Genomic DNA, 112,706 nt, shown 5'->3' with positions numbered 1-112,706 from the left:
AGAGAGAGAGAGAGAGAAGCAGGCTCCCCAGTGAGCAGGGAGCCTGATGCAGGACTCGATCCCACGACCTGGGATCATGACCTCAGTCAAAGGCAGGCCCTTAACCATCTAAGCCACCCAGGTGCCCCAAACCACAGATTCTTTTTTTTTTTTTTTTAATCACATAATGTATTATTTGCTTCAGGGGTGCGGATCTGTGAATCATCCGTCTTTCACAATTCACAGCACTCACCATAGCACAAACCCTCTCCAATGCCCATAACCAAGCCACCCTATCTCTCCTACCCCCACCACCCAGCAACCCTCAGTTTGTTTCCTGAGATTAAGAGTCTGTTATGGTTTGTTTCCCTCCCGATCCCATCTTGTTTCATTTATTCTTTTCCTAATCCCAAACTCCCCACATTGCATCTCCCCTTCCTCATATCAGGGAGATCATATGATAGTTGTCTTTCTCTGATTGACTTATTTGGCTAAGCATAACACCCTCTAGTTCCATCCACATCATTGCAAATGGCAAGATTTCATTTCTTTTAATGGCTGCATAGTATTTCACTTTATATATATATATATATATATATATATATATATATATATATATATATATATATATATATCTCACACCTTCTTTATCCATTCATCTGTTGATGGACATCTAGGTTCTTCCCATAGTTTGGCTATGGTGGACGCGGCTGCTATAAACATTTGGGTGCATGTGCCCCTTCGGATGATTACATTTGCATCTTTAGGGTAAATACCCAGTAGTGCAATTGCTGGGTCATCGGGTAGCTCTATTTTCAACTTTTTGAGGAAACTCCATGCTGTTTTCCAGAGTGGTGCAATGCACCAGCTTGCATTCGCACCAACAGTGTAGGAGGGTACCCCTTTCTCTGCATTCTTGCCAACATCTGTCGTTTCCTGACTTGTTAATTTTAGCCATTCTGACTGGTGCGAGGTGGTATCTCACTGTCCAAACCACAGATTCCTAAATAGGTTTAAGGATAGGCAAAAATGATACCTTGAACTCAGCTCAAAGTTGCTTTCACTTTGTTTTAGTCACAAAACAATAAATAAGTAGGCTACAGAATATAAAGGAGAAAAGATGCAGGAGGCTCCCCACTAATCCCGTATATCATGGATGCACACTTCAAATTTATTGATCTTGGTAGTCCATACAGAGTTAGATATTACAGGTCAGAGGATCATGAAACTATAAACTCCCTGCCTAGTATACTATAACCTCAACCGCCCCAAAACAACACACAAGAGACCTGATAAACAAAAGAGATGTTTCTTTAAAAAGGCTGTTTAACAACATTAAAAGAAACATACTAGGAAGAAAGTATAACTGAATCCAATCAAGAAAGAATGAGGACTCAATATTGGAAATTCAAAAGGAAATATAAACATATATGGGGATTGAAATAATATTCTAAGAAAATACTTATGCTCAATAAATTTTAAATTTGAAAGGAAATGCAGTATTTTTCTAAGTAAAATTGAATTTTCAAAAAATTTTTAAGTAGAAGGAGAAAATTTAAGTAGACCAATAACCATAGAATAAATTAGAAAAATCTATAAAAGATTTGTATGCAATACAATCATACTCTCCACACTCTAAAAAACCAGATCATGTGATTTTATAGGTGAGTTTTAACAAATCTAGAAGAACAGATAGTTCATATACAAACACTCTCGGGGCAAAGAAGAGGATAGTAGGTTTCTTTCTTTTTTTTGACAGACAGAGATCACAGGTAGGCAGAGAGCAGGCAGAGAGAGAGGAGGAAGCAGGCTCTCCACTGAGAAGAGGGCCCAATGTGGGGCTCGATCCCAGGACCCTGAGATCATGACCTGAGCCAAAAGCAGAGGCATAACCCGCTGAGCCACCCAGGTGCCTTGGATAGTAGGTTTCTAAAGTCATTTTATAAAACTAATATAACACTGGTACCAAAAGTCAATAAATATAAAACAAGAAAAGGTAACAACAGAGCAATCTCACTTGTTACTAGAATATAAATGTCTTAAATGAAATATTAGCATAACTGGTCCCAGAATTGTATTAAAAGACAAACAGAGGATGGCCAAGTAAGAACTATTCTAGGAATGAATTATTGACTTAACACTTAAAAATCTATGGATGTAATGTGAATAAATTAACAGATACAATCATATGATCATCTCAATAGATTCTATACATGATTTTATAAATTTCAAAAGCCAATTAAAATCTTTTGTAAAATGGAAATAGAAAGAAAATGCCTTATCTTAGAAATTATTCTGTGATCTACTCTTATTCATATATCAGAAACCAAAATTAAGCATTGTACTTAATGCAGCATTCCCATTATATTCAGGAAAAAATGACATCTGTAATCCTCATAATTATTAAACATTGTTTGACAGTCCTATTCAATATTAGGAAAAAAAGAACTAGAGTATAAATATTATAAACAGAGGAAAATTATCATTACAATTGTCTATCAAGAAAAATGAAACTAAAAAAAAAAGAAAAATGAAACTATTCTGAAAATCCATTTAATCTAATAAGAAAATAAAGATGGCAGGAGAAAAGAGAAATATGATTATCTTTCCTACAAATTACCATTAGCTATTTAGAAAATATATTGGGAAAAAATATCCAATTCACAACAACAATAAACTTCATCAATTACATAAGAATAACATTTTATTTTTTTTTAAAGATTTTATTTATTTATTTGACAGAGAGAGATCATAAGTAGGCAGAGAGACAGGCAGAGAGAGAGAGAGGAGGAAGCAGGCTCCCTGCCGAGCAGAGAGCCCAATGCGGAACTCGATCCCAGGACCCTGAGATCATGACCTGAGCCGAAGGCAGCGGCTTAACCCACTGAGCCACCCAGGCGCCCTAGAATAACATTTTAAAATAAATATACTCAGCATATAAGAAAAAAATTCCAAACATTACCAAGGGACATAAAAAATGATTTTAATAAATTTATGTTAAAACTCATGGCAACTATATTTACTTGCTGAATGTTGGGCACTGGGCTGAATTCATCATAAATATCATTTACTTATCTCAATAACTCAGTTGAGTAATTATGTTTCTCTTCTCTTACAAATGAAGACACTAATGATCACAGTGGACAGATCATTTTTCTAAGGACACACAGCCTTTAAATGGTGAGGAAAACATTCAAATCCAGTTCTGTCTGCCTCAAGACCTAGGCTCACAGTCATTACATAATACTGAGGAGATTGAAAAGTAAAAAGGGTAGAAGAACCAATCAGGTAACTTAAATGATTTGGAAAGTGCAGGGAAAATGAAGAACGTATGTTGTGCCTGAACTGGACATAGGCTACTCACCAGGCAATTGTCGATATGTAGAACTATGGGCTCAATATTTTCTAATTCCTCAAAAGAAACTAGATGTGTGATGTGGATATACAAGTTGCCATTTTCAAAACTTTAAGGGGGAAGGTAGGAAGTGATGTCAGTGAAACTGACAGAGTAGCCAGCTCCAGGGATTCATCTTTCCATAAAAACAATGAAAAAATGAGCGGAAACTGTCAGTCAACTTCTTCAGAATTCTAGAAAAGAGACAAAGGTAGTAGCAATCAAGTGAATGCTGAATCAAGGAGGCAGCTAACAAACAGTAGGAGACCAGTGCAGCATTTTTATTTGTCCTTGCTCTCTGCTTCTCAACTCAGCAGATGTCCAATGGATCAAATATCTAGATAGAGGATAAATAAGAAAATACTGGACTTGAACAACACTATAAACCAACTAGATATAAGAGACATATAAAGAATATTCCACCCAACAATAGTAGATATAATTCTTCTCATGGAACATTCTCTAACATTCTCTGTACATTAGGACCCAAATCAACTCTTAATAAATTTTAAAAGATTTAAATCACACAAATAACTTCTCTGAAAACAATGGAATGAAGCTGTAAGTCAATAACAGAAGGAAACCTGAAAATTTCACAAATATTAGAAAATTAAATAGTACACCTCTAAATAACCAATGGGTCAAAGAACAAGTTTCAAGGGGAATGTAATGTTTTGAGATAGAAGAAAATACCTTGAGACAGATGAAATTGAAAATACAACATACAAACTTATGGGATGCAACAAACTAAATGCTCAGAAAGAAATTTACAGCTAGGGCCCTGAGATGGCTCAGTGGGTTAAAGCCTCTGCCTTTGGCTCAGGTCATGATCCTAGGGTCCTGAGATCGAGTCCCACATCAGGCTCTCTGCTCAGCAGGGAGCATGCTTCCTCCTCTCTCTCTACCTGCCTCTCTGCCTACTTGTGATCCTTATCCGTCAACTAAATAAATAAAATCTTTTAAAAAAATTAAAAAAAAAAGAAATTTACAGCTATAAATTCCTATACTAAAAAAGAAGAAAGATCTCAAATCAGTAACCTAATTTTACATCTTAAAGATCTTTAAGGAGAAGAGTAAACCAAACCCTAATTCAAAAGATGGAAGAAAATTCTATTTTCAAAAATAGATCAGATATAAACTAATCAGAATTAATTAATAAAATTAAAAGAAAAACAATAGAGATGATCTACAAAAGTTAGTCCTTTAAAAAGAACAAAATTGACAAACCTTCAGGTAGACTGAAAAAAGAGAGAGAGAGAGAGAGAGTAGTAGTAGTAAATAACTAAAGCCAAAAATGAAAGTGGGGACATTATTACCAATATTACAGAAATAAAAAGGATTATAGAGAATTTTATGAGCAACTGTACAGAAAAAGCAAACAAACAAAAAACAAACAAACAAACAAAAAAACCAAAGAGATAACCTAGATGAAAAGGACAAATTCCTAGAAATACACTACCAAAGCAGACTCAAGAAGAAATAGAAAAAAATCTCAACAGATCTGTAATACATAAACAGGTCCAATCAGTAACCAAAAACCCTCCAAAAATTTAAAAAAAAAAGAGCTAGTAATATATGACCTCACTGATGAATTCTACCAACAACAATTTAAAGAAAAACTAACACCAAGCCTTCTCAAATTCTTTGAAAGAATAAAAGAGGGAACACTTTTTAACTCATTCTATAAGGCAGCATTACCCTGACACCGAAACCAGACAATAACAATAAAACTACAAACTAATCTCTTATGCATATAGATATAAAAATTCTCAACAAAATACTAGCTAATTGAATCCAGAAACATACTAAAAGCATCACATCCTGTGACCAAGCAGTATTTATTCCAGGAATGTAAAAGTGGTTCACCATACAAAAATGAATCGACGTGATACACCACATTACTAGAATGAGGGAGATTAAGGAGGGCACATGATGTAAAGGACACTGGATATAATATAAGTCTGATGAATCATTGACCTCTACCTCTGAAACTAATAATACATTATATGTTAATTAGCTGAATTTAAATAAAAATTAAATAAACAATTCAAAAAAACAGAATGAGGGAAAAAACACATAATCACCTCAATTGATATATAAAAAGAATTTTAGGGGCGCCTGGGTAGCTCAGTGGGTTAAAAAGAATTTTAAAATTCCAATACCTTTTCCTGATTAAAAAAAAAAAATACTCAGAACAAATCAATGAAACTAGGAACTGGTTCTTTGAAAGAATTAATAAAATCGATAAACCCCTAGTCAGACTTATCAAAAAGAAAAGAGAAAGGACCCCAATTAATTAAATCATGAATGAAAGAGGAGAGATAACAAATAACACCAAAGAAATATAAACATTTATAAGAACATATTATGAGCAACTATATGCCATCCAATTTAAAAGTCTGGAAGAAATGAATGCATTCCTAGAGAAATATAAACTACTAAAACTGAAACAGGAAAAAATAGAAAACCTGAACAGACCCATAACCAGTAAGGAGATTGAAGTAGTCATCAAAAATCTCCCAACATACAAGAGCCCGGGACCAGACGGTTTCCCAAGGTAATTCTACCAAACATTTAAAGAAGAATTAATACCTATTCTCCTGAAACTGTTCTAAAAAATTGAAATGGAAGGAAAACTTCCAAACTCATTTTATAAGGCCAGCATTACCTTCATCCCAAAACCAGACAAAGACCCCACCAAAAAGGAGAATTACAAACAAATATCCTTGATGAGCATGGATGCAAAAATTCTCACCAAAATACTAGCCAATAGAATCCAACAGTACATTAAAAGGATTATTCACCATGACCAAGAGGGATTTACTCCTGGGCTTCGAGGTTGGTTCAACATCCACAAATCAATCAATGTGATACAACACATTAATAAAAGAAAGAACAAGAACCATATGATATTCTCAATAGATGTTGAAAAAGCATTTGACAAAGTACAGTATCCTTTCTTGATCAAAATTCTTCAAAGTGAAGGGATTGAGGGTATATAACTCAATATCATCAAACCCATCTATGAAAAACCCACAGCAAATATCATTCTCAATGGGGAAAAACTGAGAGCTTTTTCCCTAAGGTCAGGAACATGGCAGGGAGGTCCACTATCACCACTGCTATTCAACATAGTACTAGAAGTCCTAGCCTCAACAATCAAACAACAAAAAGAAATAAAAGCATCTGAATTGGCAAAGAAGTCAAACTCTCACTCTTTGCAGATGATAAGATACTTTATGTGGAAAACACAAAAGACTCCACACCAAAACTGCTAGAACTCATACGGGAATTCAGTAAAGTGTCAGGATATAAAAATCAATGCACAGAAATCAGTTGCTTTTCTATACATCAACAGCAAGACAGAAGAAAGAGAAATTAAGGAGTTGATCCCATTTACAATTGCACCCAAAACCATATGATACAGGAATAAACCTAACCAAAGAGGCAAAGAATCTGTATTCAGAAAACCATAAAGTACTCATGAAAGAAATTGAGGAAGACACAAAGAAATGGAAAAATGCTCCATGGTCATGGATTGGAAGAATAAATATTATGAAAATGTCTATGCTACCTAAAACAATCTACAAATTTAATGCAACCTCTCTCAAAATACCATCATTTTTTTTTCAAAGAAATGGAACAAATAATCCTAAAATTTATATGGAACCAGAAAAAAACCAGAATAGCCAGAGAAATGTTGAAAAAGAAAGCCAAAGTTGGTAGCATCACAATTCCAGACTTCAAGCTCTATTACAAAGCTGTCATCATCAAGACAGTACAGTACTGGCACAAAAACAGACACATAGATCAATGGAACAGAATAGAGAGCCCAGAAAGAGACCCTCAACTCTAAGGCCAACTAGTCTTTGACAAAGCAGGAAAGAATGTCCAATGGAAAAAAGACAGCCTCTTCAACAAATGGTGTTGGAAAAATTGGACAGCCACATTCAGAAGAATGAAACTGGACCATTTCCTTACATCACACACAAAAATTAAACTCAAAATGGATGAAAGACCTCAATGTGAGACAGGAATCCATCAAAATCCTTGAGGAGAACACAGGCAGCAACCTCTTCGACCTCAGCCACAGCAACTTCTTCCTAGAAACATTGCCAAAGAAAAGGGAAGCAAGGGCAAAAATGAACTACTAGGATTTCATCCAGATTAAAACTTTTGCTTTGGAGAACAGTGTGGAGATTCCTTAAGAAATTAAAAATAGAACTTCCCTATGACCCTGCAATTGCATGACTGGGTATTTACCCCAAAGATACAGATGTAGTGAAAAGAAAGGCCACCTGTACCCCAATGTTTATAGCAGCAATGGCCATAGTCGCCAAACTGTGGGAAGAACCAAGATGCCCTTCAACAAATGAATGGATAAGGAAAATGTGGTCCATATATACTATGGAGTATTATGCCTAGATCAGAAAGGATGAATACCCAACTTTTGTATCAACACGGATGGGACTGGAAGAGATTATGCTGAGTGAAATAAGTCAAGCAGAGAGAGTCAATTATCATATGGTTTCACTTATTTGTGGAGCATAACAAATAACATGGAGGATATGGGGAGTTAGAGAGGAGAAGGGAGTTGGGGGAAATTGGAAGGGGGGGTGAACCATGAGAGACTATGGACTCTGAAAAACAATCTGAGGGGTTTGAAGTGGCGGTGGGGTGGGAGGTTGGGGTACCAGGTGGTGGGTATTATAGAGGGCACGGATTGCATGGAGCACTGGGTGTGGTGAAAAAATAATAAAAAGTGTTATGCTGAAAATAAATAAAAAATAAATTTAAAAATATTTAAAAATAAACCCTAAAAAAAAAAAAAAAACTTTTGCACAGCAAAGGAAACAGTCAACAAAACCAAAAAGCAACCAACAGAATGAGAGAAGATATTTGCAAATGACATATCAGATAAAGGGCTAGTATCTAAAATCTATAAAGAACTTATAAAACTCAACACCCAAAGAACAAATAATCCAATCAAGAAATGGGCAGAGGACATGAACAGAGACTTCTGCAAAGAAGACATCCAATGGCCAACAGACACATGAAAAAGTGCTCAACATCACTCAGCCTCAGGGAAATACAAATCAAAACCACAATGAAATACCACCTCACACCAGTCAGAATAGTTAAAATTAACAAGTCAGGAAATGACAGATGTTGGCAAGAATGCGGAGAAAGGGGAACCCTCCTACACTGTTGGTGGGAATGCAAGCTGGTGCAGTCACTCTGGAAAGCAGCATGGCGGTTCCTCAAAAAGTTGAAAATATAGCTATCTTATGACCCAGCAATCACACTACTGGGTATTTACCCTAAATTTACAAATGCAGTGATCCAAAGGGGCACATGCACCCAAATGTTTATACCAAAAATGTCCACAATAACCAAACTATGGAAAGAACCTAGATGTCTATCAACATCTTATTTATTTATTTGATAGACAGAGATCACAAGTTGGCAGAGAAGCAGGCAGAGAGAGACGGGGAAGCAAGCTCCCTGCTGAGCAGAGAGCCCGATGCTGGGCTCGATCCCAGAACCCTGGGATCATGACCTGAGCCGAAGGCAGAGGCTTTAACCCACTGAGCCACCCAGGCGCCCCTGGAATGAATTCTTTTATCCATGGAATGGATAAAGAAGGTGTGGTATATATATATATATATATATATACAATGTAATACTATGCAGCCATCAAAAGAAAGGAAATCTTGCCATTTGCGATGACATGGATAGAACTAGAGGGTATTATGCTGAGTGAAATAAGTCAATCAGAGAAACATAATTATCATATGATCTTCCTGATGTGAGGAATTTGAGAGGCAGGGTAGGAGGTGTGGGGATAGGGAAGAAAAAAAATGAAACAAGATGGGATCAGGAGAGACAAACCATAAGAGACTCCAATCTCACAAAACAAACTGAGGGTTGCTGGGGAAAGGAGGGGTATGAAGAGGGTGGCTGGGTTATGGACATTGGGGAGGGTATGTGCTATGGTGAATGCGATGATATGTGTAAGCCTGACAAGTCACAGAGCTGTACCCCTGGGGCAAATAATACATTATATGTTAAAAAAAGAATAAAAAGAAGAAATGCCACGATTCAGCAATTCACTTCTATGTATATCCCCCCACAAAGAATTTGAAAACAAGTACTCACGTATGTGCACACTAATGTTTATAGATGTAGTATTCACAATAGCTAAAAGTTGAAAAGAACACAAATGTCCATCAACAGAAGAATGGATAAAGAACATGTGTTATATACATTATAATGGAATATTATTCAACCATAAAAAGGAATAAATTATTAAAACATGCTATAATATAGATGAACCTCAAAAAACATGTGCTAAATAATTCAAAGTCCAATCACCAAATACCATATATTGTATGATTCCATTTATTTTAAATATCTAGAAGACGCAACTCTATAAAACAGAAAGCAGATTTGTGGTTTCAAAGGACTGTGGGGAGGGGATAATGGGGAAGGACTGTTTAATGGGTATGATGTTTTCTTTGGGAGTGATGAAATGTCTGACTTGACAGAACTAGTTGCACAACATTGTGAATGTACTAGATGCTACTGAATTGCATACTTTGAAATAATTAGTTTTATTTTATGTGAATTTCACCTAAAAATAAAAAACAAACCAACATGACTTCATTTGGAAATATATTCAACTATTAGATCCCTCTCTCTTCTCTAATAATGTTAAAATAGCAACTAAGCATCAAATGTTTTAAAATATATATAAAAACTTAATGGAAGGGGCGCCTGGGTGGCTCAGTGGGTTAAAGCCTCTGCCTTCTGCTCGGGTCATGATCCCAGGGTCCTGGGATCAAGCCCAGCATTGGGCTCTCTGCTCAGCGGGGAGCCTGCTTTCTCCTCTCTCTCTCTGCCTGCCTCTCTGCCTACTTGAGATCTCTGTCTGTCAAATAAATAAATAAAATCTTTTAAAAAAAAAATGGGAACTGTATTAGTCTGCTAGGACTTCCATAAGAAAATACCCCCCAGACTGGATAATTTAGAACAATAAAAATTTATCTTCTCTCAGTTTATCTCTCACAAACTAGAAGTTCAAGATCAAGATGTCAGCATATTTGATTTCTCCTAAAACCTTTCTCCTTGGCTTATAGATAGCAGCCTTCTACCTGTGTCTTCACATGGCCTTTTCTCTGTGTGAGCACCTCTCTTCTTTCCTTTCTTCTTCTTATAAGGTCAACAGTCAGATTAAATTAGGGCCCCACCTCTATGTCTACCCCTAGGCACACGGTTAATCACCTCTTTAAAGGCCCTACCCCCCCCCCCCCAGATGCCTTTGCAGGGGTTAGGGCTTCAACATATGAGTTTGGGTGGAACACAATTCAGTCCACAACAGAGATCAATGAAACAACATCAGCTAGTCAGACTCGCACACATCCTAGGCCTAGAAGGTTTTCCTTAAATTAATATTTAAATTTAAACAGTTCCAACAAGTTTTTTGTTGATGTCATCGTTGGAACTGAACAAAACTATACCAAAGTTACTTGGAAGAGCAAATATATGAAGTAGACACAAATTTGCAGAAAACAAATGAATTTGCTCTATGAAATATAAATGTTTAATACAGTAATGTATACTACAACAATAAAAACAGTCTGAGATAAACACCAGAACAGGTCATTTTTTTCTTGATAAAACAGGAGTGAAATGTCCAGAAATAGACCAAGTATGTACCAGAGGGTGTTATATGGCAAAGCTAGTATTTAAAATCAATGGAGAAATAATTTGTTTTAAAAAAAAAGGCACTGGAATATCTAGATAACATTTTGCAAATAATATTAGGTTAGATTTCTATCACAAAGCATCTACCAAAATAAAATAGGGAAAGCTTTAAGTGTTTAAAAAATACACACATACCTATAAATACATACATATGAACATGCCAAATAAAGAAGTCCTACAAATCAGTAAGACAAACAATCCAACATAAAAATGGGCAAAAGATGTAAACAGGCACTTATCAAAAAGAGACCCAAATGGCCAACAAGCATCTCTAAAAGGACTCAACATCATTAGTCATAAGAAAAATACAAATGAAAACTCCAAAGAGAACCAACAAACCCGGAACACCCAACAATAAAAGGCAAACATGCAAAGTAACTTGAACTCCTTTATGTATTGCTAGTGAAAGTATAAATTGCTTCTACCATTTTGAGAAACTCTCTGGCAGTATTTACTAAAGCCAAATAGAGTCTATCCTATGACCCAGGAACCCTATACTCTGGTATATTACAGAGAGAGAAGCACTCATGTCCACCAAAAGACATATACAAAAAAATACTTCATAGTTCCAAGCTGTAAACAATCTAAAGTCAATCAACATCAGACCTGATCAATAGTTTGTGGTATAATCATACAATGGAATACTGCTCAGCAATCATAAATAATATTTACTACTACATGGTGAGTGTCCCAGAAATAATGATGAAAAGGGGCCAGAACAAGAGTCATATTGTCAGATGTTCAAAAGCCAGAAAAACTAAGCAATGGAAGCAAAGATCAGAACAGTACAGTACTTAACTTTGAGAAGGGTACTCACTGGGTGGGGACACAGAGAAACTTGCTAGAGTACTGGAAACGGTCTATCTCTTGATCTGGGTGCTGTATGTGTAGATGGATACATAAAAATTCATCAACCTTCACATTTTAGTGTTGAGTACTTAACTCTATGTAAGGAAAAAGGAAGTACACACATACTGAAAAGTACTAAAGGAAAACATAGATGGGGAACATTTATGTAATCTTAAGAGAAGGGGAAGGTCTTTGTAAACATGACCTCAAGATAAAAACTAGAAAGAGAAAAATGAATTTAACTTCATAAAAATTTAAAAAATGAAACTTCTACATGGCAAATAAACTAGGAAACGTTTTTGCAATTATATAACAAAGAATTAAAATTTTAATATGTAGGAAGAATTAAAATTTTTTAATATATAGGAAACTCTCACAAATCAATAAGGAAAGACAAGGGTATGGGAAGGACATTTACCAAATACAAAAATAAATAGCTGTTAAACACATAAAAAGAATACAAATTAAAACAAGATACTATCCTTCACTTATCAGACAGGCAAAAATAAAAATATATTCAGAATAGTGTTGGTATAGGGAAATAGCTCTCTCACATATTACTTGTGGAGCCACAGAATGGCAAACTTTCTGAAGGGCATTTTAAAATATAGTACTTTCCAAAGACCAGAATGCGCACATTTCCTTAGCCAAACAATTCCACAAGTAAAAATTCATCTTAAGGGGAAAAAACCAACATGACAAGCTTGTAAAATTTCTGTACAACAATGGTCAGTGCAGCACTGCTAAAAGCAACAAAATAAATTCATATAATAGATCACGTATAAATTCTAAAATAGCCACTCTTTATGAAGCACATATGAACTAATTACATGTATTATCTCATTTGGTTGTCACGAGAACTCTGAGAGCTATTATACTATTCCCATTTTCATCTGAAGATGAGAAAATTGAGGTTCAGAGAAATAATGAGATTTGCCCAAGCTCAACAATCTAGTGAGTGACAGATACAGAATTAGAACAAACTTGGTCTGACTCCAAAAGCCAGTGTTCTTTAATTTAGATTACATCTATTGACAAGGAAGAACATTTATACCACAGTGTTAAATGAAAATACAGTTTATAGAACAATTGCACAGTTTGATTCTATTTTGTAAAATATACGCATAACTATAGCTATTAGACTTACAGACGTGAGTGGGGAAATTCTGGAAGGATATATGTTAAAATGTTAATAAATGTTCTTCTTTGGGTGTTTGGGGAATTTTTTTTCTTTGTGTTTGTTTTTCTTTTCTACAGTGATTAAATTCAACTTATAAATAGAAAAACAAGTCTATAAAATCAATGCCTCTTTGAAATTGTAAATCATAGCCTATTGCCTATTTTACCAGAAATGTGGTCTATTTCCTCCAGACATTTTTAAATAAATAAGGATCCTTCATACACTTAAACTCAACAAACACACGTTGAGCACCTACTACGTTCTGGGAACTATTACATAAATGATTTTACTTCGGTGTACCTAGATTCTCCTATTTGCTTCTAAGTATGGCTTCAAGGGTACTCACCCTTCCTCTCATATCTTGATCACAACTATCTGCATTTGGATTTTAAGTGTTATCTCTTATTACTGAATGGAATTAAACCCATACTAAAGGCATATCTGGTATGCTACGACCAGTGGTTGGCCTGCCTCAGTGATTTCAGGCTTTGCAGAATCAGATAAATAAATGTCTCATCAGACACCACCTCTGTACTGCCCCCACTCCCGAAAGTAGGGGGCATGCTGGCCTGAAGTGGATTCTTAAAGTTTATTTCAAAACTTTACGTGGAGGGCCACATCTCACAATCCAGAGCACAGTGGCCACCACCATCAGGTGCAAATTCCCCCACTTGTTATACGGTCCTTCACCTATCTCCCCCCCACCTTTCTTACTCCCTTTCTTTCGGAACCCTGGGTCCTAACCCTAACCCTCCCTTCTGCTATAAGCCCATCAAATGGGGTGATTTTAGAGCCCATTCTCACTGGATCTCCTCTCTTCCCTTTAGACCTCCACGTATGTCTGATTCAGAAAACCAACAAGCAAACAGTACAAAACGACTTCCCCCACCCCGCCCAACACACCCACCGTGGGACTTGCACAGCCCCAAGTTTCCGCAGCCAAGACAGCTCTTCCAAAGGGGAGGGAAACAGCTGCCCACTGGTCCCTAGAGACAGAGAAGGAGGTGATCCCACAGCAGTGAACGCCCAGGGGTCCCCGGTGGTGAGGGAGGGGAAGAGAGCAAATCTCTCATCTCTACACTCCTACAGCGAGGAAGGATCCATCGGGCTTTGCAAACGGGAGTGTTAGGGGACTAAACTCTGCCTGCCACCACTGAAAACAGCACGGGCACTGTTTGTACACGCAGGATTTTTCAAATGGTTTCTTAAAAATTAAAAAAAAAAAAATTAAAAAACAAAACAAAACACAAGGATTTGACCACATCACTACAATACCGGTTCAAGTCTAAAGCAGACGGCGCAGCTCTCAGGTGCATTCCCTGGCGCTGCGCGGGGCACGAACCCCGCACTCCCGCACCGCCGCGAGGCGGCGGGAGCCGGCGGCTCGGAGCGCGGATCTGATTGGATGGCGGCCGCTTGCGCCGAGCGCGTGTGCTGCCCCCCCGGTGGTCGGCCGCAGCCTCCTCGGCTAACCCTGCGGTGGGGATTCGAGGCGAGGTACCTGAACGTTTTTCGGTTCGCACGCCCGCTGGGAGCTTCCACAAGAACAGGCGGTGGGTACAGTTCTGGGGCGTCGATTCACAGAGGCCGGAGCCTAGTGGCTGGGCAGCGGCGACCGTCGCGTGAGGTCATCACCTCTTGTCACGACCAGAGCACCCGCCCTGCTCTCGCGTCCACACTGAGCGTCGGCGGACTGGGCACTCCTGGCGGCACACAGAGCCCGAGGCAGTTCTAACTCGGGCCAGGTGGCGCCCGAGCACCCAGAAGAGCTGGCGCCCAGAGGCCCGAACAAAGCTGTGGGCGGCAACGTCGCCCACCCTGTGAAGGTCACCTAGGAGACCAGGTCGGCCCCACCCACCGCGTCTGGCAACCTACACCAGCCAGGGCAGAAAATGGAAGAGGCTCCCGAAGAGGCTCTCGCAGAATCCTTGGCAACTGAAAGCACAGCCAAGTCCCCAGATGACAGCCACACAGATGGCCAGGAAGACAACTGGCAGAACCAGGATGAAGAAAATGTAGAGGACCAGACTGGTCCCAGAACGGCTGAGCAGGCTGCCCAAAGAATGTCCGGACAGACTGACCGCAAAGGATCTGAACCCACCGGGCTCCAAGCTTCCGATCAAATGGATCTCAGGGGATCCGACTACGCTAATGTTGCTCAGCGTAGTGCATCTGATCAGGACGACCCAAGAATGTATGAACAGACAGACAGGAGGACATCTAGACAATCCAATCGTGTACAGGTGGAAGAAACTGACAGCCAGATGTTTCTACCACGTGAACAAAGAACTTCTGAGCAGTCTGAACGCAGGAGGTCCCACCAGGCTGAAAGCAGAGATTACGGGCAGATTGACCGCAGAATGTCCAGCCAGACTGAGCCAAGAGTTTATGAGCAGAGTCACCATAGATCGTCTGTCTCATCAGAACAACGAGCCTCTGAACAGATTGGCCACAGAATGCCCAGCCAGTCTGACAACAGAACTTTAGAACAAATAGACAGCAGGTTGTCTGGCCTGGTCAAACGAAGAACTTCTGAAAAGATGGACAGCAGGTTGTCTGGCCTGGCTGAACGAAGAACTTCTGAAAAGATCGACAGCAGGTTGTCTGGCCTGGCTGAACGAAGAACTTCTGAAAAGATTGGTCATAGACCATCTAGCCAAGCTGACATCGTACCATCTCTAAAGACTCACCAAGATGTGTATGAGGAAGCTGCTGACCAAGCTGACCACAGTGCCGATCACCTTTTTGTTGACAATGCTGACTACAGCGACGAGATGGAACACTTAATGGCTGAAGAGAATTACTACAAGGACTACCTAGCTAACTATGGAGCACCTGGCCAGTATGACGACAGAATATTTGCCCAGTTTGGTGACATTAAGGGGTACAAAGAAGCTGAGCCCAGAATAGAACCCTGTGAATTTGAGACCAAAGAAACCACCGGTGACAATTCTTCAGTTTCAGTTGAGACTGACAATGAAAGTGAGACCTATCTGCCAACCTTTGGCTCGTTTGGTGCCAGATTCACCAGTGATTTGCAAGCAAAAGACCAAGTCTATTCCCAGAGATTCCCCTATATCTCACCCAAGTTGGACTATATCATCAGTCAAGAAAAAACTGAAGCTGTAGAAACCAAGCCTGTAGGTTAAAGGGACATTTGATAACCACCTGGGGGATTGGAGGCCAAGGCAAGGGCCTGTTGTGTTGGTATGGGGGCAGGGAGAGGGTACATGTTGAATCAAAGATGAGGAATAAACCTGCCTATTCCATCTTTGAGGAATAAACCTTATTCCTCAAAGATGAGGAATAAACCTGCAGTTGATTTAGGAAGGGCAGGAGATCCCAGAAAGGCAGGAAGTAGGGTGGGAAGTAGATTTGTTGTTCTGCTGCTACAGGAAGGGCATTCAGGAAGGATCATGAGCCAGGATTCAGGAGACCTGGGTTTCAAGACCTAGTTCTGCTTCCTGCTGTGGGGCACTAAGTCATTTCCCCCTATGGGATTCCTCCAAAGGAAAGGCTTTTGGAATCAGTTGGAGATCCCTATGAAGGGAAAAGTATTTGAAGTAGATTGGAGATGTGTAAGGTACGTCCCGGGACTTGAGGTGCATTATGTTGCCAGGGGGACCAGTCAGGTTTGTCATTAGAGTGTGTCTTTTCTCCAGTTCCCAGTGTTCAGGTCCCTCCAACACCAGATTCCACCGATAATAACAACAATAACAACAGAACTTCCTGGGTCTTTTCAGTTTATTAAAGACTCTCTGGTGGGGGGATATTTCTATTTCAGGATGATGTTCCAGAACACCAAGAAGGAAGGAAATCTTTTGGATACAATCAAACTTATAGGAGGCAGTTCCCTCCTATTGTATATGAAGATCCTTATCAAGTTTCACTACGGTACATGGAGAAGCACCACATTCTGCAAATATTCCAGGTAAACCTCTCAACCCTGTTCTTTAAGAGTGAGCTTTACAGGGATTACAATGTAAAAGACAAACTTGGACCTGGCTCGTAGAGGTACAAGAATGGGTCTTTGTTATAAAAAGGATATAAACTCATTAAGAAGTCAGTAAGTGCACTGAAATGTGTTAACCAAAAGTGGTAAATGAGAAATATCAAAGAATGAGGGTACCTGGGGGGCTCAGTCAGTGGAGGTAGTGTACCTTAGGCTCAAGTCAGGATCTTGGGGTCCTGGGATCAAACCCCACATCAGGCTCCTTGCTCAGCGAGGAGTCTGCTTCTCCCTCTCCCTCTGCTTCTCCCCCACCTCATGCTCTCTCTCTTTCAGATAAATAAATAAATAAATTGGGGGGGAAAAGACAAAAAACAAAGAATGCTACTTACTGTAGTATGAAGCCCTTCACAGGGATTAGAGGTAAGGCAGGTTAGTTGATAGGGAAAAAGTTGGCCAAGGCTTAAAGCTTGAGTCAGACTGGGAAGGAAATATTGGCAATTGAAAATATTGACAATTGACAAAATATTGGCAATTGAAAAGGCAAGAAAAAAGCTTTTTCAGGCACAAATATAATACTTTCACAAGATGACCAATTTGGGACCACCTAAAAACTGCATTTCTTAGGGAGAAAAAGAAGTAGTTGAAAGTTGCTTTTAATTCCTGAAGTTACAGGGACGCCTGGGTGGCTCAGTTGGTTAAGTGGCTGTCTTCGGCTCAGGTCATGATCCCACCATCCTGGGATCGAGTACCACGCCGGGCCCCTTGCTTGGCAGGGAGCCTGCTTCTCCCTCTCCCTCTGCCTCTGCCTGCCACTCTGTCTGCCTGTGCTCGCTCTCACTTCTTTCTCTATGACAAATAAATAAATAAAATATTTAAAAAAAAATAGAAATAATTCTTGAAGTTACAAATTTCATTGACCTCAGGATATGGGGCTGGAGCCTCCTTGAAAGTGTGACGTTTTCTTGGTCAGTAGAGAATTAGAAGAGATTATCACATTTATACAATTTTTTGTTATTTGGTGGGTTGTTTTTGTTTTTCCAAATATTTATTTTTATGTTAATATTATTATCCACCAAGGCACAAGTATCTATATCATAATGTGTACATGTAGTAACGTTGTGGTTAGAAAGGTGTAAAATAAAAATGGTCTACCTCAAATGAAAATGTGCAAACTGGGAGACAAAAAAAATTTAAACTGGGAAAGTTTAAGTTTCAGGAAGTAGGGTATAGAGGCAAGAACACAAATTATGCAATCAGTTAGCCAAAGCCCCAACCTAACTTTGCCAATTCTCATCTTTGTGATTTGGGGAAAATTAATTAACTTCAGTGAATCTTAGTTTCCTCATATAAAACAGAGTGATTTTACTCCATCAACCCTGCTCTATGCCTTTTCTTTCTTAAAATATCCTTTTGTGGGAGAGTGCTAATGGCTGGGTTTTCTGGCTTTAATGAGAGAACTACAAATTATTAATGAATTGAAGAAAGTAGAAATCAAATCATTTTATAAATAATTTCCTTCATCTGTCAAGGAAAAACAATACTTGAAAATACAACATTATTATATGAAAAATTAGTAATCAAGTATGTGCTCAATAGAAACATATGAAATATGTAATTGGCATGGGTGCATTAAACGGATATTAAATATTTTATACCAGAAACTTGCCCCACGGTTATTCCCTGCAAATGAGACTTCTGCTTACTTTATTATAATTTTTTGAGTTATTAAATAACAACAAATTATGGAAGTGAATTTTGAAGTTTTGTATATGCTTTCTCATTTATTATTATAAACATTAAACGTCTTTTTCACCTTTTATTTTTTTTTAAAGATTTTATTTATTTATTTGACAGAGAAATCACAAGCAGCAGAGAAGCAGGCAGAGAGAGAGGGGAAGCAGGCTCCCTGCTGAGCAGAGATCCCGATGCGGGACTCAATCCCAGGACTCTGGGATCATGACCTGAGCCGAAGGCAGCGGCTTAACCCACTGAGCCACCCAGGCGCCCTCTTTTTCACCTTTTAAAATCAAATACCTCACAAGGAAGTTTCTATGTAAAGACATCGTGTTTTTAATTTACTCAAAAGATTTTTCTTTTGAATAAAGATAAAGTGATTAATTCATTTATTTCTCAGGCTAGCAAATCACAATTCTCAAAACAAAAACTTTGTCCAAAACTTTCTCACTACTTGTTTGATCTTGGAAGCTAGAAAAATGTCCATTGCTATTTATTATGAAATTTTTATTCTTCTATATTTTACTTTAATTTGCCATGTTTTATCAGTAGTTAGAAAGTAATTTGTCACTTTGTAGAGATACATACATCTCTTTAAAAGACTATGGTGTTGGGTTAGTGCAAAACGCAGCTTCAGCTAGAACCTGACCACTTCAGCTCAAACCATAATGTGATGCCTCATGCTCTCTCTCAGCAGATCACTGAGAACTTAGTCTATGAAAAGCCAGAGGACCCCCTCAGTTTTATGCTGTGCCAGGTATGGAATAGGAGAAAGAGAACAAGCTTTTAATTTTGTTTATTATAAAATGCGGCACACATACATGCACCCAAAACAAAACATGTCCAACTCCATGGGTTATCATGAAGTGAGCACTTATAAAATGTTGAACGCTAATGTCTTTTTAGTATTAGCCATATTCATGGGTAAGTAGTAACATCTGCAGCGTCCGTCTGCTTTTTCCTGATGACTAAGGCAGCTGCATACCTTGTAATTTGTTTATTGGCCATTTGGAAGTACTTCTTTTTCTATTGTTTGTCTTTTTCTTACTCACTTGTCACAGTTTTATATGATTTCTAGAAGGGTATGAGCCCTTTGTTGAGTTTCTGCAGGTTTCTTTTCCTGCTCTCTGCCTTCCCTTTTAACCTCTTGAAGGTATCTTTTGATGAACAGAAATTCTTAATTTTTTAATTAATTTTTTAATTTTTTTTATAAACATATAATGTATTTTTATCCCCAGGGGTACAGGTCTGTGAAGAAATTCTTAATTTTGATACAGTTACATTTACAACCTTTTTAATTCATGGTTAGTGCCTCTGGTGTCCTCTTTTGGAAGTCTTCTTAGTCCAAACTCCTGACATAACCCCCTTATATTATCTCATAGAGAGCTGTAGATTTTGGGGGAGGGGGCAGGGGGTTAAACTTACTTTATTTTGCCTTTGACATTGATATCCAGTCACTTCAGAATTGACTTTGTGTAGGGTGTGAGGTGGGATCTAGTTACATTTTCTTTTCTAAGCAGACATCCAATTAACCAAGCACCTTTCGTAAAAGGACCGTACCTCCCACACTGCTTTTTAGTTAAGTTTGATGGTATATTTGTTTATCCTTGCTCCATACAAGACTGTCTTAATTTCGTATACCTTAAAATAAGTCTTAAAGTCAATCAGAGCAAGTCATCATATCTTACTTCTCTTTAAAAATACCTTGTTATTCTTAGGCCTGTGCATTCCCATATCAATATTTATCAAGTCACAAACACATACATACACAATTAGAAACACACACTGATGAGATTTTTACTAGGACTGTGCTGAATCTGTAGATCAATTTGGGAAGAAGGGATGGCTTGAAACAGTATTTCTAATCCTTTATCCTCTGCATTTACTTAGGTCTTTAATTTCTCTCAGTACAGTTATTATTCGCACGAAGATTTTACATATTTTTGATAGACTTATTCATAGGCATTTTATAATTTTGATGCCTTTGTAAATAGAAATTTTTGAAATTTCAGGTTCTATATGCTGGCATATAGAAATACAGCGATTTTTTTTGCTGATATTATATCCAGCAACCTTACTGAATTCAAATTATTAATTCTAAACATGTATTTGTAGATAGTGTGGGTATTTCTACATATATGATCATATCATTTGCAAATAGTGAGTTTTATTTGATTTTTCTGATCCTTATCCTTTTTTTTCCCACTTGTCTTATTGCATTTATCTTCTCTTTGCCTCTTCAGATCCACCTTTTTTCCTTTTCTACCCTACAAAGTAGCTAATCCATACAGACTAGATCAACAGGCTTTCATTCCTTCTGACTTCCGGATGGGTTAAACCAATGGGAAACTCTGGAGGATGACTGGGTGGAGGAAAGAGAGTGAGATCAGGTTTATTTCCCTGGTCTTTTCCCTTGTGACCTATCTTGAGTTGTCTGGAGGTTACTGCTCCTCTCAAGGCAACTTTTTACATGACTTTTGCTTCTGAATTCCAATAATGTCCTCTCCTCTTGACCTTCAAGGTTAAGAGGTTATCTCCACTTTTACTGGCTTTGGATTATTGTGTTATCTTCTGTGACTCCCCTATGCCTAATTCTTTTGAATGAACCCTTTCTGAATGAACCTTTATTGAATTCTATTTTGAATGTGCCGTCTATTTTCTGTTGGGACACTGACTGATAAACTACACTAGTTAGGGATCTCCTGTAGAATTAATATTGGATAGAAGTAGCTACAGTGGTTCACTTTGCTTGCTCTTGATCTTTTAAAAAAAAAAAAAAGTTTTCCCTATTTAACCGTTAAGTATGATGTTTGGCATGTTCTATAGATACTATTAACCATATTAAGGAAGTTGTTGTCTTATTCTGTTTTCTGAGAGTTGTTCATCATGAATCATTATCTTTATCAGATTATTTTTCTATATCTATTGAGATGATTGCATGATCTTTTCTCCCTTATTCTGGTAATGTAATAAAATATGTCTATTTTCATTTTCAAAACTTTTCAAGCATACATACAGGAAATTACACAAGTCAAAACTGTACAACTTGACAAATTACCACTAATTTAATAGACCCATGAAACTACTGACTACGTCAAGAGATAGAATGTTACCAGCTCATCAAATCCCATATGGTGCCTGTTTCCAATCACTACCATTTCTTTTCCACAAAATAACCACTATTCTGACTTCTAGATTAGTTTGGCTTTTTTTTTAGATTTTTATATAAATGAAATCAAATATTATGTACTATTTGAGGGCTGGCTTCTTTTGAGCAACTGTATGTTTATGAGATTCATTCATCTTATGCATACTCATTCCTTTTCATTTCTGTACCCTCTATTCTGAGTTAGACTTTGGGTTGTTCTGAATAATGCAGCAGTGAACATTTGTACTTACTTCTTGGTGCATATGTACATGCATTTCTATTGGGTTCGTACCTAGAAAGAGAATTGCTAAGTTGTAGGGTATTGACCTAAGTTCAGCTTTAAAAGATGGCTGCCCAAAAGTTTTCCAAAATACTTTGATCAGTTTATACTCTCACTTAAAGTGGCATTGCTCTGCTTTTCTTCATGTTTCTTATGTGGTGCTTTGAACTTCTAGGAACTGTGGGCTCATGGTCTTCATCATATTTGGAAAGTTGTCAGCCAAATGTTTCTTCAGACATTTTTCTGACTCAGCTTCCTCCTCTTGGAACTCAGTTACACATATAATGGGCCCTTTGAAGTTTTCTCACAGCTCACTTGTTTCTCTATTAAATTTCTTCCCTCTATATCATTTTGGATACTTTCTATCACTATGTCTTCAAGTTTACTAATCTTGTTTTCTGCAGTGTCTAAATTCCCATTAATAATAAAGTATGTTTCTCACTGCATACATTATAATTCTGTAGTTTCATCCCTAGGAGTTTAGTTTGTGTCTTTTCTAGAGTGATGATATCTCTACTTCACTTTTTGCACATAGAGAATACAGTTATAATAACGGTTTTAATTTTCCTGGTCTTTATATGCCTGGTAAATTTTTTTTATTGAGCTGTAATTGACACATAACATTGTATTCATTGTAGGTATATACCTGGAAATTTTTGATTGGTATAAGATATTTTGAATTTTGCCTTGGATGGGTGGTAGAATTTTTTGTATTCTTGTAAATATTCTTGGACTTTATTTTGGGACCCTGCTAATTTACTTGGAAACAGCTTGATATTTTCAGATTTTGCTTTTAAGATTTTTTAGAGGAGCAGAATAGTTTTCAGTCTAGGGCTAATTATTTCCCACTTCTGAGGTAAGACCCTTTTGAGTATTCTACCCAATGCTCCATGAATCATGAGGTTTTCCAGTTTGACTGGTGGTAATAGACACTATTCCTGTAGATCAATTTGCCGAGGCCTCTGCTAGTTTTCTCACACACATACACTGATTGATATTCAGAGGATAACTTGAAGGGGACTTTCTGCAGCTTTCCAGAGTGCTTTCTGTGCCATTCTCTCATCTCTGGCACTCTGCCCTATGTACTATAACGGTCTTGGTTTCCCCAGGATCTCAGCTTTGTCTTCTCAACTCAGGGATTTACTGAGTTCCTCTTGGGTTCTTTTTCCCTACACTAACACCAGGACATCTGAAAATAGCAGGGTACACGCACATTTGTGATTATTATGTCTTTCTGATTAATTGACTCTTTTATCATTATGAAATGTCTAGCTTTCCCGTTGGTAATATTCTTTGCCTTGAAGTCTATTTTCTCTGATATTAATACAGCCAGTGCAGCCTTCATATCTTATAGTTCACTTGGTATATATTTTTTTCATCCATTTATTTTTAACCTATCTATGCTTTATATTTGAATTGTGTCTCTTGTAGGTACTACATAGTTGGGTCTTTATTATCCTTTCTGATATTCTCTGCTTTTTAATTGAGCCATTTAGAACAAGGGTAGGCAAACTATGGACCACCTAGTTTTAAATGGCCCGTAAGGTTAGAAAGAATTTGCCATTTTAAAGTGGTTGAAGAGGAAGGAGGAGGAGGAGGAGAAGGAAGAGAAGAGAGAGGAAGAAGGAGAAGAAGGAAGGACAGAGGAAGAAGAAGAGAAATAAGTTCAAGAAAGGAAAGGGAGAGGGAGATTCCATAGCATCAACAAATAGTATGTGTTCTGCAATGCCTAAAATATGTAGTATCCAGCTCTTTTCAGAAGAAGTTTGCTAATCCCTGGTTTAGGCCATTAGCATTTAACCTAATTATCAGTATGGTTGAATCTAGAGCTCTCATTATTTTTTTTTTGTCTTTTTCATTCTTTTCTTCCTTTGTCATCACTTTCTCTTAGATTATTTGAATAACTTCAGTATTCTACTTTAATTTGTATATTGGTTTTTAGCTGTACCTCTTATTATTTTTTAGTGATTGCTCTAGGGATTGCAATATGTATTGCTAACCTTCCACAGTATACAATTAATACTTGTATTGCTGCACATGAAAAGGAAACTTTATTATCATACAGAGTCCTTTAGTCCCATCTATTCTTTTATGTTAAAGTTGTCATATCCATCACTTTCTACATAAGTGAAAACTCCCACAAGTCAATTATTTTGGCTTTAAATAATCATATGTATTTTAAGGAACTTAAGAGAAAACAAATGTCATATTTTACATTTATCTACATAGTTTCTGTTTCTAATGTTCTTACTTCCTTTGTGAGTTTTTGTATTTCTCTCTGAAGTTATTTCCTTTCAACATGAAAAACTTCTTCCAGCATTTTTTAAAAAGATTTTATTTATTTATTTGCAGACAGAGATCACAAGTTGGCAGAGAGGCAGGCGGAGAGAGAGCGGGAAGCAGGCTCCCTGCTGGGCAGAGAGCTCTCGATGCAGGTCTCCATCCTAGGACCTCGATCCCAGGACTCTGGGTTCATGACCTGAGCTGAAGGCAGAGGCTTTAATCTGCTGAGCCACCCAGGCGCCCCCTTCCAGCACTTTATGTACTGCAGCACTGATGGCAAAGAAGACTTGATTTTCTTTCACCTGATAATCTCTGACACATTCCTTCTTGTAAAACATTTTTGCTGGCTATAGAATTCTGAATTGCCTTGTCCAGCTCTTAAAAAAGTGATTTTACTCATTCCTGGCCTTCATGGTTTTGGATGAGAAATCTACAGTCATCCAGATTGTTGTTCCCTTCTACATAATGGGCCATTTTTTCCTGACTGCCTTCATAATATTCTCATTTTCTTTAGTTTCCAGAGGTTTTACCATAGTGTTCATTGGAATTTATGATTTGGGGAGTTAGCCGAGCCACTTAAATCTTATAAATTTATGTCTTTCATCAAATTTTGGAAGTTGTCTGCCAGTTTCTTCAGATATTTTTCTGCCCCATTCCTTCTCTCTCCCTCTTTTCCTTTTAATACTCAAACTAACTTTATATTAGACCTTGATATTGATATTATTCCACAGATGCCGTAAAGTTCTCTTCATTTCTTTCAAATTGTCTTGCTCTCCAGGTCAAATAACTCCTTGGCTCTATTTTCAAGCTCACTGACTCTTTCTTCTGTCATCTTTATTCTCTATTAAGCCCATCCAGTGAATTTTTTTTTTTTTAATTTTCAGTTCTAAAATTTCTGTTTGGTCCTTTTCTTTATTTTCTACTTATCTTCTGGGATAGTTTATATTTTCTTTGATTTCCAGTATATTTTCCTTGACTTCGTTAAACATAGTTATAATAACTGCTTTAAATGCCTATCTGATAATCTCAAATTGGATCATCTTGCAGTTGGCATCTGTTGATTGTCTTTTCCATTTGTTTTTAACATTTTATTGTGATAAGAACATTTAACATGAGATCTAACATTTTAACAAATTATTAAGTGTACCTTACATTATTATTGACTATAGGTACAATGTTATATAGTAGATCTCTATAGCTTATTCATCTTACTTAACTTAGACTTTCTGCCCATGAACTAGTATCTCCCCACTTCCCCCTCTCCCTAACCATTGGCAACCATCATTCTATTCCTTGATTCTATGAATTTGCACTTTATACCTCATGTAAGGTATACATGTATACCGTATTTGTATACATGTATACCGTATTTGTCTTTTTGTGACTGGTTTATTTTACTTCACATAATGTCTTTATTCATCCATATTGTCACATATCGCAAAACTGTGTTTTTTTTGAGACTGACTAGTATTTCATTATGTGTATATACCACATGATCTTTATCCATTTATCTGTTGATTGACATTTAGATTGTTTCCACATCATAGCTGCTATGAATAGTGCTACAATGAACATATCTCTTCAAGATCCTGATTTCAACTCTTTTGGATAAATAGAGCAATCCCAGAAGTTGAATTGCTGGATCATATAAAGTTCTATTTTTTTTTATTTTTTTGAGGATTCGCCATACTGTTTTCCATAGTGGATACACTATGTTTGCATTCCCACCAATAGTGGGCAAAGGTTCCAATTTCTCCACATCCTTGCCTACAAATTAATGTCTTTTTGTTTTGGTAATAGTTACCCTAACTGGTGTGAGATGATGTCTTTTGGTGGTTTTGATTTGCATTTCCCTCATGATTAGTGACACTGAACATTCTTTCATATACCTGTTGGTCACTTGTATGTCTTCTTTGAAGAAATGTCATTTTCAAATTAGGTTATTTGTTTGTTTGTTTACTATTGAGTTTTATGTGTTACAATATGTATTTTGGAGATTAACCCCTTATCAAATAATGATTTGCAAATATTTTCTCCCATTCTGTAGGTGGCCTGTTGACTCTCTTGATTGTTTAGGTTGCTATATGGAAGATATTTAGTTTGGTGGAGTCCCACTTATTTAGTTTCGTTGCGTGTATTTTGGGTGTCGTATCCATGAAATAATTGACAAGACCAATGCTATGAAGCTTTCCCTCTACATTATTTTCTAGGAATTTTACAGTTTCAGGTCTTATATTTAAGTATTTAATCCATTACTAATTATGATTATTATTTTTCTGATTATTTTTTAAGGGTCCAATTTCATTCCTTTGTGTGTAAACAGTTTTCCCAGTACCACTTGTTGAAAAGAGTTTCCTTTTCCTCTGTGTATCTTTGGCACTCTATTGAAGATCAGTTGACTGTGAATGTATAGATTTATTTCTGGGATCTCTATTCTGTTCTATTGTTCTGTATATCTGTCTTTATACTGGTACCATATTGTTGTTTTTATTACTTGTTTTTATTACTATAGCCTTGTTATATATGGAATAAAGAAGTGTGATGCCTCTATCTTTGTTTGGCTTTCTCCAGCTTTATTTGGTTATTCAAGGTCTTTTGTGGTTCTATAAGAATTTTAGAGTTCTTTTTTTTTCTACTTCAACATTCACCAGAGGAATATGACTGAATTCAGTCTACATCACATACTATTCACAATATTCAGACTATGATCTAAAATTATGCTACTTACAAAAATACCTGAAAATACAATCCATTTTTAAGTGCAAAAGATTATTTTACTTCTTCCTTCTTGATTTGGATATCTTTTATTTCTTTTCCTTGCCTAATTGCTCTGGCTAGAACTTCTAGTACTATGTTCAAGTGGCAAGAGTGGGTATTTTTGTCTTGTTCCTGAACTTAGAGGAAGAGCTTTCAGGTTTTCACCACTGAGTATGATGTTAGCTGCAGGCTTTTCATAAATGGCCTTTCTTATGTTGAGGTAACTTCCTTCTATTCTTTCTTTTGAGAGTTTTTATCATGAGAAGGTGCTAAATTTCATCAATTTTTTTTGATCTTTTAAGACAATCATGTGATTTTTATTCTTCATTTTATGAATGTGGTATATCACAACAGTTGATTCTTGTTCATAGTATACAGGTGTTATTTGCAGTATTCATTTTATAAGTGCTTATTCTTACATATAGAAAGCAGTTCTTACTTTTTTGTATAAAACACACACATTTAAGGTTTTATCACATAAGTCTAACTATGTGGTATTTTCACTTATTTAGTTCAAAATAGTTTCTAATTTTCATTATGTTTCTTCTTCAACTCATGGGTTTGGGGACATTATTTATATAAACTACCAAATACTGGATTTTATAATTGCCCTTTGGTTAATGATTTCTGAGTCAATTGCACTTTACTCATAAAACAAGATTTCAAATATTTGAAATGTGTTGACTTGCTTTATGATGCAACATATGATTAACTGTGAGTGAATTAATTGGTGTTGAAAAAATTTATTCTGCAATTATTAGAATATACCCATTAGATCAAGTGTTCTAAATACATTCATTAGATCAAGTTTGCAAAATATGTTATTCAAGTCTTATAATATGATGGTGAATTTGCTTGTCTGCTTTAGTTCTGTTAATTTATGCTGTGTGTATGTAGTTACAGTTATGTTATTAGGCATGTATGAATTAGGATTCTTATATTTTTCTGGTAACTTGAACTTTTTATCATTAAGAGGCATATCATGAACTCTAATGACTATTTAGTATTATATTAGCTATATCAGATTTATTTTAGTCAATTTTAAATGATATAATATGCTTATTGCTGTTAACTTTACTCTGTCATTAAGTTTTAGATGGCTTTCTTATAAATAGCATGGAATTTTTTATGTTATTCAAATCTGACATGCTTTTAATTTTAACCCTTTTATACTTGACGTTATTAGGGATATATTTGGGTTTACATCTATTGTCCAACTATATGCTATTTGTTCTACCTGTTCTGTTTATTTTCCTCTACTTTTTTTTTCTTTTTTCACTCTGTTTTCTATTAGTTCAGAAGTTATATGCTCTGAATTTTTTTTGTTGGTTTCCCATTAGGGTGATTTCAAAAAATTGATAGACCTTATATTTTTAGAGTAGTTTTTAGGTTTACAAAACAACTAAGCAGAAAGTACAGTGCGTTATCAGTTACTTCCTTCTCCTTTCCCCATTTCCCACCCCTAGTTTCCCCTGTTATTGACACCTTGAATTGGTGTGGTACATATTTTAACAGTGATGAGCCAATATTGATATATTATCATTAACTAAAGTCCATGGTTTACATTAGAATTCTGTGTTGTGAATTCTATAGGTTTTGAAAAATGTATATGATATGTATGTGTAATTATAGTATCACACATAATAGAGTCACTGCTCTAATAATTACTTTTAGTATTTTTTAATGGGGGCACCTGGGTGGCATAGTCAGTTAAACATCCGACTCTTGGTTTTGGCTCAGGTCGTGACCTCAGGGTTGCAAGGTGGAGCCCTGTGTGGGACTCTGCACTCAGTGCAGAGTCTGCTTGACACTCTCTCTCCTTTACCTCTCCCCAACTCTGCTCTCTCTCTCAAATAAATAAACAAATCTTTAAAAATATATATATTTTAATGGTTCCCTGAAATTACAACAGGTACACTGGACTTACCAGCCTGAATTATTTGTAGTAGGTCACTACAAGGACTTTTGTATTTTAAATGTCTATATATTTTAACCCCACAAGATATGGTAATTCCAAGTTGACCAAAATTGCAAGTGGAAAAAATTCTTTTTCATTCTCTTCAGGTACAGGAAATGATAGAAAACAGAGACAAAAGTGAAACCTACAAAGAATGAATTTCTCCTCAGCATTGTTTACAACCCTCAGTATCAACACTATGTTCTGTCTCTCACTCTGAAAAATGATTTTTGAATGGTCATTGGTAGTGACTCTGCCTAGATATGTTCTTAATTTTTAAGTAAAGATCTATAGAGTATCTACTTCAGAAATTCACATGATAGTTACAGATACCTCTGGCTAATCATACAAAATATATGCATGTTAATTTTATCAATGCATTGGTATTTCAGACTCATTCCTCCAAAGCACTGCACAATAGTCAGTTTACAAATCTCAAGGAGGATCAAGAAAATAATATGACCAATTTATACATAGTTCTCATAAAGCATACAAATCTATCATATCTCCAAGCTGTTTATAAAATTTTCCATCAGAAAATATGTGGAAAATAATTTTTATAGCCCTTTTTCCCCCCTCTCTTAATGGAAAGTGATTGTTGTAATACCTCCAACATATTTTTACTGTTTTCCTCTTTAACCCTGCCTGTTATATTCTGCCATTAGTAGATGGAATTTAATCTAATCCTAGGGATAGCTTGCCTCTGGTTTTTAACCTAGAGCAAAATTCAAGCATATTATGCTACTATGTACACACCTGTGTGCATAGTACCTGTGGGAAAGGCAGAATCACTCTTCCTCATTACCTTTATCCCCTGAAGAGTATCGACATTATATAGACTGTGTAACCAGTGGAACTGGTATTTAAAATCAAAAGCCTTAACATGGTCTGTCTGGTATGAGAGTATCTGCCCAGCAATCATAACTGACATGATCAGCTAATACTATTTTTGTAAGCTGAACCTTTTGTTTAATTTCAATTGGAATATTAAACCAGATTTGATTCTTTACACTGGTGACTTGGTGTGATTATGTGGTTGCATCACAGTGAATTAAGTTTTGTCTAAATGGTCAAGCACAATCCTACTTCTTTTATGCCTAAATTCATTTCTAATAATTATACAATTGTTAGATAACTTCTGCTGATAACTTCAGAGTTTAATTAGTTCCTTCAATTTCCCACAAATTGTGCATGTGCTCAGTCTCAATAAATGTTCTCCACTCAAGAGAGGCAGCTTGTCTGTTGATTGTGGGCCCGCAAAACCAAATGAAAGCTGGATAACTTAAGGGAAAAATTTGAGTGACATGACTAAGGCTATAGTCAGTTGGGTGAACAAAATAACCCAAAGATTATTAGTGTTTGAAAACTTGGATGTTATCTGTAACATCTGAAACTAAGTATTAAATTTAGTTCACTGGTTTTCAGCCCTACCACCAGACAGAGTGACTATACTTTTCAAAGCAGAACACTTCAGACCAGACCACCCCAGTCATTTCAGCCCTTCTCATTGGCTTCATTGCACAACTGTCATTTTGACCTTTTGCCAACAAGGCATTGAACCAGAGGGGATGAGATTGGTATGGCCCCATAATCCTACGTGGGCACATATAACTGAAAGGAGAAGGAAGATGGGAGATCAGGTTCACTTTCAGTGACTCGGGCTCTCTAATAAAAGAACTGTAGTGTAGAGCAGTCAGCCAAAAGTATATTCTGTTCTTAGTCCCTAAGCGGTAAGAAGTAATCTCAGGCCCCGGGATAAACACTAAAGGTGAGAATCTAGGTGAAACAAGCAGTCGGCTAAGAGGGGAAGTGGAGTCTCAGAGAAGGCCTTTTCTGAGTAGCTAACAGAGGACACAGATGGCCACATGGAAGAAAAATGTCATGGGAAGTAAGTTTCAATGTCAGAACAACCAGAGACCAAAAGATAGGATCTCCCTTGAAGGAGTCCTCCCAGGATTCTTCTGAAGAAGGAGTTGTTCCAATAGCTATGAGGTGTGAGTGTTCCAAGTGTTAAATGAGATAACATGTAAAAGCACTTAGAACAGTGCCTGGCACTGTTAGCTGTTATTATTTTAATGCTATTATCCAAAATATTAATATTCCATTTTATCTGAGGAATCCTGATGACCTTCCCTCACTGCATTCCCTGCCAGCCTGATCTCACTGTAACAGAAAGCAAAGCTACTAGACCAGTTTTCTTGGGCCTGTTTCCTCCCCTCTTCCATTTAAGGAATAAATGTGAGACATCATTTATCATGAGGGAAATGGAAATCAAAACCAAGATGGGATACCACTTCACACCCAGTAGGATGGCTGTAATCAAAAAGACTAACCAAAACAAGTGTTGACAGGGATGTGGAAAAATCAGAACACTATACACTGTTGGTGGGAGTGTAAAATGAGACAACCACTTTGGGAAACAGTCTGGCAATTCTTCAAAAAGTTCAATGTCTTATTATCATATGACTCAGCAATTTCTCACCTGGTATACACCCAAGGCAACTGAAAATCTATGGCCCTACAAACCCTTGTACACGCTTGTTCCCAACAGCATGCAGAAGAACCATAAAGTGGAAACAATACAAATACCAGCAATTGATGAATGGATTTTTAAAATGTGATAATTGACAGATAAATGGAGAAACAAAATATCATAAATACATACAAAGGAATAGTATTCAGCCTTATAAAGGAAAGAAATTCTGTCACAAGTTACAGTCTGGGTGAACCTTAAGGGCATTATGCTAAATGAAATAAACCAGCCACAAAATGACAAGTAGTGTATAATTCTATATAATGTATCTAAAGTAGGCCAGAGTCATAGAAACAAAGTAAAATGATGGCTACCAGGGACTGGGGGGACGGAAAATAGGGAGTTGTCTAGCAAGCATAGAGTTTCAATTTTGCAAGATGGAAAGTTCTGTACATCTGGTGCGCAACAGTGCGTATGTACTTAATATCACTGAGCTGTAAATTTTAAAATGGTTATGATAGTCAATATCATGTGTGTTTTTTATCACAATTTTTAAAAATGAAAAATGGAAAAAATGTGATATATATACAGATATATATACAGTGGAATATTTGTTATAAAAAGGAATGAAGTCCTGATACACATCTATGACTTGGATGAACCTTGAAAACATTCTGCTAAGTGAAAGAAATCAGACACAAAGGCCACGTTTTATATGATCCCATGTATGTGAAATGTCAAGCATAGACGAATCTATAGATGTAGAAAATAGACTCGTGGATGTCAGAGGCAAAGGAGGAAGGGTAATGGGGAGTGAATGCAACGAGGATGAGGTTTCTTATGGCGGTGATGATGACGTGCTAGAATTAGATAGTGGTGATGGTGCACAACTCTGTTCTAAAACCCTCTGCATTCTCCATGTCAAAAGGGTGGGTTTTATGGTATATGAATTACATATCAACAAAGCTGTTATTTAAAAAAGAATAAATGTGGACGTTAATATTTTTAAGTCCAGTTTATGACAGAGGAGAGTAAAGGAGAAACTCAGAATCATTAGGAACAGGAATATCTGAGCCCTCCAGGAGAATTACCTATCTCCTCCATTCTTTACAAATTCCCTTGTTTTACTCTTCAGTCTCTTCCACACGCTTTATTTTTTTTTTAATTAGCCTCCTCTTATTTATATGTATGTGTACATGTGTGTGTCTAGCTTTATTGAGCTATAATTAACATACAACATTGTGTAAGGCGCACAATGTAATTATTACAGATATATGTGTATACTATGAAATGATGTCCAAAATAAATCCTATTATTTCTTGACTTACTGTTTTACTTACCCAACCTCCTCCACTTGCCTTCTTCTTTTTCTTATGTAATCAGTGTGAAATATATATAAGTAAGTATGTAAGTGCAATTATGTCTGTTATGTTTTTGTGCTCGTGTATCTGGATATATTTTTGTTGACAGAGATGTGGCCAAGTGTGGTTCCAGGGATCTGTGTATCTATGCTTGAATCTTCATGTCAGTTGTTTGGGAATAATGGAAGGCTAAAACTCAGAATTGTGGGGTTTTTTTTTTTTTTTTTCATGTGTGGCAAACAATAGTAGTGTTCCAGTGCCTTATTAGGCTCTCCAAGGGCCATTTTTTTCTTGCAGCATTGGCAGAATTTGCAATACCCTAACATCAGAGAGAGTGGTAGGGTGGCCTGTTGTTATCAACAGAGAGGAGTCTGTAGGCAGAATTAAGTTGTCTAATTCTGTGTTGTAGTTTTGCTTAAAAAAGAAGGAGCAGTTATTTTCAAACTCCATTAAAATTACAGTAAAGATTTACAAAAAGAAGTAAATCCATCTTGATACTCAAAGCAGAAGAGACAGAAACCAGAGATTTTTGTGATTTCTGAAAACAGAAAGCAGATGGGACAGAGCAGGGCTGAAGTTCCACCTCAAAGCCCGCAGAGGGGAGAGACGTTTTTCCAGGCAGAGCCTCAGAGCCAAACGCAGTGTGGGCAGACATGGGAGAAAGGAGTGAGCTATGAGTAACAAAGGACTCCTCCTTTCTCGTGACCTTGACACTCCGTTTTAGTCACCTACCCCCACAGCCACATCATGTCATCCCCAAAACTGCTCCAAAATGAAATCACTCAGAGAGTCAAATGACACATCCAGATAAGATACTGAGCCTGGAGAATTTATAAGGAAGATCTGTGCCTAATTTTTATATTGAGAAAAAAAGTGGGCATTATTTGGATGGTATAGTTGGATCTACTCCATACCACATAGCATCCATACATGTACACAACTGTACATATATTCTAAAGAGATAAGTAGGAAAAGACAGACTGAAAGAAATAAAAGAATCGGGAAATACAAAATCTTGAGTTGGAAAGCCCTTTTTAAGCATAATGCCAAAGGTGAAAATCATTAAGGAAAATATTTATGTAAGTGACATGAAATATTCTAAAAGTATGAAAGTAAGTTACCAAAAATGTAAATGACTAATCAAGAATAATAATTGTGGTAAACATGGCAGGTCAATATCCTAACTATATGACAAGTTCCCACAAATCAATTTTTAAAACCATAAATACTCCCAATCAAAAAAGAAGGCCAAGAATGAAGGGACAGTTATGGATGAAAACATGTAAATAGCCAAAGAAATATAAATTTTAAAAAATTAGATACCAATTAAATATTATTTTAGACAAAAAACTTTTTAAAGATGGTGACTAACCTGGCTTAAAGTGGAGGTAAATGGGCCCTTTCTCACACTGTTGTGGAATGTTTGTATATTTTACGAACTTTCTGGAATTCAGTTGGATCACATGATTCTAAACACTTTAAAACAAACATGCTTTTTAGTCAGAAGCTCTAATTCTAGGAATTTACACCAAGGAAAATAATGAAATGTGTTTAAAAATGTATGTATAAGAAAATTCACAACATTATTTTATAATAATGAAAAATTGCAAATCTGAATTTTCAACCTTTGGGATTCAGTTAAATACATAATAACATATTCATATGGCAGGATATAATATATCCATTAAGATTATATTGTAGAATAATCCCATAGGGAAATGTCTGTATCATATTATAAGTGAAAATAACTGGTTTAGATGACTTTAAATAAGTTATGATACCAATTATGTGGGGGGAATTCAAAGAAGAAAGATCAAAAGTGCCATAAGAGCAGGGATTCCATCTGTTTAATGCCTGCTGGAACTGTACCGGACACATAATAGTACCTCAAATAGTTCCTGAATGAATGATGCTACACCAAAATCTATATTGTGTTTATCGCTAGATAAGGGAGAAAAGTGATTTTTATTTTCTGCAATGCACATACATTCATTTTGTTATCAGAGTAGAATAATGAATATTTTAAAGGTTGAGAATAATTTAGAGCAATACATAAAGAAATACAGATTCCTTCATAAAACTGGCCCTTTGGCCCTCAAGCATTATTTAATGCAATGGTTGTGAGGGTTTTTTGGTTTGGGTTTTTTTTTTTGTTTTGTTTTAGGGAGTTTTTTCCACCAGGACAAATAAATCTAATTCACCCTAAACCTTCCAAATCAGAAACTCATTCATTCATTTTAAACTCTTCTAGTTTCAGTGAGGCAGTGAAGGCAGAGGAAGAAAAGCAACAAGTAAATAAACAAGGTAATACCAGCCTGATTATTTTTACGAAGGAAATAAACCATGTTTACATGAGCAAGAGTAACTGGAGTGGAGAGGGCAGGCCACTCTCAGAAAGGCCTTTAGGAAGGACAAGGAGGCAGCCCAGCACCACCGTGGGAAACGGATTTCCACTCACCAGAATGGCAAGTGTGCAAGCCATGTGTTTGGAGCACACACAGGATGAGAGTCGTGCTCGGTGAGGTGGGTGAATACATGAGCAACTAATAAGTCACGGCGAGGGGCTTGGATCCTACTCTTGAGCACAAAAGGAAGCCACTGAATGTTTTTCAGGAAGGGAATCACAAAGGCTGATTTATGTTCTTAAACGTCCTCGGGACACTTCAGATTAAAAGTATAGCTTTACACTGCATCACAGAATTTTCTGCCCCCAATATCTAATAAAATAAATAAAAACTTAACAAAATCAGAAGTATATATACTTACTAAATCAAATTAAGAGAGGCCACAACCTAATTCACTGCTCTTCAAGAGCTGGGGGCTAAGGAAAGAAAAAGAAATTTCAGGAGAAACTTCTTCAGGAGAAAAGCAGAGAAACACACTTATACTTGTAAGAAGACAAAGACCTGGAGTTCTTACTATTTTCCTTAAATCTAAACAATGTGGCTCTTTTTCACTGTTGAACTTTCTAACCATGAAGGAGTAGGAATGAGTGAAAGGCAAGGAGGAAGGGGCTGAGTCCTGATGGTGGTTTCAGAGCCAGATTCAGAATCCAGAGCTGGATCCAGCTCTTGAGTTTTCTAATGAAACTGGTCAGACCCAAGAGGAGACAGCAGTGGGGACTGGGAAGGAGCAAGCAGAGAACTAGGGGAAGCATGGAAAAATGCGGTATCATGGAAGCCAGAAGAGGAGAGTAGTATGAGAAGAATGGAGTCATCAGCTATTCTAGTTGTAGCGAAGTGACCAGAGCAAAGGAAGACAAAGAAGTGTGTACTGGAATGAGCCAAACAGAGGTTGTTTGTAACTTGACAAGCAGCTTCAATGGAAAAATGGTAAGAGTGGGGGTGAGATTGAATTTGATTGAAGATTTACAGTGTTCAGTAGCTTAAAATGTTTTAAAAATAGTTATAAAACAAACTAGTTGATTAGGAAAAATGCAATCATCCCAGATGCTGAGACCAAAGGGAATATTTAGACCTCTTAGACCCAACATGGGTAATTGGGTACAACATCCTGAACAAAATTTCTGCAGTAAACACAACAGGCTTCATAGACTTGCCCCTTAACTTAATACTGGCTATCAGAGATGTTACAGAGGCATTTCTTCATTGGGTGAAAAATTGGGCTAACTGGTTATTTTATTGGAATATAGTTATTCCGTGTCATCATTCCATATAATAACCATAACTGGTTATTGAAATGAGCTAATGTCCTGTCCAATTATAAGAGTCTATTAATAATGGGATGTCCCTTTCCTGGGAGAGGGCTAGGTTTGCTTTAATAAGTTGTCTTGTGGTGGCCATAGTCTAAAATATGAACTGAGTTAAGCATTTATCATCTACAGGAGTTGACGAGAATATGGGAATGTCAGTGTTGAGCAAGAGGAGGGCTGAGTCAGAGAGAGGACCCATTAAAGGCCAAAGAGCCTGAATTCGTATATTTCAGTAAAATTTGCAGAGAGAGTCAAGACCTGGTAGAGAAAAAGCAGTGTTCAGAGGCACTAGAGAATTGGTGGATCTAGGCACTTTGCGCACATAGTCTGCAGGTTTGGCTCAGTTATTTCCAATGCAGAAGCTGAGCTCTGATTCGTGACCTCCACTCCCCAAGGAGCTGGTGTGCTCTGGCAGACTTACTTGTGAGCCAGTTTTATAGGCAATATCTTCTCACATATCCCACGAACAATATTCTACTCTCTATTCACCTCATTAACTAGTTAATAGGGAAAAGATCACATTAATAACTTAAGATTTTTAATGTCCTTTTCAAAGTTACACCAATTGTCTAACTACACTCAAACAGTATAGCCTAGTCGTTAAGAGTGCAGACTAAGAAGACAGACCAAGAGGAGTCTTCACCCCTCCATAGCTCTGGAATCCTGAGCAAGTTAACCACCTCAAACCCCCCTGCCCTCATCTATAAAATGGGGGGTCATAATAGTATATATTTCACAGGGCCACTGTGAAGGGTAAGTCTTATAGTGCCTGGGACTTTTAGAAGAACTGAAAATATGGCAGACAAAATCATGTTTGAGAAAACTTTTTCCATGAAACTGATGAGTGGAGCAAAAGTCTTTAAGTAACTCGCATTCCTAACTCAGAACTTCCTGAGGGGCCACTGCTCTCCCACCCAGCTGACACCGCAACTTCCTCCTTCCCCCCAAACAAAGTGAGCGGTCTGTTTAGGGAGAGGAGTGATTCTGAAGTTTACTAGTCCAGTGGTCCCCTGTCCCAGCGAAGAAAGAGAGAAGCCCCATGGTGGTTGGAAAGCTTGAGCGAGCGTAGAGGACCAATATTGTGTAGCTCAGGAGACATCCAGCCACCAAGTTTGTTAACTTGCCTTGGAATGACCACAGAAAAGGAAAAAGCACTGGAGGCTGATGGCACCATGGGACAGCAGGTGGACAGGGACAGACATACTCTTCTTTACCTCCAGACGCCTGAGAGGCACTGGTGGTGGAGGAGTGGCAATCACTGTCTGAAAAGTAATCTTCCTTTTCCTAGCTAGTCTTTTGTTTTTTTGTTACGGGCTTTTGTGTACACATTATCTATTTTGAGAAGATTCATGTTTACTCTCTCCCCACATAATCCTAGTAATAGAACATAAAATGCCTAGGATATGAATGGAAACTTATCCCCTTGTTTGCTTCCTTGCTTCTTTGTCACAAAGATTTCTAAAAGAGCACACTTTTGATAATTTACATGTTTCTCTCTCTGTAATGGTAATAGAGATCCTTTGTAGGCATAGAAACTATGAAAAAAAAAGAAAAGAAAAGCCATGCAGATCACATCACCCAGATATAATCCTATTGATATTTACTTTACATTCTTTCTAATTTTTAAATTCATATATGTATATATGATTGTGTGTATATTACATACACACACATATGCATACATCAAATTGTATAAACTACAACCTGTTCTTTTTATTGTTAGCACTTAGAAGAGGGCTTGGCACATCATGAGTTCTCAATAAATATTTGTTGAATAAATGAGTGAACATATTTCCACATCATTAAATTTTTTCTATGGCATCATTTTTCACAGTTGCATAGAATTGCACTGTGTGAATGATTGTGCCCTATCTAACCAGGCCCTAGAGAGCTGAGGAGGAATAAGGCCGTGAGGGGACACACAGATGCCCCGTGCAGGGCCACCTCAGCAACGGGGAGTGTGCTGCCCAGCTGCTGGGAGTACTGGCAAGCCCAGCCTCCACTGTCAGCTCCCTTCAGGGATAGTCTCAGCTACTGAAAGCCACTTTCCCAGGGCACCTATACCTAAGACTGTTCACAGAGAGGCCCAATGCAGAACAACTTGGGCAGGCCATCTTCTTCTGGAGCTTTCTGGATGGAAGGAGGGGGGGTGCCTGAGACTTCCCACCTGCGTGGCAGTTTGTCTTCTCTGTCTGCCCAATCCTATTTCTTCCCTCTCCTTCCAAAGGCGTTAATCGCAAGGGCATTCCCTAATAAATATATTGCACACAAACTTGGTCTCAGAGTCTGCTTCCTGAAGAACCTAACTTACAGAGATGACCCAGACCCAGGAGAACTCCTGAGTCTACTGATGAAAGCACTCAACGAATTCTAACATTACTGCCATCACGCATCCTTAACTGCAGGCTAAATAACTACCGTGTGCCCGAACCATGGTATGTTATGCAGATGTCAACAGAAATGTTCTTGGTGCTGGGTATGACACTCAGTGGCTCCAGGGGAAGGGAAGAGGAAGGGAGGGGAGGGAGAGGAGGGAGGAGGGAGGGGAGGGAAGAGGAGGGGAGGGAGAAGTGGGAGGGGAGGAAAGGGGCAACATTAGTCTTATTAGTCTTTAGACTAATCGGGCAATCACTCTCCCCCTAAAGGTAAAAAATGCAGGTTATAAAAACTGAAACCAGACATGGCCTTGGACAGATAGACATGCACCAGCATGACTATGAGTGGTCAGGACAATAAATAGGCCTTTGAAGGCACAAAAACAGAAATAAGAATCAAATATTTAAAAAAAAAATTAAATCAAAACAAAAACAAAAGCCCAGAACTAGGAGAAATCCAGAGGAGCGATGAGCTAAGCCCTGTCAAGGTGTTTCCATCTGTCAGAATCGTACATTCCAAAGCAGCAGAAATCTACGGTCCAAAAACTTCCTGTTACTTCCGGCCCCGGGGAGGCAAGCTCAGACAGCATCAGGCTCAGCCCATGGGAGATGCCTCCTCCCAATCACAGACCACTGCTCCTGGTCCAGGAGGCTCAAAGAATTGGTGCTGGGTAGAAAAGCACGTCAGGCCAGAACAGCTTGCAGAAGAGGGCCGGCACAGCACAAGAAGGAGGAGAAGGAAGAGAGGGCAAGGTGAGTAGACTGATCTCACTCTGCCGGGAAGCCAACTGCACTCTCAATGGGTGGGTTGCCTTCCTGGGAGGCGAGCTGGGGTCTGAAAGGGCAAGAGGAAGACGATAATTTCCTTATGAATAGATCTGTCCTTTTTTATAATAAGACTACTATAAAACCTTTGTTCTCTTTTACTTTAAATGGTACAAATTGCTTTCTTAAATCATTTGATATTGTCCTGTTCTCAGAACTGAGGTTAAAATTCTGGGAGTATTATTCACCTACCCTGATTTCAACCTCCAATTTCCTGACAGAAAGACCAAGACAAATCCAAGCACCCTGGGAAAAATTTTATCTCCTGATTAAAATTTCAGACAGACCCCTGTGGACCCCAATTTCCTGGTGAAGTCAGAGAACCAAAAAGAAAATTTAAGGAAGAGCCCCTGAGGGGCTCAGTGGGTTAAAGACTCTGCTTTCGGCTCAGGTCATGATCTCAGGGTCCTGAGATGGAGCCCCGCATTGGGCTCTCTGCTGGCCAGGGAGTCTGCTTCTCCATCTCTCTCTGCCTGCCTCTCTGCCTACTTGTGATCTCTCTCTCTTCCTCTCTTTCTGTCAAATAAATAAATAAATCTTAAAAAAAAAAAGAAAGAAACAAAATCTAAGGAAATGGGCCATGTTCTTTCTTAATAATGTATTAGGGAGAAACTTCCCTGGTAGTCTTGTCAGAAATCATTTGATCCTGCCTACTCATAATGGGATTTGTAAGGCAATTTACTCATGTTTCTTCTCTGCAAACAGTTCTGTTTAGCAAATGTGTCAGTTGAAATAAGTCAACAAATTAGCTTTATCTGTGCAATGTTATTTTTACACAATTTATTTTTACTCTTCACCAATTAGTTGATCTACAGGATCCACAGGTCCTAAATATATTTTTTGTTCTAACAACATTTCTACATGTAATATGAATTAAATTTCAAATAATGCTAGTATTATTTTATGTAAGTTTAAAACCCCACTTGTAATTAGTTTCAAAGATTTTGAACACATTTTGAATTTCATTAATTTCAATGTCTTTTTTTTTTTTTAAAGATTTTATTTATTTATTTGACAGAGATCAGAAGTAGGCAGAGAGAGAGAGAGGAGGAAGCAGGCTCTCCGCAGAGCGGACAGCCCGATGCGGGGCTCGATCCCAGGACCCTGGGATCATGACCTGAGCCGAAGGCAGAGGCTTTAACCCACTGAGCCACCCAGGCGCCCCAATTTCAATGTCTTTTTAAATTAAAGACAAAGTTGACTGTTTTTTTTTTTTAAGATTTTATTTATTTATTTGACAGACAGATCACAAGCAGGCAGAGAAGCAGGCAGAGAGAGAGGAAGAAGCAGGCTCCCCGCTGAGCAGAGAGCCCGATGCGGGGCTTGATCCCAGGACCCTGGGATCATGACCTGAGCCGAAGGCAGAGGCTCTAACACACTGAGCCACCCAGGTGCCCCAGTTGACTGTTTCTTGATATATATATATATATATATATGTATGTATGTATTTTTATATATTTAAATAGTTTTCAAATCTTGTAAAGAAATGGTTTTCCTTTTGATTAGCTCTTCTCAACAAGGAGAAACTTTTCTCATTTTGCTTTCTGCTGCAACAGACTTTTTTCCTTTCAGTTACAATAGACTTAAAAATCAACTCACTTACTTTTTTTTTTTTTAATTACCTGGGAAGAATAAAGACTTGTAAATCCAAAGGGGAATTTATACACCATTTAGTTAAGAAAAACAAATGAAATCTCAGAATTTCTTTTTGACCTCTCCTGCTTTGCATTCTTGCTAAGAGCAAACACTGATAAGCTCATGCAGGCTGCCCACACCCCTGATGTTCCCTAACTGGGGCAAAGGCCAAATTCATGAAGAGGTGCTCTAATCTTACCTCCCAGGAGTCTCCATAGCATTCTTGTCCTGGGGTTTGGCTCCCTCTGGCATGGCCCATACTTAGGGTCCTCACTTGGCTGAGAATGCCTGAGCCATTGCTTCCATCTTAGTCCGGACTTCAGGTGACTGAATAACTCTAAGGTGAACATGACAAGCATCAGGAGTCTAGAGGAGTGCTCTCCAATAGAACTCTGTGATGATGGAAATTCTATAAGACAGTCAATAACTACATGTGGCTGTTGAGCACTTAAAATGGGGCTAGTGCAACTAAAGAATTGAATTTCAATTTTATTTAATTGAGCTAGTTTGAATGAAAATAGCGACATGGGACTTCCAGTTACCATATTAGTGAGAACAGGTTTAAAGCTTTAATGGAAGAAAAACCAATGGATGTTGTGAGCCCTAGGTGTCATGGCCATGGAAATGAGCACCTCTTTTCATCATTCCCAGGGACTCAAGCAGACCAGCAATTGTTCTGATCTAAAATCCCCACACCCATCTTTCTTCTCCCCTCTAAGTCATACAACTGTCGACTCTTGTCCTGGGTTTCAAGGTCAGGGGTGAGGCAACAGCACAGCCTGTTTCTTATTTCTTCCTCTCCTATTTCTCTATTTTTTTTTTCTTTTGTTAATCCAAATTTCTCTAGAGTGAGCTAGAGGTTAAGGTGTGGTTTGCGTGTTCTGTGGTCCAACAAACTTGAGTGAGGAAAAGAGGTAATGAACTTGAAAAAATGATCTCATGCTTGGTGGGAGAGTCTCACTTCTTTTTCTTCTGCTTTGAAAGTAGTTTGTTTAGTGAGCAATGGTTTTTAGACTTATTCAATGTGTCTGGAAACATCAACATTATGGATATGAGTAATTTTTATAAGAAAACAAAGAGGGCACAAGAAAAAAAAAAGAAATAAAACTCTAGCCTTTTCAAACATTTGCATTCCTTAGAGCAAAGGCGCTTCTGGGATGTTGAGCAATTTAATATATCATCATGGTGCCAGGCCATTGGGCAGTTTTCCACAGGGTGGGGCTCACAGAGGCTATCCTTGAATGTGGAAAACATTTTGAGGCAAGCCGCTTACTTTCAGTCAGGGGTGATAACATTTTTGAAGTGGACAGCCGCTAGTTGGCTCTCTGTCCTCTACCAATCCCACCTTTTAAAATTCTCCTCACCCCATTTGCTTTTTTGCTATCCCTGCCAAGTTAAAAAAAGAAACCTAATACCTCTGTGGGAAGTGCTACTTTGGAATAACATGGGAAAGTTTCCATAGACTCCATATTTGAGAGAGACGATACATTCTGGAGGCTACAAGGGAAGGTAGGAGGGAAAGCACATCATATTGTCAGGACTCAGTCTCTACCCACAAAAAACAGACCCAACACCCCAGATCATGAGTTAGGTTAGTCCACTGAGACTCTACACTCCTTGAGTCTCTATCTCCCTCACGTGTCTTTCCTCTCCCTTTGGAAGTGTAAGGAAGGGTTTTGATAAAATCATTCACAATGAGGCATTGACATTGAGGACTCATAAGACTCACGGTGCCTCTCTTGTATAGATGTGCATTCCAATCAGGAGCAAAGGAATGATTCTCTTGTGGATTTCAGAAAATAGGGTACAGAGGGAGGAAGACTGAATGGAGGCAAAGACAGGAGGCTCTCTCCTTGCCAGCTTTGTTTATATGGCTCCCTTCATGGCTTAATCTGTAACAGAAAAGAGCAGGGTAGGGCATGGGACTATGTCTCAACTTTAAAGAAACATAAAGGGAGGTGGTGTCTACCTAAAAAAGGAAGAATGATTAGTGACAAACTCAATAAAACTCTGTTAAGAGTCAGGAGATCAGGACTTGAATCTTAACTCTGCAAACAACACATCCGTGATCTTGAACAAGCCACTTCCCCTCCAGGAGCCTCAGTTTCCTCATTTGCACAATGAAAGGACTGACTACAAAGCCTCTACATCTTCAGCCAAATGAAGACACAATTGTTTTAAGGAAATGGGTCACGTGGTTGCCAGGGCTCACAAGCCCGAAATCTGTAGGGCTGCTGCAAATTCAGGAAAGTAGTTGATGCCACAATCTTGAGTCTGAAATCTGCAGACGAGCTTTCTGTTTTACAGTTTGGGGGCAGAACTCCTTCTTCCTCCAGAAATCAGTCTTTGCTCTTAAAGCCCTCAACTCACTGGAAGAGGCCCATCCATGTTGTGGGAGTAATGGGTTTTCCTCAAAGCCTATCGATTTAGATGTCAATCACATCTGTTAAAATATATTCACAGCTGTGTCTAGACTAGTATTTCACCAAACAGCTGGGCACTGTATCCCAGTCAAGGCCTTAGAGAACACCCTGGTTTATATTCTGTAGGTAGACTGGTGTCATCTGTTTCTCTTTTTGTTCTCTCTCTGGGCCTGTCCTCTCTGGTAAGGGCAATAGTTTTGTAATCTCTCTCTCTCTCTCTCTCTCTCTCTCAATAGCCATCGGTGTGAAAATTTGTCAAAACTTTTCTTTTAGAGCACCTGGGTGGCTCAGTGGGTTAAGCCGCTGCCTTCAGCTCAGGTCATGATCCCAGGGTCATGGGATCGAGTCCCGCATGGCATGGGGCTCCTTGCTCGGCAGGGAGCCTCCTTCTCTCGCTGCCTCTGCCTGCCTCTCTGCCTGCTTGTGTACACTCACTTGCTCTTGCTCGCTCTCTCTCTCTCTCTGGCAAATAAATAAAATCTTTTAAAAAAGAAACAAAAAAAAAAAAAAAAACTTTTCTTTTAACTTTAATAAATTCATTAGTCTGCCCTGGTGCACAGGCATCCAGAACCTTCAAAGAACTCGGAAGGATGAGCCAGGCCTGATGGCTTTCTTTCCTAGAAGTCATGTTGCTTCTGCTCCAAGTATGCCAAGAACCCCTTTCCAGATGCTCCTTCAGCTTTCTATTAAGGAAGTTGCCTGTTTTCCAGGAAACTTTCCTAGAAGTGTTCCACACAGGTCATTTGGACACAGAAACGATGTAATATCATTGTTCACACTTTGAGCACAGTTTTCCAATTTCACTCTTGAGTATCTCCTAACTCCCTGGGAACTACCTTCTAGCTCAGTACTTTTCCCACATCTTTCATTTCTGTTAGTTCTAGAAGTTTGGTTGGTAGCCACTCTGGGGCTTACCATGAGGCTCAGGAATTCAGAGCTGATGAGGGAAAGCTCTCCACTCTTGCTTCAGCCAAATTTTGATCTGCTTTTATATATTAGCATCTCATATTAAAATCACAAGTCTTTTGAAATGTGGCTCTGTGTTTTAAAACAAAATTAAATCACTAGTTTTAGGTGTTTTCCCCATTCAAGTCTGTTGGCTTAGTCTATCTACTTCAAGAAATTAAGGCAAAGGTAAGGAAAATGAATATTGGTTAGGTAACTAATACTGTGCTAGTATTCACCTATATTCTCACTGAATTTTCACAGTTAGTTATTGGGATACCCATTTAGAGATGAAGCTCAACAAGATTAAGAAACTACCTGAGCTCACAAAACTGCTAAGCAGCAGGAATGCTTGGGTGGCTCAGTGGGTTCAATATCTGCCTTCAGCTCAGGTCATGATCCCAGCATCCAGGGATCAAGTCTCACATTGGGCTCCTTGCTCAGTAGGGAGTCTTCTCTTCCCTGCTTGTGTGCTTTCTCTCTCTCTCTCTCTCTCTCTCTCTCTCTCTGACAGACAAATAAAATCTTTAAGAAACAAAAACTGCCAAGTAGCAGAGCAGAGATTCAAACCCAGGTCTGTCCAAAGCCCCTGCTCTTCCCACTTCACTGTACTTTCTAACCTGTTCTGCAATAGAGGTCTCGGCAAACAAGTCACTCATATATTCATTCATTCATTCATTCTAATACACATTCTAAAATCTACTTCGTTGGCCTTTGGTTTAGCAAAATTATTTACTGAGTGCCTACTATGTGTCAAGCACTGTGCCACCTTGGACCTAGAAAAACGAATGAAATAGGGTCCCAGCATCTCCTCCTGCTTCGAGACTCTTGCACTAAGGTGCAGAGAACCCTTTGTACATCGATACCAGGAGCATGTGCCCATGCACCGCAGAGAATCTTGGGTGTCAGGTGGACATCACCTCACAGCCCGGAGCAGAGGCGCTAGAGCTAGCCAAAGGCCCAGGGATGGAGCCCAGGGTCTGGGTGTTAACTGTTCAAGAATGTGGAAGGAATGCGGAGAGGTTCCCTCCCATACAGACATGCTGCTTGGTACCTGACTCTGGCCACACCCCAAGCACAACTGGGGAGCTTTATTCTTGTCCCCAAGAGATGATTCCCCACCCCACCCCATTAATCCTTCCATGGAAAATAAGAAGAAACACACATGGGTAAAGCCTGTAGATCCCTACAGCAGAGCACACCCTACGCAGAGGACAGAGGGAAGGTAGAGGGGCTGCTTCCCCTCTACCTGGAAGATGTTACCTCCTGGCTAGGTCCTTGTGTCACTGGTACATAAAGCAAAGCCATAGCCCAATTTCCTGCCCTACCTAAATATGCCCCTGGTTATTAACCATAATTTCTTGGGTTTATAAACAAAGAGTGTTTGCCAACCCTTCCCCCACCTTTTATCTCAGTGATCACAAAGACCCTGTCAAACACATTGTGTTTTACCCATTTTATAAATGAGGAAGTAGACAGTGAGTGGCACTGCCCAGGGGTATACAGAAAGGCTGCGCAAGAGTGGGGTTGGAAGCGTGGCATTCTGATCCCAAGTCCAGGGCCCTCACAGACCACAGCCACCAGGCCACAGCATGGGCCACGAGAAGCCTATACTCAGTTTCCTAACCACCATCTCTCCTGACATTTGTGACTATTTGGCAGATGCAAGACATATTTTAGGTCCCCCAGACACTGACCTAGAATAAAATACAGGTGACCAAGGAGAGGCTAAGAAATGTCTACTCCCACATTAACCTGCACATGTGCACCTTTTCCTTCCAAGAATTTCAGACCCTAGGAGTGGGTGAGAGAAATGCAGGTTTGGGGTACATCTAAACAAATTTTCTGGGAAAACATGAGAGTGCAGAATTGGATTTGGGGAAAATGGAGACATACAAATGCAGTGCCAAGGACCCTAGGAGACAAGAACCTGGAGAAGTGAGTGAAGAGAGGCCCAGTGATTCTGACCTTGGCAAAGGCAGATCATCCGAGCAGCAAAACGGATCTATTCTCTCTGCTTGAGTGTTGGTAAGGAAATGAGTCAGGTGTTGCTTTTTAGATTAGCTCTATGACAGGTCTTTACACACTGTGCAGTGTGTAAGGAAATGATCCGAAGCCGGGCAGACCTGGGTTTGAATCTCAGCTAAGATTGATTATCTATCTATCTATCTATCTATTTATTTATTTATTTGAGAGAGATATGGAGAGGGATAGCTAGAGAGAGGGTGGGTGCACGTGAGTGGGGAGAGGCAGCAAAGGTAGAGGGAGATGCACAACTCCCCACTGAGCAGGGAGCCCAACATGGGGCTCCATCCTGGGACCCTGGGATCATGACCTGAGCCAGACACAGAGGCTTAACTGACTGAGCCACCCAGGTGCCCCTTAATCTGAGCTTTTGCATTATCTGGCAATGTGCCCTTAGGCAAAGTAAGCCTTCTCTCAAGCCTCCCTTTCTTCATCTGCGAAATGGCAAGAAAACGGATTCTCCCCTAGATGTTCCAGGAGGATGGCTCTGCTGACAGCTTGATTTTAACCCAGTGAGACTCCCTCACACTCTGACCTCCACTTCAGATGTTACATTTGTGTTGTTTTAAGCCACTAAGTTTGTGGTAACTTGTTACAGCAGCTGTAGGAAACCAGTACAGATTTTGGCAAAACAACAACAACAAAAACAATCTCTTGGATCTGTTGAGAGATGAACAGAAACGCCTAACACGAGCTGAAGGGGTCATAAGCGCTCATGAAATGACAGCTTTCAACATCATTTTGTTATTTGGGAAGACGGGAGTGAATTCCTAAGTTATCATGTGCCACTGATCCTCTGAGGCCTGAAGGAGAGGAGAATGCACGGGGCAAAAGGAGAAAATTCTAGCTGTCAGTGACTCGAGCAGGTCATGCCCATCACCGTATCCCTGCCCTTCCTTAAGTCAGCCCGCCGTCAGGCGGCCACCCCAGCACTTCGTACCGCACGCCCGGCTAGATTTCCTCCCTTCATTCCTCCTTTTGCTCAAAGCAACCCCTCATCTACTCCTCCTCCTTTTCCTCCCACACTTGACTGCACGGTCCCGGTCCTGACCGACAGCCCTCCCACAGAGTACTCCTTTGTCTCCTTCCCCTTTATAAAGCTCAGTGAGGTTGGTCGTCTTTGGAAAAGTGTGTTAGGAGGCTCAATGAGACACCAGGACCAAATTCCATGTTCAGAATCCTTTCTGGACCAATAACGCCCCTCTTAGGTGGCCTGCCTCCCCTTTTCCTTAAATCCCTCGTCCTGTCTCCCCTCTTATTTGACCACATACAGCCATTTTTGCTTGAATCCGCGTTGCTGCAATCTCACTTTAAATTCCTTAAAGAACAAATTGCTTTCTTTCTTTTAAACCCAACGAATCAACACAAACAAGCTGTTACCCAGCAAATGGGTGCCTAATCTGTACTGGTCAAAATGGTGCTGCTCTTGGCTTCTCCGGGGTTTTTCCCTTTACTCTCTATACTTGTGTTGTCTGAACTTTCGCCCTTCGCCGTCTATTTATTTTTGTCTCTAGATGGTAACTCAACTGGTCAGGAGAAAAGTCTGTACATACCAGTCAGGAACTTGACAGTGTGACTGGTCTGGTCACAGGAGAAAAGATCTCCCTTGGTGGAGTTTGTGCATTAACCCCTTCAGGGCGCTGAGGCTCGGCTCAGTCTGGCCTGTGACAGTTACTGCCAACATTGCAGGAAAGAACGAATGCCATTTCCAAGCGGAAACTACACAGGAAGATCTTGTAACAATGGCGTGATTTCTTCTAGTCACTCAGCAAACACTGATGGAGGACCTACAATGCTCCTAATTCTGGGCGCAAAACACTCATGGATTTTAATTCTTTCATTTCCCACAGCGGCCCAGGCAAACGGGTAAGGGAAAACAGAGAAGTGGAGATGATGTAGAAGGCTGATAATGCTTAGAATGTAACAATGAAGTTAAAACTTTAGTAAGGGCTAAGTCAAGCAGAAGACTTGCCTTCCATTGATTCCCGATACAAACTGGGATGTTAGCCAAACTGCCTCAGGTATTACCTCATGGTCACCTTGCTCTTCTGGGTCTCTGCTCCCTGACTTTTCCTTTCCCTGGAATGTCGGTGAGCCCCACCTTCCTCCCACACTGCCCTACATCTCTAGTTTACTTATCAAAACCATACACATTCTGCAAGGCTTACATCTTCCCTATTCAGAACTGCCGCAGCACTTAGGGTCTCAATAGATGGTAGTAAAGTTATTTAGGAAATATCTTAGCTTCCCTACCAGAGCATAACATCCCAGACTATAGCAATCTACCTTAGCAACCTTAGATTTAGTATATGAATGCAGGAAGTAATTAGTTACTTAGATCAATACCACAGTAAGAAATCGGGATGGCTTTTCTGAAGGTATTTTAAGTACGAAAGCTAAAGTAATTGACCCAAACACTTACCCTCAAGTTCCTTCCAAGACTCCTCAAGGAGAGAGAGACCCACTTACTTTTAGTACCATACAAAGCACTACACCTCGTAAATAATTTCTGGGAGCCAGTGTGGGCTGGTGGATGAGCTTGGGCTCCAGAGTCCCTCAGACCAAGGACTCCAGCCTAGTTCTTCCACTTACTGGTTGCATGACCCCACGGATCTTAAGTACCTAAACTAAAGCTTCAGTGTCCTCACCTGCAGAATGAGGCTCCTCACCTTTTTTTTCTTTTTCTACCTAATTGGGCTGTGAGTGTGTGTGGGAGAAGCACTGAGGAGAGCAGCACATGGAAGGAGCTATACGCCAGCCCCTCTTCTCCCACTCCCTGCCTGGTGCAACAGGGTACTTTTTATTTTTACTTACTTATTGTTTTTCCAAGTTTTAATTTAAATTCAAGTTAGTTAACGTATAGTGTAGTATTGGTTTCAGGAGCAGAATTTAGTGAATCCTCACTTACATATAACACCCAGTGCTCATCTCAGCAAGTGCCCCCCTTAATGCCCATCACCCATTTAGCCCATCCCTCACCCTCACCAACAACCCTCACTTTGTTCTCTATAGTTAAGAGTCTCTTGCGGTTTGCCTCCCTATCTGTTTTTGTCTTGTTTTATTTTCCCTTTCCTTCTTCTATGCTCCTCTGTTTTGTTTCTTAAATTCCACATATCAGTGAGACCATATAATTGTCTTTCTCTGATTGACTTATTTCACTTAGCATAATACCCTCTAGGTCGCTCCACATCAGTGCAAATGGCAAGATTTCTTTTATCTTTGATGGGTGAGTAATATTCTGGGGTATGTGTGTGTGTGTAAATAAATATGTATTTAGATACCACATACCACATCTTCCTTATCCATTCATCAGTCAATGGACATCTGGGCTCTTTCCGTAGTTTGGTTCTTGTTGACATGCTGCTGTAAATATCAGCATGCAGGTGCCCCTTCAAATCTGTATTTTTTTATCTTTTGGGCAAATAAGCAGGGTACTTTTTAAATTGCCAACTATTTTTGAAGGTAAAAAATATTCTGATAATAATGGTTTTTAACAGACGCCTGTAGTCCATATGGGCCCCATCTGCCTACTCTGCCCATGGGTTTGCCTTTTGGGTTTCGGTTCACTGTGACCAAGGGCAGGAAGAGCCATGCCAGGACCACTGCCCAGTCTTCCCACGTCTGCCCTTGCCGATGCCCAGGACCTCGGTTCATCACACAGATGTGTGCAATCTGTGTATTCCACATCTTAAAGGACAACTGAAAGTCATCAATCAAACTCCAGCAAGCTTTCCTTTTTTTTTAACTTCTCAGTAAAATTACGGTTAAAAAAAAAAAATTGCAACGATTCCTGAACTTAGTAACCAAATTTCCTCCCCTGCTAAATGATTGCCTGACTTTGGTTTGAACGCTTCAAACGCGAGAAGCTGATCTGCAATGGTGTGAGGTAGGCATGTCGTGGAACCAGCATCACTTGTCACCTGGTCCCACTCAGTTGTATTCTTCTCCACTGTGTCTCCAGCTTGTGCCAAATCCTGACAATGGCGAAAGATGACTCCACTGTTCGTTGCTTCCAGGGCCTGCTGATTTTTGGAAATGTGATTGTTGGTGTAAGTATTTTTCAGGAAACACTGTTCCTTCTGTAATCACAGTTTTGGGATTAATCAAAAGTGAGAGTTTAAAAGAAAATAATGATCTAATTACTGGCTTCCTCTCTCTTTTCTTGATTCCAGGAAATGTGTTAGTAAAATATGTTAGCTAGAACTTACAGAAATAATCATATGTAACTATGTAATATGTTGAAAGATCATGGTTTAAAAAAAAGATAAAAGGTTATTTCCCTCCCAACTTTCAAATACAGAAATCTGAAAGAAGCCACGTCCACTACAGTCAGTGTCCAGACATTCCCACCACATGCACATTTTGGTGTTCCTTTCCTACTTCACCTTGGTTTGATTTCCACAGAACTGTTCTGTTAAGGCTGTTGGGGACAGATGTTTGCATTCCTTATCATGTCCTTATCATGCAGAGGTCAGTACCAGGATGCGACAGTGGCTCAGAGTCCTGACCGTGTGGGCTCGGTGTACTGACAGAGCACTCGAGAGTCAGGATCACTGGCTCTAAGCCAATCCTGCCTCCATCTCCACAGGACTTTGGACAAGTCACCGACTTTCAAGGCCAAGAGCCCTCATCCATAAAAGGCAGGTGTGGGAAAGATAACCACCAAGGTTCCTTGGATCTCTGGCACTGATGAGTACGACCAGGACTAGTTTCAATATTACAATTCAGGAATTTGAGGGAAGGGCAGTGGAAGAGGGGCTCTGAAGTTATCTCCATACAAGAAGATATTGTTGAGTGGTTCATGCCCCAGGAACTCTAGAAGGTCTAAAATTGCCTGGGTCTTTTCCCAAATAGCAATTAGACAGAGGGACATGTGGGAGGGAGCATGCAAGTTATTAATAGGATGGAAGGAACTGTTTGATTTCCTCGTAATGCATTTAAGTCCATGGCTTTGCGCCTACGCAGGGACGGAGTGAGTCTCTCTCATAACCCTCTCCCCACACTTCTGCACCCCTTTCCCAATGCTGTTCTCCTGACCACCAGCCTGATAGAACACCCTTTGCCCCCAGATGTGTGGCATCGCCCTGACCGCAGAGTGCATCTTCTTCGTATCTGACCAGCACAGCCTCTACCCACTGCTTGAAGCCACCGACAACGATGACATCTATGGGGCAGCCTGGATTGGCATGTTTGTCGGCATCTGCCTCTTCTGTCTGTCCGTTCTAGGCATTGTAGGCATCATGAAGTCCAACAGGAAAATTCTTCTGGCGGTGAGGCCTTAAAACTCTCTACAGTTGTCTCCTGGATTGATTTTGATGGACTGTTTTTTTCTTCCCTGAGACAGTGACTTGGCTTGTGGGGGAGGTAGGAGCAGAGAGAGCCAGGTGAGAGGTGAAAAGGAGGTCAAGATTCGCCCTGCAGTGAAGCTTACCCATGTGGGGGGCAAGGATGTCCTCCACTCTTGCAAGTCCAGAAGATTCCAGTACAGAGAACCCACAGGGGAGCAACCTGGAGGTGACCCTGTTGAGTATTTTCCAAATCCGTGCTTCTCTACCTGGTGTTGGCATGCCTCCAGCAGGTATGGCCAGGATCTACCTAGGCCAAGGGAGAGACAGACTGAGAACATGATCATTAGATTGTTTTTCTCTTGACAATAAGTAGTCTCAAGTATGATTTTAATATTAATCAGTCATTGACATTTTAGGATATAAACTACAAAATATGCATGAATTTTTAAGAGAAAGCGTGTGCTTTTTCAGACATTTTTGAGCTCAAGGATGATGATTTTGTATAATGACCTGCATTTCCCATATTTTGCATTCACTCTACTTTTCAGGGACTCTAGAAAACCTTGGTGCACAGCACTATAGAGTACAACTTCAGCTCCTAACCCTGTGCCCCACAGGCAGGCTTCTGCCCTGAGCCACAGACAGCCAGGTCATGCCTTGCTTTGTAGATGGAAGCAAATGTGCAACCAACAGAGCTAAGAAACCTTGGTATTGGGTCTAGACCTCTGTTCTCTGCCCCCATGCTCAGAACAATGGTTTCTCACACTGTGATGGGGTCCCACACCCACTCCCCACCCTGAAATAACTCTCCTATCCAAATGTCACAGGACCTGAGTTACATCTTTACAAAACAAGCCCAGCAACCTAAGATGCTTGTTGGTTTACTTCTCCTGCGATCTAAATATTGTCCTGGCACCCAGGGAATGCAGAACGTTTACATTCTCTGATTCCTTCAGCATGAGTTATTTCCAGGGCAAAAGCACCCATTTTTTTCAGGCACGGGAAAGAATGCAGGAAAATGGAGAGGAGGGGCAGGTGTCTCCAGAGACAAGTTTCACCTGCATCCCGGTCTCACTTTGGGCCAGCCTTGTATGCCTGACACAGCTGAGAGAGAACATACTTCACTGTGCTCTGCAAAGAGAAGGAGCAAGGCACCTTCCCAGGAGCTGATGGAGAAAACTCCTGCACCCGGAGACTCCTTTCTGAAGTGTCTCTGAGGGGTTTCCGAGCCTCTTTAAGGAGAACCATCAAAGCGCTCTCTCTCTCTCTCTCTCTCTCTTTTTCTCTCTCTCTCCTTTCCTCTTTAAAGGATTTTATTTTTAAGTAATTTCTACACCCAAGGTGGGTCTCAAACTCATAACCCCGAGATCAAAAGTCACATGCTCTAGGGACTGAGCCAGCCAGGTGCCCCCCATCATGAAAACTCCTGACGAAAAACAAGTAGCAAATGTTATGAGGCCTCTGGCTAATCAAAGGCCATAATCTTTCTGTGACTAGTAGCTGAGTCATTTGGGCAGCCCAGGGTCCTGCTCAGCGAGCCGTCCCTGCCCAGGAGAGAGCACAGTTTTCCTTGCCCTCCCCCACGTACACCGACAGCAGCGCCCCTTCCCTGGGAGAACCCAGGAACCCAGTGCAAATACACAAGGCTGAGGAAAGCAAAGACAGACCCTTGTAAAGAGTTCCCATCCCAGAATCAGAGGCAACTTGCTGTTGAGATATTTTCCAGTCATAAATAGAGGCAGAGTGGTGGGGAGGCATCGTGTGAAAGTGTGTGTGCACCTGTGCGAGTGTGGACACACAGACACACGACGGCGACACACAGTGGGGTGTGCTCTCCTCGCCTGCCCCATACCTGGGAACCCGGGGCCTGAGGGACGAGAGCCGGCACAGGCCTGTGTGCTGGGAGCCTCCCGCTCCTTTCCTGGGAGACTGGACGCTTGGCAGGAGGGGCGATGGGTGGTAAACACAATCCAGTTCATCTTGTCTGACCTCTGTACTTCTACAGTTTCAGTAAACCATAAAGAAAATTTCTCTCACTGAGAGGGAATTTATGAAGCTCTATAGAGCGTCTGATCCACCAAGACGGTCTTGCCGGCCAGTGAACGATCACGTGCAGGCGCGCATCAGTGCCTTCGCTTGCGTGTTTTTCTCAGTTAAAATAGCAATGTAGACAAGACATTTCTCACTGGGCTGAGAAAGCTCTGTATTCAATAGTCATTTGTTCTCTGGGCATAAGGAGGGAATTGAGCAGATTAGCACCTGGTACCAAGTCTTGCTCCAAACAGCTGATCCACGAGGGTTTGCTGAATAATTTCATTAATGATTGGATGCTTTGACTTAGATGAATATGCTGAAAGATATAACAATTATTTTTTAAAATTCTCTCTTTGGAAATAAATGTAATTCTTTTTTTTTTCCCCCACTTGTTTCCCTTCCAGTATTTCATTCTGATGTTTATAGTATATGGCTTTGAAGTGGCGTCTTGTATCACAGCAGCAACACAACGAGACTTTGTGAGTACAGTCACAAAGAGCACAGAGTGGAAATGATCATAGGAGTCGTCATTGTTATAACAATATAATAGCTGACATATATTAAGCCCTTACTCTGTACCAGGCATGCTAATATGTACATTAATATTAAATATACAAGTTTCCTTAATCCTCATAATAACTGCATGAAATAGGTACTATCACAATGGTCACTTTATAGATAAAGAAATGAGACTTGAAAAGGTGAGGTAACTTGTCCAAGATTACACGGCTGGTAAGTGAAAGAGGAGAATCCTGAGTCCAGGCAGAGCAACTCCCGGGGCGCAAGCTTGTACTGCTATGCTCTTCCCACTGGGCGGTGACCATCAGCTCTTCCATAGGATACTCAACAGTCCACCACATCTAAGACTTCCTCTCAACTCAGCATCTTGTTTTCTCTCCTTTGCTCCACTGCCAAGCCTAGGCCACCGTAAAATGCCTGCCCACCCTGGTCCTACTGGGATTTGTCTGAACATGGGAAGAAGGGAGAAGGAAAACGTCTCCCTTCGGGGGGACTTCAGCCATCCAGAGCCTCACACCCATCCCACCCTTTCTTGGGGCCTCTACAGACAGTTCTAGTCCGGGAGATAATGATCAGTGCCCCAAGCCACAGGCAAGGCCCATCACACTGCTTCCTTGTTGGGTGGGCGGGCTAACTCGCCTTTTGTTGTCTCCTCCCACCGTAGTTCACGCCCAACCTCTTCCTGAAGCAGATGCTGGAGAGGTACCAAAACAATAGCCCTCCAAACAGTGACGACCGATGGAAAAATAATGGAGTCACCAAGACTTGGGACAGACTCATGCTCCAGGTAATGCCTGCTGCCTTGGGGAGATAGCGTTCTGTACCTCAGCCAGTATCCCGGAGTGAAAGTATGGATGGCAGTGAAGTTAAAGAATGGGGAACACAGCCTCTAGGGTGGTTTCATTCAAAAAGAGATTGGACTGGGGCCCCTGCGTGGCTCAGTGGGTTAAGCGTCTGACTCTTGATTTCAGCTCGGGTCATGATCTCAGGGTTGTGAGATAGAGTCCTGTGTTGGGCTGGGCATGGAGCCTGCTTCAGATTCTCTCTCTCCCTCTCCCTATGCCTCTCCCTTGCTGCTCACATGGAGTCTCTCTTCTCGAAAGAAAGAAAGGAAGAAAGAAAGAAAGAAAGAAAGAAAGAAAGGAAGGAAGGAAGGAAGGAAGGAAGGAAGAAAGAAAGAAAGAAAGAAAGAAAGAAAGAAAGAAAGAAAGAAAGAAAGAAAGGAAAAAGGAAAAGAAAAAGAGACTGGACATGGGCGAGTTTCATTCATTCTCATTCACTCTTCTTATCTATTCCTCTTGTGTGCACATCACTCAGTGGGACCCCTAGACCCTAGATCTATATTTTACTTTCGAGCTATGATGTTGATTAACTTCCATTTAGGGATAATGACACTGTTAAGAAATTTAGATAAATCACGTGCACTATCTCTTAGAACTCAAGCATCATTTACACTGGAAGAACAAGTTTGCTTCCTCCACATCACAGTGAATTCAAGGGGCAATTATTGCCTATTTTGCTTATTTAGTACCAATGGGCTAGTCCTGCCAAGGACCATGGGCTATGACCTGACTTGATTGTCCACTTTTCTGTCATTGGCCATCATACCTTATATACAAGTTTACCTTAAGTATCATCAAAAATCCAAGTCTTTCAGAATATCCATTGTTACCCCTGAATTGCCTTATGTATATGAATCTATCCCTAACTAAACCCTAATCTGACCCAACTCTCACACTGTCCCTGCCTCCCCTTCCCCTCTACTGGCTCACAGTGCACCATCAGCAAACTCCTTTGTAGCCTCTGCTCCCTCTTTGATGTCTCTTTACCCCCTACTCTCTATCACTTCCTTCATTTATCTGAATATTCTCATTCCAATAATTCTTTTTAGCCCATTAGGACCGCCAATTCATTGCCACGTTTTTATTTTCTACCTACTCGTCTGATTATAGGTCATGTACTTTTTCCACTCCGTTAGCAAGAGCTAAGCTCTTCAAAAAAAAATGCAAACACCCACACATCCGAAAAATCTTCTTACCAACTTCTAAAACCCAGTCTGAACTTAACCATTTTCCCTCCAAAAGGCTTAGATCAAAATACAAGAAAAGTATTTCCCTAGCCAAGGAATTTTCAGTGGCAAAATAGAATCTGCTTTAAAGACAGCTGATTTGGAGCACCTGGGTGGCTCAGTGACTTAAACATCTGTCTTTGGCTTAGGTCAAGATCCCAAGGTCCCAGGATTGAGCCCCGTGTTGGGCTCCCTCCTTGGCAGGGAGTCTGCTTCTCCCTCGGCCCCTCACTCTGCTTGCGCTCGCTCCCTCTCTCTCAAATAAGTAAATAAAATTTAAAAAGAAGTAAAGACAGCTAATTTACCATCAGATTTGTCTGAAAGTAATTCATTCTGAAAGTTGAGAGGGGCCTGTAATTTTAATTTCTTCCCTTGAAACATTTTAGCAGAATTTCTACTAAGGAAGGAAAGGGATACGAAGAATGTTTTATCTTCTGTCCTCAAGTCTATCCAGAGTGTAAGGATGTTAGCTATGTGTTCTGTTCCTTGATCTTCCTCTCCTACGTAGAGGCAGAGCTATATGTCACCAGGTTTGGGTTATTTTTTTCCAGTTTATTTTCTCCAGTTATAAATGTAATACACCATTACTCTAGAATATGTTAAAAGTACAGAAATGTAAAACAACAGGAATTACTCATTACTTCTTTTTTTTTTTTTAAAAGATTTTTATTTATTTATTTGACAGAGAGAGATCACAAGTAGGCAGAGAGGCAGGCAGAGAGAGAGAGAGAGGAGGAAGCAGGCTCCCTGCTGAGCAGAGAGCCTGATTCGGAACTTGATCCCAGGACCCTGAGATCATGACCTGAGCCGAAGGCAGCGGCTTAACCCACTGAGCCACCCAGGCGCCCTACTCATTACTTCTTTACCACTAAAGATTTTAATTTTCTGACTCTCAATTTGCTCATGTGTCATATGAGAATAATCATACCTCCCTCACATTGCTGTATCAAGATATTAGTATTTGTAATTAATTAATTAGTATAGATTAATATTAATTAACATCGATTAAGTAATTAATTAGTATTAATGATTGACCCTTAATAAGTAAGGGCTTACTATGGGACAGGCACTGTACTAGACAGGTTGGGCACATTAGCGAATTTCATCCTCACAGGAACTCTGAGGACCGTGGACTGTGAAGGAAACAAAGTCATATTTTACAGTGAAGGAAAGTGAGGCGTAGGAGGGAGCTGAACTTATCAGAGGCCTCAGAGTTCATTAGCGGCTAGTGGAGTAACAAATGGTGAAGTATTTTGTAAGTTTTAAAATGTAGATTATCAATACCCTCCGCTCTCATTTGGGGAATTCTAGGAAACGTAAGATATGGTACATTTTCCGTATCTTCTTTCTCTGTAAAATCTCAGTTGCTACACTGATGGCTGTAGCAAGCAGCATGAAGAGAATTTTGCATCTCTGCTCTGCTGACAGGACCACTGCTGTGGTGTCAATGGCCCGTCAGACTGGCAGAGATACACATCTGCCTTCCGGACTGCGAATAATGATGCCGACTATCCCTGGCCTCGTCAGTGCTGTGTGATGAACAGTCTGAAAGAACCTCTCAATGTGGAGGCCTGCAAGCTAGGAGTGCCCGGGTACTATCACAAAGAGGTGAGTCCCCTCTGCCCAACACCTGCCAGGTTTTCTGCTCTTTATGAGGGAAAGACTGGTGAACTATAGTCGTAACGTCTCATGAAGGATTCTGCATCATTTTGCCCTAAACCTCACATCAACTATTTCCTTCTCTGTCAGTAAAATGCAGATGCTAATCTAGGGCTGTTTTGGGAAAATCAACTTTTCTTTTTTTTATTTTTACTATTTTTTAAAATTTTATTTATTTATTTGACAGAGATCACAAGTAGGCAGAGAGACAGATGGGGAAGCAGGCTCCCCAGTGAGCAGAGAGCCCGATTCTGGGCTCGATCCCAGGACCTCGGAATCATGACCTGAGCCGAAAGCAGAGACTTTAACCCACTGAGCCACCCAGGAGCCCCGAAAATCTACATTTTAATAACAGAACAGGAGAATGGTGATAGCAAAGCCCAACTTTGTTTAAATGCAAACTGTTTGTACAATAGAATTGTACTTGAAAAACTATTTTCACTACCCAAAGATTGGTTCTCTTTTTGCAATAAATGGGGGGGGGGGGCTGGGTAGCTCAGTGGGTTAAAGCCTCTACCTTCAGCTCAGGTCATGATCCCAGGGTCCTGGGATCAAGCCCCGCATCAGGCTTTCTGTTCGGCGGGAAGCCTGCTTCCTCCTCTCTCTCTGCCTGCTTCTCTGCCTACTTGTGATCTCTGTCTGCAAATAAATAAATAAAATCTTTAAAAAAAAAAAAGTAAATTGGAGGGAGTGTATACAAAAAGAATGTTTTGTTAGTGCCAGAGCAGTGGCAATTGGTGACGGTAAATGCAGTAATGATATAACCACGCTCATTATTCCGTGGTGATATAGGATGGTCTTAATAGAATATTAAGTTAATGATTTGGGTAGAAGGCAGTTTACATACAGATGGTTTTTGAGAAGGTATTTCCAGCCTGATGGAAATGATAAAACGAACCTGAAAACTAACATTTGTTGTGTACTTACTAAAACCAGGTATCGTTCCAAGTGCTATATGTGTATTAACTCATTTAAGGCTCAAAGGTAGGGTTCAGTATGATTCTTATTTTACGGATGAGGAACTGAGACACAGAGGTTTAAGAAGCACCTTGCCCAAGGTCACTCAGCTAGTAAATAGTTGAGTCAGGATTCAAACCCAAGCAGTCTGGCTCAGGAGCCCAGACTGTAAGCCAAGAAAAAACTTGGAAATATTCCCAAAAAGCCTGAGGAGAATTCTCCTATACTTGGAATCAGCCTCCGAAATGCCTCTACTGTTTTGCAAGTTACCACTTTGAGGGAATCTGGCTGTGTGCCAGTTCATTAAATATTGAGAAATGTCAGACTCCTTAGTCTGTGAGTAAATACTCCAAAGGGCACGTTCAGAATGAAGGACACTGAACAGCTGATCGTCATGCCGTACCTCGGAGGGTTCCTAGACTAGGACTGGTTGCGTTCATCCAGAAAAGGACATGGGTATGATGCAGATTATTTTGCAGAGTCCCTCAAAGCCACCCTTTTTAGCTTTTCAGCAACTGTTGCTGCATCAGTTACATTCAGACTGCTGTAACAATTAACTGTGCTCCTCATTCTCACAATATGCAGTATAATGATCACTCTCAGGAGAAATAAATGCTTTCGGTATTTCAACCTTGGCACAGGCCCACACAAACGTATCTTGATTGGATTGGATTGTATATAGAGTGTATCATCTCTGTGAAAGGACAGGAAAGGGTATTTGTTGTGAAATAATCAGCTGATCTCCCTTGGACATGTAATGTTCTGGTAGGGAGGAAAGTCCCCATGCGTTTTGACAAAGCTTCCCATGTCCTCCCCTAGGATTGCTTGGTCTCACCTGTGCTTAACATTTCTACTTCCTCTCCCCACTAGCTGCACAACTACAAACCTACCATCATGCAGCCCTACTCCCCTGCCAAAGTCCTGCACCTGGAATTCTTCTCTCTGTCCCCGGCTCCCCGGCTCCCTGTGCTCCTACTCCCTCAATCTCACTCATTCTTCACCCTCGACACCTTTCTGCCTCTCCCTCTCCCGGTCCCCCAGATTTCCACACACCACCGTTCTTTCTGAGTCATAGGTCCTGCTACTTCTCCTATAGCAATCCCTTTCCACCAAGTAAAATATGGCCCAGTTCTTCCTATATTTGACTTCTGTTATTGCAGCCCTGAGCCATATTGTAAGTATTTGCTCACAGATCTTTTCTGCTCACTATCTTTTCTGAGTCTCCCTGAGGACTGTGCATTACTTAATTCTACATCTTCAGTACATCTCATACTGCCTGGCCCAGAGCAAGCACTGAGAACTGTTTGGCGGGTGGGTGGTGGAAGAGGGGAATGACTCTCTTTTTCACATCCATATTGTAGTCTTCGAAATCTACATTGCATAAATGAAGGCTAACAAGATTAGGGATGTCCTCATAGGTGTGGGGGAAAATAGAAACTAACCAGGAATTCACACAGCATGTCAGTCGCAGATACATATGTTCTTACTCATGGTCCACCTGGCCCAGAAATACTGTGTGCAAAATCTGACCATTGTACCTCAGGAACATTATCACAGAACTGAGGAAGATCAAGAAAACCAGCACAATCATAAAAGAAAAAACAAAACAAAACAAAAAAAAAACACAAAAAAAACACCCTCTGAGCAGGAACTAAATTAGAAGAGGTGAAAAAACTGGGGCTTTTGTCTGTGAGTTCTAAGAACAATGCCCATGTCTGTCTTGTCACTGCTGAATGCCCAGCCCAGTGCCTGGCACCCAACGTAAGTGGTTTCTATGGGTACCTTTTAGGACAAATGACCCCGTCCAAGGATTGTTAGGAGGATCCGTGAGTAATGGATATAGGAGTGTTCATGAACTATTGTGTCACAAATGATACTGTTGTAATCATTACCTCATGTCGGGCTCCATTCATTCTATCAACATTTATTAGGTGCCTACTTTGTGCCAGGAACTTGTGCTAAAGATTCAGCCACGAGCACAAAAAAAAATCCCTGCCTCATACTTGCACTGTAGCATGGGAGAGAGACACCAAACAAGTTACCAAAGAAATACATAATAAATTCCTGGTAGTGATAAATGCCATGAGCAGAAATAAAGTAGGGTGAGTGTATATGGAATGACAGGAGAAAGAGTGTTTTTCCCTATGGTGGTCAAGAAAGGCTTCGTTGGGGGATACTTGCACAGAGTTCTGAATTAAATGGGGAAATGAGACACTTAAAGAAGACTGAGGAAGAGAGTTCTAAGCAAAGGAGGCAGCAGGTGCAAAGGCTCCGAAGTGGGAGCATTCTTAGCTTTTTTCAAGGACATCAGTGTGGCAAGGTCAGAATGAGTGAAGGAAGAGTTGAAGCCTGGGATGCTTTAGATTTTGTAGGGCTGGAATCTGTATGGAAGGATACCCTCCTTAGGAAAAACAATTAAAAATTTGCATACAAAATTAGGTAGAGGGGCTTGGAATGGTCTTGTAAGTAAGCAGCCCTGAAGCTTAAGCTCATTAGCTTTACAGGGAAGCAGCCTCTGGAAGAGGACACTGGGCTCATAGAGAGCGGCAGAGCCACGTCAGACAAGTCTGGTAGGCCATTGTGATGACTTAGAATTTCATTTTAAGGGTGGTAGAGAGCCATTTCTTTTGAGCAGGGATTTGAAGTGATCTGATTTATGTTTTACAAGCATCCCTCTGGCACTGTATAAAGATAAGTAGGGTGCCAACCGTGGACTCAAGCCCCAGAGAGACCAGTGAAGAGGCTGTTGTAGTAATTCTGGAGAGAGACCATAGTGGACCAAGGCGGGGGCCGGAAGTAATGAGTGTTTGGATTTGAGATGTATTTTTAAAGTAGACCCAAAAGGTTTTGCTTAAGTATTTGATGTTGGATAAGAGAAGAACAGTTAAAGAGAATTTCAGATTTTTTTACTTGAGTGAGTAGGTGAATGGAGATGCCTGTAACGTAGATAGAGAAGAGTAAATAGGAGAGAAATAAAGGCTTAGCAAAGTCAGGGGGCATAAGTGGGTTAACAAGGGCCTGGAACAGGGTCCAAAAGATGGAACCTCACATGGTCACCTATAGCCTCGGGGTAGGGGCTAAACTTCAAGGTCAGCCTTTTGAGGACATTTCCCTCTGGACCTCAGTGGCCCATGGAACCCCCTGGCTGCTGCATTCACTAGACTTCTCCCAGAGCTTTAGCACAGGTCACTCAGAGGGCAGCTCTAACCTCATGTGTGTGTTTTACTCCAGCACTTTGCATGGTGACTGGAACAGAGCCTGCCACGTATAAAAACTCACTGGATCATGGCATGCATCAATGAATGATTTGATTAATCCAAAATGAATCGTTGGAACACACACCTTGGCTTCTCAAAGTCTCACTGGAATCCAATAAAGATATGCTGAAATTTGATAGCAAATGAGAATTTAGACAGCATCAAACAGGGGTTCCTTTAATGGTTAAAAAAAAAAAACCAACAACTTTGATATTTATAGATCAGAAGCACTTTCACTTAAGAACAAACAAACCAAAGGTACCTCTGCCCTCAAAAAAATAAAAAATCACTGAAAAATTATGTAGGGAGAGAATATATATACTCAAATTTTATTACGAATACTTTATATTGTACTTTATGCTACAATTTTTTTAAAAAAGAGAACATATTGCCCACATATTCAATATGAAAAAACATTAGCCTAAAATAGCAGCACCTATGTTAGACTGAGTGATAAAGACACAAAATAATGTGATCTAGAGTGGTCGTTGAACAGGACTATTTCTGTTCCCTCAGCAAAGCCCTGATGATACCCGCTGTCCATGGGGATGTGGAAATAGCCTGGGTATGTTAAACTAGACTTTGGGATAGTCTTGATCCAAGTAGAAATCTTCCTTCCCACCCATCTCTTACTTCTTCTTCTCTGGTTCTTCTCTCACCCACGTGGAACCATGTGCTCCTCCAGGGGTGCTATGAACTCATCTCTGGACCCATGAACCGACACGCCTGGGGGGTTGCCTGGTTTGGATTTGCCATTCTCTGCTGGACAGTGAGTATTTCCCTGCACTTGATAAGGAGAGAACTTGAGAAGGCCCTGGTTAACCCAACCATGCTAGACAGTCTGGGAACAAAACCTCAGACCTGAGGGCGAGGCAGGAAGCTGCAGGCACCAGGCCAAGGACTGTGGACTCCGTGGGCAGGTGGGGCGTTTATATCCCCTCCAGGGGAAGGGATATGCCCTACCTGCCAGATCTACTAGCTAATGGGGGAGGACTTGATTGCCTCCAGCTCTCTGGATCTCATTAATTCATTATACCGAAATACCAATTCCTGGGGAAGCTTCTAGAAAAGAAAATATACCTGGGCCCCAATCTCTGATATTCTGATTCATTGGATCCAGGGGCAGGACCCAAGCATTTAAAAAACCTTTTCTTTCCATATAATTCTAATTTGCTGTCAGGATTAAGAGCTGTTACATTTGGGAAGCAGGTCTATTTGATTTCAGAACCCCTTTACACTCTCAAAAATTACTGAGGATGCTAATAAGCTTTTATTTATGGGGGCTATATCTATTTATATTTATCCTAATGGAAATTAACCCAGAATTTTTTTAAAAACTTATTAATTCATTTAAAATAATAATAATAAACTAATTACATGTTAACATTAACAATGTATTTTTATGGGAAAAGTGACTATTTTCCAAAACAAAAAACAGAAAAGTAGCACTGTTTTACATTTCTAAAAAGTACCTTCAGTGTCTGGTTTTAACAGAAGACAGCTGGGTCCTTTTATTTGCTTCTTCACTTAATCTGTTATAGTAAGTTGCTTAGGCTGAAGGATTTGAAGAAAATCCACCCTCCCGCTGATAGGTTGCTAAAAAAAAAAAAAAAAAAAAAAAAAGGAATGCTTTGATAACCTTATCTAAAAGTAACTGTGAATAATCTTCTTTGGTACTACATAAAACTTGACAACTAGCAGGTTCTTTTTTTTTTTTTTTAAAGATTTTATTTATTTATTTGTCAGAGAGAGAGGAGCAAGAATGAGCACAGGCAGACAGAGTGGCAGGCAGAGGCAGAGGGAGAAGCAGGCTCCCTGACAAGCAAGGAGCCCAATGTGGGACTCGATCCCAGCATCCTGGGATCGTGACCTAAGCTGCTGAAGGCAGCTGCTTAACCAACTGAGCCACCCAGGCGTCCCAACAACCAGCAGGTTCTTAAGTGTTAGTTGTGATGTGGAATCTAAAACTATGTCAACAAACTTTTCAGATTCTATTTTATTAAAATACATTTACACCAGTTTGTCTTACAATTTACATAAATCATTCACCCATTCATGATTCCATAACATCATGCTTTGGTCATTTGGGAAAATACTGGTTCACTGTGTTATGCTGATCTTCCAAATATTGGCTGAATTCTTTATGAGATACCAGGAAATCTGTTGCTACATTGGAAAGGACCTTTATCACGAGAATGCTATCAACCCGTCATGACAGAAACAAGTTGCCTGATTTTTGCTTGAGCACCCAAATTTATCACTAGCAAGAAATACTGTCAGTTGTTTTCCTTGAAGAGACAGACTCACTGCGTAAATTTTTGAGAAAATGTCTGCCAAACATTCAATCTGAATAACTGTAGCTTGTCTATTAGTCATTTTTTCAAATAAAAATCACATTTCATGAAAAAATGGCTAGTTCAGGGGCCTCTGGGTGGCTCACTCAGTAAGCGTCTGCCTTCAGCCCAGGTCATAATCCCAAGATCCTGGTATGGAGCCCCATGTCAATGGACTCCCTACTCAGCAGGGTGTCTGCTTCTCCCTCTCCCTCTGCCCCTCCTCTCCCCTCTTCCCAGCTTGGTGTTCTCTCTCTAATAAATAAATCAAATATTTTTTTTAAAAAAAGGCTAGTTCAGTATACAGTCAAGCAATCACACAAGTGCTTTTCCTTAAGACAACCATTAGATTTCAGTATGCAACAAAACTGCTTTATGCATACTTTCCATTGCAAGAATATTAAAAAGATATATATTCAGGGGCGCCTGGGTGGCTTAGTTCATTAAGTGCCCAACTCTTAATTTCCACTCCGGTCATGTGATCTCAGAGTCTTGAGATCGAGCCCCCCATGGTGGGCTCCCCCTGTCTTCTTCCACTCTCCCCTCCCCGCCGCTCTACTCCAGTGCAGGAGCACACATGCACTATCTCTCAAATAAATTAAAAGAAGATTTTATTTATTTATTTGAGAGAAGAACAAAAGAGAACAAGGTGGGAGAGGTGCAGAGGGAAAAGCGGACTCCCTTCTGAACAGGGAGCCTGACATGGGGCTCGATCTCAGGACTCCAGGATCATGACTTGAGTCCAAGGTAGACGCTTTACTGACTGAGCCACCCAGGCACCCCAATAAATAAATCTTTCCAAAAAAAAGAGATGAATATTCAAAGGTAAACATTTAATAAAATTAGTATTTCTTACTGCTTCATCAAAAACAATCTCAAGAGACGCCTGGGTGGCTCAGTTGGTTGGACGACTGCCTTCAGCTCAGGTCATGATCCTGGAGTCCCGAGATCGAGTCCCGAGATCGATTCCCGCATCAGACTCCCAGCTCCATGGGGAGTCTGCTTCTCTCTCTGACCTTCTCCTCATTCATGCTCTCTCTCACTGTCTCTCTCTCAAGTAAATAAATAAAATCTTTAAAAAAAAAAAATCTCAAAATTCTAAACTTCTAAATCACTTAAACTCCCTTTTTTTTTTTACTGCAAGTACACAGCTGTGAAGAATACACTGACCACTGACACAGTTTAGTGCCTCTACTTCGAATCCTAAGACGCCAGCAGTTTTACCTGCCCCTGCTTTTGCACCGTCAGTGCAAATGTGGAAAACAGTGGAAAAGGGCAAATAAATCTTAACATTATTATGCAAATGGCCTTGACATCAGGCACACCCACGAGGGTCCCTTGGGTGTGTTTGTGCACCACGGTTTAGGAAATGCTGGGTTTGGTGTGAGAAGCTGAGCGAGGCAGGAAGGAAAAGTGAGCTCCTTTGAGAGGTCTTCTGTGGTCCCTCACCCACCCTCAGGAAGTCCCACGGCGCCCCACCCTGCACACATGCGGCCATGTCTCCATCACTCCGATACGACGTATTTGTCTGCTAAAAACCGGGGATCCAGCTGCCCTCTGTATCCCTAGGGCCTAGCTGAACACGAGCAGGTGCTTGATAGTTTGTTGAGTGAATGGAAATTGGTAACACGTTTCTATGACTTGAATGGTAACAACTTCTATGAAGTTTCTCTTCCTGCCATACTAGCAGGAACTGTGGGATACTGTTTAAAGGTTCTAAAGGATCTTAGCACTCCAGACCAGCTGAAACTCTTGACATTTCCACAAGCATCAAGTGCACTCTGAATCTAGTAAGTCCCCCTGAAATTCAAAAGAGGGAAGCAAAAGGAACTAAATGTATTGAAGACCTCTGTGGACAAGGCATCATGTCCGATACTTTCAGCACTAAATCCCCCCAACAGTAGCTAGGTAGGGAGCCAGTCTCCTTACCCTCTCTGTGCCTTGGTCTCTTTGTAGGATTCTGGAAGCATTCAGGGGAGTTGTATGTATAGCCTTCAGAACAGTGCCTGATGTACAATAAGTTGTCAATAAACATCAAGCATTCGTGGTAATAGTATTTCTTCCTCATTCCGTCATCTAACTCTGGGGCAGGTGAAGAATATTACCGTTACTTTTCAGAGGCAGGGAGGGAGTGTCAGAGCTGCAACAGAACCTTCCTCACCTGAGGCAGAAACCTTCAGTTCTGTGGCATTCTTCAGGGACAGCCATTCCAGGTCACAAGCATTTTGGGGAAAATAGGGGGTTCTTGGGAGAAGAGGTTCAGTACTAGAAAGCAAGCAAATTGTACCTTCAAATAGTACATACAAGAAATAGGAATCCACCAGAAGTTCATTGGCCCTGATGGGAAGAAGAAAGAATTTGCCCCAGGGGCGAGTTCAGCACAGACATGAGGGGAGCAGCCCCAGCAGACAGGAAGTCTAGGGTGCATTGGTGCAGGGAAGTGGGGAAGCTATCTCTGAGCAGCAGGATAGTAATCTCTGCCCCTTGAGGTTTCTTAAAGCAAGATTACTCTTAAAAATTCAGGATCATCTAGGCCTGAGTGAACCTAACATCCTTCCCCCAACCAAGTATGAGTCATTTCTAAAACAATTCCTTTTTTTTTTTTTTCTTTGTATTCTAGTTTTGGGTTCTCCTGGGTACCATGTTCTACTGGAGCAGAATTGAATATTAAGAACAAAGTGTCACCACCACACCACCTTCCTCCAGTGACTCTGAGCCTGGTGCTGCAAGCGAGCTCTCCTGGTAGAGCCGATGTCTGCGCCCCGCGGGGGCCCTGTGCCTCTTACTGGAACTGGCGAGGTAGAGGTGTACCCCTGGGCTCGCAGCATCTCAAAATTCTCACTAGGGTTTTCAGTCTGGTCTAGGGTACTGCAACATTTTTATAGCCAGTAGGAAAGAGAAACTTTGGAAAGTCAATAACTACTTCTTCTATCCCTGCCTATTTTTAATTTGAGGGCAAAAAGACTTCCACAAGAACCTGTGTTATCTCAGCAAGTCAAGTCTGTATTTGCACAGCAAGGTTGCGTGCATTTCTCCCTGCTTTCTGAAAGAGACTTGCAAAGGCTTTCATTCTTCTCAGTCTTGCCCAGGTGAGAGAATTAAGGAAAAAATTGCTGAGAGAGATCTTTGGCCTTTGTTCTATGGTGGCTTCCATCTACACAGATTCAAGTGATTCCCTTACTGCCATCTTAGAACCATTTTGTTCTTCAGAACAATGCCCAACCTTGAGTTAATAGTGGTTGAAACTTCCTCTCAGACATGGCAGGGTGACCCGTGTGTTTTAAGCTCCCTTCTCCCATTAATTCCTTTTACTGTCGAAATATTTCTCTCTGAATTATGTTTCTGTTTGTGGTCCTGAAAGAAATTCTTACAATTCAATATTTGTCTAGTCTTATAAATAAAGATGGCTTTTAAATATGTTCATTTTCTTTTGTTTTCACCAGTTGGCATAATTGGTCACATAGCAAAACGAGTGTTCCAATGGAAGAGTCTTTTAGGTTCATGGGAATTAATGTTTAGGCGATAGAAAATGCGATTGGGTGAGGTTTCCTGCTGGATGCCCTGTAACTTTGCTGTATGGTTTTGATGGTTGGAAATTCTAAATTGACTTTGACTTTTCACTCCTGCTTCACTTAGCCCAGTAGTGGTAATGGAGCTCCAGCTCCTCAATCCTTTTCCTCCTGCAAGGGAAGCAACTCGAACTTACAGCTGTGAATGATGTATCCTATGAAGGAAGTATAGGTTTTCTTCAGGGTCCTACTCACAGCCAACTCTGTCACAAGGAGTGCCCCTATCCCACATCCTGGTGAGTGAGGCTGAGCCCCCGGGCTAGGAAGGGACAAGGGAGGAGTGGGGTGCGGACACACCTCTGCCATGCACCTGGGGAAAAGCTGGGACAGCGTCTGATCTTAATTCCCAGGACAGCGGGCCAAAGGTTCCTGTCCTGACACTCATCCAACCTTGCCCCTCACCGTGTCTCTCCAGGGGAGTGCTTCTGCTGTCAGGGTAAATAAATGACATCTGCACTTAGCTGAGAAAGTTTTCTCCATGGTCTTTTAGGAGAGAAGGAGAGGGAGAGAGCTTACACTGGGCCAGGCTTTTAAATGCCTCCCATGCATTCTGATGTCTTTTTCTTTCGCCGGATTTTCCAGTGCCTCCTGCTGTCTGCTGCCTGAGCAAAGTCTGCCCCAAACCCACTTCTGACTTCCCCTCTAGGGCTTCGTGCATGCTCCCAAAACTCTATCTACCCACAAAATTCCATTCTCCTGTTGATTTGATCTCGGCTGAGTTAAGGGAAAGGCTTTGTACAACTAGTGAGTGACAACTAGTTCCCATCTCTCTTCATCTTCTCTGTGGATTTTTCATTGATAACTGAAAATTGATCTCTGGTTGCTGGAATCCAAGGCAGCTGTAGGAGCAGGAAGAGCTCTCATGGGCAAGATGGCCCTCCTGCTGCTCTCTAAATCTTACCTCCTGCCTTCTCTACCAAGAAGTACCTAGAAAGAACACAGGCCTTTAATCAGTGCCCCTTGTCCCCTCTCTAGCTAGATTCCTAGTGGAGCCTCAGCCTTATCTTCAGGGAAGATGCAAATTCCAGTGTAAATGTGGGCAGGTTTTTGATCCACCCCAAAAATCAAGTAAGTCTCTTTATGCAGGTACCCACTATGTGCAGGCCCCCAACACGTGGGAGGATGTATCTTCCAGCTGAGACAAAGCCAGGCCCGAGGACCCCTCTGCAGAGAATCGGCCATTCAGGCCCCTGCGCTTTCTGCTCCAGGGTCTCCAGTTTAACTGCAGAGCAATTTCCGCTCTGCCTAGTTTCTGCTTCCACCCCTTTCCACCTGCCATGGCAGCCCAGCTCTCCCCTTCTGGAAGTGGACTCACAGTGAGACTCAAACCACCATTCAGGGCGAGGCCCAGTTCCAGCCTCAACAATGCCACCTCCAGCCCCGCTAGACCAAGGAGTGGAAGGCGAGCAGGGAGCCGGCAGGTTGTTGGGTTCAAGACCCACGAAGACAAAGCCATCTTGAGAAAATGCCACTTCTCCAACAGACCATGGGCCTGCTTATCAGATGCACAAAGAACGATTACTGCCTAACACCCAAAATGAGTCAGGCTAACTCTGGGGTAGGTGTTACTGGGTTGCAATGCCAGAGGGTCATCGTGGTCTCTTGGCTGGCTCATTCCTTCCAGGTTGCCACTCAGGCTCCTGGCGGGCTGTGTCAGAAAGCCTACTGCTCAGGGGCACCTGGGTGGCTCAGTTAGGTGGCTGGCTCTTGGTTTTGCTCCGCGGTGATCTCAGGGTTTTGGGATTGAGCCCCCTCTGGGCTTAGTGGGGGAGGGGGTCTGTTCAGGATTCTCTCTCTTTCTCTCCCTCCCACCCTTAAAAATAAATACATAAACCAAGAATGAAAGAAAAGGAAGAAGGAAGAAAGGGAACGAGGGGGAGGGAAAGAGAGAGAGAAAGAAAGAGTGAGCCTACTGTTCAGGTTTGTAAGCCCTACATCTTACTTTGTACCTGAGCGGGATCCACAGAGAGGCTCGGATTCTGAAGAGTAGACAGGTACTTCCTGGCTACTGATGAAGAAGAACTAGAACAGATAATGGTCATGTGAGTTTGAAAATCCAATCACCTCTCAAACCTCCACCCCGCCCCACCCCCACCCATCCCTGACAAGCCCAGTAGGGCCGAGAAACTGGAAACTCAGCTGCTTTCTTATCTCTATTGATTGAACAAGTGTTTCTCCTTCGGTATCTAATATTTCCTTTCCTTTGTCTTTTCTGCTTTACCACACCCAGATCCTTATCACCTCCTATGAGTGAGGCTGAAAGAAAAAAGAAACCCCGCCGAAGGCTAGTTGCAAGCTACAAGACTAGTTGCAAGATAGGGAGTTTGCTTTCATGTGTGACATTTTTAGAAGGCTTGAGTGGCCCCATCTCATGAGATGTACAAACATCTTGGGAACAGGCAGCATTGCTGAGAAATGCAGAATTCCCAGACCCTCCTCCAAGCAACCCTTCCCACAGTGCCCAGCCAACTCCCAACACACACACACACACACACACAACAGAGACTTAACTTCAGAGACAAACAGCCAAATCCTGGGGTTAAAGAGAAAGGGTGCCATCATACCTTTTCTTTTTCTTGTGGCCTGTACCTGGAGTTCCTGCTAAAAAATAAAATGAGAGCAGCTCCTGACATTCAGAAATTAGGCTGCCCTCACACCTAGGCCATTAGATGTAAACAATCCTACGGGATGCAAACAATCTCACAGAATACCGACCTCAGATAAGGTCACACAAAATAAGGGAAAATGAGCCCACCTTATAATTCTGTCCAAGCACAAGTACAAGGTCACTGTGCCACCTGCAAAATACCAAACCTACCCTCCTTTGGCTAAAATAAGTGACTGCTGCGAGTTTACCAATTACAGTTCTATTTTCCTGCTAGTCCCAATGAATAAAATTTATTCACACTCAGAATTGTCCCTGCTTTCTGACAATGTCCAATGTAGAGAACACCCTATTTGCTTAGGCCCTCCCCAAATGAAACCAACTGAAACCCAAATGCTAGAATAGGTTCTAACTCCCTTTTCCTAAGACAGCTTATGGTTCCCCATGGTGTGTTCTCCCTCACTGGGAGTCATAATCCCAATTTATTTAACTGCAGATGTGTTTCATGTTTCGGGGTGGTCTTTGTAGGGCACAGCCCCTCTCCAGGTAACTGCCCATCCCTATTTCCTCTCTCAGTGTATTTGTTGGTTGGTTAAGAAAATAAGCTCTGGAGTCCGTTGTCTGCCTCCAAATCCCAGCTCGGCAGGACTCGGGCAATTTACTTAGCCTCTTGGAACCTGCTTCAGGAAAACAGGTCTAACCTCAGAGGCGACTGGAAGGGTTCTGTAAGTTATGTCAAGTGCATCAGAATGGCAACAGGCTATGAGACCCCAATAAGAAGTTATAATGTAAGTCTGGACTGAAGGCCTGTGCGTGGCCCATAATCTTTGGAAACATGCCAACTAATGTCACGTTACTTCAATTTATTACAGTAGGCTTGATGACCAGATCCACTGGTCTAGATGGACTGACCCTCCAACAATAGTGGAGTAAGAGCTTTTCAGCACAACTCCTACTCCACAGAAGAATGTACTAGGGTTGTCAAGATAAGACATTTTAACAGATTCATCTCATGTTCTGTGTATTATTTCTACAGTCCTCACTACAAATGAGATCTCTGCCTTGCTGGCCTCACAGAGAAATCTCATCATCTCCTGACAATGTGGTATTATTCAAGGTGGGAGGGCACGAGGCAGTGGAGAGAGACTTGAGTTTAAGACTTCGCTCTTCCTCTTACCAACTTCAGAAGTTACTTAACTTCAATCTGTTTTTGTCTTGGGAGTACATACGTGCCTACAGGGCTACTGGAAAGTTAAAAGAGACACACACACACATAGGTAACTTGGCTAATGCAAAGCAAGCACTCAGTTATTGTTATGACACACCCTTCACCAACCTCTCTTCCAAGGCCCGAAATTACACACACATGCACAGGAACATACTCAAGGTTCAGTTTTGAGTTTTCAGCTTCAAGAGCCATCAACGGGGGTGCCTGCGTGGCTTAGTGGGTTAAAGCCTCTGCCTTCAGGTCACGTCATGATCCCAGGGTCCTGGGATTGAGCCCCGCATACGGCTTTCTGCTCAGCAGGGGGCCTGCTTCCTCCTCTCTCTCTCTCTCTCTCTCTCTCTCTGCCTACTTGTGATCTCTGTCAAATAAATAAATAAATAAATAAATAAATAAATCTTTAAAAAAAAAAAAAGAGCCATCAACAGAAAAATGGAGCCTTTGCCTGTACAGTCCTGTTCTCTGTGGGACCTCTCAGCCACTCCTTTGTGAATATGTCTGAGACCTATCGGACCCTCTCAGCATGTGTAAGGTGGTCTTCAGTGTGCTTGACACCAGTGAGGGTGGCAACAGCTTAAATGTCTAAGGTACAAAGGGATAGACTTAAAGTTGGGAATGTGACTGGCAAAAAAGTACTCATGAAATAGAACTGAATGTGCTCGGTCTGGGAGGATGTGTTAATGGCTTTGCCCAGGAACTGTATACACATACAACACGTGGAGAAAGTCGAGGTTTTGAGTCTAGCAGAAAATATCTTTTTTTTTTTTTTTAAATATTTTATTTATTTATTCGACAGAGAGATCACAAGTAGGCAGAGAGGCAGGCAGAGAGAGAGGAAGAGAAGCAGGCCCCCTGCTGAGCAGAGAGCCCGATGCGGGGCTTGATCCCAAGACCCTGGGATCATGACCTGAGCTGAAGGCAGAGGCTTTAACCCACTGAGCCACCCAGGCGCCCCAAGCAGAAAATATCTTTTATCTCTCCCAAGAGCCCCTTCATAGAGCATTTGGGGTCCCTCAGGACACCTGTCCAGGAGTGGCTTGAGTGAAAGTCAGGGGGCTAAGGGCAGAAATACCAGGGAGGGAGTCTGGAAAAAAGTTCCAAGACCAGATGAAAATGGAACATACCTTTTAGATCCCAGAAGATAGCAAACTTCTCTAGGAGCTAGGACAGGGATATATATACAGGAAAACTACCTTTAAAAATGAAAGAAGCCCCCCCAACCTCAAAAAAAATTAAAAATTAAAAAATGAGAAAGCCATGGTGATGGCAAGATGATGTCATGGTCTTGAAGTCAGAAGATCTGAGTCTATACCCTGACCCTGCCATTTACTAGCTGTGAGATTTCTGGCAAGTCCCCCACTGTTCAAAACCTCTACTTCCTCATCTACACTACTAATCTCAAGAGTCAACAGGATCAATAAAGTTTGTATAAAAACACCACCATACAGCATGATAAAACTGAGTGGCAGGCTTTGGAAAACAGTGTGGAGATTCCTTAAGAAATTAAAAATAGAGCTTCCCTATGACCCTGCAATTGCACGACTGGGTATTTACTCCCAAAGAATCAGATGCAGTGAAAAGAAGGGTCATCTGTACCCCAATGTTCATAGCAGCAATGGCCATGGTCGCCAAACTGTGTAAAGAACCAAGATGCCCTTCAACGGACGAATGGTTAAGGAAGATGTGGTCCATATACACTATGGAGTATTATGCCTCCATCAGAAAGGACGAATACCCAACTTTCGTAGCAACATGGTCGGGACTGGAAGAGATTATGCTGAGTGAAATAAGTCAAGCAGAGAGAGTCAATTATCATATGGTTTTCCTTACTTATGGAGCATAAGGAATAACACTGAGGACATTGGAAGAAGGAAAGGAAAAGTGAATTGGGGGAAATTGGAGGGTGAGACAAACCGTGAGAGACTGTGGACTCTAAGAAACAGAGGGTTTTGGAGGGGTGGTGGGGAGGGGGTGGGTGAGCCTGGTGGTAGGTATTAAGGAGGGCACGTATTATTGCATGGAGCACTGGGTGTGGTACATAAACAATGAATGTTGGAACACTGAAAAAATAAAATTAAAAAAAAAAAAAACTGAGGGGCACCTAGGTGGCTCAGTGGGTTAAGCCTCTGCCTTCGGCTCAGGTCATAATCTCAGGGTCCTGGGATTGAGCCCTGCATTGGGTTCTCTGCTCAGCAGAGAACCTGCTTCCCCTCTCTCTGCCTGCCTCTCTGCCTACTTGTGATCTCTGTCAAATAAATAAAATTTAAAAAAAAAAACAAAAAACACTAAGTGGCAGGGTGAGAAAAAATGAAAACATGTAAAGTAGCATGCTGTTCATGTATTTGTGATGGCCAAATAGACCAGGCTCATACAATCATTAGCAATTACTGGAGGCCTGTCTACAAAGTTCAAAAAGTCTGGCCTCTTTATATCAGTTGACAGTGAAAACACACAGAGCAGGAACTGGGGAAACTTCCTTCCTTCGAGGCCAAACTCCTCCCTGGCTGTGAAGGGAAGCAGGAGGACGGCAGCAATAAGCAAAGATCTTAAAAAATTCTCTTCCACCCTGGAAAGTTGCATGATGAGGAATATTTTTTTTTAATATTTTATTTATTTGACGGAGAGAGACTCCGTGAGAGAGGGAACACAAGCAGGGGGGAGTGGGAGAGGAAGAAGCAAGCTTCCCACCAAGCAGGGAGCCCAATGCGGGGCTTGATCCCAGGACCCTGGGATCATGACCTGAGTGGAAGGCAGAGGCTTAACCACTGAGCCACCCAGGCGTCCCCATGATGAGGCATCTTGATTGAAAGAATAACTTGGGGGCGCCTGGGTGGCTCAGTCAGTTAAACGTCTGCCTTCAGCTCAGGTCATGGTCTCAGGGTCCTGGGATTAAGTCCTGCATCAGGCTCCCTGCTCAACGTGGACTCTGCTTCTCCCTCTCCCTCTGTCCCTCCTCCCACTAATGCAATCTCTCTCGCTCTCCCTCATGTTCTCTAATAAAAAAAAAAAAAAAAAATGAACTCTTTAAAAAAGAATAACCTGAAAAACAGTAATTGGCATAGAGCAGAGGTTTCTAAAACATTGCCCAAAATACACAGATGCCTGTTAGTAGCTGAAAACACACAGAGAATTTCCACATGATAGGAGCTGTATTTTGTTTCCATTTCCTAAGAAACTGAATTCTCAAATATGGATCCTCAAATTCCTTTCGCACAGTATATTCTCTTCCTTTACCCTGCCAACCATGACCAGGGACCCACAGCTCTGAACTGGGGATCCCCGGCATGGGCTGTTGGCAATCACAACAGTTCAGTTGGTATATGATTGTAATTAAGAGGATTTGGGGCAGGATGCTCAAGATTCGGCAGAAAAGAGAGAAAAGAGCATGGGGAAAAATGATGGAAAACCAACATTATTTCTTTGTTAATTGAAAAAAAAAAACCAAAAACAGCTTTTACTTGTCCTTTCTGAGTTAAAGGTAAACCAGGCCAGCCCTAGGTAAACCTGTCCTGGTCTATAAAATGTATTTTCCTTTCCAATTCTCCTTCCCCACTTGGGAGGCGACCGCTGCCTTTCCTGGGAGCCCCATGCCCTTCCTCCCCTCCCTCGCCTTGTTCGGGAAGGACATTATTTACACTCATCGGCTGGCACTCATTCATGTTCAAGTTGAACAATTAAAGTGTCATATTGTAATGATGGATCGGGAGAGCCTGGGGCACAGAGCCACAGTGCTTGCTGAAGAACGTCCACATCTACGTTATTTATGTGTCCGTTCACCCATGCAAACATAATATTAGTTCTGTATCCAAGTATCCACCTCTGAATATTTCTGTATTCCAGTACCCACCTCCTATTACCTTCCTGAGATGATCCTCCCATGCCGCTGCCCCTCACCCCAGGAAGCTCAGCAGTACTGGCTGCTTCTCTCCCCAATCACTGCCATAGCCCCAGTCAGCGCCACGACCCCATCTTCCCCCCAAATCAAAGGCTTCTGAACCCCAGCCTCCGCCCCTTCCTATCCTATACCCAACCAGGTGTGGCCTCTGGAGGCCAGCCCTGCTGCAGCTGGCATCGATGACCAGGAAAGGAGTAGGCAGAAGAGGATGAGGAGGATAAATGTATGATGTGGCCCAGGAAATGAGATGCAGACGCACCAGCCACAGGCCTGGACCCGGTTATACAAAGGGACTGCACATAGGAAGAGCAGGAGAAAGGGGCAGAAAGATAAAGAAGAGAGTGAGTGGCATGGGGGGAGGGTGTCAGTCCAATTTGTGTGTTTCTAAACCGCTGAGGATTAAGGATACTGAAACGAACATGTCTATGGGCCTCAAACAACAGTAAAAAAACAAGATGGGGCATCCACAGCTTTTTTTCATATTTTACTACAGAGGTATTTTCGATCTATGACTAGTTAATAGGTGATTTGTAAACTGCTAATTCATATCCTGCATGTACAAAATCATTTTACAAAAATACTTTAGAAAGTAGTAAATAACGTATGTCCTGCTGGCCGATTCCTGGGAGGCATTATGTGGGCAGGGGACGCTCGCCACAGACCAGCAGCAGCGGCGGCCACTCCTCTGACACTGGCCTCCCGCGACATTCATGCCCAAGTTCACAGCATCTTGATTCTTCGCCTTTCTCCTCTCTTCTGGGGCCTTCTTCTCACCTGGGACCCAACTCTTCTCAGAGGACCATGCAGGATAAATGAGTAAACAGATAGACTTCGTACCTTTCTACCTCAGATGAGAACAATTCCAGTTCTCTGGACCACTCAGCAATCCTATTTCCTGTGGGCTTTTCTGATCCCGTCACGGATCACTTCAAACTTAAATTTCTTTCAGTCCAAGTTTTCAAGTAGACTTCATGGTATCCCTCGAGCAATCTTTGTGGACTCAGCCCTTCATGTATGTGTATTACAGTCTTTAATAACCCCCAGGAGCAAACCAACCAAGAAAGCTGTCTTCTTACAACTGTTCTATAGTCCCTGTTACTTGGAACTCTGCTAAGAAAATACAAAAAGGAAAAATTCAGCTCAGTCATTAGCTGTGACCAGTTCTTAATGTGTGCTACTAGGGAAAGTCTCTAGTCCAAAATTATTGCAATAAAATATCCAGTTCTTCCAAATGTCACCAGAAATCCAGGGTCATGCACCAGACCAGAAATCCACTGTGATGTTGGTATACAAAGGATTATAATCCACAGAGAGTAATTTGTAAATACAACTAGTCAACCCATCTGTTCTCCAGACTCGTGATACCTGATGTAAGAGCTTCATCCTGAAGATAAAAAGAACAATGTAAATGGTAATGCAAGAATTTAACATGTATTCCATTGCTTTTTGCCGTGCCCCCAAATTTGACAAAATCATCATTGTAAATTATTGCACCTACTACGTTTCCTACTGCAAAAAGTTCATTTTCCCCATCTAAAGTAATGGACCCCAGTGATAACCGTGTGGTCATGTGTCAGATCCCATGTGAAGACCCTAGGGACCATTGCACCCAGTCTACAGGACAGAGGACACACAGGTAACACTGATGAACGCGATACGTGCCAGCCACTGCTAAGAGGCCCTCTGCTAAGCTTCAGGGTATCTAGGAATCCTCCCATGTTGTTGTCTGTAGGCAGGAGGGTACACAGCTTTCCTAAGAGTCTCTAACAAAGTGAGAATATATGCAGAGGACGATGAATGAAGCAGCACCTGATTTCATAAGGGAGTCTAGGGACGGGTGCACACAAAGGACGTATGACCGAGGCTTAGAAGAGGAGAAAGGTGAGGGAAAGGACATGCAGGCAGGAACACCACCCTGTGCAAGACGCAGAGACATGCAAAGTAGCAGGCTGCATTTCACGGAGCAGCAGCAATTGCATGGCTGAAGCCCCTGGGTGCGGGGAGTGGAGCTGGACGTGAACTGAATTGGTCTCCGGGAATTCAGGATGAAAAGCAATACATTCCGGTTACAGTAACAATGTGGTCGGAGATCAGAAACACAGTGTTGAACTCAATAGGGTCAGAGAAAACTAATACAGTATGATTCCAAGTATATAAAACTGGAAAACATAAAAAACTAAACAATCTTTTGTAGAGGGATACACACCTATGGGAAAACAACAACAACAAAGAAACAGCAGAAGTAATTATCATTATCACAAGTATGTATCACAAAAATTCAGGAAAATATGACTTTTTGGGGTAGGAGGGGGAAATGGGATTGGGGAGGTTACACGGGTAACAAACATGTATTGGGCTGGGGGTGGTGGTCAGGCCTGGGTGGCTCAGTGGGTTAAACTTCTGCCTTCGGTTCAGGTCATGATCTCAGGGTCCTGGGATTGAGTCCTCCATCAGGCTCCCTGCTCAGCAGAGAGCCTGCTTCTCTTTCTCCCTTTGCCTGATGCTCTGCCTACTTGTACTCTCTATCTCTCTGTCAAATAAATAAATAAATATATTTTTTAAAAATAAATAAATTGGATGGAGGACACTACACTGCTCATTGCATCAAGAATCTTCACACTTTTCAAACAATTTTAAGTATTGTTTCAGATCTATTCCACAATAATTATTATTTTTTTAATTTAAAAGAATTTTAAATTAATTTAACTAAATTGATTTAAAAGAATTAATTTTTTTAATTTAAAAGGTTTGTCCACCCCTATGGACAAACACTAGAAAGACACATGGAAAACGGAAGTTTTGTTAGAGTCACAGATTCTAAAAAAAAAGGGCTAAGAACCTTTTTAATGTTGTTTTAAAATATAAACTCTAACAAAGCGCTATGATATTTTAATACAGTTTTAAAATATAGATTCCAACAAAAGGGCTAAAAGCACTTTATAGTTTTAAAATTTAGAATTAAAAATCAGGGGTGCCTGGGTGGCTCAGTGGATTAAGCCTCTGCCTTCGGCCCAGGTCATGGTCTCAGGGTCCTGGGATCGAGCCCCGCATCAGGCTCTCTGCCGGGCAGGGAGCCTGCTTCTCCCTCTCTCTCTGCCTGCCTCTCTGCCTACTTGTGATCTCTTTCTCTCTCTCAAATAAATAAATAAAATTAAAAAAAAAATTTTTTTAAAGAATTAAAAATCAGAACAAAGAATTGTAGATTCTTCAACTATTGTCCCAAAAAGAAATGGCTTATCTGCCAGGATTCTTCTGTGAAAGGGCCAATTCCTGGAGCATGAAAAGTACAGGATAAGCCTAGAACATAGAACAGCTCATCACACAGGAGCACAGGGAAGGGAGCTCTCAAAACTAGTGTATTTATGTCAAAGGATCGAGGAGTCAGCTCAAAAAAGATGCCACTCGCCAAAGATGAGACAAACCAGGCATTGAAAATCATATTAACTACATCCTGAAGGATGCTGGGAAGAGCAACTCATCATTTTGAAAACTGAAAAATCAGTACTGATTCTTCCCCTTCATTCTGCCTTTTCTGTGAAAACCATACGCTGGTGTAGTCAAACAGATGAAGAAGGGAAGTCCTTTGCAGAAAAATCTATCTAATCAATGCAGAAGGCATGACAGAATATCAGAATTTTGCAATCCTAATTAAATAAGTTTATGCAATGAGCACCAATGGCTGCTAAGATCATTGGGTGCCAATGGGGAACCTGGATGGGGCTGACAACACTTAAACCCAGAGATCAATGCTAGTATCACAAAGACCTGACCAGACATTCCGTCTTCCTGTGGTGATACAAGAGGAGCTAGCTACATGGCACCATTAGTGAAGTGTTCTTGCCCTGAAATAGTACTGAATTCCACTCAAGTCTCCAGGATCTAACTCGCAGTTTACAAGGGAATGTGGAAGTCAGAGGCACATATGACGTTTGACTGCTGGGACGCCATTCACAAGATCCACAAGGAAGCAAATTCCATCTGACAAATGACCTGGTCTGTTCAACAAATAAAATGCAAGGGCAAAAAAGTAGGGGAGAGGTAATCTGCAGATTAAGAGATTTCAGAGAGATCATCCAAATGCACTGTGTGGACCTTGTCTAGATCCTGATCTGAATGAACCAACCATTAAGGGGGAAAAATTTTTATGAGATAATCAGGGAAATCCAAACACTAACTGGATATTCGATGATCTTGAGGAAGTATTGTTAATCTTATTTTAGGTATGATAATGCTACAGTGGTTCTTTCTTTAAGACTTCTTACACTGAAGGATGTACACCAAAGTATTTACACATAAAATACTGTGATATTAGATTTGCTTTAAAAAATCTAGTGGGGGAGAAGGTCAGAAAAGGAAGAGAGAACAAGGAAGAGAACAAGTATGTGATATGTGAAGGTTCAATATACCATTCCCGCCACTTTTGTGTCTGTTCAAAATAACCTTAGTAAAAAAGCTTTGAACAAAATACACGGACTCATCTGATCAAATTCAGCGAGTCCTTATCGACAAAAGACACTAACCAGGTGCCTGACAGGCATGTGATTGCAGGACTTACCGTTCTATATTCACCTCATTGCCTCTGTCTCTAGTGTGGAAGATCATGGTATATTTACCCACTTCAGGCATTGGCCGGATTATTTTCATTTTATGAAGCTCAACCCTAGAAGAATAGCAGATTTTTTTTTTTTTAAAGTCTATCCTACTTATCTATCACCAGGCACTTAACAAAAATCACTTATAAAATTTACACATAAGCACACACATACAGTCACACAGAGTTTGATCACTCTGATTTAAAAAAAAAAAAGACTTCTTACGATTTTGGGCCTCAGGCAGTAAAGTCCATAAAGAATCACATTTAACATTTACTACTGGGATACAAAGGGGATGTGCCAATTTATAGTTTGTCATTTTCCAAAACACCTGAGAAAGTATACTCATTCTAGTTTTTTTTAAACATCATAACAAATAGGAGAATCCAGTCTCTCTGGATGCCTAATTTACTTAGTGTTTCCTTTTTTAGCAAAGAAAGTAATGACCATTTAGGGTCCCAGGTTTATAAGCCAACAAATGCAGGTATAAATCTAAAATTTGTTTTTTCAATCTGGGGTCAGTTCATGACTCCGGGTCTCAACTGCTTCTCTGTAAAATGGCAATGGTGTTATAAGGGTGTTGTGACAGACCCAAATCAAACAGTCTCCATGGAACACGCTTTGCAAACAGTAATGTGATACAGAAGTGCAAAGAAGGCTGGTGCCTGTTGTCTGGGTGAGTAAATTAATGTTTAGTAAGTAAATCTTAGCCAACTTTCAGTTCAAATCATTGGTGTTTATTCATAACATTAGTCAAGAACCACTCTGGAGGTCAGGATATTTTCCCCAAATGAAAGCAAAACTGGGGTCTCCCCTCTACCTTGCAGCTGAGGAGGATCAAGAAGATAGTGAAATTACATGAAATGTGCAAAAGTCTATTACGCATCCCATCTGGACAGTGAAGTGGATCTGGGGAACATGGTGGATACTGTCTGTCTCTAGTCCTTGCTACTCTTGCCCTGAATCCCATCAGGTGCCCTCTGTCTACTTCATAAGCCAAGGCCATACAGGCTGCTGATGGGCTGGGCCATAAAGTCCTGCTGCCCATCCCAAAGGCTATTCCTACAAAGCCTTTCGTGAGGGAAACCCATTATCTCCCATCAGAAACATTCCCAGAGGTTCTCAGGCTAGTCATGGAAACAAGACCAACATGGAACCATGGTTTCTTTATACTAAAGCTATGGAAAGTTTCTGGCAGTCAAACATCTATTAATTCAGAACCCCAGCTAAGAAATTTCCTTTCTAAGAGGCAACAGTAGGAGAAAGGGGGGTCTCCTAACAGCCCTAAAGGCCTTTCATTAGAAGTCTGAAGATACTAGTCTCAGGCTCTTGTATACTTAAGTTGGGAGCTAGGGATACCCATAACTATCTAATCACTACACCTGCGACAAGGGGTTGGGTAAGCTAAGAGAAGAGGCCAGACATGCTCCCTTGAGCCCCCCAGGGCAGAAAGTAGTCCAAGAAAATCTGAGGGTGAGGCCAGCAGCTTGTCCAGGTGCATGGGGCTGGCTCAGGGCTAAGCACGAAAGGACATCTTGGCCTGCGCCTGGGGGTGCCACTCCTCACAAGCTGTTTGGCACTCTCTGCTCTGGAAATGGAGAACTGTGCCAGGATTCCCTAGGGTCTGGGGGAAAGCATGGCTTACAACAGGCTCTCTGGCCATTTTCCTCAAATTACAGTTTGGCAGAATCTTGGACTCTGTCTCAGGAAGTCCAGAAACCTCCATCAACATTTCTGGCCCCTAAACACTCCCAGGAACCAAAAACAAACGACCCTCCATCATTTCTGAACTGCCAGTGGCAAACAGCAATTTGGGCCAGGCTGCCCTCCCCTACCCCCACTTTACGCCCGATTCTGCGTCCTCATGGCCTCCCGGACTGGCATCTATAGGAACTCTCTGTAAACGCAGGTTTCTAGAGCCACCAGTGATAGCAGAGCCCCGTGAAGGGGACCTGCCCCTGTTGTTCACCTGAGTCTGAGGTCATCGTCTTCGCCTCCCCATCCCCAGTAGTTGTTAGAGAATCCATTCACCTTGAAAAATTGCTCTCTGCTGAGGGCAGTGACACCCCCAAAATATCCGCTGTAACGTAACCTGGAGCAGAAGAGAGGAGAAATAACGGTAACATTAGCACAAGGCCTTTTTGTTCTCCACACACTCTTCAGAAGTCTCTCGTGTCAGGGCTAGCATCCTAGGAACAGGCTAAAGACCACACATTTTCACCCATCCACGCCTTCTTGACCTCCACCCCCCAGCGTTCCTGGCCTTCCTGCCAGCCCTTCTTTGCTCTGCCTAAATAAATGCTCCCATCTGCTCACTAAGCAAAGTGCTTCCCTCCTGTGACTGTGAATGTTTGTGTGCAGAGGTCTACAGAGGTACCTGTAAACACGCACAACATCATCAGAGCTGAATGACAGATTTCACCTCATATGTCAAACCAGTAGGGAGTGATGGTGGTCAAGGGCACTGGGTCAGGAAGGATCCTGAGGCTGCCTCCAGGTTCGGCATGAATGAATGCCCTAATGAATATACTGGCTTTTCACTTTTACTTTTTTTGGCTGGGTGGGGTGGAGAGGAGACAGCTCCTACACACACTTTGTGTGCAAACTCCACTTCTGTGCATGCGAAGTTCCATCTCCGAGTCCTGGAGAAGCCAACACACCTCAGCCATCTTGAGGTTTCTGGCTTGGGCTACAAGACAGAGGATACTGCTTTTCAACAGAAATAGAGTGTATGGAACAGTAAGAGGAAGACAGCAGATTATGTTTTGGGTAAGCTGAATTTGAATTTGAGAGACCCCTGGTGCTTTTGCTAGTGGGCAAAAGGATATAGGATCCAAGTCCAAAAGAAAAGAGTGGCTACAGATATGGCTTTGGAACTAAGATGTCCAGAGGTGGTGGGTGAAGCTACAGGAGCAGGAGAAATTGTCTAAAGACTACAAGTAGGTAAGAGGAGGAGAGGGCCAAGGGTAGAGTTGTGCAGAGACCAGTAAGAAAAAGGGGACGGGGAAGAGACCAGGAGTAACAGGGCAAAGCACCTCCCAGGCATATGGGTTTCTGACGGATGACTGGTGGACAAATGAGCAAACCTGAGCAAAAAGGCAACATGTGAATATAACACTGTAACAATCCAGAAATGCAAATGTAGGCACCTTAGTAATGTGGCTGTTACCGAAAAAAGATACAAACATATGAAGGATATCTAATTTGAATTAGCTTCAGTTCAAAGTGTGCCAGGACCAATTAAATATTTGTTTTCCCAGATAAGAAAAACCAAAAGGAAAGATCAATAAGCACATAGACAGACACTTGCTATGGAACAGGTGTGTCTCAAAGTCTCATCTGTCGTTCGGCTGTTGGCTTCTGTGTTCTGAGTATAAATGGGGAGGGTCTGCTTAACCCACAATGGGAATAGATTTACTTGTAACCCCGCAACCTAAAATCCTAGAAAATGGTATCACAACTTAAAATAAGAAACAGGAATAAAGTGCTCAGAAGGCAGCTGTTACTGGCCAAGACATAGGCTGCTGTGACTTGTTGCCATGGCTGCCGGCCTCTGACTGGGAAGGTGTTCTTTTTTTTTTTTTTTTTTAAGATTTTATTTATTTATTTGAGGAGGGAGAGAGAGAGAGAGATAGCAAGAGAGAGCATGAGCAGGAAGGAGAGGGAGAAGCAGGCTCCCCACTGAGCAGGGAGCCCAATGCGGGGGATCATGACCTGAGCTGAAGGCCCACGTTTAGCGGACTGAGCCACCCTGGCGCCCCTGGGAAGGCATCCTCAACGCCCTTCAGACCAGCAGCTTCATCGGGACACTGAGGAACAGCACTGCCCAGACACGGTCTGCCAGGCACCCACGATGGGTCACCAGGAGCAAACAACCATTACTGACCTGACCGTGATTGATTAAGTAACCAGCAGCCACTGTGTGCAAGACGGAGAGCTAGACACAGGAACAGCGGGGCCCTGCCCTGAAAGAGCTTCCAGTCTAACACAAGACACGAGGGTCATCAGGGTCCTGAGGAAGGTGATGCCATGCAGCGGCAGGTGGGCCAGTGAGGGTTCAACAGGCAGGAACATGGGGAAACTCCTACGGCCAGAACGCCACAAGGATGAGTGAAGAGAGGGGCGAACGCGGGCTGTCTGGGAGCACCCCGAGAGCCATTAGCCACAGTGGGAGGCAAACAAGGACAGCAGCCTGAACGAAGGGTGAGGAACTCTCAGTTTCTCAACTGTTTCCTAAATGGCAAATATCTACGTGTTTGTCAATCTCTGCTTTTGGTTTTTCTTCTTACCGGGAAAAGCATAATCACTTAACTGGCCCAGAAGTTTTATTTATTTTTAAAGGGCTATAAGGCCCAAAGGTGGGGAAAATATAGCCCTAAAATAACAGCAGCATCCTTGCACAAAGCAGTCAGGTACCAAAGCAATTCTTTGCAGTCAAACGTGTGGCAGGCTGGTCCAAGGCCTCATCAGTGATCCACAGTCAGTGAGATAAACAAGATTTACGTCTGATCTCATCAGAGTCTGAGACAGTGGGGGCAGGTTCCTGTAAGTTCTTTCCTCTGTGTGTGGGTGAAGTGAAAACTTTTCTTGCACTTCTCATCACACTCATGGGGTGGCCGTTGCCAAGATTAAATCACGTGTTTCAAGCTCTGTGACCCAGTGGAACATAGTGGCCAAGAGAGCAGACATTTAGCTGCCTGTAACCCCACCTGCCCTCCGGCCTGCAACCAGAGGGATTTTGCCCAAAATAGCAAGGTAAGGAGTAGGGGAGGGGGGTAAGGGCAACTCCTCCATTACTTGGGCCACAAAGGATGAGGTGGTTTACACGATACATACGATAAAGTAGAAAAACAGAAATGACAAACACCCGGGACAGGAGAAGTTCAAACAGAATCTAAGATTAAAACAGGAAATATATTAGAACTCTGATCTACAAATAAGATTTTTTTCAGCTTCTAAAAGGCGGCCATGGCTTTGGTTCAGAGCTTCCTACATCCAGATCAAAAGAGAAGACACACTCAATCACCTGATTCATATTAAGAAAACCCTGCCAGTTACTCAAAGAACAGAAAGGCTTTCTAATATCTAGTTACAAAGGAAATGTCTGGCCAGTGACGGTAGCAAATCAAATACCAAGATTCACGCAGAGGCTGTTTTTAGAGTGAGCAACATCTGATGAAACTGCTGACTGTGGCAACTAAAGTTTTACACAAAATTAACTTCCAGCAGGAGACCCAAGAACTCAGTTTCTTGTGGTCCAGCTGCATTTAAAAAAAAAAAAAATCTAGAATCCCAATAAAAATCCTTTAAACAATCCTGTGTATCTGCACTCCAACAATAAACAACAACAAAACAATGCTGTGTGGTTGTAATTTCTTGACACAAATGTGTAGAAAGAACTGGGCCACAGGAAGTTATCTATGGAAGGTCCAAAGTACAGGTGTTCTGTGTTCTACACGGTGATGATCTTACTAATTTTCTGTAGACTGTTGACACGCTTCTGAAAGCACCAAGGTCCCCGCTATAATAGGCTGCTTTCTTTCATGCACAAGTGGCTCAAGGAGACCAGAAAGCAAAATCTCCAGGTAAGGATCATGATAAAATTCCTCAAGGGAAAAACTCCTGCAATTCTCTTACAAGCATGGCATCTCCCCTCTCGGCTTCTCCCCTCTGCCTTGCTCCACCCGACACACTAAAGGCCAGCTGCACTGAGCTCCTCGCTCATTCTTCAGCTGGATCCAGGTATCAGAAGCCCCTCAGTCCCCTCCATTAGAAATTCAAATTCCTTAGCTGCCGGAACCAGGCCTGCCTAATCCAGCCCCTCCCTGCCCCCATCTTTGCCCCTCCTCCCTCTACCATCCCAGACATTCATGTTTGAGCACTCATAAATACCTGCATTTCCCCCAAGACCATGCCATGTGCTCTCTTTTCCAGGTCTTAGAACTCCGCTAGGAAGCTCCCATTGTCGTACACAATGAAGGGGCCACATTCCCTGGGGAAGAGCTTTTAAACCCTTCTGTAGGTGTTTCTTTAAAGACCTTGCCGTGCTCACCCACTGTAGCTTGTTCTAGGTATTTGTTTCTATCCCACAGTTCACAGAGGGACTCGGTGTGAAGTCAGCACCTAAGGCAAAAATTACTTGCGATGTTACACTTAGAAATCTCTTAGAGTCCAAAGTGACCTACACAATTTGAGCAGCATGGAAACTCAGATTAAGTGCGTTATCAAGGGATTTCGTGATTTCCATCTCTCGCTCCCTTTGCTCCCTCCTGGAGTAGACAATGGTGCAATCTCCTGGGTTGTAATTGCGTAACTCTCTCCCTGTCTCCTCCTCTCTCCCCATCATGACCAACTGTTTACAGCTAGATTGGCAGAAGTGCAAAACTGATGCATCTCCATGGCAGCTGGTGTCCCCCACACCAGCGCGCCATAGCGAGCTCTCTGAGGGCAGGCACCAGCCTTATTCAAACTGGTCTCATGCCCCCCAGCACAGTAAGCACCACAGACATGAGCACACTGGAATGGCAGGGCCTGGGGCAAGCAGATGGGGAAACATGCACACACATAAGCAAACATACAGTTTTATTTATGGGGAATTTTTTTGGTCATCGTTTCTTCTTGGTTGTGCTTGAATAGGAACTGGTATGAAGTAAGATGAAAAACAGCTAAGCCTCTACTGGAAGACAGTGGGCAGAAGTAAAGACAGGAATGATCGGAGCTGCAGTGTCCAGGAGGCTCAGTTGGTTAAGCGTCTGCCTTCAGCTCAGGTCATGATCCCAGGGTCCTGGGATCGAATCCCACATGGGCTGCTTGCTCATCGGGGAGCCTGCTTCTCTCTCTCTCTGGCCTGCTGCTCCCCCTGCTTGTGCTCACTATCTGTCAAATAAATAAATAAATCTTGCCCCAAAAAAGAAGAAAAATGTGACCTAAGCAATTCTCACAATGGCTTTGAGAGTCAGAAACTTATCCTGGGAGTCCTGGCCCTTGAACAGACTAGTCTGTGGCCATGCCCCTCCCCATTCTCCCTCAGAAACCTGGGAAGATGCTACAGTCTGAAAAAGAAATGTCACAGTCTCACAACAGAGGCCTAAAAGTTGACGTAAGGGGCACACTCTTGTCGCCTCCTGGGAGGGCAAGTCAGGGACAACCACACAAGTACCTTGAGTGCGACTTAGCGTGGACTTGCTGGCAGAAGTTCCAGGACGGGAGTGCTGTGGGTGGGGCTGGCTGTCATTTGCAATGCTTGGATAGCTTTCCCTCTCCTGTTCTTTCCCTGCTGTCTTTCATCCTCTGCCAAGACCCTTGTGATTCCTGTTCTGAACTTAAGTGATGGGTCATGGATTATTTTTCCTATTCCTCGTTTTCCTGCAACAGTCCGGACGCGATGTCCCACACAACCCTGATGACAACAGAGCGAGCTTCTTGGCCTGAGTAAGCCATGGGCAGCGCCACCTTCCTGCTTACCTGTACCCTGTGCTGTTCCTGCCGACCACCAGATGCTTGGGCTGCTCCTCACATTTATAGAGGTTCAAGTCGTTCTCGGGCACCAGGTCCACATCGTGGAATATAAAGCAGTCCCAATTTTCATCCTTGAGAGCTTCTAGATAGCCCACGTTCAAGAGTTTGGCTCGATTAAACTTTTTACTTCCAGCCTACAGATGCAGAAATTAAAACTTGGAAAGCGGAAGAGATTAAGGTTTCACACTGTGCCCCTCTCCAGCTCTGAGGCAGGAGCTGGAATTATTTTTCCCAAGTAAAGATCTGATGCAGTAACAATAAAGACCATTTGTTTCTTTTTTTTTTTTTTTCATTCTGTCATATATGCTTATATCCCCAAAGTGACAAACGTGCCTTAAAGTGGAGAATTGTTGTTGAATGGGTACGTAGTTTCAGTTTTGCAATGTGAGAAATGTTTACAGAGTGGTTACATGATAATGTGAATATACTTCACACGACTCAACTAATATATTGAAAAATAGTTAAGATGCACTTTTAGTGACTGTGAACCGGGGTGAGATCCTGACAGGACTGAAGACATCGGATCTCACCATTCTCCCAGCCCACTGACCTTGCTCTGAAGCCCCTCACTAAAATCATCTGATCAAGGGGGAAAAAAAAAGTTAAGATACTAAATTTTATGTATATTTCATAATTTTAAAAAAGGTCATGTTTTAAACTACAAATAAAAATAACAAAAAATTTTTTTAAAACATTCATTTATTTATTCCACATAAAAGTATAAACCTTTTTTATATATAAGTCATGCCAATTAGTATCACTGCTTTACTAACTGCCAGCTGATCCCAATCTTACCCTACGTAACAAATTTACACTAACAAGAGAAGGTGCTTACCAGAAAAGACCAAGAAATCCCGACCTATAAACAGAGGTTATCGCTAGTATTTCTAAGCTACTTAGAAGTTTCCTGGAATCACTGTAAGAGAAGCCTGTTTTAATCCTTAATTGCAGAAGATTATCCTCAGGGCACCTGGGTGGCTCAGTCAGTTGTGTCAGTCCCTTGATTTTGGCCCCGGTCATGATGTCAAGATCCTGGGATCAAGCCCCACGTGGAGCCCTGCCCTGAGCCTGCTTGACCCTCTCCCTTTACTTCCCACCCCCCAGCTTGCTCTCCCTCTCTCTCTCTCTTTCTCAAATAAATAAATAAAATCTTTAAAAAAAAAAAAAAAAAGGCAATCCTCATAGTGACCTCATAAAAGGGATTCATCACTGGGTAAGAAGAGAATACAATTCAAACAGCAATATGAACAAAACTATAGCATGAAGAAGATTTTACAGGATTAATTTTCTTTTCTTTTTTTTTAAAGATTTTTTTATTTATTTGACAGACAGAGATCACAGTAGGCAGAGAGAGGAGGAAGCAGGTACCCCGCTGAGCAGAGAGCCCCATGCGGGGCTCAATGCCAGGACCCTGAGATCATGACCTGAGCCGAAGGCAGAGGCTTTAACCCACTGAGCCACCCAGGCGCCCCTACAGGATTAATTTTCTCATGGCTGTGTGGATCATAACCCTTAAGAATAAATTCCACTTTAATAAACGGTTTATCATAAAGAAAATCCAGGCATTTCTCAAAAGTGACTAAAGTATTTTCCTGAAAAGAGTAACACCAAGCAGACATATTTTTCTAGTCACAAATATACTGTACATTGGGGGTTGATGTCCTGAGTAGGACCTGAGAATGAACAACAGTGTTAAAAAGAAAAATAATTATGGGGCGTCTGGGTGGCTCAGTCAGTTAAATGTCCAATTATTGGCTTCAGCTCAGGTCATGATCTCAGGGTCCTGAGACTGAGTTGGACTTCAGGCTCCGTGTTCAGCAAGGGGTCTGCTGGAGATTCTCTCTTCCTCCTCCCCCTCTCTACCTACCTCCCCTGAGCTCGCTCGCTCTCCTCTCTCAAAAAACAAACAAATAAATAAAATCTTTTTAAAAATTATAATCCACTAATAGTAAAATTTTGTTTCAAATCCTAAAAAATGGTCATATTATATATGCACATTGATTTCAAGAGCCCCCATTTACTTTAAAGTATATATTGCAAAATTATATCCTCTGACTTTGGTCAAAGGTTTCCTAAAACAAATACAACCAGCTATGAAATATTAAATATGTAGTGAATGATTTTGCTTACACTTTTGGCATTTATGAGGTTTTAAAGGGAATTATTTGAATGGTGTGGGACAATCTGGGAAAGCTAGAAATGGGTATTTAAGTTGATGCCTCTTATTTCAATAAACATTAATACCAAATACAGGCATCTTCATTGGCCTCTCTACTTAGAGCTAAATTCTTCAAAAGCACCCTAGCTTATCACTTACTGTGCTCCTACTGAATCATGCTTCTGGAAGCCAAATAAGGGAGTCAAGAAAGTGAAAACTAAACATATCTGTTATATATAATAAGAGTTATAGGCAGAAAGATGGAGACAGTTATAGAACCCCATGGCTATTAACACAGTAACCTGTGAGATCCTCTGCCTACATTCCCACTGATTAGCCATGCTCAATAATGAAAAATAATTCCAATATCTCATCGTGTAGTATATAGCAAAGGCAGGAGGAAATATAAGGCAAATCTCCAGGGAAAATCTTCGGGCAGTCATTGGCCAACATAGAAGGGCTCACACACAAAAACAAAATGAGACAAAACAAAACTAAACAAAACAGACTTCCTCCAGAGGTTCATTTAAGAAGCAGTAAAATATCCCAGCATTTAGTCTGATTATTCCACATTCAGAGACAAGAATTTCCCTTACACCTTTCATGGATAAGTGAGGTAGGAGACCTGTTCTTTGATGAGTTTGTCGCTCCTTTTACCCAAGAGACACAAATGGCCAAGTCCCTCAGTCTCACCCCAGAGAGAGGAGGATGCGGGGGGAGGGCTGACCAGACCACTCACCTGGTGGATGACGTAGACACCATAGTCCAGCTGCTGTCTCTGCAGGAAGGGGTGAAGGTGTTCAAGCAGGTACATCAGGTGTTTCTCTCTGTTCCGGTGAGGAATGAGGATGGCGACCCGCTGTAAGGCCTTACATTCCTCAGGGTGATGCCGGCCTCTGTGCACTTGGGGATTTTTTGCCGCCACTTCCTCCAGAGTGAGGTCTGGTTTGAAAACGAGCTTGTTCGGGCCCTCTGCAGTAGAAACACAACACAGGAAATAACCGTGGCTATCTCATCAAGGGCTGATAGAGGTAACATGAGCACTTACATAATGCACTTAGAACACTATCTGGCCACACCGTGAGGACCAGAGGAGTGCTGGCTTTTATTATTATTACTTTAAAGGCTCGTTCGGTCATGAACTGTAACCAGAGTCATGTGACCCAGGTTCCCAGCTGCAAAAGGATGTAAATGACACATAAGAGCATTCTCTTGCAGCTGGGTAACCGACTCTGGGTATGCGACTCATCTGTGAGGGGGAGATAGCATTCTGTCCCTACGGCTCTGGTAAAGAGCAGAGGTCAGGGCTAGACTAAGTAACTTCAAATTGCTCAAATCCTTGTTTCCTTCTCAAAATTCCAAAGGAGGGTAAAGTCCCTTACAAATCAGGAGTACTCCATGGGATCAAGCTCATGGGCAAGGCCATTCTCCCACTCTGTCCCTGAGCTCCAGGAAGCTATCCTAGCTCATTGAAGGTAAAACCACGAAAGCAAACAGCAACCAGCCTCACGCCTCACCCAACAGCAGCATGTAGACACAACACCCTAACTCTCCTCTGGGCCATGGTAACAGATGCCCCCAATACCGCATTTGCCCATTGAGTCTGAACATAACGAGTGGATAAAAGCCAAGGCCATGCACAGTAACCAACCTCGTGCAAGGCTTTACAGATCAGGCCAAAGCCACCAGCCCTCATCCTCAATCTGAATTAAGAGCAAATACTGACTGGTGAGAGAGGAGGCAGAACTCCAGTCAGAGAACTCAGCCATGCATTTTTGAAACTCCATATACATCTGCAGATGCTGGCATGTTGTGCACTCCTCTCTGGAGCAAGGCAGTCACCGGCCCTCCCAATGTGTGAGCCCCCATGCCTTGCTCCGTGGGACCACCCCTGCCTGGTCATGGCTGCTTAGGCGAGGCGCCAGGGTCCCTGAAGCAGTTCAAAGGCTCAGCCCAGCAGCACCAAGGGCAAATAACTGCTTCCAGCTGCCTAGAGAGACTAACTGTCCCGTAAGGAAGAGCCTTTCCTGAAGGTGTGAGGCGCAGAGCTGGCAGGCAGCGATGCCTGAAAAGCCACCAGTAGGAAAATGAGTTGCATGGGGATGCCTGGATGGCTCAGTCAGTTAAGCTGATGCTTTCGGCTTAGGTCATGATCCCAGGGTCTTGGGATTGAGTCCCGGGGCTCCTTGCTCGGCAGGGAGACTGCTTCTCTCTCTGCCTCTGCTCCTCCCCCTGCTTGTATGAGTGGGCTCTCTCTCTGACAAATAAATAAATAAAATCTTAAAAAAAAGAAAAAAGAAAAGAAAATGAGTTGCATGAAAGGCAAGCTACCAGAGCTGCTGGGAGGGGATGGTGTTGAGAAGGCTTCCTATGTGGCCTGTGAACAAACCCACCATCTGAGTCAACCGAAACCTCCATTTTTGACCCCTGAAAGAGCCCCCTGCAACAGGTCTGATACCAACTTAGTCCCCTTGCTCACTTTCTCCCTGTCTTAACTTTGTAGGAGCCCTAACCTCCTACGGGGCCTGCTTCTGCTTCCTCTATCAGCCTCCCCACCCTGCGCATAGCATCTTCTCAAATTCTGTCCCTTCTCGGTCCGTCGTAATTCATCACTACTTCTGTCACCCTCTCAATCCAGGTAATTCCTCCGTACTGGGTCACTGCCCATCTCTTTTTAGGAACACTTTTATTGTTTAAATATGTTGTGAGAATTTTGAACAAGGGAGATAACACAGTCAGATCTGCCTTTTAACAACCCATTCTCCCATCTAAACTTGTATCACTTATGAGCAAAATAATCTCCCTCACAGCACGATCAGGACCCCATGATCAGAAATAATATTTGGTTTTTCCAAGACTGAGTTAAAGGGAAGCAGTATGACAACAGGAACATGGTACAATACTGGGATTCAATTAGGAAAGAAGGTCTGCAGGTGTTTCTGCAGCTAAGAGCAAGAAGCCACCCCACGGAGGGCTGCTTTAGTGTATGGACTTCTCTGAGAGAGAAGTCATCTAAATTGGATTTTTGATGATCAAAGAGAAATCCACCAGGCAATCATAGATTGAGAAAAGGCATTCTGGAAAGAGGAAACAATTTAAGGCTCGGAGGAATATCTGGAGAACTACAAGCACTTTGACAGTCTGGAGAATCAGAGGCCTCATAGAATCTCTGTGGGTTATTTCTAATATCTCTGTGGAGTTTTCCCTCTCTAATCAACATGTTCAATAACACCAACTTGCTGTTAATTTAAATAGAAAGGCAAGACACCAAGGGGAATCAGAACGTTATTAAAGAAAGAAAGAAACACTAAAGACAACCATGAAAAACCCACTCGGTCCTTCCCTTGACTCTATACTTTTGGCCAAGGGAATGTTCACAGATGTGACAGGAGTGGATTTCTCCACCTGTGCTCTGTGGATGCCAGGAGAAGGACAGACCCAAGCTAGCTCACTGGAAAATAGCTCTATTTTCCCAGGAGGAGAACATGAGACCCATGGAGCAGAGCCACCAGCCTAGATCAACGGACCCCCAGTTCATCTGGCAGACTTGTAAACTAAATACAGTCCACTGACATGTGGGTCTGAGGCTCCAGCAGCTTGGTAGTAAAACTGGGCATATTCATATAATGGAAGATGGCGTGCACACAGCACTATGGATACACCTCACATACACAACACTGAACAACAGAAGCCAGACACAGGAGAGACCACAGTGCATGTTTCTGATGATGTAAAGTTTAAAAAACAGGAAAATGCCTGGTGTTGGAATCTTGAAGTAAGGGTCATGACTGAAAGAAGCATGAGAATTTCCAGGGTTCTAGAGGATTCCATTTCTTAATTTACACCCCTATCATACACATCGGTTCATTTTGCGTAACTTCACCAAGCTGCACGCTGCTGATTTTTGTGTATTTCTGTAGAAACGTTACTTTAACTAAAAAGTCTACACAGCACTTGTAAAAAAGAAAACACGCAAAGCCTTACTGAGGTGCGGAGACACAGAAGGGCAGTCATCCAAGTCTGCTTTTTCCACAGAGTTTTCTTTAGTCAGAGTTTCTTCCTTCCCCCAAACCAGGACCTTGTTGAAATTAGCCATGAAGTCCTTTGCTTTAGGAATGTCTTGAATAGCCCCCACAAAGTAGTTACTGGCGGCCCAACCCACCACGGTCAGGCACAGGAGAAAAAGCAACAGTAACCGGACTTTGTAGGAGAGGTGGAAAGTCAGCAGGTAGCGCATGTCTGTTATACTGTGAGCAGTATGTATCTCTCTCGGCTTCACTGCAGGCGGGAAGCTTCAAGCTCTACTTTCCCAAGCCAATGGCAAATTTGGCAACAACCAGGGACAGGACACCCGCTTTTGCTCAGTAGTTCTGTTCCAGCAGCCTCTGAAAGGCAATCACAAAGACATGTTGTTTCACATGGAAATCCTATCCTCAATGATACACACCAGCAGAGACTGAAAACCTATCCCCAGTGGGTCTTGACTAACAATAATGGGAACACTCCAATGGGGGCTTGGATGTCAGAAAATCAGAGATTTCAGGGCTAGAGGGTTCCGACCATCTATACACCCCAGGAATCCTCTCCAGGTTACCACCCAGGCTGTCTGTCTTCCAAGAAGAAAGGCGTTTCCAGATGTTACACAGGAGACGAAGGTAAAGAAGAGACCGCGAATGCCTCCTCAGCTCTGAGGGGGGCACAGCCCAAAATATTGCCCCCCCCCATTTTTTCTTTAATGGCCCCTTCCTAGCACAACTTTAAGATAAGGTTGACAGGGATGTCTGGGTGGCTCAGTCAGTAAAGCCTCTACCTTCGATTCGGCCCAGGTCATAATCCCAGGGTACTGGGATCGAGCCCCGAATCGGGCTTACACTCTCAGCAGGGAACCAAATTCTCCCTCTCCCTCCACCATTTCCCTTGATTGTGCTCTCTCTCTCTCTCTGACAAATAAATAAAATCTTAAAAAAAGAAAAAGGAAGAAAAGGTAAAAACATGTAAAATCTTTTATTTTGACCCAAAGAGAAAATAAGAAAAAAGACAAAAGCTCTTCTCTGTGACAGCTAGAAAAACTTGTTCCTCAACAACAGGCAATAAAAACCAAAGCTGTTTCAGCTATAAATGTTATATTCACAACGAGGCACTGGCACAAGGCACATCCCAACAGGTTGCAGGTGAGGGCAAGAAACATAAGAGGATGTTGACACGGGCTCGGTAATCCGTATGACTAACAGGCAGACTACAGTGCAGCGTTTATGATAAGGGGTTTGAATTTAGACAGAAACGACAGCTCCACCACATATCAGCCATGACACCTCAAGCCTGTCACTTAACTGAGCCTTAGTCTCCTCACCTGTAAAATGGGGATAAAAACAGTACCTCCCCGGAGAGGTTATGGTGAGACTGAAAGACCTCATGTATTAACATGCAGTGTCAGCCCCCCTCTGATGCATAGTGAGCACCAACTAAGTGTCACAACATCACTGCTGTTGTTGGCATATTACGTCCATTAAGTGATTTGAGATCAAGGCTGGCCAACAGGTAGACACACCAGGTGGCTCCCACAAGCATCATGCTATTATACTATTCTCACTGTCAGCTGACGAACTGCCATTCTGATTTCATACTGTGCAAGCGTGTGGTGAGATCGTATGAATTCACCTCTGCGAGGCAGCTATGCACTTAATTATCCAGTTTCAGAGGCCACAAAGGAGAGGGCCCACCCTGGGCCATAGTGAAGGCACGAAGATGATGAAGGCTCCTTGGCAAGCACCCCACCGTGGGGACAGCCAGCAATTCCCCCCACATCCTCCCTCCATTGTCAAAATCACCTCTCTTCTCAAATTCTAAGCGTGTTATCACAAGGGTGCAGAAAATGCTAAAGAAAGCCAGGGCAGTGACCGTCTTCATAGCCAAACATACCCTTAGTTAAACGGATAGAAGGGAGACCAAAATATTTTCTGTGCCAAGCAATGACATGAAAACAGGTATGATTAAATCTTAAATAATAAAAAGGAAAACAGAAACAAACGCTGTATGTATATATGACTACCACTAAAATTACAGAAATAAAATATATAGAAATATAGCCCAAAGCTAACAATAATTGCATTAGGAGTATGGGATTAGCCAACAGTATTTTTCTTTTATTTTTGCAATTTTTGTACCATGTACTTCAGTCTTTTCATAATAAAAACAGTTTTTAAACTGGTTTTTTGTTGAGTTTTGTTTTAAGATTTTATTTATTTGAGAGGGAGAGAATGAGAGAGAGAGAACACACAGAGCAGAAACCAGGGTGGTGGTAGCAGAGGACAAAGCAAACTCCCCCATTGAACAGGGAGACCAACGTGGGGCTGGATCCCAGGACCCCGTGATCATGACCTGAGGCCAAGGCAGACGCTTTATCCACTGAGCCACCCAGGTGCCAGTGTTCGCTTTTTCAAATTAGACATAAGGATGTGGTAATTCACTGTGAAAAACAAAAACAAAACAAGCTTTGCACCTCTCAAGATAGTCCCCTACTTACTGAATGGTTGTATTCCAAAAATTTAGCTCTAGGTTAGTTCAAAGGATACCTAGAAAGCATTTCTCACCAGATTCAATGTTATAAAGGGAGGTCAGGTCCCTGGGTCAAGCCACATAAGAGAAGATTTGACTCAGGAAGCAATTAAACAGTATGGCCCGTGTTTAGGGTCTTGCGAAAGTATCACAAGAAATTGATGCTGAAGGCAGTAATAACGGCTAGTAAGAAGGGTGATTTATTGGTGTATTTACTCTGTGGCATGCACTGGGGTTAAATCGCTTGTATTAATTTACCTAATTCTCATTCTCAACCTTGCGAGGTAAGAATCATTAATCTCTTCATTTTACAGAGGAGAAAAACGAAGGTTTAGAGAGATTAAGGAACTTGCCCTCCACCACACAACTAGTAAGTGGTGGAGCTGGGGTCTGAGTCTGCGAGGCCGGGCCCAAAGCTTTCCACGATTACCTTCACATAGGCATTCCAATCTCTCTCCTCACCTAGGTCCTAGCCGCACCCAACGCTAACCCTTGAAATATGCAGAGTTCCCTCTGGCTTCCTCCCGTCTCTCCTTAACCCCTGTCCCTTTCCTTGGCGCCATGTTCATGAGCTTCCTGCATCTGTTCTCTTCCCTCCAGGAAGTCTGCAGGTTCCTGGGGCCAATCAGACAACCTCTTGGGCACTTAACTGCGGGGGGCTTAACTGCTGGAATCAGCAATAGTGTTTTTCTTCTTTATTTAAATTCCAGTTAGTTAACACACAGTGTAATATTAGTTTCAGGTATACAATACAGTGATTCAACACTTCCATCTCATTCTTGGAAAATTTAGACTGAGAACATTGTTCTTCTAAGAGCTGCTTAGAGAGGAACAGTCCCCTGGCTGAAGAGACTTCCGACCACAGAGGTTATACAGTGTTAAAAGCAGAAAGGACCAGAAGTCCAGCACCCTGTCCTGTTATAGTAGGAGGAAGAATGGCTTAGAGAGATTTAACCTCCACCCAACCAGGAGCAAGCTGGGAAAAATCGTAGACAAATATTGCTAAACTGCAGCCCATGGAATTTGGCCAAAGAAAAGAAAATGTATTATAAAAGCAAGGGGTCATTCTTAAGGATTACTTAGAGCTTCACTGGTAACGTGGCTTCTTGAGTGGATCTAGTTAAAAATAATCACTTCCCCCTTTTTCTAAGTCTTAGTGCCATTCTCAAAACCGACTGTCTAGGGAGCCAGCATGAAGGAAGCTGACGTGTAAGGTCTCCTTGGTTCCTGGGAGTAAAAATGTGAGGTGTGAAGGGTCTGTGACATCCATCCAACAGTCTTTCAAGAGAGAGCTCCCACCCAGCCTGCTTATGGGCCAAGTGACTGAAGGCAATCCCTCTCACCATGTTTATCAAGCTGTCAAACATAAATACACACACACACACACACACACACACACACACACACACACACACATCTTAAAACGTTGCCATAAGAGGGGCACCCGGGTGGCTCAGTCAGCTAAGCATCTGCCTTCCGCTCAAGTCATGATCCCGGGGTCCTGGGATCGAGCCCCACATCGGGCTCACTCAGTGGGGAACCTGCTTCTCCCTCCCTCTGCCTGCCACTCCCCCTGCTTCTGTGCTCTCTGTCGAATAAATAAATAAAATCTTTAAAAAAAATGTTGCCGTTAAAAATTTAATGAGAGAATACACCCAAACACACCTGGTACATTCCCAGGAACATAGTAATCATTCAAGCTGTTTACCAATGTGATTCATGCGCAAACTTTACCAGACCGCTAACCATGATAATGTTACATTAACATTAACATGGAATTACATGTTGACACACAGCTAATTTTTATTTTCCATTTCTCTGTTATTTCCTACTTCTCTTTTAATGGGTTTCTAGTACCTTTACAATTGAAAAAATAATGATTTTCAAAAGAAAGTTCTTTTGGGGGCACCTGGGTGGCTCAGTGGGCTAGGCATCTGCCTTCGGCTTGGGTCATGATCCCAGGGTCCTGGGATCCAGCCCCGCATCAGGCTCCCTGCTCAGTGGGAAGCCTGTTTCTCCCTCTCCCACTCCCCCTGCTGTGTTCCCTCTCTCACTGTGTCTCTCTCTATCAAATAAGTAACTAAAATATTTAAAAAAAAAGAAAAAGAAAAAAGAAAGTTCTTTTGAAGGCTGGTAACTCTTGGCTAATGTTTGGGAAAATGTCACTAGATGAGACTTATTTATAGTAACATATAAGTAATTGAGAGACCCTGAACCTCCCCTTGGAAAGAGTTTTCTTTTTCAGTGAAAAAAGTGATAGGAAAATTCTGACTGTAGACAGTAAATTCAGGTAATGTGAAAGAAGTTATTTTAGGGCAAGAAGTATTTCCTAGAAGTCAGCCCTATAGTTCAAAATGATGTTTTCACACGTTTTCTTTTTCCTACTCCCAATGCAACCAGTCCTTTCTGAGCATCTGCTATTAACAGGCATAGTTATAGGCACGAGGGGATAAAAAAGGGAGTTAAGGTAGCGTCCTTACACACAGAGTTTATTTCAATCCTTTCTTAGACTTTGATGACTGTTTGTTTTAAAATATGCCAGCCCCATCCCCTGAAAATGGAGGAATAAATGAAAGTAGATTGGCAAAATACTGAGATGTATTGAAACTAGGTAACAGGTACCTAAGGGTTCATTTTCCTTTTCTCTCTACTTTCGTGTATGCTTGAAATTTCCCCTAATAATGAAACAAATATATCTAGCAAAGAAGATAAGCCATTAACAAAAGATAAATCAGCATGAGCACTAAATACCACTTTTGGAGAATCTCCACATATACACATTTTTGTATCATGGGGGCAGGAGGGAGGATACCAGGTGTCACTTCATAAATATTTACTACTACACATTTATGCACCAGGAAGAAAGGGTGTGGTCTTCATTTAGCAGCTAAGAGTGCCAACTGAGCCTTCCAAACCCATGTGGTTTCCAAAGCCATCTGCAAGCACAAGGCATCTCAGAGTGGGCATGATGCAGCCCCAGGCAAGTGATCCTACTGCCTTGGGCCTCTGGAGCATCAAAGGGGAAAGGCTGATATTTTGCTATTCCTCTTACCCCCATGGAGTTCCTGAGAGCTGTGTTTGCACACACATTGTCCTACCTTCTTTGGGCCTGTGGTATTCATCTCTTCTACCCGGCTTCTGGGTGATCACTGCCCAGACCCCAGTGGTTCCCTGGGTGGGGGTAAGAGGGGGGAATGTAAGGATGACAGCCACTTACAAGTACAAACCATTTAAACTCAAAGACTAAGCTCTGAATGATCAAAACTGGAAGCATTTGAGCAAGAAAATAATGATGGCATTGTATGTTAACCCACAGAAAAAGAATGAATATCCTTGAGTCCATACTGATACAAATGATCAAATAAATAAAAGGGAGGAAAAGGGTAGTTCTTCCAGGAACCTCTCAACTAATAAGGAAGCAGGAGATGGAAAAATAATCACCACTAGGCAAACACTACTGTAAGAACTGTTGCAGACAAGATCCGTCAATGGGTATTAACATGAGTAGGTGAAAATCTGAGGATAAACAGGATATACAGAATTTGTATAGTCTCAAAGTATGTCGCCCAAGATAATTACTAGTTTCCCAGGGAAAGACAGTGGAGAAACACAGATTTCACCTTCACTATTACCAATGATATGACCTATCAACCTCACGAATCAATGATCTTTTAAATTCCCCAAAATAACTAATCAGCACTCTTGAAAATGGTCAAAGTAATGAAAGACAAGGAAAAACTGAGGAACTGTCTCAGATGGAAGAGACTAAGGAGAAATAACTAAATGCAATGTAGGATTCTGGAGAGAATATCATAAAAACAACAAAAAAATTATTAGCAGGTAAGTTAATGAAATTCAAACAATATCTGGAGTTCAGTTAATAGTACTGATAATTGAGCCATGGTTATGTAATGGTCTAATATTAAGGGAAGTTGAGAGTTTCTCTGTACCATGTTTGAAACTTTTCTCTAAGTCTAAACTTAATTAAAAGTTAAAATTTTAAAAGTCAGACTGACTATAACCCAAGTCAACATAGGACAGTAAAATTAACTTCATTCTCAAAGAGAATCACTGTTTTTTTGTATTCCTAGACCTCAAACTGACCTGACACATAGCAGTGCTGAATTTGGTAAATAACTACTGACTATCTAGAATATACTAGTTGAAATACATACGGTCTCACCATCACTCCAGGCAACTTCTAAAAACTGATGAGACAGGATAGGGGGTGGGATGTAAGAAAAAATAAACATTAAGAAAGAAGAAAAAACTGGGGAGCCTGGATGGCTCAGTCAGTTAGGTGGCTGCCTTCGGCTCAGGTCATGATCCCAGGGTCCTGAAATCCAGTCCCACATGTTGGGCTCCTTGCTCAGCAAGAAGCCTGCTTCTCCCTCTCCCTCTGCGTGACTCTCCCCCTGCTTGTGTGCTCTCTCTTTCTGTTAAATAAATAAATAAAATCTTTTTAAAAATTTTAAAAGAAAAGGGAAAAAATTAAATGGGTCTAAAATTCCATTATGGGAACATTTAAAAACTGAAAAAAGCTCACCCCCACGCTAGCTCCCTTATATTTACTAACACCATCACTTTTCTAAGGGTAAAGAGCTTCCTCTCTAATAAATGGTACTTTCTCTTGGTCATGCCCACTACTTTCTGCTGAATATTCAAAAGCAGTGCTTCTCCCTCCTGATTCTGAAAGGAATCAGGCTGTCCCTTCCCATTTGACTGTCCCTCCCATTCTTAAGACACGGGGCACACTGGACCAGAGCCCTCAACTGCAGGCAAGAGCTGCCTGATAACCCTGCATTACCCATTTTAGAGCAGCAAGAGTTGCCCCCAAATGGTCAGGAAACACGAAGTAAATGTAAATTTGTAGCAAAAGACTAAAGTTGTCTTATATAGCATATGTTACACAGCCTAACAGAATCCAAAAGAATTTCTGATGGGGAAGTTTAATGGAGATTCAAGGTATACTTGGGAGTCAAGTTCAGGTACGGCAGAGAGCCTGGAGGGGAGGGGTGGGTCAGAGTTCCCTTTCTGCAGTCATTAGGGGCACACCAATGAGAAGGCTTGACAAGGCCTAAGGAAATGGGAAAAACAAGGCTCTGAAGTCACAAAGAGCTGACTTCAAATTTTGTTACCAGACGCATGAATGGCTTGGGCAAGTGAACAAAATTTCTGAGTCTACTTTGCCATTTATTTAATTTTTTTAAAAGATTTTATTTATTTACTTGACAGAGAAAGAGCACACGCAGGGAGAGCAGAAGGCAGAGGAAGAAGGAGAAGCAGGCTCCCCGCTGAGCAGGGAGCCTGACAGGGAGCTCGATCCCAGGACCCATCACCCATCACCCATGACAAAGGCAGCCTCTTAATCGACTGAGCCACCCAGGGGCCCCTGGCATTTATTTAAAAAGCATGTTTAACATGTGGTTCCAAGTATGCCCCCAGCAAATACAGTGGGAAATCTGTTAAAATTGCAGGCTTCTGGGCCCTACTCCAGAGCTAATGGGTCAGAACACCTAGGCGTGGGACTCAGAAAAATGAATTTTTAACAAGCTCCCCAGGTGATTCTTCTACCCATTAAAATTTGAGAACCACTGAAATGAGAGAACGGGCCTAGAATGTAAGAGATCCTTCAGAAATGTTCATTTTCCTTCTAGTGAAGACAAGCAGTAAGAAGATCTGTGAGGGGCGCCTGGCTGGCTCAGCCAGTAGAGCATGTGACTCTTAATCTCAGGGTTGTGAGTTCAAGCCCCACACCGCTGTACAGATTACTTAAAAATGAGACTGTTAAAATGCATTTGAATCGCTTTCGATTCCATCATTTAGTAACTTATTCTAAGAAAACAATCAGAAAGGCAGACCACAATATTCAAGCCAACATTATAAAAATAACCCAAAACTGAAAAGAATCAGAATGTTAACAATACGAAGCTGATTTAATTAATTACAGTACCTCCATATGCTGGAACATATGCTTTTATTTAAAAAGAGTTTAAAAAACTTAACCACATGGGGGACACCTGGGTGGCTCAGCTGGTTGAGCCTCTGTCTTCTGCTCAGGGCATGATCTCAGGGTCCTGGTATTGAGCCCCAAACAGGGCTCCCTGCTCAGCGGTGAGTCTGCTTCTCTCTCTCCCTGGCCACACACCATTTGTGCACACACCCTTTCCCTCTCTCACTCTTTCTCTCAAATAAATAAATAAAATCTTTAAAAACAAAAACAGGGCGCCTGGGTGGCTCAGTGGGTTAAGCCGCTGCCTTCGGCTCGGGTCATGATCTCAGGGTCCTGGGATCGAGTCCCGCGTCGGGCTCTCTGCTCAGCAGGGAGTCTGCTTCCCTTCCTCTCTCTCTCTGCCTGCCTCTCTGCCTACTTGTGATCTCTGTCAAATAAAAATATAAATAAATAAATAATAAAATAAAAACAAAAACAAACAAACAAACAAACTTAACTACATGGGAAAGTGCTCATGATAGCAAAGTGAAAAAAAAAAAAAAACCAACCCAGAATATAAAAACATACATATACAGTTCCAATTATTCTATGTATGGCGTATATGTCTTTTATATATAAAATGCCAAAAGGCGTGACTGGTGGTTGTTTGTCAATGATAAGATTAGGGAAACTGTGTTTTTTCCCCTGTATGTTGGTTTTTTCTGATAAAATGACTATATAGAGTCCCTTCAAAATACATTAAAATTTAGAGATAACACAATAGACAGGATTATAACTTTCAGTTGTGTAAGTCTGGCAGCAATTCATTCATATAACTTTTAAGAAGATCTGTGCTAAAGAAGATCTGTTCTAAAGAGGCCCCAACATGCCCAAATCTAAACACACACACACACACACACACACACACACACAAAGCAAAAAAAAAAAAAAAAACAACAACAAACCTCAGAGGCTTTCAATAATTTTCAATGCCAGAGAATACTGCAGTCTCAGTTTGAAATTCCTTTTCCTAGGTTCTACTGCCAGACACTTTTATTTCAAGGGTTTGAGGTGATGTTAGGGAATCTCATTTTCAACAGGAACCTAGGTATGTTTGAGATACCACTGTCCCTTGATGGCTTAAAAAAGAGAACAAAACCACCACTGATTTGCTTTTGATGTTCCCACTCTGAATAAAAGATCATCGAAGAGATGGTTAGCTCTCAAATTATTTGTATGCATCTCTGGAAAAAGCACCCATTATTATCAGCTCAGTTTAAAGTATATACTAAATACTTACTCTATCAAGGAGTATATAAAATACAGTAACAGAGCTCGTTTTACCCCCCTCCAAGATTACATGGTCAAACAATTCAGTACTTCTCTCTAACAGATGTTTCTAATCTGATCAAGGCACACAGACAGGAACCTGAAAATTTTTGCAATTTTGTGGGGTTTAAAGGCTAATCTTGCTCTAGAAGATAAAATTCCAAAAAAGATAAACTATGGTCCAATGGAGCATTATCTGCTCCCCTAGAGACACATTCCAACACTCCTGCCCAGCCCTCCCGCCTAGGATTGCACTCCACCCCTCTTTTTAAGCCCTATATCTCAGCCTGGGCCCTAAATAATATACATTCCTATCCAAGATTCCTTGACTTTCTTGCATCTCCAACATGTTATCTTCCTGTCTTAAAAAACTTAGAAATTAAAAAATTAAAACACACATACTCCCTCCCCTCTCGTCAATCCTCAAATTACTATTTTCTTGCTCCTCCTTTTCATCACCAAAGGGCTGCAGAACCCTCCAAGGGCCCTGAGCGCCTCCAGGTCCTCAACCCTCCCCCACTCTAGATCATTTTGCAACCCAACGCACGCCCACTTTGTTGATAATTGTTCTCCTAAAGCTAGCAATCCAAAGGCCTTTTCTCAGTCCCAGTCTTCCTGGACTTTTCCATTCTTTTCAAACTAGAGTTCGCCCTTATCTAACAGAACACCGATCTACTGACACCGACCGAAAGACGGGGGATGGACTGAGAGCCCGACTCCGGGCAGGTGTCCCTGAAGTACTTTAAAATCCAGGTGACTCTGACAACTCGCGGGCCACAGCAGGCCCCAGGCTGGGATCAGCTGATCGGTTTCCTAGGAGAAACCCTGGGAAAAAGGACTCCAAGGAGGAAGGGGCTTTTCCACGTAGATGCGCCCGCGGCAAAAGAGGTGATGGAGGCCGACCCCAGATTCGTGAGGTGACCCCTGAATCTCTCCCCACTTGGCAGCAGCTCGCCTGACCTGCCGCCGGCCCCCCCGATACCCGCCCTCCCCAGCCGACAGCACAGGGAGCGCCTGGGTGGCGCGGGGCACCTGAGCCTCCGCAGGCCCCCAGTCCGGCCCCACCGCTGGGGCAGAGGCCAGACGGCCCCCACCGCGCCGGGCCGCGCCGGCTCCCCGCGCACCCAGCCCCAGCGCGGGACCCAGCCCGGTGCGCCCCACGGCGATGCCCACGCCGCGCCCGCGACCGCACCTCCCCACCCCCCCCACCCACCCCCCCAAAACACACACACTCCGCCCCGGACTGCGCGTCCCAGGCGGCCGCGGAGCCCAGGCCCCGCGTACTCACCGCAGACGCGGCCGCCGTGAGCGCCTCCCGGATAAAGGGGAGGAGGCTAGAGGGGCCATGGGGGCCGCCCCGCCGCCCAGGAGGAGGTTCCCGAGTACGGGCTCCGCCCCCTGCCCGCCCCGAGAGTCGCGTCGGCCGGGTCCTGGGGGCGGGTCTACCGGTGTCTCTGCAAGCGTGGCGCTCCGCCCCCAGCCAGACGGACCCCACCGGGCGTTGGAAGAACTGGGAGGGAGAAAGAGGGGTGGACATGTTGTCTTTTGAGGGCTCTTAAAGCCTTGTTGCTAATAATACTGAGCTAGGTGCTCGGTGCTTCCCACATTCATCCCGGTAAATGCTCATAGAGTATCAGTTAGTTCAAAGAGATGGTTAGTTCTGGTTTTACAGATGAGGAGGAAACTGAGGCTTCAGAGATTATTAGTAAACTTACCTTACATCACTCTGAGAGCTTTCAGTTTTCTCAACTACATAATGCACCAATTTACATGTCTTTCCCATTTCGCAGGACGATTAAGAATATTAACTGAATAAATTGTGAGGAATCCTAACTTTTTCCGAGATACCATAACATAAAGTCAAGACAGAACCATATTTATAACTAAAGATTTAAATGAAAAATCATGGTGTTTTTTTCTGCTTAGGCAGGCAAGATAGCAGGCCAGATTCTCCAGGGTACCCTACTACGCTCGGGAAAGTAAGAGATTCTCCAAGAATTACCCCATCCTAGAAGGAACAAACCATGGGAAGAACCAGAACTGAGTCACTGAATTCTAAGCAGGAGAACTGGGCCTTTAAAGAGTTTCCAAGTCTCCCGTGCTCTAAGCAGAAGCAATAGAAATTCACAAGAAACCGCTTGATTCAGTCTCATAAGATTCACACAAATGCAAGGTAACAGCAATAACAAAATTGCCACAAGTAGGAGGTCACACTTAAGTGACAGTCAGAAGAACTGATACACCACAGATTAAGGGATTCTCTAAGACAGAATACAGGACTTTTTTTTTTTTTTTAATTTAAAGGAAAAGAAGATAAAAGGACATTCTTGGAGATTACTTACCAATTAAGATGGAAATAGAGTACCAGTACTTTGGAGAAGTCTGGCAGGTACCACCTTAATCAAGTACTCAAAGTTAAGTTCACCAGTAGTACAAATTGGCATCACAGGTGAGGTGATTCTAAGGACATGACATCACCTTTATTGTATTCCTGCCAAAAATACAGAATTGGAATTTAATCATGAGGAAACAGATAAGCCCAAATTAAGGGGCATTCTATGAAAAAACTGGTCTGCACACCTCAAAAATTTCAATGTAATAAAAGACAAGAAAAATTTTAAAAACTGTTTTTAGAATAAAGGAGACTAAAGAGATTTGATACATGAATTTCTGGACTGAAAAAAAGTTGCTGCAAAGTATGTTACTGAGGCAATAGGAAGTGAATATATACAGTGTGATAGGATTAAAAGTAGTCTGGAATTCTTTGACATTCCTCTGGGTGAAAAATGGGTGCATATTTCCCTTCCGTGTAAATCTGGGTTAGCCTATGACTACTTTGACAAATGGAATAGAGTAGAAGTAAGGGAGTGCCAATTCTGAACCCAGCATACCTACGTACATAATACATTTATTTATTTACTTATTTACTTATTTATTTATTTCTGAACCCAGCCTTTAAAAGGCAATTTCTGGGAGTCCCTAGATGGTTCAGTCAGTTACTGCCTCTTAATTTTGACTCAGGTCAGGATCTCAAGGTCATGAGATTGAGCCCTACATTAGGCTCCATTCTCAGGGTAGAGTCTGCTTGAGATTCTATCCCTCTCCCTTTGCCCCTCTCCCTGCTCTCTTTCTCTCAAAATAAATACATAAATAAATAAGATCTTTAAAATAAAAGGCAATTTCTGCTTCTTCCTCTATGCTCTTTCTTGAATTTGATCACTGTATTATAGTTATATAGGAAAGTGACTTTATTCTCAAGAATTATTTAATGATTATCATGATGTCTGTATTTTCTTTCAAGTGGTTCAGTTAAAGTCTACATGTGAGAGAGCGAGGGAGAGAAAACATGCATAAATGTGGCAAAATGCTAACAACTGATGAATCTAGATGAAGTGTATACAGGTGTTCCTTGAATAATTTTACAACTTGACATTTTACTCTCAAAAAAGTGAAAATAAAAGAGAAAAGATTAAATCTCAAAGAGGAAAAAAAGCAATGACCTGACTTCCCCTTTCAACCAAGAAGAACAAATAAGGACAAGATGTATCATCCCAACTAAAGTATCTAAAACAAAACAAAACAATAAACAAAATATCTACAACCACAGTTTTTGAGATACTCTATAATTTAAGTATCTCCTAGAACAAAGCAAAAGATTTGTAGAGTTATAAAAATAATACTGAAAGAGGTAAAATTCACAATGTCTAGCATCCAAACAAAGATTATTAATTATGCAAAGATCAAGAAAATACAATCAGTAGGAGGAAGAATAATTAGTGAAAAGCAATCCAGAAAAGAACATTAAGACAATTATTATAACTGCATTCCATACATTCAAAAAGTTAGAGACACAGAAAATATAAAGGAAGACTCAAATTAAATTTGTAGAAATGAAAAATAAAATACATGACAACATCATATAGGCCATAAAGGGATAAATGAAAGTATATATTGTCAACTTCTTATATTATGTGTGAAATAGCATAAGATCATTTTAAGATACACTATGATAGATAAATATATATGCTATAAACCTTAAGCAACCACTAACATAACAAAATAAAGAATTATAATTAATAAAGCAACAAAGGAGATAAAATCAAGTCAAGAAGTAACTTGATTAGTCCAAAAGAAAGTAGGAAACCAGGAAAGTGAAAACAAATAACAAGCAGGACAAATAGAAAACAAACACCAAATCTAACTACTATCTCAAATTAAATGTAAATGGTGTAAGCAGCACAGTGAGGATGAATAAAAAAGCAAGCCCCAACCATATGCTGCCTATAAAAAGTGCACTTTAAATATAAAGACAATATATTGGGGCACCTGGGTGTCTCAGGTGGTTAAGCGACTGCCTCTACCTGGGGTCATGATCCCAGAGTTCTGGGATAGAGTCCCACGTTGGACTCCGCCTGCTCTGTGGGGATCCCGCTTCTCCCTCTGCTTCTGCTTGTGTTCTCTCTCTTTCTGTCTAATAAATGAATAAAAATGAAGAAAATCTTAAAAAAAAAGATAATATAGTAAATAAGTTAAAAGTGAAAGGATGAAAAGAATGAAACTATGCTAACAGTAGCCAAATGAAAAATGAGATTAACTACTTTAAAATCAAACAAACTAAATTTCAGACCAAAGAATATTAACCAGGGATCAAGAAGGTCATTTTATAAAGGGGACAATTCATCAAGAGGAAAGAAGTGTCTTAAACATTTATGAACCTAATATTAGTGCTTTAAAATAAATGAAGTTAAAACTGATAACACTGTACAAAGAAATAGATGAATCCAGAATTATAGTCAGAAATTTTAACACTCCTATCTCAATAATTGCTAAATCATGTATGCAAAAAATCAGTATGGATATAGAAAATTTAAATAATACTATTAATTACTTGACCTGACATTCATACAACACCCAATCAGTAGCAGAATACACATTCTTCTCAAATGCACAGAGAACTCTTTTGGGTCGTAGACTCAATAAAATTCAATAGGATTCAAGTCATACAACCGATGTTTTGACCACAGAAAAATTAAATTAGCAATCAATAATAAAAAGATCCTTGGAAAGTCCCCAACTATTTGGAAGCTAACAACACCTTTCTGTAATAACTGGCAGATTAGGGGCTCCCAGGTTGCTCAATGGGTTAAGCATCCGTCTTCAGCTCAGGTCATGATCCCAGGTCCTGGAATTGAGTCCTCCATTGGGCTAATTGTTCAGCGGGGAGTCTGCTTCCCGCCCCCCCCACCCCCGCTTGTGCCGTCTCTCTCTCTCAGACAAGTAAATAAATAAAATCTTAAAAAAAAAAAAATAATTGGCAAATTTAAGAAGAAATCAAAAGAGAAATTGAGAAGTATTTTGAACCTAATGAAAATGAAAACAACATTATCAGAATTTGTAGATGCCATTAATGCAGTACTTAAAGGAACACTTATAGCACTAAATGTCTCTATTAGAAAAAAAGGTCTCGGGGTGCCTGGGTGGCTCAGTGGGTTAAAGCCTCTGCCTTCGGCTCAGGTCATGATCCCAGGGTCCTGGGATTGAGCCCTGCATTGGGCTCTCTGCAAAGTGGGGAGCCTGCTTCCTACCCTTTCTCTGTCTGTCTCTCTGCCTACTTGTGATCTCTGTCTGTGAAATGAATAAATAAAATCTTTGAAAAGAAGGAAAAAAATAAAAAAGAAAAAAAGGTCTCATATCAGTGATCTCAGCTTCTACCTTACAAACCTAGAAATGAAAGAACAAGGCAAACATAAAGCAGACTAAAGAAAGTAATAAAGACCGAGGCAAGAAACAATGAACTAGAAAAGAAGAAAACAATAGAGAGAATCAAATAAAGCAAAGGCTGGTTCTCAGAAAACCAATAGAATGGACTAAGCTTTAGCTACATTAATCAGTTAAAAAAAGAAGAAAAGACAAATTATCGATTATCAATATCAGGAATACAGCGTTGACATTCCCACATATTCTACAGGTATACAGGATAAAAGGAGGTCTTTTTATATAGTTCATAAGTGTGATGACTGAGTATTCACAATGTTTTGTGACAAGTCAAACCTTGTTATGACTATAACATATTACATCTGAAGTGGGAAAAAAATGATAAAAATAGATTATTATGAACAATAATAACTTCATGTCAATAAATTCCACGACATAGATAAAATGGACAAATTCCTTGAAAGACATAAATTACCACAGATCACAAAAGAGTAGATAACCTAAAAAGTCTAATATCTATTTAAAAAGCTGAAATTATACTTAAAAACCTTCCCACACAAAAATTCCAGGCCTACATAGCTAAAATAAATAATACTAACTCTCTAGAAATTAGTATTTGTACTAATTTTATAGATGGAAGAAATAATCTTAATTCTACACAAAGTTTTCCCAAGATGTTGAAGAAAAGGGAATACTTCCCAACTCATTCTATGAGGCCAGTATTACCCTAATCCCAAAGCCAAAGATATTACCAGAAACAAAACTATAGACTAATATCTCCCATGTATATAGAAGCAAAAAAAAAAAAAAAAAAAAAAAAACACAACTAAACAAAACTTCAGCAAACTGAATTCAATGGCATAAAAAAGGATAACACAACATGACCAAGTAGGGTGGGTTCATCCTAAAATTGCAGAGTTGGTTTAATGTTCAAAAATCAAAGAGTAGGGGCACCTGGGTGGCTCAGTTGTTCAGGGTCTGCCTTCAGCTCAGGTCATGATCCCAGGGTCCTGGGACAGAGCCTCACATCTAGCTCCCTGCTTGGCAGGAGGTCTACTTCTCCCTCTCCCACTCCCCCTGCTTTTGTTCCCTCTCTTGCTATGTCTGTCTCTGTCAAATAAATAAATAAAACCGTTATTTAAAAAAAACAAACAGTAATTCACCATATCAACAAATCCAAGGAGAAAAACCACACAAACATCCCATAGGTGCAAATGCTACATTCAGCAAAATCTAATATTTATTCCCAATAAAAATTTTTGGCAAGCTAGGGACATGAGAGAACTTCAACATGATAAAAGATATTTACAAAATACTGACAACTAACATCATATTCAGTGGTGAAAGACTGAATGTTTTCACAGTAAAATCAGGAACAAGATAGGGGGGAGTCTTCTGTCACCACTTCTATGCAACATTATATATAGATAGAAAAACTCTAAACATAATTTCAACAAATTAAACAATATATAAAAAGGATACTACAACATGACCAAAGGGGATTCATCCCAAGAGGGATTTCACCCTTCAAAAATCAATCAATGTAATTCAAAATATTAGTCAACTAAAAAAGAAAAACCAGATGAAACCAGAAGGGAAATGGTCTTTTTTGTAAATAACGTGATCATCTCTGTAGAAATTCCAGTGTAATATAAAAAAAAATCCTACAAAAACTAATGAGTTTGGAGAGATACAAGATACAACATCAATATATTAAACAGAGTTGAATTCTATGTACTGGCAATGAAAAATTGGAAATTGAAATTTTAAGATAGCATCAAAAAATATGAAAGACTTAAGGATAAATGTGATAAAAGATGTGAAAGGTATTAAACTGAAAATGACAAAATGTTGCTGAAAGAAATTCAAGAGACCTAAATGAATAGAATTGTAAGCTTTGTTCATGGGTCAGAAGACTCAAAATTATGTCAACTCTCCCCAAATTGATCAGTGTGTTCAATGCTTTTCTAACAAAAATCTCAACATGTTTTTCTTTTCCCAGAAACTGACAAACTGAAAATCATAATGAAATGCAAAGGACCTAGAATTCCTAAAAACAATTTTGGAAAAGAATGCCATATGAGGGGCACCTGGGTGGCTCAGTGGGTTAAAGCCTCTGCCTTCGGCTCAGGTCATGATCCCAGGGTCCTGGGATCGAGCCCCGAGTCGGGCTCTCTGCTCGGCAGGGAGCCTGCTTCCTCCTCTCTCTCTCTCTGCCTGCCTCTCTGCCTACTTGTGATCTCTGTCTGTCAAATAAATAAATAAAATCTTAAAAAAAAAAAAAAAGAATGCCATATGACTTTGAGAATTACCATAAGGCTACCATCATTAAAACAGTGCAATACAAGCATAAGGATGGATAGATTAATGGAATAATGGAATAGGAGCACCTGGCTGGCTCAGTCAGTGGAACATGTGACTCTTCATCTCAGGGTCATGAGTTT

The 112,706-nt window shown here is 41.3% G+C and overlaps 3 protein-coding genes, 1 long non-coding RNA gene and 1 pseudogene across 11 annotated transcripts; 4 read left to right on the top strand and 1 right to left on the bottom strand.

The window, feature by feature from the left end:
* Positions 1-14,716: 14,716 nt before the first annotated feature.
* On the top strand, positions 14,717-35,847 carry TEX55 (testis expressed 55). 5 transcript variants are annotated; one of them, XM_032348018.1, is made up of 4 exons: positions 14,717-16,309; positions 16,954-17,100; positions 19,553-19,612; positions 35,366-35,847. In XM_032348018.1, exons 1-4 carry the CDS (start codon positions 15,062-15,064, stop codon positions 35,372-35,374), a joined length of 1,464 nt encoding a protein of 487 aa, XP_032203909.1. In that variant the 5' UTR covers positions 14,717-15,061; the 3' UTR covers positions 35,375-35,847. The 5 variants fall into 5 exon arrangements, with proteins under 5 accessions (XP_032203909.1, XP_032203899.1, XP_032203891.1 ...); XM_032348008.1 differs by having other exon boundaries at positions 14,718-16,309; positions 19,550-19,612; XM_032348000.1 differs by lacking the exon at positions 35,366-35,847 and adding an exon at positions 29,388-31,308 and having other exon boundaries at positions 14,718-16,309.
* A 3,916-nt stretch (positions 35,848-39,763) lies between these two features.
* Positions 39,764-68,592, top strand: UPK1B (uroplakin 1B). Its single transcript, XM_032347982.1, has 8 exons — positions 39,764-39,954; positions 51,016-51,103; positions 52,124-52,324; positions 54,781-54,855; positions 55,560-55,682; positions 58,392-58,571; positions 63,522-63,605; positions 67,790-68,592. Exons 2-8 carry the CDS (start codon positions 51,035-51,037, stop codon positions 67,838-67,840), a joined length of 783 nt encoding a protein of 260 aa, XP_032203873.1. The 5' UTR covers positions 39,764-39,954; positions 51,016-51,034; the 3' UTR covers positions 67,841-68,592.
* An 8,336-nt stretch (positions 68,593-76,928) lies between these two features.
* B4GALT4 (beta-1,4-galactosyltransferase 4) lies at positions 76,929-105,954 on the bottom strand. Of its 4 annotated transcripts, none has more exons than XM_032347966.1 (7): positions 105,836-105,954; positions 94,716-95,116; positions 91,471-91,703; positions 88,520-88,707; positions 83,025-83,147; positions 81,033-81,123; positions 76,929-77,847 (listed from the first exon to the last, which is right to left on the bottom strand). In XM_032347966.1, exons 2-7 carry the CDS (start codon positions 94,966-94,968, stop codon positions 77,794-77,796), a joined length of 942 nt encoding a protein of 313 aa, XP_032203857.1. In that variant the 5' UTR covers positions 94,969-95,116; positions 105,836-105,954; the 3' UTR covers positions 76,929-77,793. The 4 variants fall into 4 exon arrangements, with proteins under 4 accessions (XP_032203857.1, XP_032203843.1, XP_032203850.1 ...); XM_032347952.1 differs by having other exon boundaries at positions 81,019-81,123; positions 105,836-105,946; XM_032347959.1 differs by lacking the exon at positions 105,836-105,954 and adding an exon at positions 105,778-105,834 and having other exon boundaries at positions 81,019-81,123.
* LOC116593678 lies at positions 85,585-88,524 on the top strand. The gene is made up of 3 exons (XR_004286932.1): positions 85,585-85,810; positions 86,541-86,640; positions 88,430-88,524. It is a non-coding gene; the product is annotated as an uncharacterized LOC116593678 (long non-coding RNA).
* Positions 105,955-110,534: 4,580 nt separating the features above from the next.
* LOC116581881 lies at positions 110,535-110,630 on the top strand (annotated as a pseudogene).
* The last annotated feature ends 2,076 nt before the right edge of the window (positions 110,631-112,706 follow it).

The sequence above is a fragment of the Mustela erminea genome, chromosome 1 (assembly GCF_009829155.1).
Source record: "Mustela erminea isolate mMusErm1 chromosome 1, mMusErm1.Pri, whole genome shotgun sequence".
Lineage (NCBI taxonomy): Eukaryota > Metazoa > Chordata > Mammalia > Carnivora > Mustelidae > Mustela > Mustela erminea.
Note: the sequence above shows the minus strand (reverse complement) of the source record. Positions and strands in the feature narration are given on the sequence as shown.

Bases quoted from the DNA above. Each gene is read 5' to 3' on its own strand.
- TEX55 (XM_032347990.1), top strand. From the start codon at position 15,062: ATGGAAGAGGCTCCCGAAGAGGCTCTCGCAGAATCCTTGGCAACTGAA. The intron at 16,310-16,953 runs GTAGGTTAAAGG...TTTCTATTTCAG, and splicing joins AAGCTGTAGAAACCAAGCCT to GATGATGTTCCAGAACACCA. The intron at 17,101-19,549 runs GTAAACCTCTCA...GCTCTCTCTCAG, and splicing joins ACATTCTGCAAATATTCCAG to CAGATCACTGAGAACTTAGT.
- UPK1B (XM_032347982.1), top strand. From the start codon at position 51,035: ATGGCGAAAGATGACTCCACTGTTCGTTGCTTCCAGGGCCTGCTGATT. The intron at 52,325-54,780 runs GTGAGGCCTTAA...TTTCCCTTCCAG, and splicing joins ACAGGAAAATTCTTCTGGCG to TATTTCATTCTGATGTTTAT. The intron at 58,572-63,521 runs GTGAGTCCCCTC...GTGCTCCTCCAG, and splicing joins CCGGGTACTATCACAAAGAG to GGGTGCTATGAACTCATCTC.
- B4GALT4 (XM_032347952.1), bottom strand. From the start codon at position 94,968: ATGCGCTACCTGCTGACTTTCCACCTCTCCTACAAAGTCCGGTTACTG. The intron at 88,708-91,470 runs GTGAGTGGTCTG...CTGCATCTGTAG, and splicing joins GTGTCTACGTCATCCACCAG to GCTGGAAGTAAAAAGTTTAA. The intron at 77,848-81,018 runs GTAAGTCCTGCA...TTTTATCTTCAG, and splicing joins AATGAGGTGAATATAGAACG to GATGAAGCTCTTACATCAGG.